Here is a 134,516-nt window from a genome sequence, read left to right on the forward strand (position 1 = left end):
AGAAAGTGACATCAATCTGGTGTGTGTGTGTGTGTGTGTGTGTGTGTGTGTGTGTGTGTGTGTGTGTGTGTGTGTACAATGTGGGCAGACAGCTGTGTTTAAGCGAATTGCAGCTGGTGAAGAAGGAAAGGTTCTTTACTGAGTTTCCATCTGTCCCTCGCTCCCCCACAGCACAGCCAGGATAAACAAGAGGAGCGAATGATTACCCAGAGTCACAGAGCTTATAACACACACACACACACACACACACACACACACACACACACACACACACACACACACACACACACACACCACAGAGCTGTCCCTGACCAGGATTAAACAGATACTGAAGATGAATGAATGAAAGCATGAAAGGTGTCTCACATTTTAACGCATTGAGCGTCCACAAAACAAAGAACATCATTGTTTGAATCGGTTTATCTCCTTTAAATCCACCATGTTTTTGCTCTTCAGAATGTCATGGAGACTGGACATGGGTTCGCACTTTAATGATTCACGACGAATAAACTCAGAAGCCATGAATCACATCATTAATCATGATATCGATATCATCAGGTCATATTGCTCAGCCCTATGGACAACGAAGCATAATGAGGGACAGCAAGAGAAGGAGTGTGTGTGTGTGTGTGTGTGTGTGTGTGTGTGTGTGTGTGTGTGTGTTTGAGAGAGAAACAGAATGGCTCTGTTGTGTTCTTCGAATAGACAACATTAGCCACACTGGAGTCATGCGCTTATTAATGCAGCCATCTGACCCTTTCACAAGACCTCACATCTCTCTCTCTCTCTCTCTCTCTCCATCTCTCCTTTCAGCTCTCTCATTCTGTCCATCTCACTCTTTCCCTCTCTGTCCAGACTGCACACAGGAATGAAGATGTGATCTCATTAGGAAACTGTGATGAGTGTCCCGTGTAATGAAATGAGCACAATGTAATTTCGAAAAGCCGCGATGTTCAAATCACTTCCTGTCAGTTCACACGCAAACTGCGTGGTTTCAGGTTTACGTGGGATTAATGACAGTGTAAAATATTGTTGACACACAGTTTACACAGCCATGTGTATGAATTAGGAGTTTTGTAACAGACACAGAGGACACCTTTGGCTCCTGCGATCCCAGATCAGGACTGAACACAGCTGGACAGGCCACGCCCACAATCCACAAAATGGGATTACGCTGTACCTTTCCTGATGGCTGAGATGGTACTTGGGTAGGTTTGATACCTTTAGGACTCTGTGTGTGTGTGTGTGTGTGTGTGTGTGTGTGTGTGTGTGTGTGTGTGCACTGCAAAAAATGGCCTTTCAAAAATAAGAACTAAAAGATTAAAACAAAGCATATTTGCTTGAATCAGGTGAAAAAAAAATCTGCCAATGGAACTAGTCAAATTTGACTTGATAAGATTTCTTAAAGTAAGATGAAAAATCTAACCTGTTTTTAGATGAAATAATTCCAAAATAAGTTTGGGGAACTTATTATGCGAGATCTGATTAACTCAAAATAGTTCTTATAACAAGATCGTACTTCTTACATTTAGCCATTCAAGTCATTTTTATTTATTTCATTTTAAGGGTATTTCACTTCAATTCATGACAAAGTCTTAGCAGTAAAAACTGAATTTAAGATAAATATACTAATATCAGGATTGCTAAATTCTACAACTAAGCATTGCTAGCTTAAAAGATTCTCCTCTTGTGACCTGTAATTAGTAAAATACTCTAGATACGAGACCAGAGACTATCTTGAATCAAGTTGACGACACGTGTAGCATTGCAACAAGTTTATTTTTTTCCCATTTCAACATTCAAACATTAAAACATCTCTTAAGATTCCACTTCCCCAGGACCTCAGGCACCAAAAAAAAAAAAAAGTCTACGCATTTTGACTGACAGTGCTTACACAACGCCAAAGCAACAGTGCATTTTGGGGGCACTGACTATTCATGTGTACGAGGGGTTTACAAGATCAGGCACAAAAAAAACCCCAACCAACCAACCAACCAACCAAACAAACAAACAAACAAACAAACAAACAAACAAACAAACAAACAAACAAACAAACAAACAAAACACTGAACTTAACTCACAGCATCCCAAAAAGCCCTCACTAAACCGCCCTCCGCTCACTCATAGCCTTTTTGAAGGCACTTGTCTGGTCTCGAGTCTGTAGAGCATCTAGAAGGAGCTCACTCTGAATGACTGAGAAAACAGTCGCAGTAAACTTAGGATCTGTGAGGTGGAGTTGAATTGTAATGAAAGATTCAAAGATTTCAGAAAAGTTCATTTATTCCCAAAACAAGCATACTTTGTTTTTGTTTTTTTTTCTTGAAACAAGATGAACCGCATTTGACAAATGTCCAAAATGTACTTACTTGTTTAAAAAAAAACTTGTTTTATTTTCAAAGGTGCTCCAAATAAGACTTTTTCAAGACATTTTGTCTATACAAGATTTTCAAGATGGACTGTCTAAAAACTAGCCTTTCTAGCTAAATGAGGTTTTGCTTGTTGGGCAATTATGTCTTATAATAAGGGTGGCGAGATGTTTTGACTTGAAAATAGACAAATAAACTTCCTAAGATTTTTATTTTTTGCAGTGTGTACATATATTAATGAGAAAGGCACTTGTACAGTATCTCTAAAGCTTTATTACCTCGTCTGCGACAGAGTAAGCAGGGCGAGCTATTGTTTTCGGTCGGGTTTCTTTGTTTTTTGTTAACGATATTATGGGAAAACGGCTGGACCAATCTTCATGAAGCTTTCAGGATAGATGGGCGTTGGTCTCAAATAGAACCTCCAACATTTTGAGGGTCATTCAGTCAAGGTCACCAAAAAGGTCAAAATCATTTTTGTTGTGGCTACTGCCTCATATAGAGGCGTTAGCCACTACGTCATCGTGCTGTAAGAATGTAAGAGTGTAACGATCACACATTGCGCATGCACATACACATGTTCTGATTAAACTGGCCGGTGAGTGTATACAATTCAGTTCACCATCTGAAATAAACAGACTAAAGAAATGGTTTTTGGACATATTTATCCTTATTACAGAGGGAAAGTGCGTTCCACTGAGCTCTAGCATCGGCCCATTTCCGGGAAATAAGAGTTTCAGTCATGGTGACAGCGCGTGTATGTCAGCCTCGGTTCGGAGGTTTCAGTTTTGAAAACTGTAAGAAGTAGAATAATATAAAGTACAGACACTTGGTATATTTTACTTCTGTGATTTTTAAATTGTTAATTTTTGGATTACGCTTCATTTTTGTGGCTACTGCTTCATAGAGTAAATATTCATGCTGTAGTTACTGTATGGACATGGGATCAGAAAACTATTTTATTTATAAGCAGGAGCCACATGGACCCGTAGGGGACCTTTTCTTTTTCACAATATCTTCCTTCATATTCATCCTAAGTGCTACCAGGTGAGGTTTGTTTTGCCTGGCAACACTTGTTCTAAAAGGTAATTACAGTAAATACATATTAAATATATAACAGTTTTAATACTGTACATTACAGTGCACTTCACACACACACACACACACACACACACACACACACACACATGGAATGACCCTTTATATTATATGCCCTTTCAATTTTTCATGTCATTCACTGTGAGGCCAAATTCCTTTCACAGGAAGTCAAACTCTGCATGGGAACTGAAAGACTGCACTGAAGACCACGCATCACACTCACACACTCATCTCACAACAGTGATGTTTCTTTCTCTCTCTCTCTCTGTGTGCGCACTTCTTTGACACTGCCCTCGCCCTCTCTCTCCTTCATTCAGTCCTGAACATTGCAGCTCTGTCCCCATGTCCCCGTCTCTCATACAGCGGAGAGGGGCAGTGACGTCTCCTCACGGCTGCCCCGGGGTCACGCGCTGACCCCCGGCGACCCTTCGCTTCCTGCCTCTGAGAGACAGCCATTGTGCGTGCGGCCGGAGAAGAGCATCACGCTGAGGCTGACATCATGACTGAAGAGGGACCACCAGTCCCTTCTGGGCCGCCTCAGTTCACATACACACTCTCACAGCACAACAGTGTGTGTGTGTGTGTGTGTGTGTGTGTGTGTGTGTGTGTGTGTGTGTGTGTGTGTGTGTGTGTCTTATCTGTGTGGGTCTGAGTCCAACTGAAACCAAGCCAGCCTTCACTCCTCCACCACTTCCTGTGTCTCGGGCATTAGAGCACACACACACACACACACACACACACACACACACACACACACAAACTTTGTTATAGATTTCTATTTTATAATTTCTACATTCATTATCGAGTCAAAACATTTGAGTCCAAGCATTCTTTTTTTTTCCAGCACAAAATTAAATGTTACAGAAGAAAAAAATGTTTGTAAATGTCTGAGCAGCGTATTCCATAAGAGAGCACATTTCAGATTAAAAAAGAAAACATCATGAAGGCTGCTGGTGCAAAAGTTTTGGTGCAAAATTATGAAGCGAGTGTGACAGTCAAAGTGTGCAGAAGAACTGTGGCTGGTTCTGTAAGACGCTCAGTAAAACCTACAGCTCATTTCCACATCAAACTGCTCTCACTGGACCTGAGACGGATATTATTTTTAAAGCAAAGGGTCGTCTCACACCAAATACTGACTTTGTTTCATTTATTATGGCTCACTGATTACTGTTTATAGTATTTTTTTTAATGCTGAAACATTTCATTTCATCATTTTTAAGCCATTTTTGGTCGACACAGAGAGAGAGAGAGAGAGAGAGAGAGAGAGAGAGAGAGAGAGAGAGCACTATCTCCTGTGATTATCCTCTCTCCTGACCTCCGTGTCCTTGACTAAATGTAAAACTCCCTTTTTTAAGAATTCTGATCTGCTGATCCACAAAGCGAGCAAATTAAAACTCGTGGTTTTCCCTCTTCATGTTTCTCAGCATTGAGAGTTTAAAAATTAAAATAAATACAGGATATACATTATATTACATTACAGTAAGCACATGATGTACAGTATGGTTCAGACCAGAATACTAAACTGAGAAATTACTCATCACAGCACATGACCTCAAACTCTCCATGACCAATCACCTCCAATCATTTGCTTGCTTTTATTGTTCATTTTCACCTTCTTCATGTGTAAATATTCATCTAATCTCATTATCTGTAGCCGCTTTATCCTGTTCTACAGGGTCGCAGGCGAGCTGGAGCCTATCCCAGCTGACTACGGGCGAAAGGTGGGGTACACCCTGGACAAGTCGCCAGGTCATCACAGGGCTGACACATAGACACAGACAACCATTCACACTCACATTCACACCTACGCTCAATTTAGAGTCACCAGTTAACCTAACCTGCATGTCTTTGGACTGTGGGGGAAACCGGCACGGGCGCAGATAGAGGGTGGGACGGGGGGGATTCGTCCCACCCAGATTTAAATTCACCTCGTTCGGTCCCCCCCACTTATAGGGAGGAAAAAACGTCTATGCTGTCTTTCTTTGCATAAGGCAAACCTCACGGAAAAATCAAAAGACTAATTACCATTCGGTTTATTGAGGTGCACAGCAGTACAGACATAGTTGCAACTGCGCAGACTGCACAGGTTGCGAGCTCGAGCTTGGTTGCTATGGTTACCCACAACAAGTTTGACAGGCATATCGGGGACAGCTCCTCCTAGTTCAGGACCCCAACACGGCATGATGAAGGGTGCCAAAAGGCAGAAAACGATTGCATCGTTTTTTTAAAAAAAACCAAAAAACAACGACTGTAAGTAAACTGTGCCTTACTTTATCATATCACCTTGCAATTTTTTGATAGTCTGTTCAATGTAATGTCGTAGTGAAAGTAAAATCGTCCAGAGTAGAGAAGCCTTTCTGGTAGCCTCCTTCTTTCGGTGGCAGCCTGTAGATACAGTGCTCAGAAGGCAGTTTTAATGTTTAATCTGGCGTTCCCTGCCATAATTTCACCAAGCATAGTGTTTCATAAGGAAACTTTGCGAAGAGTTGTTGACTGACTGCCGCTCACGCAACACACAGGCATAGTTAGAAAGTCAGGATGCACTGGTTTACACTTTACACACACACACATAGCCCAGCCTCTCGCTATGTTTAACAGTTGGAACTTAGCGGTTTTAAAACTAGTTTTGCAGTTTTGCAATTTCTGTGCGTGATGATAATGTGTAAACTTTGGATTTCCATAGGCTATGTTAAAATGTTATCCATGTCCTGGCCTGCAGGTAGTTCCTGGTGATGGCAGTGAGGGAGGTGAAATAACATGTATACACACTACCGTTCAAATGTTTGGGGTCACCCAGACAATTTAGTGTTTTCCATGAAAAGTCACACTTTTATTTCCCACCATAAGTTGTAAAATGAATAGAAAATATAGTCAAGACATTTTTCTGGCCATTTTGAGCATTTAATCGACCCCACAAATGTGATGCTCCAGAAACTCAATCTGCTCAAAGGAAGGTCAGTTTTATAGCTTCTCTAAAGAGCTCAACTGTTTTCAGCTGTGCTAACATGATTGTACAAGGGTTTTCTAATCATCCATTAGCCTTCTGAGGCAACGAGCAAACACATTGTACCATTAGAACACTGGAGTGAGAGTTGCTGGAAATGGGCCTCTATACACCTATGGAGATATTGCACCAAAAACCAGACATTTGCAGCTAGAATAGTCATTTACCACATTAGCAATGTATAGAGTGGATTTCTGATTAGTTTAAAGTGATCTTCATTGAAAAGAACAGTGCTTTTCTTTCAAAAATAAGGACATTTCAAAGTGACCCCAAACCTTTGAACGGTAGTATATATATATATATATATATATACACAAACGCACACATACATATATACACAAAATGGAATCATTTGCTGACAGCTCAGTCCCCCCCAGTTCAAAAATCCTTTCTGCGCCCCTGGAAACCCACGCTGGCAACATGCAGACTCCACACAGAAAGGCCCTCGCCGGCCACGGGGCTCGAACCCGGACCTTCTTGCTGTGAGGCGACAGCGCTAACCACTACACCACCATGCCGCCTGTGTAAATATTGTCTTATCATATTCATCTCACTTGAGACAGAGTACTCCGATATAAACACAATACGCCATGTCACGACTATTAACTCCGAATGAACTCTGCTTCATTACTCAGTGAATAATCAGAGAATAATGGCTCAGCACTTCATTCAGAACTCAGCAGTAATTACTGAGTCTGACAGGAAATAACCATCTCCTGGAGGACGAGAAACTAACGACTCATTACTATTAATTACTGACCACTATGTCATCATTCCAGATGTAATTTTTTTTTTCAGGTTAAAAACAAGTGAATGTTTCAAAAGATAGCGGATTAGAAAAAGTCCATCTCATTTACCTGCAGTGGTGGAAATTATGACCCGCCGTTATTAAAGTTATTTATTATGAAGGTCATATATTATCCTGTTTAACTGGCCGTGTGAATTTAATGGGTTTAATTCAAACCTCATTAACTCAGTTGTTGCGCCGATGTAACGTGAACCCAGAGGTGGAAATTTCTGAAATTAAAAGGCATTAATAAACAGACCCAGTATGATCGTAGACATAAAGAACGCCGCTGTGCGTCGGGTCGCATCACCCCCGAGCTCCTCACACATCCCAGACAACGTACTGAGTAAATCATAATTAAGGATGTAATTCAGAGATCAATCCCAGGCCTAGGAGATGATATTAATGATTAAACCATGGCGCTGCTGAATTCTGGACTCTGATTGGTCAGAAGGTGTTGGTTAGTTTTCTATAAGTGCAGCTCTGACTGTAGCGCAGTGTTTGTCACCTGATTATCAGGCTGTTTTACCTCCTCAGGTACATCCAGGCAGCTACGTCTCCGAAGGACGTGGTGATCCTGGTGGACGTGAGTGGGAGTATGAAGGGGCTCCGGCTCACCATCGCCCGGCAGACCGTCTCCTCCATCCTGGACACGCTGGGAGACGACGACTTCTTCAACATCATCGCTGTGCGCGACACACACACACACACACACACACAACAGGGTGTTACTTTAATGTACAGTGAGTGAGTGAACAAGTTCCTATTAAAGTGGCCACTGAGTGTGTTTATATATAAATTCAGTACTCAGTGCAGCACGAATATACACCAATAAGTTTCCCACTGTATGGAATCAACATGTGAGTGGGTTTGCTTCAGCCAAATGAAAAGGAAGAAAAAAATATGTGCGCGTGCACACACACACACACACACACACACACACACACACACACACACACAGGAAGAAGGTTATACAGAGTACCAGCCAATGACGTCTCTCGGAGAGAAATTTGAAAGATACAAACCCGTCTGAGGAAAACCCCACGGGCGTCGGCCTGCTCTGTTAAACACCACTCTCCTGACTGAGTCTCTCAAACAGGAACGAGGCTCATTATCAGGATTAACGTCCAGCAGAAACAAGATGGCACCTGCACCCAGGCGAGAGCCAGCATGTTTGGGGATTAGATTTTTTTTTTTTCTTCCTCTCTCATTTATTTTCGTCACTGAAAGCGAGTTCACCGTTTCAGGATCCACACTGTGAGAGTGCACACGTGTACACGCATGAACACACACTAAATATAGCACTGTGAGCCCAGAGCAGATTCACACCATGTCTTGTACGTCTCCGAGTGCAAATCATCCTCTCTTTTTCCACTGACAGAGGCAGATCTCAGAGTTAAAAACGTTCACGTGCCTCTTTGTGCCAGATGAGGAAGTGTGAGAGACACCTGGTCTGTTTCTAATGAAGATAACGTTCTTCTGGAATCCTCCTCCGCCAGACACACGTTTACTCAGATTCTTCTTTCTGACTCTTCAGCACATTTAGTGGCATTGGAAATGGACTGAATGAGGTCAGCGTTTCAGGATCACACTTGGAAAGTCTATGCATGCACACTCACACGCGCACGCACACGTGAACATGCTAAATATAACACACTTAACATTCTCAGCTTTAATGTGGAAAACTGAGTGCTGAATAAATGAAAGGATATGAAACAGAGTTCAAGCTGACCTCAGTGTAAGTTTATCTCTCACAACTTTCATTTACATGAAGAAGAAGAAGAAGAAGGAAATGAGAAACTTAAAAGAGAAAGAAGTAAAATTTAAAAACCTGTAGATTCCTGAAAGTTTAGCTACAGCAAGTCGTCCACTCTTTCAGCTCAGCTTTACTGCTAAATAAGTACAAGAACTTAGAAGAACCTACAGATTTCCTGACCTACTCCAAAGCTTTCCTGATTTTAGTGTACAGTACCTTTCATGCTGAAGAAGAACAATAATGACAAACTACAAAAATCGTAACTAAAATGCAGAAGAACTAAAAGGAAGAATTCGAAGAAGAAGAAGAAGATATTTAAATATGATGAAAGATGGACTCAGAAAATGAACACTAGAAACTAAAAAGAAAAAGAAGTGAAACATGAAGATTCCTATACATGTTCCCTGGAGGTCCCTGTTCCAAAACCATCCTCAGTTTATTGCACCTTTAATACTGAAGAAGAAGAAGAAGAAGAAGAAGAAGAACAACAACAACAACAACAACAACCAAGTCCTAAGAAAAAAAGCTCAGAAAAACAGGGAAAGGAACAAAGCAAAAAGAAGAACCCAAATAACTAAAAGGAAGATGTCGAGGAAAGAAGAAATAGATAAGTAGAAGAAGCAGGAGAACTAAAAGGAAGAAGTGGAGGAATGAGAGGAATGAATAAAGAGAAAGATGAAACGTTGGTAAAGTGTTCAGTCAGAGGCAGGCGGAGGAGCTCCAGCTCCACACGTCTGGCTGCTGTGTAACTCTGACAGGAAGAGAAACCACCAGATCAACATGAACCCATACACACACTTTCACTCAGGCTCTGTGTGTGTGTGTGTGTGTGTGTGTGTGTGTGTGTGCACGCGCTCTCAGGCCTCTGCGCCTCTTATCTCTGTATTTATACACTGCGATTTATTATTGGCCTGTGAAAGATCATGGTTAGCTGGCAGCAGGAAGTGAGCCGTGACCCAGCAGCCGAGCGCAGCCTCGCTCACGACCATGAGAAACTCCACCAGGCCGGAGGAGCAGAGCAGCAAGGCCTCATGGGATAGCGTGTGTGTGTGTGAGAGAGAGAGCCTCCAGGACTCTCCACATGAGGCTCATCAGCTGCTCGAACAGCACAGACTCCAACACAGGAACCTGACCATCTCCCAGTCCGACAGGATCTCACCGTAAACACCTCACACTTTACATTAGAACAGGATCATGTAGAACTTTAACACTATTATAGAGAACAGGATGATATAATGTGCTCTCGATAATGTGATTTTTATCATCTATTAACAGTTATTCCACGAACTCGAGTCGTACATGAGCTGATCATGGCTATAATCCACGTACGACAAGACTGAGTGGAATAACTGTTTTATTCGAGCCACATTCACTGGATTTTGAGAAACTGAGCATTTTTATTTGTATTTTTTGCAAATTCAATAAATAAAAAATTTATCCAAAACGTCCAACAAAATAATTTCTGCTTAGAATGTAAACAAACCAGTGAAATGACAGGAGCAATTTGTGAAAAATGTGATAATTCTTGAAAAATAAAAAAAGAGGCGTTCTTACCGTCAAATACTTTTATTCCAGATTTTGTTGATTTTTTTTTTTTTTTGCATTTTTTGGTGTTTTGTTTTCAACTAGAGTTTTTATTTCATCCTCAGTTGGTTCAGCAACACGTGCCGCCATTTTGTTTTTCTCTACTCATGGTATATGAGCTGATATCCTAGTAGTCGATAACCAATCAGAGCGCGCGATTGCTCATATCCAGTGAATGTGGAGTGAATAATAACTGATATTTATATCAATGTTCTGTCATGGAATTTTGGGCTTGTGAAGAGGATTACCTTCTCCAAATGAATGAATGAATGAATGAATGAAACCCCTGATGCCCCATAAATATGTGTGAAATAATGAACTTCACCAATCAGTGCTGCCTTCCAGTGCTGTGTTTGTAATTTCAGGATCGTGCAGGTTGAATATTATATCAGTGATTATCGACACATGACTCCAGCTTTATTATTATTACAACCCCGATTCCAAAAAAGTTGGGACAAAGTACAAATTGTAAATAAAAACGGAATGCAATGATGTGGAAGTTTCAAAATTCCATATTTTATTCAGAATAGAACATAGATGACATATCAAATGTTTAAACTGAGAAAATGTATCATTTAAAGAGAAAAATTAGGTGATTTTAAATTTCATGACAACAACACATCTCAAAAAAGTTGGGACAAGGCCATGTTTCCCACTGTGAGACATCCCCTTTTCTCTTTACAACAGTCTGTAAACGTCTGGGGACTGAGGAGACAAGTTGCTCAAGTTTAGGGATAGGAATGTTAACCCATTCTTGTCTAATGTAGGATTCTAGTTGCTCAACTGTCTTAGGTCTTTTTTGTTGTATCTTCCGTTTTATGATGCATCAAATGTCTTCTATGGGTGAAAGATCTGGACTGCAGGCTGGCCAGTTCAGTACCCGGACCCTTCTTCTACGCAGCCATGATGCTGTAATTGATGCAGTATGTGGTTTGGCATTGTCATGTTGGAAAATGCAAGGTCTTCCCTGAAAGAGACGTTGTCTGGATGGGAGCATATGTTGCTCTAGAACCTGGATATACCTTTCAGCATTGATGGTGTCTTTCCAGATGTGTAAGCTGCCCATGCCACACGCACTAATGCAACCCCATACCATCAGAGATGCAGGCTTCTGAACTGAGCGCTGATAACAACTTGGGTCGTCCTTCTCCTCTTTAGTCCGAATGACACGGCGTCCCTGATTTCCATAAAGAACTTCAAATTTTGATTCGTCTGACCACAGAACAGTTTTTCACTTTGCCACAGTCCATTTTAAATGAGCCTTGGCCCAGAGAAGACGTCTGCGCTTCTGGATCGTGTTTAGATACGGCTTCTTCTTTGAACTATAGAGTTTTAGCTGGCAACGGCGGATGGCACGGTGAATTGTGTTCACAGATAATGTTCTCTGGAAATATTCCTGAGCCCATTTTGTGATTTCCAATACAGAAGCATGCCTGTATGTGATGCAGTGCCGTCTAAGGGCCCGAAGATCACGGGCACCCGGTATGGTTTTCCGGCCTTGACCCTTACGCACAGAGATTCTTCCAGATTCTCTGAATCTTTTGATGATATTATGCACTGTAGATGATGATATGTTCAAACTCTTTGCAATTTTACACTGTCGAACTCCTTTCTGATATTGCTCCACTATTTGTCGGCGCAGAATTAGGGGGATTGGTGATCCTCTTCCCATCTTTACTTCTGAGAGCCGCTGCCACTCCAAGATGCTCTTTTTATACCCAGTCATGTTAATGACCTATTGCCAATTGACCTAATGAGTTGCAATTTGGTCCTCCAGCTGTTCCTTTTTTGTACCTTTAACTTTTCCAGCCTTTTATTGCCCCTGTCCCAACTTTTTTGAGATGTGTTGCTGTCATGAAATTTCAAATGAGTCAATATTTGTCATGAAATTTCAAAATGTCTCACTTTCGACATTTGATATGTTGTCTATGTTCTATTGTGAATACAATATCAGTTTTTGAGATTTGTAAATTATTGCATTCCGTTTTTATTTACAATTTGTACTTTGTCCCAACTTTTTTGGAATCGGGGTTGTATTATTATTGTTGTCGTTGTTCAGACTGGAAATTCTTGAAAGCAAAGATGCAAAATAATTCTTAATTATTTAAAGAATTTTAAATAATCCTAGAAAGGACCGTCAGTGCAGACTCTCTCTCTCTCTCTTTCTCTCGTCCTTACTGGTACATTGTCAGGGGAGGCTGACCTCGGAGCAACATCCCCGCTCTTTGGTATGACTTATTCTGTTTACGCAGCATCCCCTCTGTTTACCCAGAGATCCTGTGGAGTGAGACAGGCATTCAGCCAGCCAGGAGGAACTTACCACAAGAGTGAGTGTGTGTGTGTGTGTGTGTGTGTGTGTGTGTGTGTGTGGCTCCAGACAAGAAAGAAATATCACCTGTGAGCTCAAAGCAAACTTTATCTGAAGTGTCTGAAGGACATTTTGCAAAAAAATGGTCCCATTTACAGGATCAGAGGAAACGCACTGTGTACTGCTATCAGGGGTCACACACACACACACACACACACACACACACACACACACACACACACACACACACACACAAACACACCCACCCACACACACACACACACACACACACACACACACACACAAGGCCTCATATCACAGACTGGGAGAGCTGAGGTTTTCGCAGACAGATCAGACAATATGGAGCGTAATCAGTTCCTGAATAAACAGCAGACACACATTTCCTCTCCATATGTACATAATCAATTACTAACACACACACACACACACACACACACACACACACACGGTTAAAGAAACACTTTGTCTCGAAACCTCCAGTGTCTCCACAGTGTCCTCAAATGTCATCAATCAGCCGAGACGCGTTCGCTGTCTGAACCTCACTCTGTTCTGGAGCTCTGAGGTTCGTTTCAGAGAGAAACCACTTCAGTGGGGTTTGCTGACGAGCTCATTGCCTGAGGATGAGGACGTCCTGAACATCGCCCAGGTCACAGACAGCAATCACATACTGTAAGAGAACCATGTGGTCGTGAGTTTGTGAGATCGACGTTGTGCTACGACGCTCCTGAAATCCACCAACAGGACAACGCTGAACTCACGGGACGCCTCCAGACACACGAGATGGACAAACGGCAACGAAACATGCTAAAGGACAGGAAAATAATCTTCTGGATGTCTTTAACTCACTCTGAAGGATGCTTGTGTTTCTGTAATTTTGTGCACAGTCACGCTGATTGATGATGTAAAATACACAGACTTGTCTTTAATCGCAGGTCGATCCAAGGGCGCAGATAGCACGGGGGACGGGGGGGGACATGTCCCCCCCAGATTTATAGTGACCCCCATCTGTCCCCCCCACCCACCGTCCCTACGTAAGGCGCCACACATAGGTAGAAAAAGTGAGGATTAATGTTCCGTTAGTTAGACTAACTTACACTGCAGCACAAAGTTGAAATGGCAGCAGCAGCAGCAGCCTTGTCTGTGATCAATCCACATTTTCCCCTTCTTGAATCGGTGTAGGCTGGAGCAGATCCTTGCAGAGTTGGGAAAGCAAGGTGTTCATTTTCCACGTAATTCTCGGTTAATAACACTGCACAGCTCATCCATTTGATAGCAGCGGTGTTTCTGCTGCGACTAATGGTGCGTTCAGTTGTACTCGTAAGTTGGAAGTTTGAAGTCGGAAAAGCATTGAAATCCAGCATCTCCCAGCATAAACGTTGGGGTTTTCGTTTCATTTCATTAACTGGCCATTTTTTTCGAATTCCGTTCCATGATGTCCCAGTTTTTAAACTGGGAAGCACTCAGTTCTGAGGTTATGTTGCTCGGAGCTCCAAGTTCCGACTTCCAATGTAAATGTAACGCACCATCTCGACCCCGGGGTCCTAAGGGGAGCTTGGGACTTTGCCTGTCGCGGTAACCATAGTGATCATAAACAACTGTCTAATGACCGAGCTGGTGATCTTTCTGCCACATTAAGCCAGAGAAGAGGGAAAAAAAATCACAGTGTTTGTTTCAAGAACCAAAAGATGTAAATATCCTATGCCTGTTGCCTGTTGCCTTTCCCAGATGTGACAAATACTTGTTTTGTAATGTTGAGTAGCTAGTCTGATAATAATAAGAAGGAATTTGGACTTACCTGAAGTAGGCTAAATGTAAAATAACAGCATTCTAGGCTGTAGGTGAATATCTTTTAATGTTGTTATTTTTAGGTATAATGTTATTTTAGTAAGCAGCAACTGTTAACTGAAATTATGAGATTCAAGATGTTAACATTGTCCTCCTGGCCTGCAGGCAATCCCTGGTGGGGTCAACAATGAAAAAACAAAAAACAATTAGCTACAGCGTTTTTTCAAAAACCGAGCAATGTTGACCAGGTAGGCCTTTGTCTACCAATGTTCATTCAGTTAGAAAACTCACAATTCGAATGTATATTGAAACTTCAGTACACACTCACATTATATATATATATATATATATATTAGTGCTGTCAAGCGATTAAAATATTTAATCGCGATTAATGTCGCGACTGTCATAGTTAACGCGCGATTAATCGCAATTTAATCGCACATTTTTGTCAAATGAAAAACCATTGTAATTCTCTTATCAGCATAAAAAAGTGAATGGGCTTGCTTTGTACCAATGTTTTGTTTTGTTTTTTTATTGCAGAGCATAACACGTCTTGTCACAGCCACTGACATCCATAACTTCCATATTAGATGAGAAAACCAAGGGATGAAAAATAAAGTGCATATCACTGTGAAAATAATTTTTTTTTTATTTTACTCTTCATTAGTTTCTTTTGAAGAGAAGTATTTGCCATAAAAGAAGAAAAAAACAGATAACAAAAATAAAAACATTAATCATACGTTCAAAAATGTTCATCATAGTGTGGCACTGTATTCTCTAATTCTCACTGCTTATAACTCTACACCCCCCCGGTGGAGATGAGCTGGGAAACTGAAGACTGAAGGAACAGTATTGAAAAGTATTTTTCCAGTCTCACCTGTGAAAGGTAATCCCATGTGATCTCGTTTGGACGGTAAACCTGTTGGTACAGTTAAACGCAGCACATGAATGAGGCATCTTTATTCTCGGCTACTGTCTAGACGCTATACCAGAGACGGTTGAAGAATCTCCACTTTGCCACATCCAATATGGCGGCGAGGATGTTTATATGTCTATGCCTTTCTCCATCACCATCACTCACACGTACTCTTATTGAAGCAGCGCGTGACAAGCCTCAACAGGAACTACGGGTGACTCGCAGGGCCAAATTAGAATTTGCGTTAACGGCACTATTTTTTTTAATCGTGTTAGATTGAGATCGCGTTAACGTGTTATTATCGCGTTAACTTTGACAGCACTAATAGATAGATAGATAGATAGATAGATAGATAGATAGATAGATAGATAGATAGATATGTATATATATATGCATTTACACAAAATGGAATCATTTGCTGACAGCTCAGTCCCCCCCAGTTCAAAAATCCTATCTGCGCCCCTGGGTCGATCCCGAGAGGATCTTTATGGTACAATCTGACACGGAGAACACACACGAAAATAAAGATTTTGCCGATAAATTGTACTTTTCTTATGCAAATGAGGCTTGATCTGATTGCATATGCATAAACTTTACATTCTCAATAAAGCCAAAAATCAACTCAAACCAGAATTAAAATGTTTTCGTCCCTTTAAAGACCTTTACAGTTTCATATATATATTTTTTTAATTTAGAAAACAGGGCTTTGAACCAGAATTTTTTTCCTATTGGTTCGTTCCGAACAGAAACGGAATTTTAACGTTTCCGGTTTTGGGTTCCACCATTAAATAGACATTCCCGAACCGGTTAGAACAAAAAAATTTCGTTCCCGGAACGGTTAATTACGTTCCCTGTCAGCTGTTTAACAAATGGCTATAAAATTATGTCTCTGTCTCATCCAGCTTAAGCCAAATGTAGGCTAATTCTATTACAACCTTCATTAAATAAGACAAGAAATAATTCAAAACAATTATTATTTCAAATGTTGGCGATTTGGATTCTCAGTATGTCTTCCCATCTACACAAACAGAAAAAGTGCCAAAAATGAAAGAGAATTTGTTTAGTGTGTTACCAAAGGCTAGTCAGGCCCTATAGAGGGCTACCGCATGACGTTACCGCGCCGCAAGATTTTGTTAGGCGCCATATTGGAAGACCAAGTACACATCTATGCAAGTACATACATTCATAAAACAAACTACAGCTGAAATGTAGCCAGGGCCGGTTCTGCCCTGATCTGGACCCGGGTGCAACATCGCGCAACCCCCCCCAAAAAAACACCAGTCTAAATCAGGACAACCATCACATAACTATAAACATTTTATATCAACTATTTTAACTAAATGGGCTATAATAAATCAGCCTGCAGGCAGCCACGGCGGGCTGCCTCAGAAAAGTAACCATTCAATGACACAACTGAAAGCCTGCAGCCACGGCGGGCTGCCTTAAAAAATAACCATTTGTCCTACCTTAAAACTCATTTTGCATTTTCGACCCTCCATTTATTTTCTTTCCTTTTCTGAAAACCCGATTTGTGTCCAGACATTTTGTTCTGCTACCAACGAACTAACTCGTCAGGTCTCGTCTCTCGAGCCCGCGATGATTCCCGTGGGAAGGGCAACAACTGATACATTTTTACAAACAGCCAATAGGGAGGTTGCAACGTTCAGGCTCTTCTTTGCTCAGACACTCAGTAATGGAGACGTGATAGTAGTCCACCCTCCCGCTCTCTCCATTCAGTCAGCGAACGTCACACAGGAAGTGAACCCCAGCGGGTCATAGAAACTTGCGCAGGAGAAGAATGGCTTTTTTATTTGTAGGCTACGGAAACTTTGAGGAACGAAATAAAAACCGGTATTAACCGGTTACCATTATTTTTAATAAGCGTTTCTGTTCCGGAACATAAAAAATAATAAAGTTTCTGGTTTCGTTTCTGTTCCATGTGAAATAGAAAAAGTTCCCGGTTTTCGTTTTCGTTCCTTGAACCGGTTCAAAGCCCTGTTAGAAAATACCCTGCACTTTCTCGTGACCGTATTATTTTTTCAGTATGAAGTTGAACACAGAGACAAATATCGTTCATAAATGTTTTATCCATAAAGATTTTTTTTAAATCTATGTTTTTAAAACAATTTCTCTGTAATATCTTTCCAAATAGTGATATGAATTAATTTCATGTCACAGTTTTGTCAGGATTTCATTTCATCATCTTGTTTTTTTTCCCCCCAAACAAGAAAATACAGTGCACTGGTGTAAAAAAAATATTCCACACCATTTTGTTTCAGGATAAAATCGAACAAATACAAAAAATAATCAAAATTTTTGTAAAATTTCTCTGTGATAATCTTCTAAATCAGGACAGCAGTGATTGTACAAAACATCAAGAATGCAAGTTATTGAGAAACTGAAATCGTTTTGGTGCTTTTAAAGAAAAAACAGAATACGTTTTAAAAATACACAGTGTCTACACTCCCCGGCCACTTTAATAGGAACTTGTTGTTGATTCTAAGATCCCTGTTCTTGGCTGCAGGAGTGGAACCCAGTGTGTTCTTCTGTTTTCTGGTGCATGCTGAGATGCGTTTCTGCTCACCACGGTTATAAAGAGTGATTATATGAGTTACTATATCCTTCCTGGCAAAAAAGAAAAAAAAAAGCTCGAACCAATTTGGCCATTTCCTTCTGAGCTCTCTTATCAACAAGGCGTTTGTTTCCACCTACAGAACTGTCGCTCACTCACACAGTGTTTTTTGTTTTTTGCACCATTCTGTGTAAACTCTAGAGCCTGCTGTGTGTGAAAACCCCAGGAGATCAGCAGTTTCTGAAATACTCAAACCTTCACGCTCCATCCGGCTCAAACCAACCAACACCCATACTGTACCACAGTGAAAGAAAGAAAGTCACACTTCACTGTGAGATCACAATTTTCCCCATTCTGATGTTTGAACGTTGTGAACATTAACTGAAGCTCTTGATTTGTATCTGCAGGATTTGATGCGTCGTGCTGCTGTCGAGCGATCGGCTGATTAGAGAACTGCAGAAAACAAACAGCAGGTGGATGTAGGGGTGTTCCTAATAAACTGGCCAGTGAGTGTATTTAGTTGGTGTCATGAGGTTTATCCTAGAAACAGAAATATACATCATCACGACATTTAAACTGACATTATACATGAAGAAAAATAGTTTTCAGTGATGTATCACGTGACTTGATTGTGAAGTGGGCGGAGCTTAAAGCTGTGAGTGTGTAAGCACACAAAAAGACAAAATAGTCATTTCTACCTGTTGCGTCTTGCCTTAAGTTCATGTTTGGAGTCACGCTACGTGACTCACAGACCACAGGATAAACACTGAAAGATGATGTGCTTATCACTCATTTCACCATCGATAAATCAGTGGCTCATGTGTCTGTGCGTGTATTAGGACAGAAAAACTGTCCAAAAATATCAACCTACGTCTTTGCCCTTGAATATAATTGGGAAAATAACATCAATGAATCACACACTGAAATCAAGCTTCTTTGCCTTCTGACTGTTTTTACGCTCGCTTATTCAGTTCGCGTAACTCACAGTGCAGCGTCAGAAAATCTGTTTGAGACGCCGAACCACTCCACATCCACGACCGAGCAGACGCACGTCACCATTTACACAATTCACCCTGAAATCCGTGAGCTTCCTGTGCTTGTTAAGGCTTTTACACACAGGATACAATGTGAAAAATTACGACTTGAAAATACGAATAAATTGTGTGTGAAATTATCGCACACCGAGTCCAAAGCCATTTTTAAAAAAATATTTCATGTTCAAAAAAAAAAAGCTTTTTCTCTGTTTAATATTTGCGATCTGTGTGAAAGTACTCCTGATAAAAACAACAGTTCGAAAATAAAGGCCCCTGGTGTGTAAAGACACTTAGCATGATTAGCGTGATTAGCCTCACAGCTCTGGTGCAAACCTAGCAAAGCAAACTGAGGACACGGGACACGTCTCGATTAATCAACTGCATTCTGGAACGTTGAGTAAAATAATATTTGTGGAAGTTGCATTTCTTTAGTCACACAGAGCTGCAGCTCGAAAAAAGCTGCTCGCATTATGATTTAATGTGGTCTTTCTTCATCCATTAATCTGTTTTCCATCCATTAATCTGCAGATAATTCGGATCTTTCGCTCTTTTGAGTGGTGACGAGAGGAGCGTTAGTGTGTGTGTGTGTGTGTGTGTGTGTGCGCTAATCACTGAGAGTGCTAATGTGCTGATGTGGAAATATTCTGTGCCATGTCTCCCACACCACACTGAATCACTCACTCACACACACACACACACACACACACACACACACACACACACACACACACACACGTGCACAAAAAGAGCAAAACCCTGACACTGGAGGTGAAGATGAGTCTGAGCATGCCCCTCTCTGCTTCCACGTAAAACCACCACCTTCTCTCAGGAAGCATCCCAGGAACGCCGAAACTTCCAACGCAGACTCGTGACAGCATCACGGTCGCATCATCATCTGCTTTCTAAAGAGCCAAGTCTTTTTCAAGAGCCAGCATGAATAAACACAATCACTGTTTCCTCGTTTCATTTTCCTCCAAAACCCAAGAGTCATGAGATTAATTGATGATTCGATTTTCCTCTAATTATTCCAGATGTCCAGCTCGGAAAGGAAGGGGTGAATGGAATGCTGTTTGTGACCTTCTAAATTCAGCTCATTAACTCCAATCAGGACTGCAGTCTGAAGGCCAAAGATTTTTTTTTTTTGGGGGGGGGGGGGCAAATGCGATAAGAAGGAATATCCGGAAAACTCTCATTTTATCTCTTTTGTACACTTTACGAAAGTCTTCAGTCCCCATTCAGTGCAAATGGAGAAAAAATAAACAGAGCTCATGCTGTGATTTCCGTTTTGACGTAAATTCATAATCCAGGGCACGTACAAGCTCTCGTGTGCTGCCCAAACTCCAGAAACCTAATTTCCAAACCTAGAAAGTGGTACCTAATGTAAATATAATAACGTATAGTGATCTAATTAGCTAATTAATTGCTAATCAGTCTATAAACCATACAGTGGATAGCTGACTTTTGAGAAATGAACGTGTCTATCATCATGTGCGTCACGTTTCCACCCTGAGCAATATGATTCGATTCTGGCTCGTGTCTTTGTCTCATCTCATCTCATTATCTGTAGCCGCTTTATCCTTCTACAGGGTCGCAGGCAAGCGGGAGCCTATCCCAGCTGACTACGGGTGAAAGGCGGGGTACACCCTGGACAAGTCGCCAGGTCATCACAGGGCTGACACATAGACACAGACAACCATTCACACTCACATTCACACCTACGCTCAATTTAGAGTCACCAGTTAACCTAACCTGCATGTCTTTGGACTGTGGGGGAAACCGGAGCACCCGGAGGAAACCCACGCGGACACGGGGAGAACATGCAAACTCCGCACAGAAAGGCCCTCGCCGGCCCCGGGGCTCGAACCCAGGACCTTCTTGCTGTGAGGCGACAGCGCTAACCACTACACCACCGTGCCGCCCCGCGTCTTTGTTTTCTCTTGAAATGTTGAACATCGTGTCCTACACAGGACAGTTACGATCTACGCTAATTAACCCACTGAGCAGAAATAGTTCTCTCAACAGCCAGATCACACCTGGGCTGATGTGTGTAGTGCAGCAGGTGGTGGGATTCAGAACAAGTCGGACACACTGTAGGTCCAGCGCCAAGGAGCGTCGCAACACCGTGACATCCTCCGTGTTCAAACGGAGCTACTTTCTAAATGAAAGCCTTGGTTTTGCAACAAATAACAGCTGCGATCCGAAACCTGCTCCTGATTTGACACTTACGATGACACGCTGCACAAATACACAAACACTATTCACGTCTAACCTCGAACACACACCTGAATACACTCAACACACACAGTAAACAACCATAAAACACTCTCCAGCGAAGGTGTGTTTTCCTCTCGGTCAAGAGGTTCACATTGTCTCATTCACTCTTTTCAGGGGAATGTTTGCACAGAGTGTGGAGCCGGAATAGTGACAAAACAGCGCTAAAGCTGTAAAACGCACGTATGCACACACGCGCACACACGCTAGGTAGTGAACACATGAGAAGATGTTGAGATCCAGCAGTTTCATGTTTCATCTTGGATCCGAGATCAGTGTTGGTAATTTTACCTGCAGAGACGTTATACTGCATAAAATCATCTATGTTATATAAAAAACCCACAAACACACATTTTGATGACTCACTTATTTGTCATTCACTGCATTGTGTTTTTTAATTATCACCAATCTGTATTCATGCCCATCATCCGCTCACCAACACATGGTTTATTGATTGTAAATTATGTTCGCGACTTTTTTCTTCAAGCAGAAATAACAGTGCTAGTTAACTTGCTAACTAGCAAACATAACACTTTTTTCCCCGTGTAACACACTACAGTATATTTCATATCAATTTCCATGAGAATCATGTCTGTGTTTTCTTCATCCATGTTTCTTTTCCAAAATTGTAACATGACCTCAGGTTTGGGCAGCACGGTGGTGTAGTGGTTAGCGCTGTCGCCTCACAGCAAGAAGGTCCGGGTTCGAGCCCCGTGGCCGGCGAGGGCCTTTCTGTGTGGAGTTTGCATGTTCTCCCCGTGTCCGCGTGGGTTTCCTCCGGGTGCTCCGGTTTCCCCCACAGTCCAAAGACATGCAGGTTAGGTTAACTGGTGACTCTAAATTGAGCGTAGGTGTGAATGTGAGTGTGAATGGTTGTCTGTGTCTATGTGTCAGCCCTGTGATGACCTGGCGACTTGTCCAGGGTGTAATCCACCCCACCTCGCACCCAGAGTCAGCTGGGATTGGCTCCAGCTCGCCCGCAACCCTGTACAGGATAAGCGGTTACGGATAATGGATGGATGGATGGATGAACCTCAGGTTTGAGAAAGCTGCTGTATCAATGAAACATCATTAATTATTTTTTATGAGTCAGATACATTTTTCTCGCCTTGATAAGATTGCTAGCTCGCTGCGAAATGAAATGTAAATGTACTTTTCTTTCGAGCTTGTAGGACATCACTGATGGTCAGAAATAAATCTGACTTTTTTGGAAGTAAAGAAAAAAGAAACAAATTTATCCACGTATTAACTCGATTCTGTTTACAGTCCTGACTTTGGACTGGATTTATAAATTGTACGATGTAAAATGCAGATGAAGATAATCTGAAAGTGGTGTCGATTCTGTCTCATCTAACCAGCGTCATGTTTCTGTATCCTGGATATCTTCAGTCCTCCACCACGGCCCACTCGACTCTTGTCATTTTTTTTTTTTGTTCTGGAGTGAAACGGCTGCTTTCTCTCCAAGTGTCCGGATTATCTAAACCCTGCCAGGTGATGAACACGTCATGCACCTCCTCCTCATTTCCGCTAAACAAACTCAGACCATCTGCTTCATGCAAGGAGCATCTTTGCGCCAGAGTTATGGGTTTTTAACTAGAAATGTAACTTTACACCATTTGAAACCAGTCTGCTTTTATCATTTTGTGCATAATAAGCACCGAAGACAAATGACATGCTGATGGGACCATCTCTCTCTCTCTCTCTCTCTCTCAACCCCCCTCCCTCCTGCTCCATGTGGGTTTAGATCCCACCAGGTGAAAGGGTTTTGTCAGCTGAACCCCTTCAAACTCAATTAATTTGTCTTGTATCCCTTTAAGGAGGTTAACCTGAAGTGAATCTTTTGTAATAAATGGTACAACCTGTGACTTAAATCATGTTTCAGTTTGGGAAATTTAATGCAATATTTCTAGAACGATCTTCTGCGCCACCACAAGGGTCGGGGAAGCTCAAGTTTAGATCATTCTGGGTGGAAAAAAAAAAACAGATCTGGGATCAGCTTGGTGTCCTGTTGTGCCATATTTAATTCGAGGAGCTCTGATCCGAGAGCAAGTCTTACTCTGAACTGGATGTGAAGATCCAAACTCACACAGTTACCTTCAATATTTTTGACTAAAATGAGTTGGCACTGTTTCTCAAAATGTAAACAAATCCAAGCTGATTTCAGAAGTCTTCAGTGGTCCAATCGTGACACCATACCAGATAATATCATTAAAATCCTGTCTGAATTCTACCACAGACTGTGTTCTCCGTGTCACATTACAGAGTGAAGATCCTCTAACAATAGACCTGTGATGAAAACAACGATGTCCTGCTTGCGTCATCAGTCCGGATCCAGAAATCAGACCATTCCCAAATCTCGTTTCGTGTCAGTGAAACATATCTTCAATCTGCGAGAATGTTCCATTTACATTTGTCGCTGTTCCGTGATTTCGGTGTACGGTGCAAAGTCAGCTCAATGTGAACTTTTCATTATTTGCGGCTTTTGTACGTATCTGACGGTGCACATGAAAGTAAAAACCGGCCCGCTCCCTCCCTCCCTCCCTCGCACACTCACGCTTCTGGTTCAGTGTAACTCGAGCAGCTTGAACGAGACCGTAAAGAAATGCGGCTGCAGTAAATCTTCACACTATACTGAAATCTGAGCCTCAGTCCTGCCACGCAGAGTCTCGCACACTTGACTGCATTCGGGAATCACTCTGCGTGTCGTTTGAAGAGTCTAATCAGAACTGTGGCTGAATCCGAGCCTGAAAAAACATAAGCGTGTTAATGGATGGGTTTCAGACGAGGCGCTCCAGCAAAGCAAAGTGAAGCAGTGCTTACTTAATAAGGAAAGGAACTGGAGGGACACATCGCTGAGATCTTTTCCACTGATATGACTCACTTTATTGTCCTTCATCCCAACAAAGAGCTTTCTAGTCTTCTCCTCCACATGCAGGAATTTCTTCCATGCAGGCTCTGGAAATAAATCCTGACTTTCCTATTCAGACAATGATCAGGTTTGAAATTAAGACAGTAAATGGGGAAGTCATGGAATATTCAGTGTCTGACTGAATGTAGGTTTGGTCTGAAAAGCTCTGCAGCCATTATTATTACATCTCTTGGGCGGCACGGTGGTGTAGTGGTTAGCACTGTCGCCTCACAGCAAGAAGGTCCTGGGTTCGAGCCCCGTGGCCGGCGAGGGCCTTTCTGTGTGGAGTTTGCATGTTCTCCCCGTGTCCGCGTGGGTTTCCTCCGGGTGCTCCAGTTTCCCCCACAGTCCAAAGACATGCAGGTTAGGTTAACTGGTGACTCTAAATTGAGCGTAGGTGTGAATGTGAGTGTGAATGGTTGTCTGTGTCTATGTGTCAGCCCTGTGATGACCTGGCGACTTGTCCAGGGTGTACCCCGCCTTTCGCCCGTAGTCAGCTGGGATAGGCTCCAGCTCGCCTGCGACCCTGTAGAACAGGATAAAGCGGCTACAGATAATGAGATGAGATGAGATTATATCTCTTGAAACCTCATTCAAACACATCAGTTTCCAGTGCGTCTCAGAAGTACACCAGGAAACGGATAAGTGCCAGAGACAGACTGGATTGACCCATAGATGCCAAGTCTGATGTTTTTTCTGTTGGGTGAATTCAGGTGTTTTTATTAAGAGCTGCATTTTAAAGGGATGGTTTGGAAAAAAATAAAAATTTAAAAATCCCCTTGCACCCAAATGCAGGCAGATCATGCAAAATCTTTTTTTTTCCACATGCACAAATCTCCACAGATTTGTTCCAACAAGAAATTAAAGGAGAACTGAAGTCATTTTTAAACTTGCTTTATTTCTTAATTAACGTGTTATTCAATTACGTTTTCGGTTTTAGTAACCTTATATCATGACTCGTATCGGCAACTAACTGCAATTAAATATTATACTTATCGGCCTATTTGGTGTTTAGCCGTGATGAATTTAGTTCGTTTGGTCCACGGCAGGCGTCGCTTATCCGTGCGATCTTCACGAGACTTGTGCGAGACTTTGAAACGTGAAGTGTCAGCCAGGTGTCAGTGCCGCCATTTTGAAAACTGTTTTCCAAACGAAATATTGCACAAAAACGAGTTTAAATGACGATTACTGCTTACTTTTTTCCAAACTTTCCTGATTGCTATCAAAACAAACAAAACTTCTGGCTTGATTACATCAGCATTCGAAAGAGGGCGCGCGCGTCTTTTGAAAACGTTGGCAGATGTCGGTCGCTTTGATTTCCGCTGTACGTTTTACTTCCGTCCTACGATGTCTCGCACAGGTCTCAACGAATCTCGTTTACGGCCATCGCTTTGACATATGGACTGATATATTACAGAGCATATTTCAAACACTCAGAACTTGCTATAGCAGCGACAAAATAGCGATCAAAAATGCATTCCGATATTTATTAAAATGAGATAAATAGAATTTTGATAATAAAAAATTTGCCTTCAGTTCCCCTTTAAATCGGACCTTCATCGACCCTCACATTTATCAACATCAGTCAACTCAAAGAAAAATATCTTTCCTTCAATTCTTACTTACCAGGACACATCATCTGATTTTCGACGACGTCACCATGCGTGTGAATGTGGGAAAGAAAAAAATATGATGGATCATATTTTACAAATATGTGATGGTTTAGTATCAGAATATAATCTTTATGATCTGTGCTTCAGGTTGTTTCCTGTATCGTCTACATTTTCACAATAAATTTTTTTTTTTTAAATAAACTAAAATAGCAGCAGTGGGGCGTGTTTCTCAAGTTAAGTTTAAAATGGAAATATATTCGCGTCCACACCTTTGACATTTTTGGTCATTTTATTTCAGGTCATGTGAATGTGTCTGGTGAAATAAACACAGCTCAAATTTATATTTCTTCTTATTATTATTTTTATTATTATTATAATAGCTTAAGCATCGTTATTAGCTTGACCATTAGCAACATGGCAACAATAATACAGCTGTTTGGTTAAAAAAACAACAACAACGTGTTGGTAAAGATCAGAGTCCATTCAGTCAGAGGAGTCCACTCCGCTCCGCTCCTCATATGTACCCGATGATGTCGTTACAGATGATTGGCTGCCGACTGCCTGTCTTCATGAGCGCCGTGAAGCGGTAAAAGTCCGTATCGAGTTCCTGGAGGTCCATGTGAGACTTGTGGAAAAACGGAACTTTGCGCGGAACATCGACGGGACACGAGAGACGTTTGGGTGCCATGGCGGCTCTGTTTGACCGAGACGAGTCCGATACGAGTTTTTTCTGTCCGTCTATGTTCTGTGAAATCCTCGCTATTCTCCTCTTCACGTTGCCCAGAAAGTCCTTGGCTAGCCGTTTGCTTGTGCTAGGCCTCGGTTCCGTTGGTTCCGACGGGCACTCTGGCAAATCCATCCAGTTCTGAATGAGGTCGGCAAAGCTATTATCCCCGAGAACAAGTGGATGCCGGTTGCGCCCTTGAGTCAGCAGCGCTGCCGTCCAGTCTTCTGGTTCGCTCGGGACCTCGAACGACGTCCACTTTTCCAGGCATGCGTCCGACGTAGATTTGGGACGCGTTCTGGGATGGGGACTCGGTTCTAGATCGAAATCGGCTGACGCGGCGCGTACTTTCCTGAATCGGCGCAGCACCACAGGTCCCTCGTCAGGCCACGATGCCTCCGAGTAGCCTGAGTCAAATTCAAGGCTGCTGGCCGCGCTGCTGTCCTCGTCCTCCTGGGGGCAGGAGAGACGACAGGCTGAGTCAGAGCTGCTGGAGTCGCTGGCGTCGCTGATTCGGAGCCGTGCTCGTCGCTCACGCCGTCCAATCAGCAGCTTGCACGGGCCAGAGGATGGCGCCATCACGCAGGTCCGGTGGAGCTGTTTGAGGTCCTGCAGGGATCGCATCATACAGCGCATGTGCTCGCGGAGACACCCGCCCGAATCCTGAACACACAACTGAGGGACAGAGAGAGAAGAGACATGGAGTTAAAACGCCGCTGTTCGGAACAACACCATCTGAAAAACGTGACAGCGTGATAAATAAGAAACACACCAAGATATCACAGAGGTGACAAAATAATGATATTGTTAAGATGATCGTCGCTTTTCCACGTCCTCTGGAACAACTGCGCTTTTCTTGATTTGAGATTTTTATATCTTTAGTAACCGTGCAACCAACCAGCAACGTTTATTTCTTTCAATAAGTGATGAAATGAAAAACAGTTTTACTGTTTTTATTTTACATTTGCTCTTAGTGTCATAGCAGAATCTGCTCTCATGGATAAAGTTGCTCCTGGCAGAAGGTTCTTACTGTATTTCCAAAAAAAAAAAGCTCAAAACTCTGACATTATCATTGCAAATCCTGCAAAGCCTCAAGATTTAAGCAATCTCTGACTCGAGAAACAATCCTGAAACTCTTCCTGACTATGGATCCTTTCTGTCTTTTCAGAAGGATTTAATCACACCTCACTGACAGAACATCATGTGATCTAGAAACGTTCAAACAACAGATCAACACCAAAACAGGTGACCGTTCTGAAAGTGTGTTTCCTCCTCGACCGGGTAGTTTTGTTTTTCACACACTTGGATGTGTGGACAGGCTCAGACATGAAGGGATCTGACTGTATGAGCTGCACCCTGCGCTATTCAAACCGAGAACAGCACAACAAAGGTCGGGAGCTCGTCATCGCTTTTAATGCAGACTGTTACACCCTGCTGCGCACACACACACACACACACACAAACGTGGCGGAGAACACATTAAAATCCGTTAGAGGAAAATCAGTCGGCCACACCTGATCGATTCGGAGAGCGACTCACCACACCGGCTCATGTGTCCCGTCCTGTCCGTGGTCAAACCAGCTCCACTGTCCAGATGTTCACAATCAGAATCAGAATCACTTTATTGCCAGGTATGTTACACACATGAGGAATTTGACTCCGGTTCGACTTAGCTTTCATAGTACAGACAGAAAGAAAGTATAGGAAAAACACACACACACACAGTCTCACTGCAGTGAACTCCAGACCACAATATATAAATATTAAGATATTAAAACAGTTGTTCGTCCAAGCAGATGATTTGTGATCATCTGAAAATTGTTCTGGACAACAGATCCCTCCCCAGTGCCAGCGATGACTCACATCAACCTTGAATGGTTGCCAAATCCTGACTCAAAGATAACCCCAAAACTTGCCAAGCCTGACTCTGAGATTCCTGCTCTGATTGGTCGATATCGCCCACTGGCTCAATCGTCCACCATGACTGATCACAGACCCTGGACAAATCTGTCCAAGTATGGGAAAAAAATCCAACACACATCTGAAAGCACACATCTATTCGGGCTGAAGTCCAAGAGAAGCCAATATGCGAGACGTTTAATTAATCTTTGTTAGAATAACTAGCCATGTGCCGATACTTAAATTTTTGCACCATGGTCATCACTGAAGCGTGACTGTTTAAGTCATTACTGCATTATTATTTCGAGCAACTTACACTCCAGTGAGCAGAAGCAGCTTCTGTCCTGATGCTGTCTTCCAGATGGGACGGTTTGTGAGCACGACCCAAAAAAACGCTGCCTACTTAATCTGCCTTCATCCAACGCAAAACAAAGGGTGGGACGATGTGCGATGTGTCTGTGATCGCAATACTGTACGTCACGATTTACTGTATCACTGATCATCAGCACTCGCCTAATGATAAAGCTCAAGATCCTTTCACTGTTTATCTACATGATAAAAAAATCGATCACCTGAGATAGTTTGGTGTCTAACATTTGCTTCCTGACAAGTCATGGAAGTCTGGCTTGTGCAGATGGGGAAAAAAAAACTTGTCAAACTCTTTCTATACGAGTTCCAAACATTTATGGACTGCATCCTGAACCACATCTGCAAATCAGCTTCGCATTTCTGAAGAGGTGGATGCACACTTGTGCCAGATATTTACAGAGAACGTTTGTGGTGAGCGAGACATCCGTTGCTTGTTATCTACACTCACAGTGAAGCTTCAAGTGGAAAACTACTACAGCAGCACGACACTCACTGTTCTGACTGATTAACTCCATACTGCATGAGGAAAAAGGAGCGTTGTGCAAATCTGATTATTCACCAAACTGGTTTTTTTTTAAGGTTCACTGGCTTTCAGAGTACAGAAGTAAGATCTACTTTGCAAACTTGTTTTAAGGAACCGATTCCTGCAATAAAATCAGGTTCTCCAGAAAGACTAACGCGCCTGTTGATATTCAGATGAAGGTGTTGTGTTCGAGTCACTGAGCCATTACTGCGCTGCAGATCACATCGCCTCGGAAAACCATGCAGGATGGACGCTTATCTACAGAAACTTTGGAAATAATATCTCACGCTTCATCTCTGAATCCTGTGTTGGACAGAACACACACACTTCTACTGATGCAAGGACTGATAACCGTGGATGAGCTCGCACACACAAAAAGAAAAAGTTTAGTTTGGGTTTTAAGGGAATATTAAAAAAAAAAAAAAACTCATGAATTATTCCCAAATGAGTCCAAAGCATGAAGATCACAAACATCAGCATTACTTTGCATCATCAAACCATGACATTCTGGTGCAGAAAGTAGTTGTTTTTTTTTTGTAGCAAATGGTATATGTTCCATGCCATGCAAAAGTCAGTTTATGAACGCTGCATGCTCAAACATGAGTTATGATGATAGCATGCATGTAATAAAGAAAAAATAACCTGAACCCCAAAATCTGTCCACAGCAGTGTGCCATTTGTTTTAGTGCCTCAGTTTAAAATCAAAATCAGAGCATGCACTAAAGCACAAAATGCATGGATCAGATGCAGTTTCTGCAGCTCTGAGTGACTTTAAAGTCCTAGAAAGATATAAAAAAATATACAAATAAATTGTCATTAATGCACTTACCATCTCTGTTTTTTTTTTCCTGAAGACTCAGCAATCAGTTTAATCTTTTTCCAAAAAGTCCTAAATTAAGCTGAATGCATTCATTAACAGCGAGTTGTGCAGAGCCAGGAGCCGAAATCGTGTGTGGAGAAATAAAACCAGGATGAAAAAGCATTAAAGCATGTCGTGAATAAAGACAGAGAAATCTAAAGCCTGCAGAAACTCCAGATGTGCCTCTCATCTCAGCTCTGGGGGGAATGGGCTCGTGCCAGCTGCGAACGTCAAGTTTGAGCGCGTGCCTTGTTCTGGAGTCAGCCAATCAGAGGCGGGGGAAGAGAAACCGACCAATCAGGACGCGTGGGTGAATTTCTCTCCTCGTCCCGCCCTCTTTTTTAATTTTACCTCAGAAAAATGAGAGGCAGGAGCGGCGCCATGTTGGGGAAAGAGGCAAAAATAACTAACGGAAATCATCCTGAGGCAGCACTTCCGGACAATTAGAGGGGGAAAAAAAGTGTTTTTAAGTCAGCGTTATGTGAAAACACATCGGTTTAAACTTTTAGTTCAGTAAAAATCGACATAATTTGATGAGAAATCATCGCTATGAAAATGGAATAAACTGTTAAACAAAAAAGTTAAAGTGAGGCAAAAACCATCAGAATTGATGAAATGCATTCAAGAGAACTCAATGAGCTCAAATCCTGAGGTGAAATCAACGTTTAAACTTGCAAATCAGACCCAGGAGTCATTCGTGTCAGAAAGTTTTCTCCTCCTTTGCCTTTTCACTTGTTTATCAGTCGACACAATGAACCGAAAACAATGTGTTTTCTTCCTCAAAGCCACTTCAGGTTGATTTAAACAATCACTTACGAGGTCGAGAAATGCACAGGCCTCAGAAACGTGCTTCAGAATCCCAATCGTACAGGAGCCGAGGATTATTGGGGTAATTGGGTTTCAAGAAGAGTAAATGATCACCTGATGATAATTAACCCTTAATAAACCATTAACACCAGGATAAATGCTTGCAAAGTTTGTTCCAATGTAGAGGTGGACATTAATGAAGTGCATTTACTTGAGTTCGGTACTTAAGTCCACTTTTTGAGTATCTGTACTTTATGACTAACTTTGGCGGCACGGTGGTGTAGTGGTTAGCGCTGTTGCCTCACAGCAAGAAGGTCCGGGTTCGAGCCCCGGGGCCGGCGAGGGTCTTTCTGTGTGGAGTTTGCAAGTTCTCTCCGTGTCCGCGTGGGTTTCCTCCGGGTGCTCCGGTTTCCCCCACAGTCCAAAGACATGCAGGTTAGGTTAACTGGTGACTCTAAATTGAGCGTAGGTGTGAATGTGAGTGTGAATGGTTGTCTGTGTCTATGTGTCAGCCCTGTGATGACCTGGCGACTTGTCCAGGGTGAACCCCGCCTTTCGCCCGTAGTCAGCTGGGATAGGATCCAGCTCGCCTGCGACCCTGTAGAAGGATAAAGCGGCTACAGATAATGAGATGAGATGACTAACTTCACTACATTTGAAAGACAAATATCGTACTTTTCACTCCAGTACATTTCTATCAAGCTCCTCGTTACTATGAAGTGGATTTGAAAGTGTTTTTTTTTTTTGCTGTCTTTTCTAAAAGGTGACACTGAGACAGCCGATCAGTAATCACTAGGATCACGTCATGTCCATAGACTGTATAAAATCAAGTTCAGTGATTTCTCAGCAGTGTTATTTGAACAGTTGATGGCACAATGGAAGGAGGCGGTTCTTCTGGGGAATAAACGCACTAATTACTTTACCTCGAACTCAGGTTTCAGTTTTCTGAAAGGAAAATCATTTCATTTTAAATGTTTGCTTTGTTTACCTAAAACAAACCACGTCGCCCTACAAAACTCGTCGTCCAACCTAGCATGTTGAGGTCTGTAAACATTTTACTCCAAGAGAAAGCTTGCAACGAAGTTGTCTGTGCTTTTAGAGCTAGGGATAACATTGCAAACGTAGTTATGCAGTCTGGTTAGTCAAGTGACTTCCTTTGGATTTGCCCACCAAGTTGCCATAACCTTGTCCATGGCTAACATTAACACATAGCTAGTTAACTTGGACACCGCTAATTAGCATGTAAAAACGGAGTTACGCTAAATTAAATAACATTAACTTTTCTGAAGTCCTTTCAGAAATATGTTTTAGCATAATCTTGCCAAATAAACAATGTAGCAATCTTTCTTTTCTGGTAGCATTAGCTACCCAATGTGATTTAAAGTGGGCGGCACGGTGGTGTAGTGGTTAGCGCTGTCGCCTCACAGCAAGAAGGTCCTGGGTTCGAGCCCCGGGGCCGGCGAGGGCCTTTCTGTGTGGAGTTTGCATGTTCTCCCCGTGTCCGCGTGGGTTTCCTCCGGGTGCTCCGGTTTCCCCCACAGTCCAAAGACATGCAGGTTAGGTTAACTGGTGACTCTAAATTGAGCGTAGGTGTGAATGTGAGTGTGAATGGTTGTCTGTGTCTATGTGTCAGCCCTGTGATGACCTGGCGACTTGTCCAGGGTGTACCCCGCCTTTCGCCCGTAGTCAGCTGGGATAGGCTCCAGCTTGCCTGCGACCCTGTAGAACAGGATAAAGCGGCTAGAGATAATGAGATGAGATGATTTAAAGTTCGAAAAGGTGGAGTTTCACTGACTAGCTAGCTTACCATTAAACTACCATGATGGCACAGCATGCATTCATTTTATGAATTCACATTTCTGTCTTTGGTAACGGCATTAGGTTTTGTAAGTGTTGTGGTAATAATACAACGATGCACTGACAGAAAATATACTTTTAATACTTAAGTATTTTTAAAAGCGAGTACTTCAGTACTTTAACATGAGTAAAAATTTGACTGGACAACTTTCACTTGTATCGGAGTAACATTTGACCAGTGGGATCTGTACTTTGACTTTAGTAATGAAGTTGGGTACTTCGTCCACCTCTGTTTCAATGAGATGCGGCCATGAAGGGAAACAAACAGTTTATTCTTGAAGTTCTTTGATAAAACACTGTCCATTTTCACACTCTAAAAAGCGTTCCAAGGTATAAACTTTGTACAAATCAGGCGGTGCCTTTAGCGACCTGGGAAAAGTGAACAAAGTATTTTAAAGCTTATTTACATTAATGCACTGACTAAGAACCGCTGCTGTGGTCATAAAGACTGTCCTGTTGCTCATCAACCCACCCTGAAAGGTCGATCTGTAACAATGAACATTACAGTTAAAACAAATGAACCGTTGAGGTGAATTTACTTGGTGCTTGAATACATTTTTTGCGAAAACTTTTCAGTTTATTAAACAGCTTAAGATCACTGAAAATCGCTCCAAATTCGTGCGTCTCAATAATAACAAATTAGATGAAAAGGAATCACACTTTTGTGTTTATTTGTTGGGAAAGAATTGCAATCTGTGGCACAGTGACATTTAGCTAGACTGCAAGTTGGACATGTGCGCCCTCTGGTGGCTGGGTGTGTTACTGCAACAAATCCAAACCTTGTCAAACAAAACAGTTTTAAAACCACTGGCGGCTCGTTAATAGGGGCGATTTGGGCGACGCACTCCCAAACAGGGAGGGAGGTTTTTTTTTATTTATCTACTCCTACTACCAATAGTAATGTCATTGTCCAATCAGGCTAAGGTCGTGCCTGGTGTAGCCACGCCCTTTTGGGGCGATTTCTGTCAGGTTCAGATTTGCCCCAAAATCTCCCATTGACACTAATGGTACGTACGTTTTTTTTTTCGAAAATCCTGCTCCCAATGCATTTTCTATTGGGTTTTATGTGCTCGCACAAGCAGCGTGCTTACGTCATACGCCTGTTGCGCCGCGCAAGTGTTGCCAGATTGGTTTTAAGTGCATTTTGGGGGGTTTTGAACATAATTTTGGGCTGGAAAACGCAACTTGCACGGGAAATGTGTGAACATTCTATGAAGACGGCGGCGAGTGTTGAGTGCAACAATACGATAGCGTCTCTGAAAGAAGTTCCCTTTAGTCGTCGTACCAATGAGGAGAAAACGGCAATCAAACAGCTAGGACCTCCTAGACCGAATTTAAACATCAAGCAAGTGTCTACGAAGGGGGAGAAGACCTACTCAAGAGGTTTTAACAAGAACTGGTACCACCGGAAAACTTGGCTAGCTGGCTGTGATGTAGCTCTTTTTTGCTACCCTTGTGTTCTCTTCCACCCTGGAAGTAGCACAGCAGACGGTACAGTGATATCTGATATTTGAATTTACTAGGCAAAAGTTGTTTTTGTGTGTGTGTGTTACCAATGGCAGTTTAACATTGCCATGTTTTTGTTTTACCAATGGCAGTTTAAATATTCCAAGCATGGCAATGTTCAGTAGCCTCAAGTTCTCTCTGACTTGGTGTAAATTAAGCATATTTTCAGTTTTTATATATTGTATAGTATGTGTTCATGGGAGCCAGCAGCGCCTTACCTTTTTTCCAACTTGTTAAGCCAAGTTGCACTGACTACAAAACCTTGTGTGTATATAGCTAAATAGCTAAAGCCTTTTGTGTTCATTGACATGCTTGTAATACTTTAAATTTCCTTTTAAGGCATGGCTTTCTGGAGGAATTCTTGGGAAAAAAAATGCAGAATTTATTTAGAATTATTTGTTGTTAAAATGGTGCAATTCCATATTAAAAAAACCCACATAATTAAGCTGCACATTTGTTTGATGGTTATGCTTTTCTTCATCTTTTTCAAAACTTAAACACTTGTTTTGGATTTATATCCTGCCACTTTAATTGCATTCTTTAGAATTGAAGAAATTAGAATATGTTTATAATTAAGAATTTGTGTCTACTTATTATAGAATACTGGAAAAATATGAGAAAATAAATGAGTAATGTAATATTAATTGATTGTGATGCCAAATGTTTTGCTTTGAAGGCTTCACAATGAATCTTCCTTAGTTTTAGCCTGGCAAGCCAGACTAACGCTACGTTCACACTGCAAGGCTTAATGCTCAATTCCGATTTTTTTGTGAAATCCGATTTTTTTGTGAGGTCGTTTACATTAACAAATATATGCGACTTGTATGTGATCCTCAGTATGAACGAAAAGCGACCTAAAAGTGTTCCGCATGCGCATTGCAGGATATGACGACGTCACACGCAGTGAGCATGGCCAGTGTTTACGGAAGTAAAACTGCCCGGTTGCAGTATGACCCATCCAATCTAGCTTGAATAGCTGCATCCCCCCAAATGGAAATCAGCTCCCTAACCTCTGCGTCCTTCCATTGAGAAGATTCAGAACCTTCACAGCCCGAAGCGTCCCTCGCATTGATGTCATGCGCCATGTTGTTGTAACTTTTTTTGAGAGACCCGCCGCCTACTTCAGCGCAGAATAGTGACATTTGTGGCTTGTTGATGACGTGTAAGTTGGATGAATGCGACCTGGCGGTTCAGACTGAAGTCGCATATGAAAAGAGCGGATAGGAATCGGAATTAGGACCACATATCCAAACGGCCTGGGTCGGATTTGAAAAAAATCGGATCTGTGTCGTTCATATTGTCAATAAAAGATCGGATACAGGTCACATACGGGCGAAAAGATCGGATTTGAGTCACTTCAGCCTGCAGCGTGAACGTAGCCTAAATGTGAATATTTGCCACTCGTAGGCAAAAATATTTTTGGCCGCTAGGCGGGTGGGTCTAGTTTACTAGGCTACCTTAGTTTGCCACCTTTAATTTGTTTAGTGTTGCCACCTAGTGGAGAGAAGAGATATTGTCTGTATTGATATCTGAATTTACCAGGCAAAAACAAGTTCGGCCAGTTGATTTGCTACCTAGGTCAATTTACTTCAGTCCTGTGGACATTTACAGTCCGTGTAGACATAACGGGGGAAAATTGCCCCCCCTGAAAAAAAATTCAGGAGTCGCCACTGTTTAAAACTACTGTAATTGCATTTTTTTTTTAAAAACTGCACTAACCTTCTGTAGTTTTCCACAGGGTATACAGTTAGACAGGCACATTTAATTGTGCCTGGACACACTTGCCATGGCAGCTCTATTGGGAGATGTACTTCTGAAAACTCTTTTTGTACCAAGTCTCAATAAACACACAATTGTAAGATAAATTCTGATTTTCATTTTGCTGTTGACTAAGGTTGGAAGCGAACCCCCCCCCCATCATCATCATCACAGTGCAATCTCTGAAATAGTACTGAACACGTTACAGGTGAGTGTTATTGCATCATAAATACAATAACCAATCATGTTACAGTATGCAAATGACTTTGAATTTAAGAGTAAGTTTATCAGGTGGAGAGAGCTGGTGATGTTTCTCACTCATGCATTCAGAAAACATTTTTAAGACATTTTTTTAATGAGAAGATAAAATTGCACACACTTCTGTGCTTTATTTTATTTTTTTTGACAGGAACTGCCATGTGAAGTCATGACTTACCCATGAGAGAGGGAAAAAAAAAGTTACAACCCAAAAACCCCATAAAACTTCAAAGATCAGCTTTGTGCAACTTAAAAAAAAAAAAAAAAAGGAATAAACCTCAATCAGTACGGACACCATCGCCCTGTACAGGCTGTTTTCTGTTACTGCATTGAAACCTGTCACTGACAAGTTTTTTTTTTTTTTTTTTAAGTGGAAAATATCCCTCACTTCCTTTCCTTCTAATACAAGAGTCAACTTCAGTGTTGGATTTTTTTTCCCCTCACCATGTTTCCTTTTCTTCTTGCAACTAGCCTATTTTTGGACAATTCTTCTTTTGAGTCGTTGTCATGGGCGTAGGATATGGTAAATTAGGAAGGCTTTAAAACAAAACTGTCAAGGCAATGTACCATATTTTCAGCCATTGTTTTTCATGAATCTAACAGTGTCCTCTTGCAGATCCAACTTTTATTTTTGATTGACGAGAACACCATTTTTCAATCCTGGTCTGGGAAAACACTCCCCTCCGCCCAGGACAACATTGTGGTGAGTTCCCTGCTCCAGAGTTTACCTGATTTACCTCATCAGCCAGATTATGCTGCAACCCACTCAACTTGGAACTTGTAAAAAACCCAACCCCCAAGAACGGAACGGTCACTCATCTCCGAATTGCAAGTCGGGAACTCCACCATCCACCTTTAGGAATGTGTGTTCATTCAGCTACAAGAGCATTCGTGAGATCAGGCTCTGATGTTGGGTGAGGAGATCTGAGGTGCAGTCAGTGTTCAGCGGGGTCAAGTTCAATCAGGGCTCCATGCAGGACACTCGAGTTCTTCCACTCCAACTTGAACACACCATATCTTCCTGGATCTTGCTTTGTGCAAAGGAGCATCATCATCGTGCTGGAACAGGTTTGGAGCGGTTAGTTTCAGTGAAGAGAAATTGCAACACTTCAGCAGACAAAGACGTTCTGTACAACTGTGTGCTTCCAACCTTGTAGCAACAATCTGGAGAAGAACCACATTTAGGTGTGATGGTCAAGTGTCTACAAATTTTTGACCAAAAATAGTTTCTCTCCTCGTTATCCATGTTTGTTTTCCCAAGATGAAGCACTGGAATGTGTTTAGATTGCAAAATCAATTGAGCTCTACAATGGATTGCAGCATAACAAGCCAGTAAAAAAACACAAAGATGTAGGGTGGAGGTGCTCCAGGACCAGGATTGAGAAATGCTAGATTAGTATGCAAACAGAAGTTAGAGTGTATGGGAACTAAAAATACAATTAGAAAAGAGATAAATAGACAAGTGGGTAATTGTCAAAAGGGAAGGATGTTAGATACTACATAAAACAGATATAAAGTTTTGGTGGGATGTAATTTCCTGGTAAACAGTTTTTGCCTCCCTTTTAATCAACGTGACCCATCATTTAACAGTCTTTTCCTCATAATTCCACCTCTCCCTGCCCTGTCGCTGTGCCTCAGTCCAGACCCCAGACATTCATCAAACATCAACCATCATCAGCTACTCAGAGTTTGTTGGTGCAAGATCTGATCCAGGATCAGGGCAATCACAGTACACCTGTATAATACCGTACTTACTGTGAAATCAATATGTAAAAACAGTTTTTACTTAAAAATTACATTATTCCAGCATTTTTTTTTTTACAGAAACAGATCTGATTTTCCCCCCTCATTCAGTTTTGTGCACAAATGACCAACTTGACTTTTGCTGAATGACGCTTCTCGTGACTCAGGCGCTATGGTGGACCAGTTCCAGGTGAAGGGACTGAGACGGTCCTCCAAAAACACTTTCTGCTTCATGCCGGATGGTGTGTACGAGGCCACTGTCAGAGTGTCTGATGGGAAATTCAGCACTGATGCAGGTTCAATCACCTTGGTTCCTTGGAGCATGACCACACCCATGACTGTGAGTACAAAGACCACACCCACTACTTTAAATACAACACTGAGACCACACCCACCATGATCAGCAGATTTTCAAGTTGAGAAGTAGGAGTCCCCCCCCACACGGTGACCACACTGAGAGGAAATGTAATTACCAAAACCAACTCGTTTTGAGTGCGGCTGTGATTGTGAAATTTAGTGAAGCTCAGATTACCCGAGCCTTGGAACACCACTGTAAGCCACCTTTTCATTTTGTATAACTTGATTTTCGTTCTGCACCTCAGGCACTTTTCTCTAATCCACCCTGAAACTCGAGGAGCTGAAGCCACAACCCCCCATAGTGACTAATTACAAAAATCAGGAAGAATTAGAGAAAGAATTTTCTGAAGCATGGGAACCCTTGTGTGAGATCCTTTCAGAAAGACTCTTCTGAACTGATTGAAGTTGTTGTTGAGCTGATTGAATTTGACTCGAGTGAAATGTCAAACCATAATGCTAAAGTATTAACACACATCTCCTCTCCTTTCTTGCCGAAAGTATACTGCAATAAAAATCAGGTTTTGTCTAAAAGTTCAGAAAACTTAATCGTGCAGGCTCATCGAACATTCTGTTCCTGAGCGTCATGTTCATACAGATACACTGGATTATGAACTTTCCTTCTTTCTTGCAGATAATATTCAGACTAATGGTCAAACTTTGTGCAGTCATGCAGCCCTGGAGAACAGACTCTCTATTAAAATTCTTTATTAAAACATTCCTGTGATTAATTCCAAGCTTGAGACAGAATTCCAGATTGATGAAAGCTATGAAACATTACAGTTCTGAACTAATCCTGCCAGTCTGTTTGAGTAACACCAGGATCAGACGATACAAATTTAGCCTGATTGACAAATTTCCAGCGTTAGCCCTGAATATGAATGTTGGGGAATGACGAACGGGCCTTGTAGGGCAACACAATCAAAGAACAGCGATGTGGTGTCGGGGAGGCTCTACAACACTGCGACAAAACGTCTAGCGTGTCAGAATTGTCTCGTTTCCTGGCTAGATCTTTGACAACACACAAGCACATGAATGATGATTGGTCGAGGTTAAAAGTTGTTGTGCTGCAAGTGTCCTGACAAAAATGCAGCAAGAACGTATGGCACTGTGACTGTCGGATCGGACACAAACAATCTTCTGTTGTCTGATCCTGATATAAGAGGACACTATTGCACTAATAAAAGAGGTGTGTGTGCGCGCTCCTCAGGTAGTGTGGATCCCTGAGCCGTGGCTTATGGCTGTTCTTACACTCTTAGGCCGGTACACATGGTACACACACACACACTCTTCCTATAGAATATGAGGTTTTCTGTTTGACCTCACCAGCATGCAGAGGACGACAGACAGAACGTGACACGACTTCAGATGTGGTGAAAAGGTGAGTGTGTGCGCACACACGCTCCTCTCACACACTGGGCTTGTCATGCATAGCAACAGTAACCAAGGGGGCATGATTTGGGGTCAGGTTGTCACTACACTCAAAAGCCGAACTGAAACATTCAGATCACCACAGTCACCTTAAAATGAGCAGAGTTAAACAGACATTAATATTATAATTATGAGCTATGAGTATTCAGAAATCAGCCTGTAATAACTGACTCACTGTTCCTTAAAGGTTTCACTAGATGGCAGTGTGATTCTCTCCAGAGCGTAAATACATGACGTCACTAAGTCTGGGGCAAAAATTACGTCACTACAAACAATATCGAAACACACAAGACCTAGTTGAGGAAGTTTCTTCCCCCAGACAGATTTAATAGGAAAGCTCAAGACCCGGTGAAAAGAAACTTTCACAACCGACTTCCTAACACTACAATAACTCCATCCGAAATGGCACCCCAGACAGCCACTGCCCCAACATCTGCCCTCATGCATTCTGCAAGCAAAAGGGGCGGGGCTTATAGCAGTTAACCTCCAGGTGGTTACTTTGGCCAACATTTCAAACCTGTAGCTGTAATGTAAAAGAAAAAAAAAAAAACCACACTGGTTTGTTGCACCATTTTAGATGCTGCGTAACTCATCACAAAACACCCACCTGGTGTGTCCTCAGTGTCTGGGCAGGGCTACCTGTTTAACTTCGTGACCGCTGAGCATCAGTGGCTGGACACGCCCCCTGTAGGCATGCTTGTTGAACACCCTGTTACACACACGCGTGCACCTGTTCACCTTCCACACCTTACTGCTCACAAGAGGGGAAAGTGATCAGACCTTAGGCCACACCCACTACCTGGAAGATCCTGCGATCGTTTTAAGATGTCATTCTGTCCACGTTAAAAGCTCACCGCGTGTCATCCAGCATCAGAAACCTCACTGATGGACGAGACGCTCATCCAGCATCAGAAACCTCACTGATGGACGAGACGCTCATCCAGCATCAGAAACCTCACTGATGGACGAGACGCAGATTTATTCCACAACGTTAAAAAAGTGGCAAAAGACTTGAATAATCGTGAGCTTCATTCGACTCAGAACTCCAACACAAAAATCAAGACATGAATCAGATGGTGAGCACGTACGCTTCATTCCTGGCTCAGCGTTCCCTTTAATTTCCAATAATTTCAAGTAAATTTCAAAATGAAAAAAATAAATTAAAAAAAAAAAAAAAAGGTACAGAAGACAGATTTCAGATTTAATACCGTGAGAATTCATCGTGAAATAGCACAAAGGATAAAATGTCACCAAAAGGAAGGGACACAAAGCGGATCAGTTTTTACAACCAACTAGGATTTAAATTTTTTTGGAAATATTAGTTTTACTTTTTAATCTGTTTTTGATTGACAAAGTTTGAAAATGCAATAAGATCCTGGCCCGTGTGTGCGCACGCACGCAACAAATCAATTCGACAACATAATCGAGTGAATCTAACTTTTATTTAAATTAAATCATAACACAGGACTTTCATTTTACTCTTCAGCAAACACACTACCTTTATTATCAATTCGATTTTTGACTCATTACAGGAACTTTTTCTCCTTATATGGTGTCAGAGAGGACAGAGAGATGGATGTGAAGACAATGATGATCATAATAATATGGAATAATAAAGGCACAGGATGGAATGGTCAAGAGAGAGAACTCTCCTCATACACACTTCACAGCTCCGACTCCTGAACCCTCACCAATCCGCTTTGTCGTTTCTGCAGAGCTCGTGCGTTTTAAAATATTTAAGATAATTTGAAAAAGGAATGTCTGTCGAGACACTGCGCCACACGATTCACGTTTTGTTTGGATATAAAGTACGACGTGTAAACATTTTTTACAAAATCTCTCCTTTTTTCAATCTGATTTCTGTGTGTATCTGCTGCGTCTATTAAAAAACAAAAATTTCTGTAATTAAATGTTTAATAAAATCTGCACATCAGATTCTCTAGACTAAAATGAAAGTATTCATATAAAAAGGTTTTTTTTTTGCTCTTTTTGCTTTAGCTCTCCTATTACTCAAAGAAACAAAGAGGATGAAAAACAAACAAAAACATACATCGATTTAAAAAAAAAAAGGCACAAATACAATAAATCCGGATTTGTGGTCGAAGCCCGAAGGTTAATAATAAGACGAAGCTGCAGTCTAAAAATCAAACACGAAAAAGATGTGAGGAGTGAGGGAGAAGAGAGGGGGGAGGGGAGAGAGACAGACACACACGCGTCGGTGAAATGGTGAATGTTCCGAGCGCTCGGCGACTCGGCTGATCCGAAAGCAGGCTGAAGCAGGAAACAGTTACAGTGCAGTCAGTCAGAACACCTTCACCTGCTCATCACTCCAGTTCAAGTCTGTGAGAGAGAGAGAGAGAGAGAGAGAGAGAGAGAATATATACAGACAATGAGGGGAAATGAAAGCAACAGAAAGAGTGAGACTGGTGTATGTGTGCTGCACATACAGTTGCATACACTGTGTGTGTGTGTGTGTGTGTGTGTGTGTGTGTGTGTGTGTGTGTGTATACACACACATGTACCTGGGCCCGTGGTGATGAGCGAGCCTTTCCTCTAGAACAGTCCGCAGTCACGCAGGTTGTTCTTGATGATGACGTCGGTGACCGCGTCGAAGACGAACTGGATGTTCTCGGTGTCAGTGGCGCAGGTGAAGTGTGAGTAGATCTCCTTGGTGTCCTTCTTTTTGTTCAGGTCCTCAAACTTGGTGCGGATAAACTCCGACGCCTCGGGGTACGTGCTGGAGCCTGGAACACAGACAGATCAACAACAGGGTGGTGGTGGTGGTGTGATCGAGCTGAGTTACTGTTACCGTCCTGAAGCGGATGCGTTTTCTGATTAAAAACACAAAAACAAAACTAAACCCCACGTACAAAAGTGTTTTTTTTTCCTCTTACACCACAGCAACACGCCCACGATTATAATTCTTTTAGTTTTGTAAGACACAGTCAGCTTTATACATTTACTACTCCATTTAACATTGAAGTTAGTTCCTGTTCTCACTTCTGTTATAGCAGCGATAAACGAGCAGTCATCCAGCCCGCTCACCAGCTTCTCCCTTTTTTAGTTAATAAGACCAAAAAAATTTTTTTTTTTAAATCCCAAAGCTCAAGTCTCCGTGAAACCAAAGCGTGAACTTCTCTATCCGGAAAACTTCCTGTTTCAAAGCCCTGACACTGGAGACTCCTTCTATAAATGTGACATCTCCAGAAACTCTAACCATCTCAAATGATAAATTTTTTCCTTTACTGATTAAAAAAAAAGATATTTAAAACTGCGTGGAAATGAACCTGCACCTTCTGATTTGGAATAAAGCTCATGATCAGGTGTGACGTGAAGGCTGGATTTCGGAGGAATATTTTCTACCTGTGTACTCTGGGAAGCAGATGGTCAGAGGGCTGTGTGCGATCTTCTTCTCGAACAGGTCCTTCTTGTTGAGGAAGAGGATGATGGACGTCTCCGTGAACCACTTGTTGTTGCAGATGCTGTCGAAGAGCTTCATGCTCTCGTGCATGCGGTTCTGAGAGGGAAAAAATTAACAAGAAACAAAGCTGTGCAAACGGTGCTCTGAACCCCGTTGTCGTACTGATTTTGTGAGACATGCCATCAGGGATGAAGCGAGTTCTCTCACCATCTCCTCGTCCTCGGCCAGCACCAGGTCGTAAGCGCTCATGGCCACGCAGAAGATGATGGCAGTGACGCCCTCGAAGCAGTGGATCCATTTCTTCCTCTCGGAACGCTGACCTCCGACGTCGAACATCCTGTCGAGAGAAAGAGAGCAGCGTTCCGATTTTTAATTCGATCCCACATTTGACTCTCGTCTTTAATAATTCACGATCGCCTCTGTGACCATCATAAAACGTGTTTTAAATCGTTGGGTGCTTTGATTTATTCTCTTTCGGCAAATACATTTATAATTTATGCTGGTCATAAAAAAAAAAAAGATATGAAATCAGTCTGCTTTGTGCAAGAAAAAGAAAGCAGTCTGAAAATGAAGACAAAACATGGCAGTGGCACGACTGGTGCAGCATCGAGTAGGTTAGAGGGAGCATCAACATCCTGAGAGTTAATGGAACACAGGTCCGTCCTTCCTCTCCCTGCTCTTCCTCCTCAGGGTGTGTGTGTGTGTGTGTGTGTGGGGGGGGGGGGTGGCTACTAACAATGCCATTTCAGTGGCATTTGCTGCCATTTCAGTGTGGGCACTGTTGCCATGGTTACACACAGCTGGAGAGAGAGGAAGCTCCTGTCCAGTGTGCGTTAATGATGGTGTAAGTGGATTGAGGAAATTTGGAGCTCTACCGTTTTGTGTGTGCCCAAGAGAGAGAAAATGAATGGCAACAATAATCGCAGTTGAGTGTTTTGGAGTGTTAAAAAAAATGCCATCACCTCCTGTACATGTGGGTTTACGTTTTACAACCTCTGGACTCTCTTATACTCTGCGTCCATGTGTGTTGCGCGCACTCGCTCGCTCTCTTTCTCTCTAATCTTGTACATCAGGGCCAGAACACAGTTTGAAGTGCTTTCAGTACTGTAAGACATAGCAGTGTGTGCAAGATATTTTTCGCTTGTAATATTTTCTTCCTCTAAAGCTAAACAGAACAGCACATCATACAAAAAAAAAAAAAATTTCACACGCGCACACTAGGGTGGTCCCAAATTTTTTTTTTTTTTTTTAGGATTTTGTTACAACCACCTTACCTTTTTTTTTTACATTGCCTAAAAGAAGTTATTGTGCGAAATTTGGTTAAGATTGAACAATGTTTCGAGGTGCCACAAAGCCATTAAACTTTTCACTCAAGACACAATATAAAATAATGTGGCTTATTAACTGTTTCATATTAATACAAACAATACAGTAATATAACTTCCTGTGTTCAAAGTAACAATAGCTATTACTTTATGGTCTCTTGTGGAGATAAAAGAACACACTAAGGACTTCCCTAGCAGAAGGAAGTTTTCTCCCAGACAGTTCCTTGGAAGTGGGACCGATTAACCAAACGTAATTGTCCTTTCTGGTTACGTGCTTTGCACCACCGGTACTACTTGTATTACTGTTGCTAGCCATCTGAAAAACATGGAGGGACTATGTCTCTCAGCTGGCCAGGGAACGCCTCGGTGTTCTTCCCGAGGAGCTGGCCGAGGTGTCTGGGGAAAGGGAAGTTTGGGCTTCCATGCTCAGACTGCTGCCTCCGTGACCCGGCCCCGGATAAGCGGAAGACGACGAGATGAGACGAAAAACATTCACAACTTCATCAGCATATTACGATCAGTGCTCATTGTTTAAGAACCCCTTAGTGCATGAAAGTTAACCTTCTATCAGTCTATAAACTCTTCCTGCCTCTTCTTTTTCATAGAAGTGGCATATTCCCTCTAGAACTGTGACTTTTTGGGGGTTTGAGATCTTCTCTGCAACAGTCTACACACCAACTAATGTTAATGGCTTAACCCGATTTGCAACCTCATGTGGCACCTCTAAATATTAACCAATTTTTCTGAAATTTTGCTTGTTGCCTTCTTTTAGCCTATGTAAAAAAAATGGTAGGGTGGTCGGAATGTTTTGGTAAAAAATTTTTTCCCCCATACATTTTGGGACCACCCTAGCGCACACCTTTTAAAGTTCAGACACGGAAACAAAAGCAGACTTTCTGAATGTCCAGGTCACAGATTGCTTTCTGAGTGACGCGCACAGCCGTGTTTGATGTTCGCTGATGGAGTCGGAGCAAACGTGTCCTTCAGCATCACCATCAGTCGAGTCACCGAGTGCAGGAACCCGAGTCATCAGCACTCTGGACCTCAAGGGCTCGATACACTTCACTGGCTTCTGAGAGACGAGTCGGATGACCTTCATAAACCTGAAACAGTTCCGATTCTTCTGAAAGCTCAGGTTCTGATGAGCTTCAGGCGTGTGGGTGAGTAATCGGTGTGTGGAGTGGGGGCGTCTTTCAGGCTTGGACAACAACAGGAGGTAAAGACAGAAGGTCAGATAGACAGGCGGACAGAGAGAAGAGGAGGTGAAAAGAAAAAGGAGATTAAAAAAAAAAAAAAAAAAGACGTCAGAGAGACAGGAAGACAGGCCCGGGGCTTACTGATTATTTTAGAGATTCTGTAAAGCTGAACTGGTGAAATTGGAAGTGGAGAAAGATGGGTGTGACCCAGTCGCTTTATTCAGTCAAGTCATAAAGAGGAAAGAAAAAAAAAGGAAAACGTGATGAGACACAGAGTTCAACATTCACCGTCTCTGTGTTGTGAACACCAGACATTCAGCAAAATCTGACAGAAGTGAAAGAACACTCACATCAGATTAACAAAAACCTGTTCTATTGGGCGTGGTCCAATACTCTAACACACTCACTTGAAGTGGAGCTCTTTGAAGGTGAAGTGTGTCTCTACGATGCCTGTGGTCTTCACTCGGGTCCTCAACACGTCAGACTGGGTTGGGACGTAGTCCGCTTTAGCTATTCTCTCCAGATCATTCAGGTAGCTAACACACACACACACACACACACATCAACAGAAACTTCGTATACTTTTAATTTTCGGCCAAGCTGTTCCTTTCAATCAGAAAATATCCGCATCAGCTTTTTGCACTTTCATGTTTCTTGACTGTACCCTGAAGCTTGTGACTGAACCCACAACCCCACACCTGTCTCTCTCTCTCACTCTTCCTCTTTATGTGCAGAAGTGGGAACGTTAAACCCCATGCATCACTTAAGCTGGGAGACGTCTCGAGACGTGGAACAGACATCGAGAACAAGCTGTTAAGCTCGTCACACACACTGCTCTGTTAGCAGAGGTGGCGTGCAGATCGATTGAGCCACACACACACACTCCCAGTGATTACATGGTCCCGAGAGCACTTGATTTGGGGAGTATGGTGCTCAGAGGCTCAGGTGTGTTGTTTGAGACGCTGTTCTGTTCGTTAGGGCTGAATGGAGCAGGAACACCGCGCTGATGAGACTCGCTCCATCTTCAGAGTTAAAACAAGAACGGTGCGTGAACAGGTTCAGTTTCAGCTCAGTCTGAGCCGTCTCACAGGACTGAGCTCGCCTGCCTGCCTGCCAACACCAAGTCCATGTGCTCACCTGGTGATCAAAATAAAATCCTGAATTTAAAAATTCTGCTTGAACACCATGTGTACAGCGCAGAGACATTTCATCATCAGATTTCACACTGCTATTTTATTTGAGGAACCAGAACGCTGACGGAACTAATCTCAGGTGCTTTCATGGCTGTCAGTCACGTGAGCGTGTGTTTGTGGACACTGACTCCCTGCTCACAGCTGTGTGATACCTGCTGAGCAGCCACGCCTTGAATAATATTCATCTGTAACCAATCAGATGGGTTTAATTCGTGTTTGGATGAAGTCGACAATCTACAAATGCAGGCTGGAAGAAATGAGACTCGTGTTGACTTCAGTAACCAGTGCACCAGTCTGTCACCAACACGATTTTTACACAAAACATCTCTTTAAAATAAAAAACTAGTCCAGTATAAATGAAAATGAGGCGCGGCACACGGTGACGCAGTACATGAAGACACCCACTGTGAAAACACAATCGCCTTTACACTCTCGATTCCACCGTTTCCTTTCCTCTCTGTTGTTCATTCTTACTCATCTCTCTCATATTCTTACTCATCTCTACTCCACTCTCGCCTCCTCTTTTCTCGCTCGTTCATCTCTGTTTCCATCCTCTTTCTCTCTCATTCACCCTTCTCTATTCCACTCACTCAGTCTCACTTGTTCATTCTTCCTTCTCTCATCCATCACTGTTTACCCTCTCTCTGTGAGACTCGGATGTTGCGACTCCCATGAAAAACTAATAAATAAAACGTTTACACATGCATTATAGTTTGCATGCAACACACACAGGATTACTTTTACTTTCATGCCACAATAATGTCACCAGTGATTTAATCCAGACACACCATCATATTCGGTTTATAATTTTCTAAACATATTCATAAACCATTTTTCCTCCGACAGAGGAACAGCTGCGTGCTGAGCAGAACGATAGGATTGCCTCCTACTCGGTCCAAAATTAGGGCACTTATCTGGATGCAGACTTCCCAGTGGGACGGTTCTTATTTTGGGAAGCACGGACAAAAGAACAAGCCCTAAATAAATAAACATTTAAAAAACAAGAAACCCTTCCACCCAAAAACTTCCTCCACGAGTGAGTGACCACCATTATCATAAAACAGTGTTAGCTGAACATAGAACACCAATATACAACCGATTATCAGCAAACATGGACCCTCTGTGTGTACAGTAGTGCGGGTGTGTGCGTGCTCACTAAGCAGCCGAGTCGTTAAGTTGGTATTCTCTGGAGCGGGCGAAGCAGTTCTGCACTCCTCCGTCAGCCCACAGGCGAGCGACGATGCTGGAGAGATCCTCAGGGAATAACCCCTGTTCCTCCGCTCCTGAAGCCAGAGCAAAGAGCTGCCTCGCATCGTCCTGCACACACACACAAGCAGAGTTACACACCACTCGGCATCATAACTGTATAACAATTACAGCATGCGCCATTATGAACATGCTTCATCAGTTCTGTCCTCAGTGGTTTCGCAAACTTTTACGAAACTTTTTCTGCCTTCTAAGGAAAAAAAAAAACCAAAAACCGTGTGTGCTTTTAAGTAAAGTAGTGACTGTTGATGAAGTATTATGAGAATACCGGAGCTGATTAATGGGCGTGCACACACACGGTGATGCGATTAGTATCCTGATCATGGCTGGACACTACAATCATACATCATTGATATCATGTCACAATACACTTCTCCGAAATATCACCGGTATCAGGAACTACTTTTAACATTCACTTCAGACAGGATCGAGACAGATTTCTCTCATCCTGATTTGAGGTTAACATTTTTAGATTTGGGATCAAAACAAAAGGTGCACCAGTGCAGGGATGAATTCTCGACTCTGATTGGTCAGAAGCACATTCTGACTGCAAGATTTATATTAATACATTAAAGTTTCTATCGCACAACATTATTAATGCTCGATATAACTAAACCCCTGAACCCCAAATGTCTGGCACGGACCAGTCAGCACCGGTCATCATACGTGAAAAAGCTTACGCCGCTCCATTTTATTTTGACCTCATACCACACCATACACTTGACCTCTGACCTCCGCTGGAAATCACACAGATGTCAGAAGGCGTGCACATTCTCTCCGGTCCTCAACTAGCTAGCTAGTCATCTCTGCCTGTTATTACCAATAAGTAACAATCATTAACTGTCCTAAATAAATCAAGAACATTATTCAGCATGAAAAAGCGCAAAGTGAACCAGGAAACCCGTCCGCTCAGATCTGACTGATCAGTTTTGTTTTATTTGACCGGACCATGCCAATGATAAACCAACATGCTTGATATGCACAGAGTGTTACCGTCTGTAAAAGCTGTGTTATATTGTTTGCAGAAAGAAAATCATACAAGTTGGTATTTACAGGCTGATATTTGGTAAGCACAGATTTTTCATTTTCAAACAAACCGTACGTGTTGGTGATATTTACACTCGCATTTTAAATGTGACGAACTGAAAATCTGTTTGTTTTCCTGTGTGTATAAATGCGTCTTCCAGTCCGATTCTGCGCTCAGGGTCTCACTCGACTCGTCTCGAGGTGAATGTGGTTGTCGAGATGCTACCGACGATGTGGAAAGCTGTTTGGACATGTTGCAGATGTTTGCACTATTTAACAATCAGCACAAATGCTTTTGTTGGGATTCAGACACACGGTACATCAGGTTTTTGTAGAAAAGCTGATTGTTATCTTTTCCCTCTGCATGCTACTTTGCCTTCATGCTGCTTGTATTGTATTTTGTTAAAAGAGGAACCAGAAATTAAAATGTTTGTGGTTTGAGTCAGAGATTTCTGATATAGAAAGGTGTGCGCTTGGATGTTTTTCATTGTTGGTAGGTGCGTGTTTAACTCTGGACGTTTTGGCCCTCAGCTTGGCATGTTTGGCCCAACGTGGCACTTGGGGAAAACTAATTGCTGAACCTTGCAGAAACGTGTGATGTGTCATTCATTAATAACTTAAACACTAATTGCTGGCAAACTGCTGTGATACAAGTGGAACAACATACTGGACAGTGCAATTAGACAAGGATTTTTATTTTATTTTTTAAAATACAACAACTTTCAGCTGGTGGCCAGCCTCCAGCACACACACACACGCGCGCACACCAGAGCTTTACATTAGCACCCGCCCACCCGCCAAATGTGGGTAAAATTGGGCTTTGGCGGGTAATAACTTTAGTCTCACTAGCCACTTTGGCGGGTGGTTTATTCTGTGGTATGACAATATACTAGCCTGGGAAATCCCATGCTGCTTTGCACAATCGTTCCGATCTGAAAAGACAACATGGAAACTATGGTCTAAAGGCTCGCCTGAGTTAGGGAGCCAATCAGAGAGTGGGGAGGGGTGGAAAGACGGTGACGCGTACTACTCGACAAACGGAAGCTTGTAGTTTATTTGGGACTGTTTACGGATCACATTTAACATGGCGGCGAGCGATACGAACCAAACTTTCGATCAAGCTTTAGACACTGTTCTGAATAGTTTAGAGCGAAAGTTTGTTTTAAAAAAAAAAAGAACAGCGTTTGGCGTTTCAGTCTTTCTTCGCCTCTTCGTCGCTCTAACTACGTCACCGGGTACAACTGCCATGATTGGCCATGGGCTACGTATACGCCAAATGATAGACATTCGCAACGTCCAATAAACGGCCGTTGAAAATCGTAAACCACACCTTCCCTACGAGAAACTCAATAGGCGGATTCCAGACCATATTTCACTTGTGATATGGTCTGGTGTTAACCAGACTAACAATATACAGGTGCTGGTCATATAATTAGAATATCATGAAAAAGTTGATTTATTTCAGTAATTCCATTCAAAAAGTGAAACTTGTATATTATATTCATTCATTACACACAGATTGATATATTTCAAATGTTTATTTCTTTTAATTTTGATGATTATAACTGACAACTAATGAAAACCCCAAATTCAGTATCTTAGCAAATTAGAATATTGTGAAAAGGTTGAATACTGAAGACACCTGGTGCCACACGCTAATCAGCTAATTAACTCAAAACACCCACAAAGGCCTTTAAATGGTCTCTCAGTCGAGTTCTGTAGGCGACACGATCATGGGGAAGACTGCTGACTTGACAGTTGTCCAAAAGACGACCATTGACACCTTGCACAAGGAGGGCAAGACACAAAAGGTCATTGCTAAAGAGGCTGGCTGTTCACAGAGCTCTGTGTCCAAGCACATTAATAGAGAGGCCAAGGGAAGGAAAAGATGTGGTAGAAAAAAAAAAAAAAAAAGTGTACAAGCAATAGGGATAACCGCACCCTGGAGAGGATTGTGAAACAAAACCCATTCAAAAACGTGGGGGAGATTCACAAAGAGTGGACTGCAGCTGGAGTCAGTGCTTCAAGACCCACCACACACAGACGTATGCAAGACACGGGTTTCAGCTGTCGCATTCCTTGTGTCAAGCCACTCTTGAATAAGAGACAGCGTCAGAAGCGTCCCGCCTGGGCTAAAGACAAAAAGGACTGGACTGCTGCTGAGTGGTCCAAAGTTATGTTCTCTGATGAAAGTAAATTTTGCATTTCCTTTGGAAATCAAGGTCCCAGAGTCTGGAGGAAGAGAGGACAGGCACAGAATCCATGTTGCTTGAGGTCCAGTGTAAAGTTTCCACAGTCAGTGATGGTTTGGAGTGCCATGTCATCTGCTGGTGCTGGTCCACTGTGTTTTCTGAGGTCCAAGGTCAACGCAGCCGTCTACCAGGAAGTTTTAGAGCACTTCATGCTTCCTGCTGCTGACCAACTTTATGGAGATGCAGATTTCATTTTCCAACAGGAATTGGCATCTGCACACAGTGCCAAAGCTACCAGTACCTGGTTTAAGGACCATGGTATCCCTGTTCTTAATTCTTAGCAAACTCGCCTGACCGTAACCCCATAGGAAATCTATGGAGTATTGTGAAGAGGAAGATGCGATACGCCAGACCCAACAATGCAGAAGAGCTGAAGGCCACTATCAGAGCAACCTGGGCTCTCATAACACCTGAGCAGTGCCACAGACTGATCGACTCCATGCCACGCCGCATTGCTGCAGTAATTCAGGCAAAAGGAGCCCCAACTAAGTATTGAGTGCTGTACATGCTCATACTTTATGTTCATGCTTTTCAGTGTGCCAACATTTCTAAAAATCCTTTTTTTGTATTGGTCTTAAGTAATATTCTAATTTTCTGAGATACTGAATTTGGAATTTTCATTAGTTGTCAGTTATAATCATCAAAATTAAAAGAAATAAACATTTGAAATATATCAATCTGTGTGTAATGAATGAATATAATATACAAGTTTCACTTTTTCAATGGAATTACTGAAATAAATCAACTTTCATGATATTCTAATTATATGACCAGCACCTGTATTTTAATTGTAGTTTTCTCTGAAGGCATCTGATATAAACGCATTGCAATGTAATATTACACGCCTACAACTCCCATGAGCACCTGCATAAACATTCTGACAACGTTAGAATTTAAACGTTCGTTAACGGCTCAGATAAAAATCAGTGATACGGCAACCTGCAGTTAATGAACGAAGCAACAAAGTTGCTGACGACTAACAAGCACACTATGTGGCGGCACATAGCTGGAGTTTCATATTTAAATGAGAGGGTGAATTACACATCACACAAGAGATCTATTCCTGAAATTACTTGTAATGGTGTTTGAACTGAATATCATCAGTTTTGAAAAAAAAAAAATCATGTGTGTGGTGAGAGTAAGAATAATTTAAGCTTGTTTAATGGTTTGATCTGGCCCAAGCAATGAGGACGAAAGACCCCCTCACCATGTAGCCTATGGAACTGAGATACATTAACAATCTGGCAACCGTTACACCTACACACAAAAAAAAAACATTCTGGGGGAGAAAAAAAAAAAAAAAATCAGTATACACCACCATGTTTGAGGCAAAGTTATCCAAGGCAAACATAAGTTGAAACTTTCCACTCTATTGCTTTGGCTTATCGAATGATTTATTTTTAAAAATCTCAAACAAGGCAGGCTACAACTGCGCTGCTGCACATGTAGTCCGGAGTAAACCTGAAAAGCAAACCCGATCTGCTCAGAGAGTCATATGAACTCCTCTTTAGCCTCTTTCAAGATGTTGAATATAGGGTTTTGATGGCGCATCCTATATGGAAAGCCACTAGAGGCAAAACATGGCCACATTCACATTACACCACAGGTTCCTGAATGCGGTCCTGGAATGCACCGTTTTCCTCTGGTTCAGCTATAATCAGCTAATTAACTAATTATACAACAATTCAGTAATATACAGACTCACTAATTTGATTGGCTGAGCAGCGTTCCATTAGTGCCTATGTTTAGTATAACCAAACTGGGGCGTTACCCCTTTTCGACCCACAGAGAACGGATTCTGTTCTTGTTCAAAGAATCCTGAATGGAATTGGTTCAAGAACCTGTTCCCTGTTGGTCGAAAAGGCGTACCTACTCATTTGTAAGTTTTTTTTTTTTGTAGGCTGTAGCCACGATGTCATCATGTTGTCAGAATCAGTCTAACGCATCTCTCATAACCCGGGACGGAACAGTACCGTCGTGTGTGTATTATTTACCAGTTGGGGGGGGTCCGTATCGTGAAATACCGTGACCAAGGTCTTGAAAATACTGACTGAGGCCTCTGGGCCGAGGTCACGGTATTTCACGATACGGACCGACCTTAAGCCGGGAAATAATATATTTATTTTTTCATCTCATCTCTATCTCTAGCCGCTTTATCCTGTTCTACAGGGTCGCAGGCAAGCTGGAGCCTATCCCAGCTGACTACGAAGTTCGAAAATGTAAATTTAACAGCTTCATGAAAGTGTGCTGATGGTTACCATGGAAACCCCGTGTCTCCTGCAATGCGTTCCTCCCCCGAGTTGCGCGTGCGCTCATTCGCTTTTGTGTTCTTGGTCTCAGAGCCACGCGCACCAAACAGAGGCAGAATCAACATTTAACATCATTAACAATGCACTTTTTACGGAGACGTTTTAATGTTATTCTTTATTTTTTTATCCAGTTGAATATTTAGTGTACAAATGTATTTTCAGCTCTTAAAAATGACCGAGGTCCGGATCGCGGGGGCCTCAGAGCTGGCTGCAGCCATGGAGATGAACAAGACGCTAATAGGAAGATAAGACAGTTCAATGACACATGGAAGTTCGGGTGAGATTGGCTAGTTCATAGCAAAACCGAAAATACCATATACTGCGAAGACTGTAGAAAGTCTGGCAAAGACAGACACCAGTAATTTTCAACTCGAAACTATAAAGGACCACGAAAAGTCAAACGCACACATGGGTACTATAACATCAAAACAGGCGAAGACGGCTGTTAGCTACAGGACAGCATTGCTTTCAGTCCCTGGCTGTCATGAAGTCGGCTGAGCTGGAGAGGATGGAGCTGCTGTTTAGAAATGTTCACGCGATTGGAAAGAAGTTGATCCGCCCCAGCTATCAACTTATGGCCTGCTGGAAGCCTCAGGTCACGAAGACCATTTTTCATGGACCATTCACACTCATCTGATGGTGAATGTAATGAGGACATTTAATGTCTCTCTCCACACATTCTCTCACTCACACACACACACACACACACACACACACACACAATAGATAATACATAATGTACATAATACTTGCATATCAAAACATCAAATGTTTCCAATGATAAATGTTTTGAATTGGACTTTTAATATTAGAATCAGTTCAGTTGTACTGAATGTTATTTTTCATATTATATGATATTTCATATTGTAAGAGGCTTGAATTTGAGTTCAATAAACAGAATACTCTGTTTATATTTTTGTCTGAACTGGTTGCATGTTTTCATATAGGGAGCGACCTTAACAGCACTGAATACTTGAGTGCTACTGTAGAGAGACATTATACGCTGCCATTCATAATTAAATCTAGATCTTCCGAACTTTAACGTATCATGGTGAAGAAAAAAACTGCGATTTCCTGGCAACAAAATTGTGGCTAGTGAAAAGGCTGAATGGCTAGTGACTCGGGAAAACCACTAGCCACAGTGGCCGGTGAGCAAAAAAGTTAATGTAAAGCCCTGGCGTGCACACTAAATTATTAGAGATAGTGTTTTCTTTTCCAAGACTGAGACCTTGAGTGTCAGCTGATCATGACATTCCCATCCAATATTCCACTGTTGCTATCGTGCATATTGGTGCTTATTCCAGTGTGTTAAGGGAACGCTCACATTTTGTAACACAGCGGTCTGATCCTGTTTATTTAATGCCTTCCTCCACTGTAATACAGTTTAATAGGATATAAACACACAGATGGGCGTGTGAGGGTCTGTCGACATTCAGCCCCATCTGTTCTCAGTAATTTCATGGCTGATGAGGGAGCGCTGCGTGCCTGATGGACCATTTTACGGCTCTCTTGCAACAACGTGATAAAACATTCAACCACCTATACAGCTCAGTGAAGTGAGAGGACACCATTTGTTTAAAAAAAAAAAAAAAGGGGGGATAGTTTTATACATCACAGCCATGCTCGAATAACTTGTTCCCTCGTTTTAAACGTGTCCACGGTTTCACTACAATGAGGAAATAAACAGATATTGTAGGAATCAGTGCAACAACGTTGAGCAGTCGTGTTCTATGGGCTGGTTAAGTATTAGCCCCCCCAGAGTTCACACGGGCCAAAGGAAACAAGGTAGCAGTTTAGATACAGGAACCCAGTACCTGGGATTTTGGATTCAGTTCAAAAGTGGAACAGAGATTTGGTTCCCAAACGCAAGAGTTACACACCCTTACACACCGTCAAACTGCTACACAGTACCCCACACACACACAGTCAAACTGCTACACAGTACCCCACACACACACAGTCAAACTGCTACACAGTACCCCACACACACACAGTCAAACTGCTACACAGTACCCCACACACACACAGTCAAACTGCTACACAGTACCCCACACACACACAGTCAAACTGCTACACAGTACCCCACACACACACAGTCAAACTGCTACACAGTACCCCACACACACACAGTCAAACTGCTACACAGTACCCCACACACACACAGTCAAACTGCTACACAGTACCCCACACACACACAGTCAAACTGCTACACAGTACCCCACACACACACAGTCAAACTGCTACACAGTACCCCACACACACACAGTCAAACTGCTACACAGTACCCCACACACACACAGTCAAACTGCTACACAGTACCCCACACACACACAGTCAAACTGCTACACAGTACCCCACACACACACAGTCAAACTGCTACACAGTACCCCACACACACACAGTCAAACTGCTACACAGTACCCCACAAACACACAGTCAAACTGCTACACAGTACCCCACACACACAGTCAAACTGCTACACAGTACCACACACACACAGTCAAACTGCTACACAGTACCACACATACACAGTCAAACTGCTACACAGTACCACACACATACACAGTCAAACTGCTACACAGTACCACACACATACACAGTCAAACTGCTACACAGTACCACACACATACACAGTCAAACTGCTACACAGTACCACACACACACAGTCAAACTGCTACACAGTACCACACACATACACACAAACTGCTACACAGTACCACACACATACACAGTCAAACTGCTACACAGTACCACACACACACAGTCAAACTGCTACACAGTACCACACACATACACACAAACTGCTACACAGTACCACACACATACACACAAACTGCTACACAGTACCACACACATACACAGTCAAACTGCTACACAGTACCACACACACACACAGTCAAACTGCTACACAGTACCACACACATACACAGTCAAACTGCTACACAGTACCCCACACACACACAGTCAAACTGCTACACAGTACCCCACACACACACAGTCAAACTGCTACACAGTACCCCACACACACACAGTCAAACTGCTACACAGTACCCCACACACACACAAACTGCTACACAGTACCACACACACACACAAACTGCTACACAGTACCCCACACATACACACAAACTGCTACACAGTACCACACACATACACACAAACTGCTACACAGTACCACACACACACAGTCAAACTGCTACACAGTACCACACACACACAAACTGCTACACAGTACCACACACATACACAGTCAAACTGCTACACAGTACCCCACACATACACACAAACTGCTACACAGTACCACACACATACACACAAACTGCTACACAGTACCACACACATACACACAAACTGCTACACAGTACCACACACATACACACAAACTGCTACACAGTACCACACACACACAGTCAAACTGCTACACAGTACCACACACACACACAGTCAAACTGCTACACAGTACCACACACACACAGTCAAACTGCTACACAGTACCACACACACACAGTCAAACTGCTACACAGTACCCCACACACACAGTCAAACTGCTACACAGTACCCCACACACACAGTCAAACTGCTACACAGTACCCCACACACACAGTCAAACTGCTACACAGTACCCCACACACACAGTCAAACTGCTACACAGTACCCCACACAGTCAAACTGCTACACAGTACCCCACACACACACAGTCAAACTGCTACACAGTACCACACACACACACAGTCAAACTGCTACACAGTACCACACACATACACACAAACTGCTACACAGTACCACACACACACAGTCAAACTGCTACACAGTACCACACACACACACAGTCAAACTGCTACACAGTACCACACACACACAGTCAAACTGCTACACAGTACCACACACACACAGTCAAACTGCTACACAGTACCACACACACACAGTCAAACTGCTACACAGTACCCCACACACACAGTCAAACTGCTACACAGTACCACACACACACAGTCAAACTGCTACACAGTACCCCACACACACAGTCAAACTGCTACACAGTACCCCACACACACAGTCAAACTGCTACACAGTACCCCACACACACAGTCAAACTGCTACACAGTACCACACACACACACAGTCAAACTGCTACACAGTACCACACACACACAGTCAAACTGCTACACAGTACCACACACACACACAGTCAAACTGCTACACAGTACCACACACACACAGTCAAACTGCTACACAGTACCACACACACACAGTCAAACTGCTACACAGTACCACACACACAGTCAAACTGCTACACAGTACCAGACACACACAGTCAAACTGCTACACAGTACCACACACACACACAGTCAAACTGCTACACAGTACCACACACACACAGTCAAACTGCTACACAGTACCACACACACACACAGTCAAACTGCTACACAGTACCACACACACACAGTCAAACTGCTACACAGTACCACACACACACAGTCAAACTGCTACACAGTACCACACACACACAGTCAAACTGCTACACAGTACCACACACACAGTCAAACTGCTACACAGTACCACACACACACAGTCAAACTGCTACACAGTACCACACACACACAGTCAAACTGCTACACAGTACCACACACACACACAGTCAAACTGCTACACAGTACCACACACACACACAGTCAAACTGCTACACAGTACCACACACACACACAGTCAAACTGCTACACAGTACCCCCCACACACACAGTCAAACTGCTACACAGTACCCCACAAACACAGTCAAACTGCTACACAGTACCACACACATACACACAAACTGCTACACAGTACCACACACATACACAGTCAAACTGCTACACAGTACCCCACACATACACAGTCAAACTGCTACACAGTACCCCACACACACACAGTCAAACTGCTACACAGTACCACACACACACACAGTCAAACTGCTACACAGTACCCCACACACACAGTCAAACTGCTACACAGTACCCCACACACACAGTCAAACTGCTACACAGTACCACACACACACAGTCAAACTGCTACACAGTACCCCACACACACAGTCAAACTGCTACACAGTACCCCACACACACAGTCAAACTGCTACACAGTACCACACACACACACAGTCAAACTGCTACACAGTACCACACACACACAGTCAAACTGCTACACAGTACCACACACACACACAGTCAAACTGCTACACAGTACCACACACACACAGTCAAACTGCTACACAGTACCACACACACACAGTCAAACTGCTACACAGTACCACACACACAGTCAAACTGCTACACAGTACCACACACACACAGTCAAACTGCTACACAGTACCACACACACACACAGTCAAACTGCTACACAGTACCACACACACACAGTCAAACTGCTACACAGTACCACACACACACACAGTCAAACTGCTACACAGTACCACACACACACAGTCAAACTGCTACACAGTACCACACACACACAGTCAAACTGCTACACAGTACCACACACACACAGTCAAACTGCTACACAGTACCACACACACAGTCAAACTGCTACACAGTACCACACACACACAGTCAAACTGCTACACAGTACCACACACACACAGTCAAACTGCTACACAGTACCACACACACACACAGTCAAACTGCTACACAGTACCACACACACACACAGTCAAACTGCTACACAGTACCACACACACACACAGTCAAACTGCTACACAGTACCCCCCACACACACAGTCAAACTGCTACACAGTACCCCACAAACACAGTCAAACTGCTACACAGTACCACACACATACACACAAACTGCTACACAGTACCACACACATACACAGTCAAACTGCTACACAGTACCCCACACATACACAGTCAAACTGCTACACAGTACCCCACACACACACAGTCAAACTGCTACACAGTACCACACACACACACAGTCAAACTGCTACACAGTACCCCACACACACAGTCAAACTGCTACACAGTACCCCACACACACAGTCAAACTGCTACACAGTACCACACACACACAGTCAAACTGCTACACAGTACCCCACACACACAGTCAAACTGCTACACAGTACCCCACACACACAGTCAAACTGCTACACAGTACCCCACACACACAGTCAAACTGCTACACAGTACCCCACACACACACAGTCAAACTGCTACACAGTACCCCACACACACACAGTCAAACTGCTACACAGTACCCCACACACACACAGTCAAACTGCTACACAGTACCACACACACACACAGTCAAACTGCTACACAGTACCACACACACACAGTCAAACTGCTACACAGTACCACACACACACACAGTCAAACTGCTACACAGTACCACACACACACACAGTCAAACTGCTACACAGTACCACACACACACAGTCAAACTGCTACACAGTACCACACACACACACAGTCAAACTGCTACACAGTACCACACACACACAGTCAAACTGCTACACAGTACCAGACACACACAGTCAAACTGCTACACAGTACCACACACACACACAGTCAAACTGCTACACAGTACCACACACACACACAGTCAAACTGCTACACAGTACCACACACACACAGTCAAACTGCTACACAGTACCACACACACACAGTCAAACTGCTACACAGTACCACACACACACAGTCAAACTGCTACACAGTACCACACACACACAGTCAAACTGCTACACAGTACCACACACACAGTCAAACTGCTACACAGTACCAGACACACACAGTCAAACTGCTACACAGTACCACACACACACAGTCAAACTGCTACACAGTACCACACACACACACAGTCAAACTGCTACACAGTACCACACACACACAGTGTCAAACTGCTACACAGTACCACACACACACAGTCAAACTGCTACACAGTACCACACACACACAGTCAAACTGCTACACAGTACCACACACACACAGTCAAACTGCTACACAGTACCACACACACACACAGTCAAACTGCTACACAGTACCACACACACACAGTCAAACTGCTACACAGTACCACACACACACACAGTCAAACTGCTACACAGTACCACACACACACAGTCAAACTGCTACACAGTACCACACACACACAGTCAAACTGCTACACAGTACCACACACACAGTCAAACTGCTACACAGTACCAGACACACACAGTCAAACTGCTACACAGTACCACACACACACACAGTCAAACTGCTACACAGTACCACACACACACAGTCAAACTGCTACACAGTACCACACACACACAGTCAAACTGCTACACAGTACCACACACACACAGTCAAACTGCTACACAGTACCACACACACAGTCAAACTGCTACACAGTACCACACACACACAGTCAAACTGCTACACAGTACCACACACACACAGTCAAACTGCTACACAGTACCACACACACACAGTCAAACTGCTACACAGTACCACACACACACACAGTCAAACTGCTACACAGTACCACACACACACAGTCAAACTGCTACACAGTACCACACACACACACAGTCAAACTGCTACACAGTACCCCCCACACACAGTCAAACTGCTACACAGTACCCCACAAACACAGTCAAACTGCTACACAGTACCACACACATACACACAAACTGCTACACAGTACCACACACATACACAGTCAAACTGCTACACAGTACCCCACACATACACAGTCAAACTGCTACACAGTACCCCACACACACACAGTCAAACTGCTACACAGTACCACACACACACACAGTCAAACTGCTACACAGTACCCCACACACACAGTCAAACTGCTACACAGTACCACACACACACACAGTCAAACTGCTACACAGTACCCCACACACACACAGTCAAACTGCTACACAGTACCCCACACACACACAGTCAAACTGCTACACAGTACCCCACACACACACAAACTGCTACACAGTACCACACACACACACAAACTGCTACACAGTACCACACACATACACACAAACTGCTACACAGTACCACACACACACAGTCAAACTGCTACACAGTACCACACACACACAAACTGCTACACAGTACCACACACATACACAGTCAAACTGCTACACAGTACCCCACACATACACACAAACTGCTACACAGTACCACACACATACACACAAACTGCTACACAGTACCACACACATACACACAAACTGCTACACAGTACCACACACACACAGTCAAACTGCTACACAGTACCACACACACACACAGTCAAACTGCTACACAGTACCACACACACACAGTCAAACTGCTACACAGTACCACACACACACACAGTCAAACTGCTACACAGTACCACACACACACAGTCAAACTGCTACACAGTACCACACACACACAGTCAAACTGCTACACAGTACCACACACACACAGTCAAACTGCTACACAGTACCACACACACACAGTCAAACTGCTACACAGTACCAGACACACACAGTCAAACTGCTACACAGTACCAGACACACACAGTCAAACTGCTACACAGTACCACACACACACAGTCAAACTGCTACACAGTACCACACACACAGTCAAACTGCTACACAGTACCAGACACACACAGTCAAACTGCTACACAGTACCACACACACACACAGTCAAACTGCTACACAGTACCACACACACACAGTCAAACTGCTACACAGTACCACACACACACAGTCAAACTGCTACACAGTACCACACACACAGTCAAACTGCTACACAGTACCACACACACACAGTCAAACTGCTACACAGTACCACACACACACAGTCAAACTGCTACACAGTACCACACACACACAGTCAAACTGCTACACAGTACCACACACACACACAGTCAAACTGCTACACAGTACCACACACACACACAGTCAAACTGCTACACAGTACCCCCCACACACACAGTCAAACTGCTACACAGTACCCCACACATACACAGTCAAACTGCTACACAGTACCACACACATACACACAAACTGCTACACAGTACCACACACATACACAGTCAAACTGCTACACAGTACCCCACACATACACAGTCAAACTGCTACACAGTACCACACACACAGTCAAACTGCTACACAGTACCCCACACACACACAGTCAAACTGCTACACAGTACCCCACACACACAGTCAAACTGCTACACAGTACCCCACACACACACAAACTGCTACACAGTACCACACACACACACAAACTGCTACACAGTACCACACACATACACACAAACTGCTACACAGTACCACACACACACACAAACTGCTACACAGTACCACACACACACACACACAGTCAAACTGCTACACAGTACCACACACATACACAGTCAAACTGCTACACAGTACCCCACACATACACACAAACTGCTACACAGTACCACACACATACACACAAACTGCTACACAGTACCACACACATACACACAAACTGCTACACAGTACCACACACACACAGTCAAACTGCTACACAGTACCACACACACACACAGTCAAACTGCTACACAGTACCACACACACACAGTCAAACTGCTACACAGTACCACACACACACAGTCAAACTGCTACACAGTACCACACACACACACAGTCAAACTGCTACACAGTACCCCACACACACAGTCAAACTGCTACACAGTACCCCACACACACACAGTCAAACTGCTACACAGTACCACACACACACACAAACTGCTACACAGTACCACACACACACAGTCAAACTGCTACACAGTACCACACACACACACAGTCAAACTGCTACACAGTACCACACACACACACAGTCAAACTGCTACACAGTACCACACACACACACAGTCAAACTGCTACACAGTACCACAAACACACACAGTCAAACTGCTACACAGTACCACACACACACAGTCAAACTGCTACACAGTACCACACACACACACAGTCAAACTGCTACACAGTACCACACACACACACAGTCAAACTGCTACACAGTACCACACACACACAGTCAAACTGCTACACAGTACCACACACACACAGTCAAACTGCTACACAGTACCACACACACACAGTCAAACTGCTACACAGTACCACACACACACAGTCAAACTGCTACACAGTACCACACACACACAGTCAAACTGCTACACAGTACCCCACACACACACACAGTCAAACTGCTACACAGGAACACGAACACACACACAAACTGCTACACAGGGCCACATAGCTACACACTTACACACCATCAAACTGCTACTCAGGGCCACACACACACTGCTACACAGGAACACGAACACACACACACAAACTGCTACACAGGGCCACATAGCTACACACTTACACACCGTCAAACTGCTACACAGTACCACACACACTCGAACTGCTACACAGTACCACACACACTCGAACTGCTACACAGTACCACACACACACAGTCAAACTGCTACACAGTACCACACACACACAGTCAAACTGCTACACAGTACCACACACACACAGTCAAACTGCTACACAGTACCACACACACACAGTCAAACTGCTACACAGTACCACACACACACACACAGTCAAACTGCTACACAGTACCCCACAAACACAGTCAAACTGCTACACAGTACCACACACACACAGTCAAACTGCTACACAGTACCACACACACACAGTCAAACTGCTACACAGTACCACACACACACAGTCAAACTGCTACACAGTACCCCACACACACACACAGTCAAACTGCTACACAGTACCCCACACACACACACAGTCAAACTGCTACACAGTACCCCACAAACACAGTCAAACTGCTACACAGTACCACACACATACACACAAACTGCTACACAGTACCACACACATACACAGTCCAACTGCTACACAGTACCACACACATACACACAAACTGCTACACAGTACCCCACACATACACAGTCAAACTGCTACACAGTACCCCACACATACACAGTCAAACTGCTACACAGTACCCCACACACACACAGTCAAACTGCTACACAGTACCCCACACACACACAGTCAAACTGCTACACAGTACCCCACACACACACAGTCAAACTGCTACACAGTACCCCACACACACACAGTCAAACTGCTACACAGTACCCCACACACACAGTCAAACTGCTACACAGTACCCCACACACACACAGTCAAACTGCTACACAGTACCCCACACACACACAAACTGCTACACAGTACCCCACACACACACAAACTGCTACACAGTACCACACACACACACAAACTGCTACACAGTACCACACACATACACACAAACTGCTACACAGTACCACACACACACAGTCAAACTGCTACACAGTACCACACACACACACAAACTGCTACACAGTACCACACACATACACAGTCAAACTGCTACACAGTACCCCACACATACACACAAACTGCTACACAGTACCACACACACACAAACTGCTACACAGTACCACACACATACACACAAACTGCTACACAGTACCACACACACACACAGTCAAACTGCTACACAGTACCACACACACACACAGTCAAACTGCTACACAGTACCACACACACACAGTCAAACTGCTACACAGTACCACACACACACACAGTCAAACTGCTACACAGTACCACACACACACAGTCAAACTGCTACACAGTACCCCACACACACAGTCAAACTGCTACACAGTACCCCACACACACAGTCAAACTGCTACACAGTACCCCACACACACAGTCAAACTGCTACACAGTACCCCACACACACACAGTCAAACTGCTACACAGTACCCCACACACACACAGTCAAACTGCTACACAGTACCCCACACACACACAGTCAAACTGCTACACAGTACCCCACACACACACAGTCAAACTGCTACACAGTACCCCACACACACACAGTCAAACTGCTACACAGTACCACACACACACACAGTCAAACTGCTACACAGTACCACACACACACAGTCAAACTGCTACACAGTACCACACACACACAGTCAAACTGCTACACAGTACCACACACACACAGTCAAACTGCTACACAGTACCACACACACACAGTCAAACTGCTACACAGTACCACACACACACACACAGTCAAACTGCTACACAGTACCCCACAAACACAGTCAAACTGCTACACAGTACCACACACACACAGTCAAACTGCTACACAGTACCACACACACACAGTCAAACTGCTACACAGTACCACACACACACAGTCAAACTGCTACACAGTACCCCACACACACACACACACAGTCAAACTGCTACACAGTACCCCACACACACACACAGTCAAACTGCTACACAGTACCCCACAAACACAGTCAAACTGCTACACAGTACCACACACATACACACAAACTGCTACACAGTACCACACACATACACAGTCAAACTGCTACACAGTACCACACACATACACAGTCAAACTGCTACACAGTACCACACACATACACACAAACTGCTACACAGTACCACACACATACACAGTCAAACTGCTACACAGTACCCCACACATACACAGTCAAACTGCTACACAGTACCCCACACATACACAGTCAAACTGCTACACAGTACCCCACACACACACAGTCAAACTGCTACACAGTACCCCACACACACACAGTCAAACTGCTACACAGTACCACACACACACACAGTCAAACTGCTACACAGTACCCCACACACACACAGTCAAACTGCTACACAGTACCCCACACACACACAGTCAAACTGCTACACAGTACCCCACACACACACAGTCAAACTGCTACACAGTACCCCACACACACACAAACTGCTACACAGTACCACACACACACACAAACTGCTACACAGTACCACACACATACACACAAACTGCTACACAGTACCACACACACACACAGTCAAACTGCTACACAGTACCACACACACACACACACAAACTGCTACACAGTACCACACACATACACAGTCAAACTGCTACACAGTACCCCACACATACACACAAACTGCTACACAGTACCACACACACACAAACTGCTACACAGTACCACACACATACACACAAACTGCTACACAGTACCACACACACACACAGTCAAACTGCTACACAGTACCACACACACACACAGTCAAACTGCTACACAGTACCACACACACACACAGTCAAACTGCTACACAGTACCACACACACACAGTCAAACTGCTACACAGTACCACACACACAGTCAAACTGCTACACAGTACCACACACACACAGTCAAACTGCTACACAGTACCCCACACACAGTCAAACTGCTACACAGTACCCCACACACACAGTCAAACTGCTACACAGTACCCCACACACACAGTCAAACTGCTACACAGTACCCCACACACACAGTCAAACTGCTACACAGTACCCCACACACACACAGTCAAACTGCTACACAGTACCACACACACACACAGTCAAACTGCTACACAGTACCACACACACACAGTCAAACTGCTACACAGTACCACACACACACAGTCAAACTGCTACACAGTACCACACACACACACAGTCAAACTGCTACACAGTACCACACACACACACAGTCAAACTGCTACACAGTACCACACACACACACAGTCAAACTGCTACACAGTACCACACACACACAGTCAAACTGCTACACAGTACCACACACACACAGTCAAACTGCTACACAGTACCACACACACACAGTCAAACTGCTACACAGTACCCCACAAACACACAGTCAAACTGCTACACAGTACCACACACACACAGTCAAACTGCTACACAGTACCCCACACACACACACAGTCAAACTGCTACACAGGAACACGAACACACACACAAACTGCTACACAGGGCCACATAGCTACACACTTACACACCATCAAACTGCTACTCAGGGCCACACACACACTGCTACACAGGAACACGAACACACACACACAAACTGCTACACAGGGCCACATAGCTACACACTTACACACCGTCAAACTGCTACACAGTACCACACACACTCGAACTGCTACACAGTACCACACACACTCGAACTGCTACACAGTACCACACAGCTACACACTGTCAAACTGCTACAGAGGGCCACACAGCTACACACCATCAAACTGCTACTCAGGGCTACACACACACAGTCAAACTGCTACTCAGGGCTACACACACACACACACATACAGTGAAACTGCTACACAGTACCACACACACACACAGTTACACACCGTCAAACTGCTACACACACACTGTCCCACACCGCTACACACCGTCCCACACCGCTACACACCGTCCCACACCGCTACACACCGTCCCACACCGCTACACACGGTCAAACTGCTACACAGGAACGAACACACACACACACAGCTACACACCACACGATCCATGCAGTCGCCACCTTGTGCAAGTGTGGTTAAAAGCAATACTAATTCTGCATTTACATTTTTTTCTCAGATTACAGTGACATAATTTGAAGCTTGAAAGGACTGCTTTGTGACCCAGTAAGGGGGAAACACACACACACTCCTGTCACTGTCACCTCTGAAAAAGCCTCATTTGTAGGTGGCTTTGGATAAAAGCAGCTCAGAGGAACACGCGTCCGTGTGAAGGACAGTGTGAAGATCATCATGTTTCTTATTGTTCCTTCACTTCAGTAACTGAAACGGAGGAGAGTCAAACTGTACCACTCAGTCAGTCCGTCCGTCGCCCCCCCCCCCCATCTGTGAGAGGTGTGAAATCATCTCAGCCCTGCAGTTATTTTCCCTCTCTGATTTGATTTTACGGATTTGGCAGGAGAACAATACCGGCCTTTCATCGGTGAAACTCTCAATCAGGACCACAAATGAAAGCAGCGTTTCACAGGCCAGTGTGTGCTGCTCTGAGCTCATGTACAGCTGCTGGGGATGGAGTCTAATCTGGAAAAGTAATCATGCACTCCTTTAATAATAAGGCGGCGAGTAATGCTGAGATAAAGCAGTGTATAGATCGGGCTGTCACACTCCTTTACAAAAACGCATGGGGATTTTAATGATCGAAAAGATTTAGTATTTAAAAGCTTTTAATGGAGGTTGGAATAAAACATTTGCATTAGCACTCTACAAGGTGGAAATTTAAATGTACTTCTTGAATTCTCTGACACAAACTGGGCGGGGTTAATCTTTGTGCTAAGCTTCACCCTCACCAAATCACAGGCTGATATGACATGCCCCTCCCACTGAGCTGTGAATAATAGTTCTGGCAGAGTGGCATCACAGGCTGAGAGACTCCGAGTGCTCTCTAACCACCAGGCTAATTAGAATATTAGACCACGCCCACTTGGTCTAAAAAAAATTTATACACATACATACTGTACACACACACTTTTAGACACACTGCACTGATGGCAACCATGATAAGGAGGAGAACATCTGCATTACTTGTTTCTGTCACTCCAGTACTAGTTGTAATTACTGACTGATAGTGAGTGAGTGAGAGAGAGAGAGAGAGAGAGAGAGAGTACGCACAGCTCTGGCAGGTTCCTCGTACTCGACCTTGAGGTTGCTCATAGCTTTAACGATGGCCATGATGGACTGGATGGTGTTACTGTAGACCACGGCTCTGTACTGCTTACACTCATCTTCCGAATATCCGTCCTCATGGATAATCCTGCAGACAGACAGACAGACAGAGAGAGAGAGAGAGAGAGAGAGAGAGAGATTTCCATCAAAACAAATGTCTGATGTCTTCAGAAGGAAGACGTGTGTGTGGTTAAAGTACACTGCAATGAACCAAATTCTTCAGTTGTGAACGTTACACAAGGCTTCATTCTGGCACACACTGTTGGGGGGGGGGGGGGGGCGAAAGAGAGAGAGAGAGAGAGAGAGAGAGAGAGAGAGAGAGACTGACTATCTGAGAGCCAATAACTAACCCTCTGACCTCTCTTGCTCTCTTTCGGCTCTGGAGTGAGTCCAGGTTTTCAGCAGGCAATTTCGCTGGTTTCAAACGAAACCGTTACAGAACGAGACGTGGGATTTTCCAGCTGCAGGAAGAAAATAAAGAGCAGCTCACGTCCTGTGTTTAACCCAGAAGCTGAGTTTGTGGCTTTTCAACATTGACGTTTCACATCCGATCATCCTGGATCTTACAGCTGCCTCGATACAGTTACAGACGCTGGATGGCATGTTCACTTCTCTGTGTGCGTTTATTATCGACTCTGTTTCAGAGGAAGCCTTGTTGCCATTAGTAACGCAGCTGTTATTCACTGTTTCTCTTCCGTGGACCCCTGATTTATAGTCACACTGCTCCAGTTTGTTACATCTGCCTTTTCAGAAAATCACTGCGAGTGAGTTTATCATCTGTTTTAAGAAGCAAAGCACAACCTGAACCTGTCACACAATCAATCAATCTCTGCCACAGAGAGTCAGACCAAGTGAGTGCGAGATTACTTACTTCATCTGCTTCACGATGGTGCTCTTCCCCGACTCTCCCGCACCTGCAGAGAGAAAGCAACCATAAGTTACACACACAAATGACCAGTAATTCAGACACAAGCCGCCTTCTCTTCTTCACACACATGAGATCAGTTTACAACATGACCTCAGATTTATTGAAACCCTCTTCCTCATTCACAAGCGCCCATGATTGGCCCGTGTCGCTGTGATTGACAGGATTCAGAGAGCACGGAAAGTTTATTCTCTTTGACTCCTGGCCATTTATGGCATCACCAGGATTCAAATTCATGATCTTCAGAGGACATGGGGGAAGTTTTTCAGTGGGCTATGAATAAAAGTTCCTCGTGTGTGAGAGAGATTGTTTTTTTTCCTCCCACAATACATGGCCCCTAGAAAAGCCCCCCATTTCAGTAACAGGAAGAGAGGCTTTAATTTGTCTCAATGTTTATTTCCATCAGACCAGTGACACACTGCTTATCTGCCCCCCCCATCTGTCATTAGCCAAGTCCACACATCGCAGTCATCTCACACACTCACGTTCTCTCCTCTCCGTGTTTCTGACCTACTGCAGTGCATTGTGGGGGATTTCGGGAGTGTGCAGGATTTTCCGCACAGACGTGACTAAAATTTCCTAATTTCGTAAATGATGCATTGTTCAGTGAACAGGTTGAGCCTGAGCGGACAGCAGATTTAGATCTGTTCGAGGAGAACCGGCTTAGGAGTCATTTTATTCATTCTGCTCCAGCCTGCGCTGAATCTCAAATTGCTTCATCACTGTATATGCTGACGACAAAAGGGGGATCATAATGGCTCTGCAGAGCCTGAGATAATGTTCTGTTGTAACAGTGCAGCTCTGGACTGGGATTTTTAATGACTGTAAACATCAATCACTCAGAGACTCCCAGAGTCCCACAGCTAATACACACCAGGAGGAAAAACACACATCTTCAAGTGTGTGCGCGCACGCGCGCTGTGGGCAGATGGGTCGCAAGGGAGTAAAAGAGGAAATGAAGTTTGTCTCTGCTCGCTTTCTCAGGATAAAAGCTAAATTAAATTAAAAGGGAATGAAAATAAACCTGAGACGACTTCATCTGTGATTCAATACAACACACTGTGACTGAAAAATAGAGGCCACGCCCCTTCACGGAGACTGAAGAATACAGAGGCCACGCCCGTTCACTGTAACGGAAACATGGAGGCTACACCTCCATCACTGCGACTGACAGAGGGCACAATTTCACTGTGATCAGACACAAAGGCCACGCCTCCTTCACTGTGACCAACACGGAGGTCACACCTTCACCATGACCAAAACACAAGCCACACCCCCTGCAGTGAGCCCGGCAGAAGCCACGCCTCCTTCCCTGCCACAGACAGAAAAATGAATAGAAAGAGAAACACATGGTGTTGAGGTCTGTTAATAATACACAGTCATGATAAAGAGATGTGGGCGTGACTGACAGAGACGTAGCTCCGTTTTATTTTAAATCGGAGCCAGTGAGAGGTGCTCGGAGGTGATCATTCGGCTCTAATCCAGTCGGAGGTCATTAATTGAAAGCTCCTCACTCCATTCCTCTTTAGTCTGTCATGAAGTCACACAGCTCTCCTTGGGATTGGGCTACACACACAAATCCATCTCTTTTTTTTTTAACTGGTTAATGGTGTTCATTAAGTCTGACTCATTTCTTTTTGCCATTCGTTTCTTCGGCAGACAGCTAATTATCCCTGCTGTGTTTTTCATGTCTGACAGAAGTGGAGAAAAGAGAGAAAGGTGCTGATGGATACTGATCCAACGACCTGCGATGATGGCACACATTAATAGTCTGGGGTTTAATAAGCATACTGTGTGTGCGTGCGCGCGCGCGCGCGTGACAGTGAGTGAATGAGTGAGAGAGATGATGACACGTCGACCCCAGTTCTCTGATTAACTGTGTATGCACAACCTCCATGGTGCGAGATATCCAGGTGACGACATCTGCTCATCATCTCTCAAACTCAGTCGAAGATGCAGGATGACAGTCGGATTTATGATCAACAGCACAATCACCACTCACGCCTGATGTTCAGTCTCGCTGTCTGACTCTGGATCAGACGGGAGTGATTAACGTCTGGGTGTGATATTCAGCATTAGATCGGACACGACCATGCAATTGTGGTATTTTCTTTTTGGCACTCATTTCAAACAGTGCACTTCTACAATACGTGAACGTTAAACTGACCAACACACGAACCAAAACCTCATGTTTGCTTTAAAAAAACAAAACACCGGTAATGAGAGCTCACAGCCGTCACACCAGCTTGCATAAAAATACCTGCTGCATTAAACAATGGCATCTTTTTAGAGACGTTAATTTCTCAGGCCCAGAAATCAGTTGTCTCCATGGCAACACACCAAATCGATTCAGGGATGGTGATGACGTGCACCGGTTACACCATATGTCAACATCTTTCACTGGTTTTTAAAGAGTAAGCGTGAAGAGAAACGAAACAATATTGCTGTGTGGGAGTTAAATCGAGTTCAATCCTGTTTCAGCTGGTAGTTATGGGTGAGATGGAGATGTGGATGTTACACCGTCTATGTATTATTCTGTCTCCGAGCTGCAACGATTGGAGCAACAGAGCTGGAATCAGCGTCTGTGTAAAAAGGACGGCCGGCATGGCGGGACAGGGGTGTGACGCTTTTCTCATGAACACCCTTCTTTCTGGACCAGGGTGAATTTAAATATCCAAGTCTACGGTATCGAAGGTCCACACACCTCACTGCCTCACATCGCTTCTTACTTCACTTTCACCTCAACATATTACTGATCCACAAATATGTTGCTTTGATGCGTCTCTCTCTCCTCCCCCCCCGCGTCTCTGCCCCCCATGCGTCTGTGTGTGTCTCTCCCCCCATGCGTCTGTGTGTGTCTCTCCCCCCATGCGTCTGTGTGTGTCTCTCCCCCCATGCGTCTGTGTGTGTCTCTCCCCCCATGCGTCTGTGTGTGTCTCTCCCCCCATGCGTCTGTGTGTGTCTCTCCCCCCATGCGTCTGTGTGTGTCTCTCCCCCCATGCGTCTGTGTGTGTCTCTCCCCCCATGCGTCTGTGTGTGTCTCTCCCCCCATGCGTCTGTGTGTGTCTCTCCCCCCATGCGTCTGTGTGTGTCTCTCCCCCCATGCGTCTGTGTGTGTCTCTCCCCCCATGCGTCTGTGTGTGTCTCTCCCCCCATGCGTCTGTGTGTGTCTCTCCCCCCATGCGTCTGTGTGTGTCTCTCCCCCCATGCGTCTGTGTGTGTCTCTCCCCCCATGCGTCTGTGTGTGTCTCTCCCCCCATGCGTCTGTGTGTGTCTCTCCCCCCATGCGTCTGTGTGTGTCTCTCCCCCCATGCGTCTGTGTGTGTCTCTCCCCCCATGCGTCTGTGTGTGTCTCTCCCCCCATGCGTCTGTGTGTGTCTCTCCCCCCATGCGTCTGTGTGTGTCTCTCCCCCCATGCGTCTGTGTGTGTCTCTCCCCCCATGCGTCTGTGTGTGTCTCTCCCCCCATGCGTCTGTGTGTGTCTCTCCCCCCATGCGTCTGTGTGTGTCTCTCCCCCCATGCGTCTGTGTGTGTCTCTCCCCCCATGCGTCTGTGTGTGTCTCTCCCCCCATGCGTCTGTGTGTGTCTCTCCCCCCATGCGTCTCTGTGTCTCTCTCCCCCATGCGTCTCTGTGTCTCTCTCCCCCCATGCGTCTCTGTGTGTCTCTCCCCCCATGCGTCTCTGTGTGTCTCTCCCCCCATGCGTCTCTGTGTGTCTCTCCCCCCATGCGTCTCTGTGTGTCTCTCCCCCCATGCGTCTGTGTGTGTCTCTCCCCCCATGTGTCTGTGTGTGTCTCTCCCCCCATGTGTCTGTGTCTCTCTCCCCCCATGTGTCTGTGTGTGTCTCTCCCCCCATGTGTCTGTGTGTCTCTCCCCCCATGTGTCTGTGTGTGTCTCTCCCCCCATGTGTCTGTGTGTGTCTCTCCCCCCATGTGTCTGTGTCTCTCTCCCCCCATGTGTCTGTGTCTCTCTCCCCCCATGTGTCTGTGTCTCTCTCCCCCCATGTGTCTCTGTGTCTCTCTCCCCCCATGCGTGTCTCTGTGTGTCTCTCCCCCCATGCGTGTCTCTGTGTGTCTCTCCCCCCATGCGTCTGTGTCTCTCCCCCCATGCGTCTGTGTCTCTCCCCCCATGCGTCTGTGTCTCTCCCCCCATGCGTCTGTGTCTCTCCCCCCATGCGTCTGTGTCTCTCCCCCCATGCGTCTGTGTCTCTCCCCCCATGCGTCTGTGTCTCTCCCCCCATGCGTCTGTGTCTCTCCCCCATGCGTCTGTGTCTCTCCCCCATGCGTCTCTCTGTGTGTCTCTCCCCCCATGCGTCTCTCTGTGTGTCTCTCCCCCCATGCGTCTCTCTGTGTGTCTCTCCCCCCATGCGTCTCTCTGTGTGTCTCTCCCCCCATGCGTCTCTCTGTGTGTCTCTCCCCCCATGCGTCTCTCTGTGTGTCTCTCCCCCCATGCGTCTCTCTGTGTGTCTCTCCCCCCATGCGTCTCTCTGTGTGTCTCTCCCCCCATGCGTCTCTCTGTGTCTCTCCCCCCATGCGTCTCTCTGTGTGTCTCTCCCCCCATGCGTCTCTCTGTGTGTCTCTCCCCCCATGCGTCTCTCTGTGTGTCTCTCCCCCCATGCGTCTCTCTGTGTGTCTCTCCCCCCATGCGTCTCTCTGTGTGTCTCTCCCCCCATGCGTCTCTCTGTGTGTCTCTCCCCCCATGCGTCTCTCTGTGTGTCTCTCCCCCCATGCGTCTCTCTGTGTGTCTCTCCCCCCATGCGTCTCTCTGTGTGTCTCTCCCCCCATGCGTCTCTCTGTGTGTCTCTCCCCCCATGCGTCTCTCTGTGTGTCTCTCCCCCCATGCGTCTCTCTGTGTGTCTCTCCCCCCATGCGTCTCTCTGTGTGTCTCTCCCCCCATGCGTCTCTCTGTGTGTCTCTCCCCCCATGCGTCTCTCTGTGTGTCTCTCCCCCCATGCGTCTCTCTGTGTGTCTCTCCCCCATGCGTCTCTCTGTGTGTCTCTCCCCCCATGCGTCTCTCTGTGTGTCTCTCCCCCCATGCGTCTCTCTGTGTGTCTCTCCCCCCATGCGTCTCTCTGTGTGTCTCTCCCCCCATGCGTCTCTCTGTGTGTCTCTCCCCCCATGCGTCTCTCTGTGTGTCTCTCCCCCCATGCGTCTCTCTGTGTGTCTCTCCCCCCATGCGTCTCTCTGTGTGTCTCTCCCCCCATGCGTCTCTCTGTGTGTCTCTCCCCCCATGCGTCTCTCTGTGTGTCTCTCCCCCCATGCGTCTCTCTGTGTGTCTCTCCCCCCATGCGTCTCTCTGTGTGTCTCTCCCCCCATGCGTCTCTCTGTGTGTCTCTCCCCCATGCGTCTCTCTGTGTGTCTCTCCCCCCATGCGTCTCTCTGTGTGTCTCTCCCCCCATGCGTCTCTCTGTGTGTCTCTCCCCCCATGCGTCTCTCTGTGTGTCTCTCCCCCCATGCGTCTGTGTGTCTCTCTCCCCCCATGCGTCTGTGTGTCTCTCCCCCCATGCGTCTGTGTCTCTCCCCCCATGCGTCTGTGTGTCTCTCCCCCATGCGTCTGTGTGTCTCCCCCCCCATGTGTCTGTGTGTCTCCCCCCCCATGTGTCTGTGTCTCCCCCCCCATGTGTCTGTGTCTCTCCCCCCATGCGTCTCTCTGTGTGTCTCTCCCCCCATGCGTCTCTCTGTGTGTCTCTCCCCCCATGCGTCTCTCTGTGTGTCTCTCCCCCCATGCGTCTCTCTGTGTGTCTCTCCCCCCATGCGTCTGTGTGTCTCTCTCCCCCCATGCGTCTGTGTGTCTCTCCCCCCATGCGTCTGTGTCTCTCCCCCCATGCGTCTGTGTGTCTCTCCCCCATGCGTCTGTGTGTCTCCCCCCCCATGTGTCTGTGTGTCTCCCCCCCCATGTGTCTGTGTGTCTCCCCCCCCATGTGTCTGTGTGTCTCCCCCCCCATGTGTCTGTGTCTCCCCCCCATGTGTCTGTGTCTCCCCCCCCATGTGTCTGTGTCTCCCCCCCCATGTGTCTGTGTCTCCCCCCCATGTGTCTCCCCCCCCATGTGTCTGTGTCTCCCCCCCATGTGTCTGTGTGTGTCTCCCCCCATGTGTCTGTGTGTGTCTCCCCCCATGCGTCTGTGTGTGTCTCCCCCATGCGTCTGTGTGTGTCTCCCCCCATGCGTCTGTGTGTGTCTCCCCCCATGCGTCTGTGTGTGTCTCCCCCCATGCGTCTGTGTGTGTCTCCCCCCATGCGTCTGTGTGTGTGTCTCCCCCCATGCGTCTGTGTGTCTCTCCCCCCATGTGTCTGTGTGTCTCTCCCCCATGTGTCTGTGTGTGTCTCCCCCCATGTGTCTGTGTGTGTCTCCCCCCATGTGTCTGTGTGTCTCCCCCCCCATGCGTCTGTGTCTCCCCCCCCATGCGTCTGTGTCTCCCCCCCCATGCGTCTGTGTCTCCCCCCCCATGCGTCTGTGTCTCCCCCCCCATGTGTCTCTGTGTCTCCCCCCCCATGTGTCTCTGTGTCTCCCCCCATGTGTCTCTCCCCCCATGTGTCTGTGTGTCTCCCCCCCCATGCGTCTGTGTCTCCCCCCCCATGCGTCTGTGTCTCCCCCCCCATGCGTCTGTGTCTCCCCCCCCATGTGTCTGTGTGTCTCTCCCCCCATGTGTCTCTGTGTCTCCCCCCATGTGTCTCTGTGTCTCTCCCCCATGTGTCTCTCCCTCCATGTGTCTGTGTGTCTCTCCCCCCATGTGTCTGTGTCTCTCCCCCCATGCGTCTGTGTCTCTCCCCCCATGCGTCTGTGTCTCTCCCCCATGCGTCTCTCTGTGTGTCTCTCCCCCCATGCGTCTCTCTGTGTGTCTCTCCCCCCATGCGTCTCTCTGTGTGTCTCTCCCCCCATGCGTCTCTCTGTGTGTCTCTCCCCCCATGCGTCTCTCTGTGTGTCTCTCCCCCCATGCGTCTCTCTGTGTGTCTCTCCCCCCATGCGTCTCTCTGTGTGTCTCTCCCCCCATGCGTCTCTCTGTGTGTCTCTCCCCCCATGCGTCTCTCTGTGTGTCTCTCCCCCCATGCGTCTCTCTGTGTGTCTCTCCCCCCATGCGTCTCTCTGTGTGTCTCTCCCCCCATGCGTCTCTCTGTGTGTCTCTCCCCCCATGCGTCTCTCTGTGTGTCTCTCCCCCCATGCGTCTCTCTGTGTGTCTCTCCCCCCATGCGTCTCTCTGTGTGTCTCTCCCCCCATGCGTCTCTCTGTGTGTCTCTCCCCCCATGCGTCTCTCTGTGTGTCTCTCCCCCCATGCGTCTCTCTGTGTGTCTCTCCCCCCATGCGTCTCTCTGTGTGTCTCTCCCCCCATGCGTCTCTCTGTGTGTCTCTCCCCCCATGCGTCTCTCTGTGTGTCTCTCCCCCCATGCGTCTCTCTGTGTGTCTCTCCCCCCATGCGTCTCTCTGTGTGTCTCTCCCCCCATGCGTCTCTCTGTGTGTCTCTCCCCCCATGCGTCTCTCTGTGTGTCTCTCCCCCCATGCGTCTCTCTGTGTGTCTCTCCCCCCATGCGTCTCTCTGTGTGTCTCTCCCCCCATGCGTCTCTCTGTGTGTCTCTCCCCCCATGCGTCTCTCTGTGTGTCTCTCCCCCCATGCGTCTCTCTGTGTGTCTCTCCCCCCATGCGTCTCTCTGTGTGTCTCTCCCCCCATGCGTCTCTCTGTGTGTCTCTCCCCCCATGCGTCTCTCTGTGTGTCTCTCCCCCCATGCGTCTCTCTGTGTGTCTCTCCCCCCATGCGTCTCTCTGTGTGTCTCTCCCCCCATGCGTCTCTCTGTGTGTCTCTCCCCCCATGCGTCTCTCTGTGTGTCTCTCCCCCCATGCGTCTCTCTGTGTGTCTCTCCCCCCATGCGTCTCTCTGTGTGTCTCTCCCCCCATGCGTCTCTCTGTGTGTCTCTCCCCCCATGCGTCTCTCTGTGTGTCTCTCCCCCCATGCGTCTCTCTGTGTGTCTCTCTCCCCCCATGCGTCTGTGTGTCTCTCCCCCCATGCGTCTGTGTGTCTCTCTCCCCCCATGCGTCTGTGTGTCTCTCTCCCCCCATGCGTCTGTGTGTCTCTCTCCCCCCATGCGTCTGTGTGTCTCTCTCCCCCCATGCGTCTGTGTGTCTCTCTCCCCCCATGCGTCTGTGTGTCTCTCTCCCCCCATGCGTCTGTGTGTCTCTCTCCCCCCATGCGTCTGTGTGTCTCTCTCCCCCCATGCGTCTGTGTGTCTCTCCCCCCATGCGTCTGTGTGTCTCTCCCCCCATGCGTCTGTGTCTCTCCCCCCATGCGTCTGTGTGTCTCTCCCCCATGCGTCTGTGTGTCTCCCCCCCCATGTGTCTGTGTGTCTCCCCCCCCATGTGTCTGTGTCTCCCCCCCCATGTGTCTGTGTCTCCCCCCCATGTGTCTGTGTCTCCCCCCCCATGTGTCTGTGTCTCCCCCCCCATGTGTCTGTGTCTCCCCCCCATGTGTCTCCCCCCCCATGTGTCTGTGTCTCCCCCCCATGTGTCTGTGTGTGTCTCCCCCCATGTGTCTGTGTGTGTCTCCCCCCATGCGTCTGTGTGTGTCTCCCCCATGCGTCTGTGTGTGTCTCCCCCCATGCGTCTGTGTGTGTCTCCCCCCATGCGTCTGTGTGTGTCTCCCCCCATGCGTCTGTGTGTGTCTCCCCCCATGCGTCTGTGTGTGTGTCTCCCCCCATGCGTCTGTGTGTCTCTCCCCCCATGTGTCTGTGTGTCTCTCCCCCATGTGTCTGTGTGTGTCTCCCCCCATGTGTCTGTGTGTGTCTCCCCCCATGTGTCTGTGTGTCTCCCCCCCCATGCGTCTGTGTCTCCCCCCCCATGCGTCTGTGTCTCCCCCCCCATGCGTCTGTGTCTCCCCCCCCATGCGTCTGTGTCTCCCCCCCCATGTGTCTGTGTGTCTCCCCCCCCATGTGTCTCTGTGTCTCCCCCCATGTGTCTCTCCCCCCATGTGTCTGTGTGTCTCCCCCCCCATGCGTCTGTGTCTCCCCCCCCATGCGTCTGTGTCTCCCCCCCCCATGCGTCTGTGTCTCCCCCCCCATGTGTCTGTGTGTCTCTCCCCCCATGTGTCTCTGTGTCTCCCCCCATGTGTCTCTGTGTCTCTCCCCCATGTGTCTCTCCCTCCATGTGTCTGTGTGTCTCTCCCCCCATGTGTCTGTGTCTCTCCCCCCATGCGTCTGTGTGTCTCCCCCCCCATGCGTCTGTGTCTCCCCCCCCATGCGTCTCTGTGTCTCTCCCCCCATGCGTCTGTCTCCCCCCATGCGTCTGTGTGTCTCTCTCCCCCCATGCGTCTGTGTGTCTCTCTCCCCCCATGCGTCTGTGTGTGTCTCCCCCCCATGCGTCTGTGTGTCTCTCTCCCCCCATGCGTCTGTGTGTCTCTCCCCCCATGCGTCTGTGTCTCTCCCCCCATGCGTCTGTGTGTCTCTCCCCCATGCGTCTGTGTGTCTCCCCCCCCATGTGTCTGTGTGTCTCCCCCCCCATGTGTCTGTGTCTCCCCCCCCATGTGTCTGTGTCTCCCCCCCATGTGTCTGTGTCTCCCCCCCATGTGTCTGTGTCTCCCCCCCCATGTGTCTGTGTCTCCCCCCCATGTGTCTCCCCCCCCATGTGTCTGTGTCTCCCCCCCATGTGTCTGTGTGTGTCTCCCCCCATGTGTCTGTGTGTGTCTCCCCCCATGCGTCTGTGTGTGTCTCCCCCATGCGTCTGTGTGTGTCTCCCCCCATGCGTCTGTGTGTGTCTCCCCCCATGCGTCTGTGTGTGTCTCCCCCCATGCGTCTGTGTGTGTCTCCCCCCATGCGTCTGTGTGTGTGTCTCCCCCCATGCGTCTGTGTGTCTCTCCCCCATGTGTCTGTGTGTGTCTCCCCCCATGTGTCTGTGTGTGTCTCCCCCCATGTGTCTGTGTGTCTCCCCCCCCATGCGTCTGTGTCTCCCCCCCCATGCGTCTGTGTCTCCCCCCCCATGCGTCTGTGTCTCCCCCCCCATGCGTCTGTGTCTCCCCCCCCATGTGTCTGTGTGTCTCCCCCCCCATGTGTCTCTGTGTCTCCCCCCATGTGTCTCTCCCCCCATGTGTCTGTGTGTCTCCCCCCCCATGCGTCTGTGTCTCCCCCCCCATGCGTCTGTGTCTCCCCCCCCATGCGTCTGTGTCTCCCCCCCCATGTGTCTGTGTGTCTCTCCCCCCATGTGTCTCTGTGTCTCCCCCCATGTGTCTCTGTGTCTCTCCCCCATGTGTCTCTCCCTCCATGTGTCTGTGTGTCTCTCCCCCCATGTGTCTGTGTCTCTCCCCCCATGCGTCTGTGTGTCTCCCCCCCCATGCGTCTGTGTCTCCCCCCCCATGCGTCTCTGTGTCTCTCCCCCCATGCGTCTGTCTCCCCCCATGCGTCTGTGTGTCTCTCTCCCCCCATGCGTCTGTGTGTCTCTCTCCCCCCATGCGTCTGTGTGTGTCTCCCCCCATGCGTCTGTGTGTGTCTCCCCCCATGCGTCTGTGTGTGTCTCCCCCCATGCGTCTGTGTGTGTCTCCCCCCATGCGTCTGTGTGTGTCTCCCCCCATGCGTCTGTGTGTGTCTCCCCCCATGCGTCTGTGTGTGTCTCCCCCCATGCGTCTGTGTGTGTCTCCCCCCATGCGTCTGTGTGTGTCTCCCCCCATGCGTCTGTGTGTGTGTCTCCCCATGTGTCTGTGTGTCTCTCTCCCCATGTGTCTGTGTGTCTCTCCCCCCATGTGTCTGTGTGTCTCTCCCCCATGTGTCTGTGTGTGTCTCCCCCCATGTGTCTGTGTGTGTCTCCCCCCATGTGTCTGTGTGTGTCTCCCCCCATGTGTCTGTGTGTGTCTCCCCCCATGTGTCTGTGTGTGTCTCCCCCCATGTGTCTGTGTGTGTCTCCCCATGTGTCTGTGTGTGTCTCCCCATGTGTCTGTGTGTCTCTCCCCCCATGTGTCTGTGTGTCTCTCCCCCCATGTGTCTGTGTGTCTCCCCCCATGTGTCTGTGTGTGTCTCCCCCATGTGTCTGTGTGTGTCTCCCCCCATGTGTCTGTGTGTGTCTCCCCCCATGTGTCTGTGTGTGTCTCCCCATGTGTCTGTGTGTCTCTCCCCCCATGTGTCTGTGTGTGTCTCCCCCCATGTGTCTGTGTGTGTCTCCCCCCATGTGTCTGTGTGTCTCTCCCCCCATGTGTCTGTGTGTCTCTCCCCCCATGTGTCTATGTGTCTCTCCCCCCATGTGTCTGTGTGTCTCCCCCCATGTGTCTCTCCCTCCATGTGTCTGTGTGTCTCTCCCTCCATGTGTCTGTGTGTCTCTCCCCATGTGTCTGTGTGTGTCTCCCCCCATGTGTCTGTGTGTCTCTCCCCCCATGTGTCTGTGTGTCTCTCCCCCCATGTGTCTGTGTGTCTCTCCCCCCATGTGTCTGTGTGTCTCTCCCCCCATGTGTCTGTGTGTCTCTCCCCCCATGTGTCTGTGTGTCTCTCCCCCCATGTGTCTGTGTGTCTCTCCCCCCATGTGTCTGTGTGTCTCTCCCCCCATGTGTCTCTCCCCCCATGTGTCTCTCCCCCCATGTGTCTCTCCCCCCATGTGTCTGTGTGTCTCCCCCCATGTGTCTCTCCCTCCATGTGTCTGTGTCTCTCCCTCCATGTGTCTGTGTGTCTCTCCCCCATGTGTCTGTGTGTCTCTCCCCCCATGTGTCTGTGTCTCTCCCCCCATGTGTCTGTGTGTCTCTCCCCCCATGTGTCTCTGTGTCTCCCCCCCCATGTGTCTCTGTGTCTCCCCCCATGTGTCTCTGTGTCTCTCCCCCATGTGTCTCTCCCTCCATGTGTCTGTGTGTCTCTCCCCCCATGTGTCTGTGTCTCTCCCCCCATGCGTCTGTGTGTCTCCCCCCCATGCGTCTGTGTCTCCCCCCCCATGCGTCTCTGTGTCTCTCCCCCCATGCGTCTCTGTGTCTCTCCCCCCATGCGTCTGTCTCCCCCCATGCGTCTGTCTCCCCCCCATGCGTCTGTCTCCCCCCCATGCGTCTGTCTCCCCCCCATGCGTCTGTCTGTGTCTCCCCCCCATGCGTCTGTGTGTGTCTCCCCCCAATGCGTCTGTGTGTGTCTCCCCCCAATGCGTCTGTGTGTGTCTCTCCCCCATGCGTCTCTGTGTGTCTCTCCCCCCATGCGTCTCTGTGTCTCTCCCCCCATGCGTCTCTGTGTCTCTCCCCCCATGCGTCTCTGTGTCTCTCCCCCCATGCGTCTCTGTGTCTCTCCCCCCATGCGTCTGTGTCTCTCCCCCCATGCGTCTGTGTCTCTCCCCCCATGTGTCTCTGTGTCTCCCCCCATGTGTCTCTGTGTCTCTCCCCATGTGTCTCTGTGTCTCTCCCCATGTGTCTCTGTGTCTCCCCCCCATGTGTCTCTGTCTCTCCCTCCCATGTGTCTCTGTGTCTCTCCCTCCATGTGTCTCTGTGTCTCTCCCTCCATGTGTCTGTGTGTCTCTCCCCCCATGTCTGTGTGTCTCTCCCCCCGTGTCTCTCTGTGAGTCTCTCCCCCCATGTGTCTCTGTGTGTCTCTCCGTGTCTCTCCCCCATGTGTCTGTGTGTCTCTCCCCCGTGTCTCTGTGTCTCCCCCCCGTGTCTGTGTCTCCCCCCCGTGTCTGTGTGTGTCTCCCCCCCGTGTCTGTGTGTGTCTCCCCCCCATGTGTCTCTCTGTGTCTCTCCCCCCATGTGTCTCTGTGTCTCTCCCCCCCATGTGTCTCTCTGTGTGTCTCTCCCCCCCCATGTGTCTCTGTGTGTCTCTCCCCCCCCATGTGTCTCTGTGTGTCTCTCCCCCCCCATGTGTCTCTGTGTGTCTCTCCCCCCCCATGTGTCTCTCTGTGTGTCTCTCCCCCCGTGTGTCTGTGTGTCTCTCCCCCATGTGTGTCTCCCCCCCTTCCCATGTGTCTTTCTCTCTGTCTCCCCGTGTCTCTTTCTCTCTCCATGTGTCTCTCCCTCGCTCCCTCTCATGTGCCTCTCTCCCCCTCCCGTATGTCTCTCTCTCTCTCTCTCTCTCGGTGTGTCTCTCCCTCGCTCCCTCTCGTGTGCCTCTCTCCCCCTCCCGTATGTCTCCCTTTCTCTCTCGGTGTGTCTCTCCCTTGCTCCCTCTCGTGTGTCTCTCTCCCCCTCCCGTATGTCTCTCTTTCTCTCTCTCTGTGTGTCTCTCACTTGCTCTCTCTCGTGTGTCTCTCGACCCCTCCCGTGTCTCTCTCTCCCCCTCCTGTATGGGTCTCTTTCTCTCTCACCCCCTCCCATGTCTCTCTCTCTCTCTCACACTGTCTCCCTCTCCCATGTGTGTCTTCCCCCCCGTGTGGGCATGCACGTCTGTCTGTCTGTATCTTGGTCTCTCTGGCTCTGATTCTCAAATCTCTGTCAGAGATTCTCAGTTTATTTCACTCCTGATCCAGGAAGCCATGAGTTTTCTCCCTCCCCCTTCTCTCCCTCCCGTCCTCCCAGCAGCAGCTCTATTCCCCAGCCGCAAAGCACAACACTTATCACAGTAGTTTTTGTAATTGATAAAACTTCAGACTCTGAACCTTCTCTGTAAAGTACACGGCCTTCACCTTTGTCCTGAAAGCAGTACTGCCCTTACAGACTCCTGAGTGAGACATGTCTATTGAGTTTTTTTTTTTTTTTAAATACACTCAAACTGGACATTTTTCTAAGCCAACAGAAGACTGTTGTGGTGAGGAGGGCTCTCCGTGCTCTAAGGAGCTCCATCTGTCCTGTCGTCTGAGTAGCAACCCAACATAATGATGTAATGAAGCATTTAACAGAGTTCAATTAAATTAAACTAGTTTCTCTCTAATATAAACGCTCCGAGTGTCTGAGAGGGATGTGAGACTGAGCGAGCGAGCGAGGAGAGAACATCTTCTAAAGCTACACCAGGTCCAAGAGTTAGTTTAGCCGAACCACACTAATCCATCAGAACACGTGGATCACATTTTAGATAACATCAAATTCAATCTGTTAAAAAAGTTCTTGGTGGAATCGGTGGTCAGATTCTCTGTGCGCTGTTCATGTAATCAGTGTTAAAAGCCATGAGTGTGATATACGACAGTGGCAGGAAATGGACAAATGCTCATATACTGACATTTCATTAGTAAAAATATAAAGCAGAAGAACTGTGAGCATGTGTGCTGTAACGACTGGCCAGATGAATGTGTGTGTTGGACCCAGCTGTGTTTCTCTGGCGTCTGGCTGGAAGTGACAGACGGATTGCCTGTGGCAGTTTCAACCTTCTGTCTATGTCAATGCAGGCAACACACACATGCGTGCGCGCACACGGCTGCACAACAGCGACGTGGATCAAAACTTCAGTGCACAAAAGAAAAAAAAGGAAAAAAACCCCCACTCACATGTACGAGTCTGTGTCGATTCGTTCGCACCGCATGGAACCAAATGCAAATGAAAGAATTGTGCACAAAAGACGCAGAGCCAAAACCTCATGAACTGTGTTTCCTGATAACGAGCTGGGGGTGGAACATGCATATTCTTGAGAGGATCTAATCAGATGATCATGAAACTCAGTCTAATTATCAATCATAAAAATTTTAAATATTTTTCCATAAGTGTTACAGTACAAAATAAAAAACCCAACAAGAATATTTCCCAATCTAAAATGATTTATTTCTTTAAAGCGGTTTGAATGTTTAACTCTTTCTTCAAGGCATATTTGTTTTTTTCTGTTTTCAGGTGTGTTAAGGCTCAGCCCGGTACTGCAGCACTCCTTCTCTAAAATAAACGTTTACAATAAAAGTTTAACTGCTTGAGGTGAAATCGACAGAGTAGAAAACAAAGAAGGAAGTGGAAGTGTGGCTCAGAAGCACTTCCTGTTCTTTCTTGTGGAGAAGCTGCGTGTTTGCTGGTGAAGTCATTAGAAAGCAGAATGAGCCTCTGATGAGGTGCTATACACCTGCCTTCCTGTCCTTGGGGTTAATGCACGTGTGTGGCTGAAATGTCATCCATCAAAAAGCAAAAACGCCAAAGCGACGATCACAGCCTGCCACACAAATGTCTCACACGCACACAGGAAATTAATTCAGCAGTCGGACGTTAACTAGAAACAGCAGCTAGTCACTCGTCCTTCTCGTCCCCTGCCTCTGAACACACTCGGGTTTCAGAGCAGCGCTGATGCGGTTGATGTATTGAACGTGGCAGAACTCGCCGCTAACTCTCGCCTCACACTGACACACAGCAGCGTAGAGAGCTGGACGTGGCCATGATGCATTTTAACATTATCCACGATGACTTATAATGAACCCAGGATAAGTTTATTCTCTCACAATCAATCTTATCACAGAGTCAGCAACTCTGTACTTTTATATCAGGGTCACAACCTAATTTATAACTTCTCTCGCTCACTGACACTTGGCGGACGGTCTCCTTTCGGTGTATTTATTGACATCATGTGACACTATGTGCACTGCAGTCGACCAACCATGTGACTTCTGAACCTGAACTCGTTGAGAGGGTTCACACTTACACACACATGGCATAAATAATTTTGCAAGCTTTGAAGATTTCACCACAACTTGAGGGATTACAATCCCTGTAATCTGAAACGTCCAACATAAACACCAGAACGTCAAGAGCGTAGTCGCTCATCCAACCTGCCATCAAAACAACCGTGACGACCAAAACATCAAACGGAACCGACAATGTGAGAATAACACGTTTTCCCAGATTAGTCAGCACTTGTTGAATTCGCCGACTAAAAGCCAAAGCCACAAACATTCCTCTGCTGAACAGCGGGATCATCCAATAACAAGTCGTGATATTTATATTAAAATAAATACATTTATTTAAAGGGAGGGGGGAAAAAAAGACAGGTGAATCCTGTTCTCCAATCAAGTAACCTGCATATCTGCATACGTGCCTGACACGGAGCTGCGGTTTCATCAACAGTGACCAGCTCCCTGAGATTCTCAACTTTATGCAAATTAGGTATGATGTAAAACAACTGGTTCGTATTGTTCCTCAGGACAATTCTAATAGTAAGATTTAAAAAAAATTTAAATAAATAAAATTCCCGATAATTTGTTTTATCAGAGATTGTTGTATCTGCTACAACGAGATATTCACACATCAGCCTGGCACATCACATAAATCAAAACAACCATTCCTGACACTTTATTAAAATATTAAAAACTGTTTGTGATAAATCTGTCATCAATTCAGGCTCCTCCCCTTTTTCATCAGCGCTAAACACAGAGCTGGATGGATGGAACACACCCACGAGAGACAAACCACAAGCAATAGGAGCGACATGTGCTGACTGGATATCGTTTAGAGTAACAGTCTTTTTCAGCTCTCTATAAATAAGTGACTTGGTTTGACAGTCCAGGTAGTTGAGGACGTTGGGATTGAGCAGGAAGAGCAATTTCTTCCCTCCGACATGCTCCCAGCCATGTTTTTTTGGTTCTTGCCCATTAGAAAGTTACTTGAGATCTGCATTCTGATGACTGTACTCTTCATCCCACGCTATATAGCAGCAGGCTAACCAGAGCGCTAAATGCACTGACGCAAGCCAAATCAGGTGTGGTGAGAGGCGGAGCCTCTGTACTTAAATGAATAATGAGAATGCAGAGCTCTGCAGGACAGTGTGTGCATGAGGCAGAGTGGAGATGTTCATCAGAGAGTGCAGAGGACTCGGAAGAGCTGCACTGATGATCAGACAGAACACGAGAGAGAGGAAATAAAGTCCTGTTCAACCTAAACATTTAAAAGCAGGCACACAGGAAATGAGAGGGAAAAAAAAAAAAAAAAAAAAAACACACCACACTATGGAACTGCATCGGTCTCACATGTTCTCTTGATATCCATCACAACACACCCATCCAACGAGAGCAACTGTACACAGCAGGCAAGTCAATCAGGGATCTCATTTCTCTGTGTGTGTTGCTCAGCAGGAGGATGCAGCATGCATAAGGAGTGGATCCCCCCATAGTACTAACAGAGCTTTCTTTGTGTAAAGACGAACACACACACACACACAACCCCGTAGTCAGCTCGTCAGCCACACTCCTGCTCTTGCCCCTTTTCCACCAAAGCAGTTCCAGGGCTGGTTCGGGGCCAGTGCTTAGTTTGGAACTGGGTTTTCTGTTTCCACTGACAAAGAACCGGCTCTGGGGCCAGAAAAACCGGTTCCAGACTAGCACCAGCTCTTTGCTGGGCCAGAGGAAAGAACTGCTTACGTCAGGGGGGTGTTTGTTAAAGACCAACAATAACAAGACCGCCAAAGCCGACATAACACCGGCTAACGTTAGCTCATAAAGACTAACAACCATCTCACATTCAGTGTAAGAAAGAATCAAACCGTTAGGTTATTACCCGTCTCCTAGAACGTAATCGCCGTCCACTCAAAACCTGTCGACCAACACATACATATTGGATCTGCCGTTTTCTGATCCCAATGAAGCACCGTAAAGCCAGAAGCAGCAGCTGTACAAACGCGAAGTCATCCATTATTATTATTGTTGTTGCTGCTTCTTCTTCTCCTCCGTGTTGTTGTTGCTTCGATGTTCGCGCCAAGGTTTATGCAAACGCAGCGACGTAACTAACATATACAGGTAACGTAATGACGTGGCTCCCCTTAGCACTCCGAGCTATGGAAAAGCAAGCTGGTTCTCAGCTGGCTCGCAAGTTGAACGAGTTGTGAACCAGCACTGGCCCCGAACCAGCCCTGGAACTGATTTGGTGGAAAAGGGGTAGCTGTCAGTTTGCTTTTCTCCACTTCCTTCACACTCTTTTCTCCCTCATGTTCTTTACCCCTCCTTCCTTTCAGAAGAGGAAAAAAAAAAACAGGCCAAGCATGACAAGCCCGGGGGGGGGGGGGGGGGGTGTTGGGTTGGGTGGAGGAAGTGTGTGGAGACTCGAGTGCTCACGCCGCGCTTTAATCATGTGTGTATAATTTACACCATGATGCTGTAGTAGATTTACAAATTGTGGCAGTAATTTCTTTCAGGTTCCATCACGTTTGAGCTCATTTTATTCTGTGCAGCAACAAGTGAACAATGCGGTGATATCATGACCATCAGAGGTCATGTTTTGTAAAAGAACAACTTTATTCATCATATGTACACTTGTGAAATTCCTCTCTGCATTTAGCCCATCTGAAGCAGTGAGCGCACACGAGAGAAATGAGCAGCCATGTGAACAGTGCCAGGGGGTAGGTGGTTTGCTCAAGGGCACCTCGGCCCATATTAAGCTAACCACGTCTTTGGACTGTGAGGGAAACCGGAGCACCCGAAGGAAACCTACACACACACACACGAAGAACATACAAACCACACAGAAAGGCCCCCGCTGGCTGCCGGGCTCAAACCCAGAACCTTCTTGCTGTGACGCGACAGTGCTAACTATTACGCTGCCCTGGTCTCAAACGCATTGATTTCTTTATGTTTAAATCACTCAGTCGTTCCTGTGCGTCAGACTGTGTATGGCTTCGTGGGGTCATCACAAACACATCAGACAGGTTCTGGGTTAAACAGCGTTTCAGCTGGAAATGAGAACCACAGTCAGGAAGTTTATGGTTGAGGTTAAACTTACAGTCTCTGTTTAAAGTGATTTCTCTGTACACTTGGTAAAGATGTGTTTCCATTTCCCCCCACCACTATATTTCTGCCCAATCAGTGAAAGAGTTTTATGAGGATGTTATCAGCCGGACACACACTTCAGGCTGGGTTGTGTGTTCGTTAAATTATGTTCAGTTTGAAACCAAACCAAACAAACTCCAAGAATCAATTCAATCAGCAAACGAGTGTCATGGGTATGAAACCAGGCTAAAACCATCAGGAACCCACTCAACCCTTTTAACGACTCGAACCTGAATAATAAGATAAGTAGAGCAGCGTTAATGCTTTCAACTTTGATAAATGGCTAAAATAGGACAGAAATTTACTGGAGCCTGTGATTCACCACTTTTTTTTTTTTTTAAAACAGCATCAAGACTGATTTGCATTAAAATTAGTACGTCTATAAGGAAGTGTGTGTGAGAGTGAAGAACAGATGACTGCTGGAAAGTCAAACAGTGATGTGATTCCCTGCCAGCAGATAAAATATGTCCACAGAGCAAACAGCAAAAATAAACGTCAGCACGCTTCTGTTTGAGTGAGTGTTTCCCCAACTGCTGTATGTGTGTGTCCATACAGGTCAGCTTTATTTTCAGTCAACTCCTTCCTTCCAGTAAGTCTCGTATCTCTCCCACCCACCCCCACCCCTATTTGAGAACAGATGCTGTGTTTTGTACCGACAGCAGAGGTGCCACCTCATCAACATCATCTCAGCTCACACTCTCACCTCCGTGCGTGTGTACGTGAGAGCGAGTGTACGAGCTCCCTGTGGTTATTCACACTTCAACGCCCCGTTGAGCCCAGCTTTGTTCTCATTTGATTGTTTTTTTTTTCTTGTTATAAACCAACCTGTTTGCTTTCCATGCACGGTTTCAGTAACGATGCTGGCAATAAATGCCATGGCAATGACCATGGCACATCCATGTGTATGGTTTTTTTTTTTTTTGGGGGGGGGGTGGCTGTTCTGGGGTGGCGTGCTGGTTCGGGGGGGGGGGGGGGGGGGATCAGCTGAACGGCAAGTAAAAGCATAACATTTTGATCATGTGAGCGCAAAACCTTGACCAACTTTTTCTGTGCTCCAGCTCCACCCTTCACGCCCCCACAATCATTCCATAGCAAGAACTTGCTTTAACCTAAAAGGTGATCAAAATCGCCTGAGAGCAGGCAGAGTATTTATATACAAAAGCATTTATATAAAAAAATAAAATAAGTGATTTGCGTTAACTGTACAGCTGTGCGATATGGGAAAAAATGAATATCCTGATACATTTTCTCCATTTCATGATACATCTCGATAGATTGAAATCTCCTCTAAAGGACCCCATGAAATCTAACTTACTCTTTTCACTACAATCCCTGCAGATTAAATAACATTCTTGGTTAACTTTACAGGTGGTTTTAAGACTATTTTATTCAACAAAGATGTAGCACAAACTGCAAAAACAATCTTGAAAAATTCAAGAAAGGGGCAATACAATACAGTTGTTCTACTGGACCATAAGTCGGTAGTTGAGGAGAAATACGTCGCATTTTGCAGATGATGGGCCAGTTTTTGCCCCTCAGATGTGTATAATTCCGGTATTGCCTTCTCTGTAAAATGTCTGCGACCAGGCAACTCATATTTGGGATCAAGTGTGTTTGGTAATCGGGGGCGTCGTGGCTCAGGTGGATAAGGCGCCATACCATAAATCCGGGGACCCGGGTTCGATTCCGACCCGAGGTCATTTCCCAATCCCTCCCTGTCTCTCTCTCCCGCTCATTTCCTGTCTCTACACTGTCCTATCCAATAAAAGTGAAAAAAGCCCAAAAAATATCTTTAAAAAAAAAAAGTGTGTTTGGTAATTTTTGGAAGCCTGGTTTTTCCACTACACTAACTGGGATCATGTCTTCGGCAATGAAGTTAGTGACTGCATCCGTTATAGCTCTCCATCTCTGACTCGGTTTCTCATATGGGGGGGCTTTGGAGAACGAGGCCGCTATGGTCATTTGTTTAGCTTGTGTGGGGGTTTTTAGCTCGTGGGCAAGTAGTTCGGAGTTTAAGAGACTCTTCATACTGTACCGGGTGAGTTTCAGGTGATGGAGCATATTTGTAGTGCTGCTGCCGCCTTTCGTGATGACAGTTTTTTTGCACACTTTACAAACTGGCATTTGCTGTTCCACATCCTCCTCACGATATCCAAAAAAAAAAAGCCAGATGACTGACCCCTTACTAGTTCTTTTAGGAACCAATTCATCCGCTTCCATGTTTCATTTGTCACTGAAATTGACAGAGCTTACACGGTGGCCTATGCAACACCAGCGATTGCACGAACTGAGTCAGCGCTGTAAACCGAAACTAGAAAATCTTCCTGCAAGTTCCTTTCAGCACCTAGATGTCGCCCAGGATTGGTTGGAGAGTGCATGACGTTATTGTTTTTTTTTTTTTTCAGCCTCTCACGTTACTGCCTGAGGGACAGGGAGAAAACCACCGGAAAAGGTTTTAAACGCAACAAACACGAAAGAAACGCAAGTCGGCAGATGACTATAAAATACTCGATAGTTACGATATAATAATTTTATGCATCTCACAGAATTTTCGGAGATATATCAAGCATATTTGATATATCGCACAGCCCTAGTTAACTGTTGGCTCTTCTTGGTGTTAAACAAGTCACACCAAGTTGGAGATTTTAAACAGTTTTGGTTCAAAGGCAGAGGGTTAGAAAAAACATTTCAGTACAACAGCTCATATTTCACATCTTATTCATAAAAATAATAAAAAAAAAAAAATATTCAACACAACGATCAAAACCTTTGACCCAGTGAGGTTCAGCAAGTTACGGCTGGACGATGCGATGATGTTGATATTGTGATAGTGTCGCAGTGCTCTGTTCTGAGAGATAACTGACTGGTTCAAACTGCAAACTTACGAGAAGCAGCTGAGCATGTGTGTTCTTTAAAGCTTATAAAAACCCAAAGTCCAGTATAAGGCACAATTCATGCACCAAAACAATTGGCTGACCGATTGGGGCGGAGCAATACAACAAGCATCACAATATTTCAAGACACTGTACGAGACACGATCTAGAGGTTTCCTCACAAACTGTGAGAAAAACAGGAAATTAACACTGAAAATAAAATCAACGATGTGTAATCATAATTTTAAAAAGACAGACTTTTTACTGGAAAAAAAAAAAGCTTTATTAAATCTGCTTCGCGTTTATAACTGGTACTCAGAAATCTGTACAAAGCCGTGACGATACCCACGATATGTTCGGGAAGTGTGGCGTCACATAATTCATCGCGAAATCGACACCACATCATGGTCACGCTACATTTGTGGTGAGGGGTTTCTGAAAAAACTAGTGCTTTTAAGGTGTTAAAAAATAAAACTGCCTGTCGATACTTGATTTCATGCTTTTGAAAAAATATATTTTTAAACATTACAAAAAAAAAAAAAGTCAGTTAGTTCAATAATTAAAACTGAATAGAAGAGAAAAGAAAAATGTCTAGGTGTTGACATTTTGCAGTCAAAATATTAAAGCTGGAATGTCAGAAAAGCATTTGACATTAAATTTCAAATACAGCCCTTGATGAATAATGTTGATGAAACGTGTATTTCTCCTGCTCAGCTGATTTGTAAAAGGATCAGACTGAAAAGCTGCCGCTCGCCGCAGTTCCTGCCTGCGCAGCTGATATCTCACACTCCTGTTCTCTTCTCATTCATCCTAAAATGGTGGAATTGTTCATTTTCTTTTACTGTATTTCAGGGTAATGATTATGAAACGATAAAATTGTTTATTGCAATATTTTAAAGCAAAGTGAAGATCAGGAAATTAAATCAGCATGGCACTCGGGTCGCGTTCGTTTTCAGACAGATTTGCACGCTGACTGGAGCCATGTCGGGTGTGTGAGTGGAGTGAACACTGAACTGCGTCCCTCCTGGACTGCGGTGCGGTGGGAGAAACGCAACAGTTGATAACGTTTTACCAAAAACGCACTGGTTGTCTCAGGGTGTGTGGAACTCCGAGGAACAGGAAGATGGAAATCTTTTACAGACTGGGGGGTAAGAGGAGAAAGTGTTCAGCCTCTTGATACACTGCGCGTGCGCGCTTCACAGGAAGTCAGAGGAAAAACCCCAAGCCCTGCTTCTTCCTGTTCAGCATGCCAGCTCGTGTAGTGTCTCTCACACACCCTGACTGAATCTCTCCTCACACAAACCGCTGACTCGACTTGTCCTCCTCGACACAATATGTGCAGATATTCTACTTTCCGTTCCAGATAAAAGGGTCAGGTGCTGATTACGGTTTACTAAGTTATGATAACGCGCCATAAAACACGCACTACGTGAGGGAACTGAACTGCACATCAGGTGCCGCTGTCAGGGTCATCATGCTTCTCAAACAGTTCTGTGAACTCACAGCCCACTGTCTGGCCAAAAGTATGCAGACACCCAACAGTACATTGTTCCATCTGTGGTTCGTCTACAAACTGGAACCAAAAAAAGTCTGAAGCACAAAATTCAAGACCTCGAGTGTCCTGCATTGAGCCCTGAGTTCAACCCCACTGAACACCTTCACCAAACACCAGACCCTGATCTCACGAATGTTCTTGTTGTCACTAAATGAACACACATCGCCACAGCGACACCCTAAAATCGAGCAGAAAGCCTTCCCAGACCTCAGAGTGGAGCCTGTGATAACAGCAAAGAGGAATAAATCTGGAACGAGATGGTCAACACCAGGGCTTTGAACCGGTTCAAGGAACGAAAACGAAAACCGGGAACTTTTTCTATTTCACATGGAACAGAAACAAAACCAGAAACTTTATTTTTTATGTTCCGGAACAAAAATGCTTATTAAAAATAATGGTAACCGGTTAATACCGGTTTTTATTTCGTTCCTCAAAGTTTCCGTAGCCTACAAATAAAAAAAGCCATTCTTCTCCTGCGCAAGTTTCTATGACCCGCTGGGGTTCACTTCCTGTGTGACGTTTGCTGACTGAATGGAGAGAGCGGGAAGGTGGACTACTATCACGTCTCCATGTGATAATAAGTGAATTACTGAGTGTCTGGGCAAAGAAGAGCCTGAACGTTGCAACCTCCCTATTGGCTGTTTGTAAAAATGTATCAATTGTTGCCCTTCCCACGGGAATCATCGCGGGCTCGAGAGACGAGACCTGACGAGTTAGTTCGTTGGTAGCAGAACAAAACATCTGGGCACAAATCGGGTTTTCAGAAAAGGAAAGAAAATAAACGGAGGGTCGAAAATACAAAAAAGGAGGCAGAAAATGCAAAACGAGTTTTAAGGTAGGACAAATGGTTACTTTTCTGAGGCAGCCCGCCGTGGCTGCCTGCAGGCTTATTTATTATAGCCCATTTAGTTAAAATAGTTGATATAAAATGTTTATAGTTATGTGATGGTTGTCCTGATTTAGACTGGTGTTTTTTTTGGGGGGTGGTTTGCGCGATGTTGCACCCGGGTCCAGATTAGGGCAGAACCGGCCCTGGCTACATTTCAGGTGTAGTTTGTTTTATGTATGTACCGTATGTACTTGCATAGATGTGTACTTGGTCTTCCAATATGGCGACTACCGAAATCTCGCGGCGTGGTGACGTCATGCGGTAGCCCTCTATAGGGCCTGACTAGCCTTTGGTAACACACTAAACGAATTCTCTTTCATTTTTGGCACTTTTTCTGTTTGTGTAGATGGGAAGACATACTGAGAATCCAAATCGCCAACATTTGAAATAATAATTGTTTTGAATTATTTCTTGTCTTATTTAATGAAGGTTGTAATAGAATTAGCCTACATTTGGCTTAAGCTGGATGAGACAGAGACATAATTTTATAGCCATTTGTTAAACAGCTGACAGGGAACGTAATTAACCGTTCCGGGAACGAAATTTTTTTGTTCTAACCGGTTCGGGAACGTCTATTTAATGGTGGAACCCAAAACCGGAAACGTTAAAATTCCGTTTCTGTTCGGAACGAACCAATAAGAAAAAAATTCTGGTTCAAAGCCCTGGTCAACACACATGTTCAGGACATTTGGTCACATCGTGTATTTAGGACTGAATTCTGACAGTTATAAACCTGAAACATTTAATCCGCACCACAATACTTCAAAAACGAACAGGTTTATAAATGTCAACTCGGGGCGTCGTGGCTCGGGTGGTTAGGGCGCCGTGCCGTGAATGCGGGCGACCCGGGTTCGGTTCCGGCCCGGGGTCGTTTCCCGATCCCTTCCCGTCTCTCTCTCCCGCTCGTTTCCTGTCTCTACACTGTCCTATCCAATAAAGGTGCAAAAAGCCCAAAAAAATATCTTTAAAAAAAAAAAATAAATGTCAACTCGAGTTGAAGAAGCTGTTTCATGTGGGTGGAAAGTTCAGGAATAAACCCTAAACACTGCAGTGCACGCTTAACTTAAGAGCCTAAATCTGAACAGTCGGATGACGCATGTCTAGGGTCATATTTTAGTTATTATTAGAAACATCTCTTACTACCGAGATGGATTCTGCATGCTTCTATATCGAGGAGTTCCTGGGAGTCACTTTCTCACAAACCACAATTAAATCATCTTTCTCACGATCCTGACATGCTGCATTTACATAGGGGTTCAGCAATAAAAGTAGACGCCATTCCCAATCATGTACCACTGATAAACACACTAGCGCTGTGTCTCAAATCGCTTACTTATGTACGAGTCGAGATTGTTACTGAGGAGGAACATGAAGCGGTTTTCCCGTTACAGCCGGCGTCTGAATTTAAAAAAAAAAAAACCTTACCAAAAGCTTCATTTTGCGTATAAATCTTCTGGATGAGTGAATAATTTTGAACGGAAGGTCATAGTTTTGGATTTGAGACGCGGCTCATAACAACCGTCACGACAACAGCGGGAAGTTTTAAAGAGCGAGCGAGCGAGCTCATCAGCATGTTGAACGTAGCTGTGCACGAAATCATGAAACGTTTTACAGTTCGAGTCGTAAACCTGAAGGACAGGGATGTTTTGGCTGGTGAAAGTCACATTTAATCCTCGAGGTGTCCAAGTACGCCGTGAACAATGCTGCTCTGTGACTGATCACGACTTCTGCGCGTGTTATAAATGCTTAATGAAGCTGAAACGAGAGATTAGTGATCAAACCGTCTGGCACGGTTCCTCAGGATAGAGCTGAGTAGAGGCAGCGTTCGTTATTTATTATTAACAACACACATTCAGGTGAGAGAGAGAGAGCGCACAGAGATTCATCTGTTAATTAAAATCACACAGGGACTAAATGAAAAATTCCGCAATTAACTGTGCAGTGATGGAGCTCCGGAGTGGTGCACATCTGTCAGACTGACATCCGGTAACCATGGTTACAGAACCCAAGACCAGAAGAATTCGAGGGAGTGTGCAAGTGTAAGGAATATTTAATGAAATTCAAAAAGAACTTGATCTGTCTATCCACAATCCCATCCCTCTGGATGGAATTAATTCGTCCAGCCATCCATCCATCCCTTTATCTGTCCGTCTGGTCAGCTGTCCATCCATCTACCAGTCCGGAATTTCAACCAGTCTTTCCTTAATCTGTCAATCCATCTGCAATTTTAATTGGCTTTCCTTCAAAGAAAAAAACAAAACAAAACGGAGGTCTGTCTTTCCGTCCTGTCTTTCAGTGGACACAGCAAACCGGAAGTGTAGTCGATGCGAAACACACACAGCAATTTGAATATGAAACAAGTAGCAAACTTTATTTTATTTAAACACCTTTGCTAAAAATGATGAGAGCGAGAGAGGGGTCAGATTTCACCATGAAACCCTGATTTAAAAGTGTCGTGTGCTTCAGGGGTCACATTCAGGCTCGTCCTCGTGCTCCAGCATGAACCGGAGTCTCTGATTGGACGCCTTGACCCTGAGCTACAAATTATGGTTTGTAAATGGCGTTTGTGCCGGTTTCCTGTCACACGATTAGTAAAATGGTGTGTGCTGAAACGTGCAGAAACGCACAGATCTTTACAGAAGCATCAGGAAGCGTGCTGCTCTCCTGAATGTGGAGGATAGGCTCGGGATATGAGAACGCCTCAGCTGTCTGTCTCTCTGGGGAATTTCTCTGTACTGTTGACCATGACCCACTCCCGTTTCACAGGCCCTGTGCACGCTCGCTCTCTCCCTCACACACACACTTCTCCAACCACTTCCACTCAAATCTACATTCCATAAAAGTCTGGCTGAACAGCCGTGAACCCCACTGTGGTTAATTCCAACATATCCCACATGGTCCAGACACGGAATGAAGAACAGAATAACAATACACAAAATTCTCCTTTGATACAGCAAAGAATAACCAGTGCCTGAAAACGTGCTTTAGGCTTCTGTTACAAATTAACGAGTACAAGTCCAAGAACTGAAGCGTAATAAGGGCACGGTGTTGGCGTGATCTGTTCTCTCCACAGCGTATAACCAACAGAATCAAAGCTGCGTGCTGGACACTGAATTTGTTGAGCTGCTGTGTGAGGAGGTCGATCGCTACCTGCATCTCTACAAGTCGTCTTAAAAAGAACAAAGATGATCAAACGTGTAATACTTTATGGAAGGAAATTGCTTCACGTTCGTTGATTTCACAGATATTTACATATTTGTGTAAAAAAAAAAAAAAAAAGGTTTTATGAAAATCTAGTTTTATATCTTCTCAGAGGTTCTTGAAGGTGTGCTGTATGTAAGGGATAATGTACAGCGAGCTGGTCATTATGATGAAGAACCCCGACAGGGTGATGTAGGACAACATGAAGTGAAGGCCTTCAATCATCATGAAGGTTTACATCGTGAGAATGACCGTCTCGCTGTACATCATCGCACAGCTACGGATGGAAAAAAATAAGCCATGACACAAAACGTTGACTTAAAAATGATGTTATTTCTTCTGCTAATGACATGCGCCAAGGCAGCAGTCTGTTCTCGAGAAATAAGAGACGGTAGAATCCTGTAACTGACCAATCAGAATTGAGTATTCAACACCGCCGTAATAAAGTTAACCAACACACTGAGCATCTGTGAGCTGCACCTCCATCTCCACACTTTCTTCTGTTGGTCTGGACGTCCAGCTGCATGTCCAGCTGCATCTCCATCAATCTCCTTATCCACCCGTCTGTCTGTCCTTTTACCTCCTCATCCACTCGTCTTTCTATCCACCTGCCTGTCTGCACTGATCCATTTGTGTACACATCCATCTCCATTTTATCTCTCCATCTGCCTCTCCTTCAGTCCATCCCATTATCTGTCTACCTGAGTCTCTTTATCTACCTGACAGACAATGTGTGTGCGTGTCTCAGTAAATCCATCAGTCCTCTGTGCGCGCGTACAGGGTCAGAATAAACAACCAACATTACAACCAAGGAGTCAAACTAAACCATCCTATTCTCTCACACGCTGCACAAAATCACACAGACCTTGAGTAAAGCAGTGCGTACGTGCATCAGACCACGATGCCTGCAGCTCATGTAAAGATATACCAGCCATGTCTGTGTTTGTGCGCGCACAGCAGGATGTGTGTAAATAAAGCCATATGGACTGATCAAACTTAAAGCAGTCTGAGCGCCACATCCTTCTCTCTATTGTTTATTGTTCTGCCAGCAAGCAAACACACACACACACACACACACACACACACACAGCGTGCCAGTGTGGAAAGACAGGAAATAGCCCATTGATCCGCAGGTGCAGATTTAAATACGGCATTCAGACTGAAGACACACACTCACATCTCAAACACTTTCTTCCGTTCTCAGGAGAAAGATGTGCACACAGGACACACCATCACACACACTCATGCCAGCAGAGAGCAGCCTGAGCTCTTTGACACAGAAGTGCTTGTGATTAGCTTGCTCACTCACTCACTCTCTCTCTCTCTCTCTCACACACACAATTCAAAGGTGAATGATCCATCACTCGCCTCCTGATAAAAGTCGCGCAGGAGAGCGGGCAAACTCAAAGTCAACAGTACAAAGTCCACTGTACATGGGGACACACCACAGCTGAAACAATTTCCACAAGTGATTGGTCTGAGTGAGTGTTTTGCTCAGTGTGTTTCATGTGGGCTGTTTGGGGTAACTGTGTGTGTGTGGGAAAGTTTCTGTTTGCTCAGATTGAAGTCGGGTGAGCTGCTCCTCTCAGCTTGGTTTTAGCCACAGCCCACAGAAGGGACACACACACACACCTCTCTGACTTGTAATTTCTCTGCATACACTGTGTGCGCACGCGTAGACACACAAACAAGACCGGAGACAAAACAGACCTGACCCACTTAATGTGCGTTTTTCATGCAAATATGAAAAACTCACTCAACTGTCGCGAGTGCACTTGCACCGGGAGCACCACCACGTCACCGAGTCATGCCCTACGTACTGCACTTGCATCAGGACCACCATGTCAGTGAGTTGTGCCCCATGTTGTGAGAATATACAGTAAACAGGAAGCGATATGACACAGACAGCTGTGCAGAAGATCCGTGTGTGTAAAATCCAAATAATAATCATATCACTGACACTCATTACAGTACTGTGCTCAGATTTGGTCCACATCTGTCTCACACTCGTCTATCTGTCCGTCCCTCTCTGTGTCTCTCTCACATTGTCCATCTCTCTTTGTATACATCTCTCCCTGTAGCTCACTGTCTGTCTGCCTGTCTGTCTGTCCAGCCACCTTTTTATCCACCTCTGTCAGTTTATTCCATCCATTTTATTTCTCCATCTGTCTCACCTTCTGTCCAATCCAATTTTCTGTCTCTCTGCTCAGGTCTGTTAAACGGTGTGTCTTTTGATCTACCCATCTGACTGTTTATGTGACAGTCAATCCATCAATCCTCTGCGTGCGTGTGTATACGCGCTGATGAATCACATTACAGTACTGTGCTCAGCTTTGGTCCAGATCTGTCTGTCTCTCTCATACACTGTCTCTTCCTTCCTCTTTTTCTGTGATGAAATAAAAGGAAAATACAAGTAGTAAATGAAGGTCTGCCACACTTGGCCACTCCCACTTCTTTTCATGACATTTATGAATGCTGTGTGTGAGAGATGTACACTGAATGCACAGAAACACTACATCTCCACACCCTTCTCTCTCTCACACACACACACACCCCTCAGCTTTCTGAAGGTGTTAAAGCTCTTGTTGATATCTGATGTGTCCTTCAGGAGTGAGCGTTTGTTTTCGTGCTCATCTGAGGCGTTCGTGCGTTCATGCCTGACGGCAGAACAACCTCCCGCTGTCCCGCACGGTGTTCAACTTCACTCAATGACATCAGTTTCGTGTTTATTGTATCCACACACCAACTTGTTTAAAGGTGAGGAGCGCTGCGGTGTTAACTCTTTGTGCTGCGAGCAGCCATTTTGATTCGACGTCACTCACTCATCCCTGGAGTTGAGGACACCGTCCCGACCGCCCCGCACTTGCAAACAGGAATTCCAAGTTGCCCTTAGTTTTCAGATGGGAAATGATGAGTTATGAGCTTCAGCAGCAGAGTTAAAGATACTACTGCGCGTTTTTCCCCTGCTCGTTCTTATGTCTAACAAAATCACTAGGACGTGTGAAACCGGCGTCTCCCGGTGTGTTAATTATCTCGGGAGTCTCTGGAGAAATCGAGTGGGAATTATTGACAGGCTTTAATTAACATGCTGCAGATGTTCAAGGTTCAGGATTTCATTTGTTTTACTCATCACAACGAGTGTGACACAACTGTGTCGACTCCAGACAGCTTCCTCTTTGGAGCAATGCGCGCACGCACACACTTTACTTGTGGTGTTTTGTTATAATGCAATATCTAAGGTTTCTCTTGTTCCAGTGAGATTTGGTCCCTGCAAAGGGCTAAAGTCCCACAAAACACACACCTTGTGTCAGGCTGTAAAACAATAAAAGGCTGTGAGCTCCCTGTGATTTGTGGTGTAATAGTAACATGGCTATATGGGCAATAACGCGATAGAGAGAGGCTGCATGCTGCAGCAAACACACTGGCGCGGTCTTGTGGAAATGCTGAATATGCAAAATAGGAAGTAGCTGCACAATGATAAGATTTGGAGTGTGTGTGAGAGAGAGAGCGTGCAGTACCCCACAGGAAAGGGTGTGTGCTGCTTCCTGAAAGACGCAAAAGGATAACTTTTCCTGGCTGTCTCAGCTGAAAGAGGAAGTGAGGGGGCGGGGTGCAGGAAATGACATCATGAACTCCACAGCAGGAAGCGCGGGGGGGGGATGAAGAGAAGAGAAATGAACAGAGAAGAGGCAAGATAAGACGACAAGAGAGGAGTGAAGAGACAAGACAGACAGATGGGAGAAAAACTAAATTACAGAGCAGGGTCAGCAGCAAGTGGTGACCAGATGCTCCTGTTGGTGTGTGGGTGGGTGTGTGTGTGTGTGGGGGGGGGGGCTAGTTAAACTAATTAGGACGGGACCAGCTGTGAGGTCTGGTGTAAAAGGGTTAATTAGATTAGGCTCTACATGCTCCCAAAGGCCTGGCAATCACCCCACCCACACACAGGCAATTTCTCCTTATCGCTTCTCTAAACACACCTTCACTTGGTGAGTGTTCACACCGAGTACTCTATCTCCTTTTGCTTCTCGATCTAGAAAATTCCATAACCCCAAAGACTGGAGGAGTAATGCAGTAATGTGTACTCTCTCTCTCCCCCACACACTATCTATATATATACACATATACATATATACACATTATATATATATATATATATATATATATATATATATATATATATATATATATATATATACACACACACAAGGAAGAAGAAATGCAGGTGGAATGATCAGAAATCTCCTGGGGCATGTGTATGATTTCTTGACATGTCACCACATGACCCCGTTTCTGCTTCTTCTGGGAAATTCTATCATGTTTACATGAGTTTGTTGATGTAGAATTCAACATTTTCCCTCGTAAACCTCGCATGAGTTCTGGCTCAGAAGTTTGCGTCACTCTCAACAAGGTTAATCACAAACTCCGGGTTCATACAGAAGTAAAAGAAAAGGAGGATGTTCTCACTTGATCTCTGATGAGCTTCTGCTCAAAGCTGTAAATACATGTGAACTGTAGGGCTCGCAGTGTCACGTAACGCTTTTACCATCACGTCAGCTGACACAGTGATCCTCTGCAGAGCTTCCTGCAGCCACTGCACCGTGTGCGTGTTCACCGAAAAGCCCGTCTGCCCTCGAGGAGGAAATGCAGAAGGATATTAACCTCATCATGTCACTCTGAGGGTGATGGGCTCCCAGTTCAGTGACCTCTGACCTGTGCAGTGATGTCAACAGTCATGTGATCAGTCATGACAAAGAGAGAGGGAGAGAAACCAGACCCAGGCCGATTTAAATTCACCAGGGTGATGCATGTCCAGCATGCACACGCGCACATTTCCACTAGGTGAAAACCATATATTTTCCACTATTATGCTGTAATGGTGTCCTGAGTAAATGGGAACAAAATGGCAAAGTCAAAACGTTTACCTTCCTCAACCAAGTAAGATTTACTGACATCTGTTCCAGCTTCAGTGGGAATCAGAACCATCAGATTTGCGCATTGTGACGGTCATGACACCAACAACAGATAAAACAAAACAGTTCTAACAATATCCCATCGTAAATGTTTTGTGAATGTGGTGTCTCTCTCTCTCTCTCTCTCACACACGGGAAATAAAAACCAACGCGATACAAATTAACAGAAGCTGGGGTTTTAAAGAAGGCGAGTAATAAGTGAAAGTGAAAACAGGTGTGTGGTTAACGCTGTCTATAAGCAGGGTGTGGAGTTTGAGGTTTGGATATTTAAGCGAGTCAGTGGATCTGGACGTCCCACTGCAGAAGCAAAAATGTTATAAAATCACCTCTGTTTGAACAAAACTAATGTTCAGAAACGGGAAAAGACTCCGAGACGTGATGCAGCTCCACTTGTGCCATGCTGCTCACGAGTGAATGTCTCAGCTTGGGCTTTTCACATCATCAGACTCGCCACCTCACGACTTGTACGTCAGATCCGGTCTTGCACGATTTGTGCTCTGGAGAATTCCGTTAAAAAGAGTCAGGTGGGAAAACACCATATCCATTAGGGAAGACCGAATGGGAATGACATCTATTCCATGTTTTTACCTCAAACATGAATGGGTTTTGTATGTGAAAGGGGTGACACTGACACACACACACGGCGAGCCTCTTTAGCATATAATAATGGTGTTCGAGGGCTCAGGATGCTGACTGTGTGTCTCAGTCTGCTTTGGATGGAGGACAGGATGTTTAGTGATGGGGGAAGGTGTGTGTCGCTCACAGTGCTTTAAGACGGAGACAGAGAGAGAAAGGAAAAAAAAAAAAAAAAAAAGGCATGACACCCAAATCATGTTTTAGTTGTAAAACATGACTTTTGCTCCATTTACCCTTGGCAGCCGCATGACTCCGGGGTTTCCGAACACCAAAAACAAAGATGTCTGGAAATGACGCAGACACACCCATCGATCTGGATCTTCCCCGTCATGAGGTATCCTTCCCCGATTGGTCATACTCCGATCGCATGACCCTTTTCCGGAAGAAAATGAGCAGCATCAGCTGTTTATATCGGCATGCGTATGCCCGGTGTACGTGAATGGTCATGTGACATGCCTTTTCAGACATATCCATATGGATGGAGATTATTCTGATTTTTTCAGAGCAAAAACATTCATTTGGACGGAGATGGTTTTCATCTGAAAACCATGATGTGTTCGCGTGGACGGAGCCAGAGAGAATGAGAGTGTACTGTGGGATTTATCCCATCTCTCTCTCTCTCTCTCTCTGATTCAAATCTGTGCAGCACTCAAATCAACAACAAGGTCAAAGCAATCTCACACCAGCACCCCACACACACACACGTTTCGATCGAAACCAATCTTCACCTTTGTACTACAAATCTTCCCAAAATAACTGCTTAGAGAGAGACACAGCGTTTCATGTTGGTTCTGGGGAAGTCACTCATTTTTAAGAGCAATTTTGATTAGACCACAGATGTACGAGTCAAACCTCGTGTCAGATATCAACGCAGGAACAAAGGAGATGTTTCGCAACGTGCCTCAAACTGATTCATTTCCTCTCTCAGCCGTCAGCTCACACTACACAAACGCGTCATGAGCAAGCAGCATTAACAGTTCGTCTCAGGCTACATCCACACGACAACGGCAACGAGATGTTATTTAAAAAGATATCGAGTCCACATGGGCAACGATCAGTAAAATATCAGGTCCATATGGCAACGCAACACTTGCTGAAAATGATGCAATACACATGCCACACCTCTAGGGGCGCTGTAAGACGGTCCCTTCGGAGACACCAGAACAATAGAAGTAGTAAGGACGCATGCGCATAAACTATTATGCGCGAGACTTCATATTAGCCACAAAGTCAGAAAAATCTGTTCGTAAAATTACATTATAATGACCAAATACAATGAAAAGTCTTTTTCCAGTCTCACCTGTGAAAGGTAATCCCATGTGATCTCGTTTGGACGGTAAACCTGTTGGTACAGTTAAACGCAGCACATGAATGAGGCATCTTTATTCTCCGCTTTGACCCATCCAATATGGCGGCGAGGATGACGTATGATTCTACGCGGAAGGCGGCGTCTTTAATGGTCCGGAATAAATTGAATGCTACACGTTGATGGATTAATTTGTTCTTCTACGCCCTTTTTGAGGAATGTATTGTAGGACTTGAACCAACATCTGAAGAGGTGAGATCGCTCCTTTTTTTCCCCCATTTTTGCTGGCGGGATTGACTCTGCCCTAAGGGCTATTCTCTCACTCTCTCTCTCTCACTTTGCACCATTACACAATAAATATTCACAGTGAAAATATTTTGTAAGCGCGTTTCATGAACCAAGTTATAGGATTTGTTGACAACTCGCATCGAGTTCGTTACACTTCTACCCGGCGTGAAGCACTCACAGTCATGTGGTTGTGACGTCATCGTAAACAAATCCGTTCTACTCATCCAGACGACTTTGCAACGGCAACGTTGCCAGATCTTTCCACTCTGGAACCCGTTCTCAAAAGATTGCGTTTTGGGGCACCCAAAACGCCGGTGCCGTGTGGACGCCAGGCCGAAACGATAAACAATTGTATCGGATTCACATGAATCCGTTGCCGTATGGACAGGGCCCCAGTTACACATGCCACGTGTTTATCACCAACATTCAATCAGAAACGTCCAACACTGCAAACACATTCACAAATTAGCTTGAGAAACAACCGGTCATGGTGTGTGTGTGTTTTGACCTTGCCTGAAGTGAAGGCTGCAACATGCAGCATAACTTCACTACACATTCCTGGAAAAACCTGTTCAGTAGCAGGTTCAGACCTGGTTTACTTCAGCAATCGTCAGCCATCTCGATTAATTACCGGCACTCGAGTCGCCCTGAGGTTCATACGGAAAGTTTTACATTCCTCAAACCTTCCCTTCATGTTATCTGATCCCTGCCTGGAGTCTGAACGCATGAATTGTGATCGAGTCGACCGGACAACAGTTCTGGTCAAAAAGTGCTTTCCTTGTTCCAGCTCGACTCCAAAATGACGTTAAACTGCGTGATTTTAGACGAGATGAGCACGGCACTGTCGTATCCTGGATTCTGACTGGTCAGAACAGGAGGGTCGAAGCTCTGACAACAATACGCTTGTTTTAAATGTTAGCGTTTCTGTAGCAAACCGCCCCCTCTTTTTTTTTTAAACAGGGATCACTCTGTGAATAACGAAAATACGGTAAATCATCTTGTGTTAAACATTTCTAGGAATCTCCAGTGTGAGTGCTGTGTAACAGTCAGATGTCAAGCTGTAACTTTTTCTCGGTTTTCTCTCCAACATGATGCGCTAGGATTTTTTTTTTATTATTACGAACATAAAAAGAGAGAATAAAAGACAGACGTTGGTGAGAGGACGACTGTTTATAGCTGCTATAAACATCAGTAAAAACTTTCGCAGATGAAAGTTTTCCACAACGTTAAAACATCACTACAAAGTGAGTGAAAAATGTAAACAGCAGCAAGCACTTAGGATTACAAGCCACACGTTTCTTTGTCAGAAATTCAGAGTTTGGCACAATTAGTTCTCTAAAAGTTAAATAACTGAGGTTGAACAAAATCTGAATGTGAGGCTTAAGGCCAATTTATGCTGACAACCCAGTCCTCGCAGATGGTGTCGCAGACAGTGTCTGCGTAGCCCCCCCACCTTCGCAGACGCTCTGCACGCACCTCCCAAAAATTGTGACCACCGCAGAAGCCTCGCAGACAGCGTTGCAGACAAGAGGGCTCTGATTGGTCCACTCTACATCCGCTGTACACGCACTTCCGCTTCCCTACTTTCCCGGTTCGGCTTGTTTTCACGACCGCCATTTTTAAAAACACGAGCGAAGATGGAGCAGCACGAAGAGCGGTTGATCGAGGAAGTGAGGAAGTACGTACATCTATACGACTCCAGTTCTAGTCATTATAAGTAACCGGAGGATAAACACTCCACTAACCACACCCACCAACTACTCCTCGCGATTTCGCGACTTTGCGCCCCCTTGCGTTGTGGCGGTGAATAACATCGCGCACGCCTATTACTCCCCGCTCAACGATAAATTACAACTGTCTGCGAAAAGCTATCTGCGAAAGCCTTGTCGCAAGAGCATGCAGAGGCCTTTAGTTTTTTAATCACTGACATTTTTCCACACCATTTGTACCAGTAAGTCTTTTTAAAAATCACCTATTACAGCTTTAAGAGACAGAAGTTTAAGTCCTATCTTATCATCCAGAACTGCACGTGTTCATAGTGATATGTATATCATACATTTCTGCTCCTTTGAAGCTCAGTAAAACGGTTTACCGCACAAGAGCTGTACAAAAGTTCATTTTTCACCCTGAGAAGTAAAACTGTGCCTACATGACTGTGTTTACAGTCACACTGCGATGATGACAGAACTGGTTTTAGATTGACTTTCAGATAACGAAACTGTTGTGTTATTTTTCTGCTTTGTGTAAAATCTAAACCCAGACCTCACGGAGAACATGTACAGCAAGATAATGCCCATGTGCTCAGAAAATGGTGTGTGCTGTGTGCGCGGAACTTAAGTCATGTCCGACAGCTATATGTTCAGACGTGAGGAAGTGCGAGTCCTTGACACCAGACAGGAATGATCAGACAAGTTAGTTTAGACTAAAAACAAGCCACACGCATGCGCGCACACAAAGAATTCTGATGACTGTCCCATTGCTGACAAAAACAGCTTCTGGGAAAGGCTGATAACTGTTAATAATAATAATTCCTGCCAGTGATGTGCAACACTAGTGTTGATGTAAACTTCAAACTGACAGAGGGGTGGTGGGGGGGGTCTCTGTGGCCTTCAGTCAAAGCACATGCTCTAATAACGTCTTCAGGAATCCAGCTGCCTCAGGCAAGTGTTCATTGCCCTATTTCTACATGTGATGTCAAACTTTTTTTTATTTGTATTGCGCTTTTAAAAACAGACCTCATCACGAAGCAGACAATAAACACAAATTATGATTGGAAATGAATCAGCATGAGGGCGGTGTGAGGAGTTTGTTACCACCGAAGGCAATGATGTGAATGAGCCGTTACTATAGAAACTAACGCATTACACTCAGAACAAGTGCATTAATATAAACCTGTGATTTGCGGTTGCTGTTTTAGAAACTTAAATCAACACCTTCTGACCAATCAGAATGCAGAACCCAACAATGTCATAGTATCATACAGTATAAAACAATAACTCGTCATTATAGTCGCCTGGTCTTCACACTGCCAGCTGTTACAGAAGGAACCGGATTGGTCGATCTTGCTGAGAGATTAGTGAACGGTCTCTGAGGTGGGCGGAGCTCTGTGTTCCAACCAGAATGAGGAACACACAGTGATCAGGCACCACTTTACCCACGGAGCCTCCTTCAGAAAAACTCAGAATTAAAAAAAAAAAAAGGCAGTTCTGAACAGCCAGCCAGATAATGCTTTCTGATCACAGAACAGATATCAGACTGTGCTGAGATAAGGAGGAGTGTGAGAGACGTCGAGGCTTGCACAAAAAGTAAACTGACTCTCAGGCTCTAGTCAGGGCATTTCCCTCAAGAAAAAGAGAGGGGAAAATAGAAGGAGGAGGAGGTTAGAAAAATGCAGGAAGAAAGAAAATAAACACAGGCAGTGCTGGAATTCACTCCGGCTGTGTCACAATAAACCCTGGTCAAAGTCCACAAATCTGAGGAGATCTCCATTAATGAGCTGCTTAATCAACTTTCCAGAGAGAGAGAGAGAGAGAGATGCAGCACTGTCTTTCGAAGTGATTTAGCTTCCAACTGACTGAATCTGCACCAATATTCACATTATATTCAGCGTGAAGCGTCTGGGAGCAGCGTCTTTCAGAAACATGCTGGATTTTTCCAGAAGCATTTGTACCCATATCCCATAAAACACTGGACAGAGCCATTATGCCAGTTCAACACACACACACCTCCAGTTCAAATCTGCTGGAGAAAAACGAAAGAAAATGTCTTCACCAGAATTAAAAAGTCTAAAAGCAGCATCTTGCACACTCCCTCCCTACACAGTACACACAGTGTACACGTCCCGTCTTCAGGCTCCCTCTGATTTCAGACTTTAGGGAGGAAACCTCCCTGCAAATATGAGTTCAGTGCCAGGTTTCCACTGTTTCAGGCCCTTCGAGGCTCCTCACAGGTACGAAGTGACCGATTTACTCAGTTACTGTCGCAAGACCCATAATATTGGTGTCAAAAAAATATCAGCCTAGGCAATTTTTTTTTTTGACCCGGGTTCAAATTTAACCTATTTCCTAATTTCCAACCTTGGTAAAATTTTGGATTATCTAAGATTCTTAAAAGGGATTTTCCATCACTTCTTTTGTCTCTCTTTCTTCTACCCACTTCCTCTTTGTCTGTACCTACCTAGTATTTCCTCCTGTCTGTCTCAATCTACCGAATTAGCATTTTCTACAATATCTTTTTTCATACTGAACCAGGATTCAAACTTGGAACCTTCTGATTCTTAAACCAACACCTTAACCACTCGACTACCACGCTGAAAGGAGTGATATTTTGAATTTATTAATAAGTCCAGTCTTATGACGTCATCAAGTAGTATAAACACAGTCTTCCCAAATCCTAACCCGAGATATCCTAAATCTCCCGAATACAAGTAGCAAATTATGAACGGAGGTAAAAATCCTAACCTGGGTTGAAGAATTCCACCTGACCTACAAATCTGAGCTGCAACATCCGTCAGTCAGATTCAAATCTGATCAGCTGAGGTTTGTAGTCGCGAATCTGCCGATATGCAAATTCACACAAACTCAGAAGCAAAACTATTGGATACATTTACATTTCTTGTGTAAACACTTGTTAAAGATTTATGGATCAGTTCATTAATATCGAATTCAACAATCGAGGGCTGATGAAACACTGTTTAAACATCAAAAGCTGGAGTAAAACCTAAAATCCTTGAACATTTATGATAAACTCTCATGAGGAATTTAAGTAGTACAACACAAGGCGAAACCGTACATTTAATACGTTTCTGTTCGGCACAGCTTGAGAAACCCATGATTTGTAAACCGTTGATGTTATTGCGACACTGCAGTTGTCATGCGTCATAAAATCTCCCAGTAGTGCAGAGCGATTACAACAAATGACTCCATAATTAACACTTCACGTCATTTCGTGTACACGATGAGCTAGCTGGCCTGGGTGTGTGTTACACTACATCCTCCTCAGAGTCAGACGCTGAGTCAAACGCTGCAGCTGATGAGCACTTATGAGCTCCGTTATTACACAACACCTTCATTAACCACCCCCATGGAGACGAGGATCTGCCCCGGAGGTGAACGCTCAGGTTAAACCACACCGCGAACCGGGAATAAACAAATGCATGAGCGTCCTGCAAAGGAGAGAAACGTCTTCTGCTTGCTTAATGCGTGCAGTGTTTCCTTTTGCAAAACAATACAGAAAACCAAGTTTCCGTTTGCCTATTTAACGATTCTGTTAACTTCTGCAGAATTTGATCTGAAGCTTGCACTAATAATATTCCTTTATTTTTCCCCCCAGAATCATCAGCGGCAAGCACCTGATTTTTAAATACAAGTCCCAAAACGGCAAATAATCCTCATCGTGTGATTTTTGGATTTCACAACTCTAAGTGAAAAGACAGCTGAAGTTCACTCAGAGGGGAAGAGAATATCCTTCAAGGGTTCATTTGAACATGGTATAACTTTATTTAAATTTAAAAAAAAGAAAAGAAAAAAAACGATCAATCCACATGTAAAAAAAAAAAAAAACCCACCTTTTTATCCTTCATGAAATGTGATGCTGTGCTACAGAACGTTTTAGTGCAGAGGATACAACCTTTTCTTTTTAGCGTTAGCTTCTCCTCCAACAGTTCCACAGTGAAGCAGAACGGAGGAGAAACGTCAACCCAGGAGAGCATCATATACTTGAAGAAATCATGTTCTCCTTTTTAGAAATGGAACTCTGACTCAGTGTGCTGAAACACGAAGATGCGGCGTGACCCTGCCAGATTTACACTTTCTAAATGACCTGGGATGACAGCCAAGCACCTGCTGAAACACACTCGCTCCAGAACGACACGCACATGATGCAAACAGTGTGTACAAACAGTGTGAGTGGGACAAAGTGCTCCAGGGATCTGAACATCCAGCTCAGAGGTGCATGAGAGCGAAACATGCTGCTGTGGCACAACCTGGGGGCAAAAAAAAAAAAAGACTAGAACAGGAAACAGAGCACGGGGTTTCCTCATCATGATCAACACTCCACAACGTGTTAGTACATGTTGGTAAATGTGCACAAGCGTTGGTGGTGTAAAGCGAAGTACGTTCCTGTTGAATCTGAGCAACAAAAAGTCAAGTTTATTTGTATCGCGCTTTTAACAATAAACACTGTCACAAAGCAGCTTTACAGAATTTGAACGACTTAAAACATGAGCTAATTTTATCCCTAATCTATCCCCAATGATGAAGCCTGTGGCGACGGTGGCAAGGAAAAACTCCCTCAGACGACATGAGGAAGAAACCTCAAGAGGAACCAGACTCAAAAGGGAACCCATCCTCATTTGGGCAACAACAGACAACATGACTATAACATTACATGGTTTTCCCCAAAGCATTTTAGCATATCGGGCCCGATACGCTCGCTCTGCCTGCCGATATGCTTAGTCGCTTTAGTTAAAATCCAATACGCTTAGATTTAAACTGATACGTTAAATTTCCTACCCACAAGTAACTACCGTATTTTCTGGACTATAAGCCGCTACTTTTTTCCTAGGTTTTGAACCATGCGGCTTATACAAAGGTGCGGCTATTCTGTGGATTTTTCTTCCACCGCTAGGGGCGCTCTAACCGGAAGTAGAATCAAAAATAAGATAGACGAAAAATCAATGCAAAGAAGAATTAGCAGATCTTTAGCAGATAGAACACGCACGACAAATTACTAACTGGTAATTATTTTCAAATCCAGCCAAGATGATTAAAGTGACTTGTGGTTTCAAACACAGGAGAAATGAAGGTAAATAAATACCGGTTATTTTCTCTTGGTTCTGTTCCGTTTTAATCAGCAAAGTTGCTGCCGTGTTAAAAGGCACTGTTCGGAAAGAATCTGTTCAGGTACATACATGTACATTTACAGTACAAAATCATTCTGTACATGCAGTAAATATCAACATAGATATCTGCGGCTTATAGCCTGGTGCGGCTTGTATATCTTTTTTTTTTTTTTTTTTAAATAGAGCGGATGTGGCTTATATACAGGTGCGCTCTATAGTCCATGAAAATACGGTAGATACATAGGAGAGCAAATAACATCCATTTACATATTGATTGATATTTGTGTTAAACAAGCGGTCTTTTTTTCCCCAATGTTTGTGTTGATTCTGTCAAAGTAATATGTCCGCGTGGTATGATGTAAACAAACTAACCTGTTGGCTGTGTCAAGATCACGTGTTCAAACCGTCCAATAAAAATATCGAAAGAAAACATCAGACATCCCGGAATTTTCCGATTCATTATAAGCGATCTCATTGGCTGCCGATGTTGTCCCCCACCAGACGGACAAAGCCGACTGATTTTAATCACAAAAGTTTCACCGGGTCTATTATCATTATGGCTTTGATCAAAGATTGGTTGACTAAATATCAACAAACCCACGTGAGTGATGGCGCACAAAACCAGACAACTGTCACGACAACGAAAACGTCATCAATTTTGATCACAGCGACTGGCTCAAAAAGTACTCGCTGGACAATTTGATCCACATCAGCATGGATGACAGCGAGATGGACTATGAGAGGGTTGCCCAACATTGGGCCAAGCAAAAGCCAAGGAGAATTAATCTGCTTTAAAGGAGTCGAAATCTTAATTACTTTGGGTTTGCAGAAAGATGTACTTATAAACACTCTCCAAGTGAAGTTGTCCAAATGTGTTAAATATAGCATTATTATTTGAAATCATCATAAGCATTTTTGGCAGTGTGATGTCACTGGGATCCATTTAACAAAAGAAGGCTCCGGATTATTCTTTTGTTAAAGGCTCACAGTGACATCACACTGCCGAATATGCTTATCATTATTATTCAAAATTATGCTACATTTAACAAATTCTCTTCATGAATGTGTTTATAAGTGCATAATCTTTCTGCAAACTTAAATGTATGAATTAAGTTCTCTTTCCCTTTAAATATGTTTTAATCTTAATCTAGTCCATTTAATAAAGTGCCAAAATTTAAACTTTATAATACGCAGTTGCCTGACTTTTCTTTTCAGTGTATCTTAGTTATACACATTATGGTAATTGCATCAGAAACATTCTAAATCATTACAGTTATAGTAATACAGCAACTTATTTTAAGGTGGCAGGTCTTAGGTTCAGATCCCTTTGTGATCAACAGGAGGTCATGATGATCGATTCTCTTCATTGGATTGCATAAGATGGCGCAAACCACTGTTCATGCACATTTTTGTTACAACGCTACTTGATCATAGATAATTAAGGGATCCCCGTAGATTTTCAATCCATCATAGAGCTCAGTAATCGATAAAACAGTTTAACTTGCATGTTGAACTTCAAGGTGAAATTTCAAATGTGTATACATTAATATAATTTAGGTCAGAAGTCATTGAAACACTGGTAAAATCTATCCTATAATCATCAGGGATCTAAAACCTCTCAGAGACCCTGAAAATGCACCTGAGAGCATTTATTTCATGCTGTTGGCACTCAATTGTCTGTATCATGCCAGAATTTAGGGCTTTAACTTTTTTTCTGGGGAAAACACTGCATTAACAGTTTTAACATGAAGTCAGTTTCACTGAGGTTATAAACTCTTGACTGATGGAAACTTGAGTGCAAAAAGGACACGAGTCACAAACAGCAGTAACGATCACAAGTCGAAGAAGGCATCGGACTGTGGAAACTAGGGATGGCGAAAACTAAAAAAAAAATCTTGACCGACCACCGAGCCTCATTAGCCGGTTAAACTATGAGTTTAAACAGGGATGCAAACGGCACGCCTTTTTCACAGCTCGTGCAGATCCGATTTTTTTCATCAGAGTAAATTCTGTATTAAAATTACTACATAAGCAAATGCCGTTACAGTCCATGAAAAAGCCGTGAAAAAGTCGGCATCTGCGCCTTTAGTTTGTGTGGAGAGATGTGATCTGCAATAACATGCATTGTTGGCTACAGACCGAAACATACTTTCAGAATGCACTGGACAAGACAGGACTAAACTCCATGTGCCTTCTAATAATAATAAAAAAAAAAACAGAATAGTAATTTGTAAGCTAAAAAGCCTGTGTCTACACTTCTTTTTCTTTCACCAAGTGGCAGCTGTGTTCAACTGGGGCGGGACATGACTGAATGGGTGTTTCTGATTTGTCAGCTGTCGTCCTTACACCGCATGGCATGGCCCAAGCGTTTACAACACAGAATTCCAGGTTCTCCGCTCCAAAATCGGCAGCTTCAAAACGATTGATTTTTTTTTTTTCACCGACAACCAAAAAAAAATTAACCGGTTGACGTTGATTCGGTCAACCACCGGTCAAACGGTCATCGGTTAACATCCCTAGTGGAAACACGGAAACGTTCCACGAGACACTTTAGAAGTGTTCATGTGACGTATCGACATGGAAAGTGTCCCAGGGTCAAAATTCAACTCCGCCCTCAAAGCATTTATATTGTCATACGTGTGCGTTGTGATGATAGGAGGCAAAAAATAAATAAATTCCTCCCAACCTGAACATTCATATCACCTCCTAAACACAAGAGCTTCCCTTCTCGCTCATGTTTCATTTGGATTCCCAGAATGCAATGCAGCGACATCACTGACACATCACGATCTACGGCTTGACGACAGCATCGACAAACATCAAAGTTGAACCTTTCTGTGCGGTGCGAGTCCGTCACGCAGACCAAGTTTAACAAATAAATCTCGGCTCATCATCAAAACGCTCGCTGTCCACCTGACACGGTCTCCTGTTTGTGCAGCTCATCCACCATAAGGTTTGATGTACAGTGCGTTTCTGAGATGTTTCTGTTCATCACGGTTGCACAGTGCAATGATTTGAGCTACGACAGACTTCCTGTCACCTCAGCTCTGGTTATTCTCCTCTGATCTCACTCATCATCGAGGCGTTTCAGCCTGCACACTCAAATCTCCGCTCACAGGATGTTTCTCACACACCATTCGGTGTGAAAATCCCAGGAGATTAGCCATTCCTGGAACATTCAAAACCAGCCCATCTGGTACCAACAACCATACCATGTAGAGAGATCACACTTCTGATGCCCGTTCTGACGAAGATCAACTGGAGCACTTAACTGAAAGTGCAAATACAGGTTAAGAGAACACACCAGACATCCATAGAACCACCTCCTGAGTTGCAGGAAACACCTCCCGAGTCATCAAAACACCACTGAAAGCAGTGCTTACAATAAGAAAAATTATCGCGGCCTAAAAAAAAGGCCTCCACTTTTGAAGGTCGAGGACTCCTCGTGGCTGATTAAAAGGCCCTGAGTTTTGAGGATCGTGGCCTATTTGTGGCCTGGCGAAATAGATGACCATGCCAACATGCAATTCTTACAAATGCCATGCTTAGATTATATACAAGCATACTTTGGTCAACAACACAACATATTCTGCTGGATTTCTGGTCCCCCAAGAACATGCCAGCCAGAGTATGCTTGAAGTAATCTCTGCTCAATATTCAGAAATTGAATTCTGTATTGTCTGTGATTTGGCTGAGACTGAGGCCTTTGATGGTAGGTATACCTGACAATAATGACTATATTTATAACGAATATTTATTGGAATGTCTCAACAATAAACATCAACTAAAATATATAAAGACATGGTAAAAATAAACATTTTTGAAAATAAAACTAGTTCTCATCCCTGAACTAAGTCAATGGCAGGATAGGCTCAACATCAAGGCAAACTAAAAGACTGTATAAGAACTTTGTAAAAATAAACTTTCAGAAAAAAAGACTAGCTCTCATCCCTGAACAATGTCAATGGTAGGATAGAATCAACATCCAAGTTGTCGGAAAACGTGAACTTTTTGAATGTAGCGAGCATGATTGTCTTTGAACTGTCGAATTTAGACATGTTTATTTTAGTTTCATTTTCGTTACCTGAGATTTCATTTCCGCTATGTACAAGCGGTGCCTAGAAAAAATGACCGGCTATTTGGTGGTCGACTGTTCCTGAATTTCTAAACTTTTGTTCGATTTATGCTTCTCGGGGAATGCATCAGTCTTAGGATGAATCGCACATACATAAACCCCGTGAAATTCCGCAAAATCTACCCAAAATCAATGCGCACCTCGAACTGCCGGTCATTTTATTTTCAAGCACCACCGGTTAGCCCGGCAGAGGAAATGACGTCATCACTCAAAATTACATACGGAATTGAACAAAAATCGTTGTGACAGCCCTTTTCACCAAATAGATAGTTATTTATATTAAAATTCTTGCCGATTTTCTGAAAATTGGACATTGAAATCGTCGCGGCCGATATGGAGGCCGGGGCCGATCGGCCGCGACTTACTGTAAGCACTGCTGAAAGATCTGTCACCAAGTAACCAGGTTAAAGGAGTGTGTGGAGATGTTGGTAATGACGTGGAGATGTTGGTAATGACGTGGAGATGTTGGTGATGATGGTAATGATGTGGAGATGTTGGTGATGATGTGGAGATGTTGGTAATGATGTGGAGATGATGGTAATGATGTGCAGATGATGGTAATGATGTGGAGATGATGGTGATGTTGGTAATGATGTGGAGATGATGGTGATGTTGTGGAGATGATGGTGATGACGGGCGGCACGGTGGTGTAGTGGTTAGCGCTGTCGCCTCACAGCGAGAAGGTCCGGGTTTGAGCCCCGTGGCCGGCGAGGGCCTTTCTGTGCGGAGTTTGCATGTTCTCCCCGTGTCCGCGTGGGTTTCCTCCGGGTGCTCCGGTTTCCCCCACAGTCCAAAGACATGCAGGTTAGGTTAACTGGTGACTCTAAATTGAGCGTAGGTGTGAATGAGTGTGTGAATGGTTGTCTGTGTCTATGTGTCAGCCCTGTGATGACCTGGCGACTTGTCCAGGGTGTACCCCACCTTTCGCCCGTAGTCAGCTGGGATAGGATCCAGCTCGCCTGCGACCCTGTAGAACAGGATAAAGTGGCTAGAGATAATGAGATGAGATGATGGTAATGACATGGAGATGATGTGGTGATGGTAATGATGTGGAGATGATGGTAATGATGTGGAGATGATGGTGATGTTGTGGAGGTGATGGTGATGTTGTGGAGGTGATGGTGATGTTGTGGAGATGATGGTGATGTTGTGGAGATGTTGTGGAGATGATGGTGATGTGGAGATGATGGTGATGTGGAGATGATGGTGATGTTGTGGAGGTGATGTTGTGGAGATGATGTGGAGATGACGGTGATGTTGTGATGTGGCAATGTTGTGATGATGTGGAGATGTTGTGATGATGTGGAGATGTTGGTGATGATGGTAATGTTGTGGAGATGATGGACTCACCCAGGAGCAGCAGTTTGACCTCCTTGGCTGCTTTCTCTCCATCCTCGCGCAGGGTCCGGTCGATGTCCCGGGAGTGCTCTCGCGCCGCCTTATCCTCCTGACTCACCGTGCAGCCCATCGGGGTGGATCACCGACACTTCAGCTTCAGCTCACACTCACTCACTCCAGCTCACACTCACTCCCTAAGCTCACACTCCCTCACTCCCTCTGGCCTCCGACACTCCGCTTGCCTTCCCTGTGTGAGAGCGGAGGTTAGCTTCCAGCTAGCGCCTCAATCACAAGGCGTGGGCTCGCGCGCTGAGAAATAAAACTAAACCACCAGGTTTATTCTTTCTTTCTGTTTGTTTGTTTGTTTGTTTGTTTAAGGATCCCAAACTAAACAGAAGAACCAAGCTGAGAGGTCGGACATGACGAGGACGGGAAACACTCCAGCATTACAGCTCGGGGAGAGAGAGAGAGAGAGAGAGGGAGAGAGAGGACGGGGAAAAAAGTTCTGACGGAATTTTTCACCAAAAGAAACAACTTTCGCCAGCGAAAATCTCAAATACTGACAAAAAACCACCGACCCCGCCTGAGAGCTGCTCCGTGTGTCCTGCTGCTGCTGCTGCTCCACTCCGCCTCAGGGGAAAAAGGAAAAAGCCGTTAAAAGCCTGTTAGCTTGGTCAGTTAGCCACCGCGCGCGCCGCTCTCTGATTTGTTTCAAACAGCGTTCTCTCAAACCGCCACACCCGTGCACAGCGGCCCCGCCCACTACCACACGCCCCGCCCACCGCTCGGAGCGTTTCTTTCTCACGACTCCGCATGGCATCATGGGAAGTGTAGTGTTCTTCACGGGCGCCATTTTTAAAACGCAAAAACAACTGGAATTTAGACGATTCAAGACTTTTATTGACTGGAAAGAATGACACCTTGTTTTCCTTTACTTTTATAGCATTTCTATTCTACCGCTTAATTATTTTCACCTATTATTATTATTATTATTATTATTATTATTATTATAGCATGAAGTGATCTGACAGGTTTTCATCGTCCTGTTGTTATTGTTAAATGCGCAAATAAATAAATAAAAAAGTTAAACAAGTCCTGACAAGTTTTTCTATCGCCAAAACATGATCACATGATAAAATGGTTCATGAACTGAGATGAATAAATAAATGTGTGTGTGTGTGTGTGTGTGTGTGTTTAAAAGTGTATACCTCACTAATTCGGTTTGTAATAATTTGAATAATTCATAAATTAACATTTTTAACAAGTGTAATCTGGATCTATGGATATCTTTTGGTTTGGACGGAGGATATTAATTTATTCCGAGTTCAACTTAAAATATTAATTTCTTTATATCTTGCATTATTATTTATTTGTTTGTTTTTGTTTATGTCCGCGCAGTTTTAAACATTTTATTTTCTTTCTTCCATGGGAACTCTTGAAATAATTGGACCGATGGAAATGTGTGTCTCTACCGCCCCCTTGTGGCTACTCACTCACTCATGCCCATTACGCCGGGTGGCGTGTAGGGCAGTAACGTCTCATCTCATCTCATCTCATTATCTGTAGCCGCTTTATCCTGTTCTACAGGGTCGCAGGCAAGCTGGAGCCTATCCCAGCTGACTACGGGCGAAAGGCGGGGTTCACCCTGGACAAGTCGCCAGGTCATCACAGGGCTGACACATAGACACAGACAACCATTCACACCTACAGTCAATTTAGAGTCACCAATTAACCTAACCTGCATGTCTTTGGACTGTGGGGGAAACTGGAGCACCCGGAGGAAACCCACGTGGACACGGGGAGAACATGCAAACTCCACACAGAAAGGCCCTCGCCGGCCCCGGGGCTCGAACCCAGGACCTTCTTGCTGTGAGGCGACAGCGCTAACCACTACACCACCGTGCCGCCCGAAATAGAAATCAAATATTACAAAAAAAACCCTGTGTTCTTTCTTCAAATAAACACAAAAGTAAGAAAACACTGCTGTTAAAATCTCAGCAACAGCCTCAGAGTGAAAGAATCTGGCTTTTTATTGTTGTTATTGGTTTGTTTTCTTTGTCTCTCCAGTCCAAGACTGTTTTTTTATGTATATTTTTATTATTTAACTATAGTATGAACAAAGCACATTCACATGATAAAAAACATTAAAAATAATAATAATAATAATAATAATAATTAATAAACAATATCATGGTTTACAGACAGATCAAAAATGAAAATTGACACACAGAGACGTGTACAGCAGTAGGAGTGAGTCAGTCTTCACCATTAATAAACATCAGTAAAGGATCCCAGATCTTATAGAAAAGTCTTAGTCTATCATTGTATCTAATTTTTTCAAGATGCAAAACATTCCCCATTTCCCTCAGCCACATCTCATAAGTTGGTGCAGAGTCACTTGTCCACATATGCAGTATGATTTTTCTTGCCACAACCATTCCCACAGACACAGCTTGAGCCTCATACGTGTTAGACAAAGGTAAAGCACCCATCCCACATAAGACAGCTACAGGAGGACTTGGGGACCAAGTCTTCCTATAGGCCCTAGAGTAGCAATGAAAAATATCAGTCCAGTAAGAGGACAACTTGGTGCAAGACCAAAAGGTGTGGGCAAGTGTCCCCTCAGCAATCTTACACCTGTTACAAAGAGGTGATGTTGTTGGGGCAAACCTGTGAATCTTCGTCTTACAATAATATAGACGGTGTATGGTAGTAAACTGTATGAGGTTATGTCTAGTGTTAACTGAACAATCATTTACATTAGCCAGACACTGGTCCCGGAACTCCTCACTTATTTCTTCGTTCAATTCCAGGGCCCAGGCTTGTCTATGGGCAGAGGTATCTGTATGTGATAGTGCAAGCAAGGCTTTATAAAACTAAGATACAGACCCTCGACTGAAAGGGTTAAATTTGTTGATGATGTCAAGGATTTCATGGCGGGGGATATTCTGATAGTTGGGTGTGTGCTTTCTTGTGCATTCACGTATTTGAAAATATCTGAAGAGATTTGACATAGGAATACTGTATAAACTCTGAAGTTGGGCAAAAGAGGCAAATGTCTCATCTCATTATCTGTAGCCACTTTATCCTGTTCTACAGGGTCGCAGGCAAGCTGGAGCCTATCCCAGCTGACTACAGGCGAAAGGCGGGGTACACCCTGGACAAGTCGCCAGGTCATCACAGGGCTGACACATAGACACAGACAACCATTCACACTCACATTCACACCTACGCTCAATTTAGAGTCACCAATTAACCTAACCTGCATGTCTTTGGACTGTGGGGGAAACCGGAGCACCCGGAGGAAACCCACGCAGACACGGGGAGAACATGCAAACTCTGCACAGAAAGGCCCTCGCCGGCCACGGGGCTCAAACCCGGACCTTCTTGCTGTGAGGCGACAGCGCTAACCGCTACACTACTGTGCCGCCCCAAGAGGCAAATGTACCATCAACATATAGGGCGTTCAAATCATTAATACCCCTCTGTTGCCATATTAAAAACACAGAGTCACTCAGACCAGGGGAAAGGCATGATTTTTACATATTGGGCTATCCAAATAAGTGCAAGGTGCTTTTATGTATCGCCTAATGTGGTGCCATATTTTCAGAGTATTACCTATGACAGTGCTACCACTGTATGATCCCTTACTAGCTTTAGTGGCACTACCGTATTTAGCAGGGCTGAGAGTGAAGTATTTTTGCACAGGGCCTGCTCCATTGCTAACCAAGCTGGGCAAGCACAAGAGTCAGCTACAGGCCCTTTCTTCCACCAGGAAATGATGGTTAACTGTGTAGCCCAGTGGTAAAGTTTAAAAAATGGGAGACTAAAACCTCCATTCATCTTTGGTTTACATAAATGCTTTTTGGCTATGCGCACGGTTTTGTAGTACCAAAGGAAAGGAATAATTATTTTGTCTAAATGCTTGAAAAACGACTGAGGAATACCTTGAAAAACAAAGAGAAATTGTGGCAGTACCACCATTTTGATTGCATTGATCCTCCCAACCAAAGAGATTGGGAGGGTTTTCCAAAAATCTATATTCTTCTTGAGTTTATCAATCAGTTTCTGCCAGTTTAGTTTTAACATATCATCAGGATTTTTGGTCACAGTTATTCCAAGATATGTAAAGGCGTCATAAGCCTTCTTGAAGGGTATGCTTTGAAAGAACTGTTTGTTATAAGTTTTTGAGATTGGCATAACTTCACTTTTCTCCACATTTATAGTGAATCCAGAAAGATACCCAAACCTTTCAATCAACTTCAAAAGGGATGGGATTGATGTCTGTGGACGGGAGATAAACAAAAGCGTGTCATCTGCATACACAGACACATGATGTGTGGTTCCATTGACTTCAGTAGGGGCTAGATCAGTATTCTGCCTGATTTTCAAGGCAAGTGGCTCTATGAGAATAGCAAAGAGGAATGGGGACAGGGGGCGACCCTGACGGGTTCCTCTATAGATACTGAAGGGCGGAGACACATTTTGGTTGGTAATAACAGAAGCATTGGGTTGTGAGTATATAATTTCAATCCACTTCCTAAAAAAGGGCCCAAATCCAAACTGTTTTAAGGCTACTTGCATATAAGGCCACGCCACCTGATCAAATGCCTGCTGCACATCTAGAGAAATAACAACTGCCTCCGTTGAGTGTTTTGTATACAAGATATTAAACAGACGGCGTAGATTAAAATATAATTGTCTTCCTGGCATAAAACCGGTCTGATCAGGGTGTACAATGCTGCATATAAACTGTTTTAACCTATTTGCAAGTACCTTCCCAATAATCTTAGTTTCTACTGGTAACAGTGATATAGGGCGATATGATGAGACTGGGTCACAGCCCAGTTTTGGAATAAGGGAGATGTAAGCATTGTATAGTGAGGGTGGTAACATCATGTCCTCTTTAGAATGGTTAAACATATGGAGTAATAGAGGAGATAGTTTCTCTCTCAATTTTTTTAAGAAGTCAACACTAAAGCCATCTGGCCCTGGGCCTTGTTGGTTGGAAATGAGGATATGGCTGTATTGAGTTCCTTCAAGTCAAAGTCAGCTTCTAGAGCTACCACTGCTTCATCAGAAAGTTCTGCAAGTCAGTGAAGAACCCCTCTAAAATTCCTTTATCTATGTTACTTTGTGATTTGTACACCTCAGCATAAAACTTCCTGAAACGTTCATTAATTTTATGAGGGTCTGTCAGGGTGCTTCCTGAGTTAGACTTAATTCGGTATATGGCCCTTGAAGACTGTATTTGTCTTAGCTGCCTGGAGAGTCAACTGTGTGGTTTTTCCCCAAGTTCGAAGTGTTTTTGTTTCATATGTGTTAATAATTTAATTATGTCTTTGGAAGCCAGCACATTGTAGTCATATCGCAGAGCCACAATTTTATTAAGCAGTTCTGTGTTAGGAGACAACTTATGTTTACTTTCTAGAATTGTTAGGTGTTGTTCTATCTCCTCTAGTTTACTCCTTGCCCTCTTCCTCTCTGCAGTCTCATATGATATTATATGTCCCCTGATAACTGCTTTCAGGGCTTCCCATAGTGTGGAGTCCTGAACATCCCCCTTGTCATTAGTGTCAATGAACTGTGAAATTTTGTCTGATATATAATCACAAAAGACAGAGTCTTTCAGTAGAGAGGTGTCCAAGCGCCATTTATAGTCCCCTCTAACTGCATTGAGTTTCAGATCAAGGGACACGGGGGAGTGATCAGAAATTAATATGTTGTAATAATTAGAGCCTGAAACTGAAGAAAGAAAACTAGAATCAAGAAGAAAGTAATCTATTCTAGAATATGATGTATGGACTGGGGAGAAAAATGAACATTCTTTTTTGGACGGATTCAGTAATCTCCAGACATCCACAAGCTTGTAGCGCTGCAAGAGGCTATTAAGCATGGAGCAACTTTTAGATTTTAAGGTCTGTGGGTATTGCCTGTCAGTCAGAGGATCCATTACGCAGTTGAAATCCCCACCAAAGATCATCCTAGCCCCAGAAAGATCTGGTAAGACCCTAACAAGGCTTGGAAGAATCCTGGATCATCATAATTTAGCCCATTAACCAATAACATTGGCATTTCATTTAGCAATCCTTTAACAATTAAGTATCTACCATTGTGGTCAGAGATTGTTTGCTCATGTATAAATGAAACTTTTTTGTTTGTAAGGATAGCCACTCCCCTAGCTTTGACTGTGTAATTGGACTGAAATATCTGTGAGGCCCAAGGTGGACGAAGCATCTTTGCTGCAGTCTTTTTGATGTGGGTTTCCTGGAGGAAACATATATCAGCTTTGAGTGACTTTAAGAGCGCATAAACTTTGCCACGTTTAACAGGGCTATACATAGTTTTCACTGACGTCACAGCATTCCGGGGAACACCCTCCAGCCGCCATCTTGTGGGTCAAACAAAACAGACCATCGCCATTACCAGCTATGTTATCTCGGACGAATTTATGAAGTTATATAGTCAGTTTTCTAAAATAAAGATCAATGTCGGCAAAATCAAGCAAACGGAAGTATATAGATACATTAGACGACATCTCACGATAAAGGTATGCAGCCAAACTGGCCTTGATTGGGGGAATTGACCCCTACGAAGTGGACAAAGATGCATTTTCAAGTGACTATGCAGGGCTGCCATCCATATCATACCCTGATATTGTGAACTATTTCATGAATAGTAAAAGTGCCTACACACTTGACGACCTCAAAGCATACAAGTCGCTGGAGTCATACAATTATTTTGTCTGTGGCTGGGTCCGTGAAGTCCACCATATAAAAACAAGTGACAGTCGTGTCCTAATTACAGCCAAGGCATGTAAACATTGGAATTTTAGAGCTCTCAACACTGCATATAAATGTGTGTGTATAATATCGAATTGATTTAAGACAAATTTTATATCCATTAGTGGTATTACAGTACTATGTCAGTATACAATATAAACGTACACTCAGCGGTTCCAGTTAGGCATTCTCCAGAGATTGTTTACACGATGTTTTGGTTTCCAAAAACAAACTTAAACACAATTGATTGTTTATTTAAACAACTTACCACTTATAAAATGATCGGAGCAGACTTTGCTGTGTTTGGAAGGCTGATAATCCTTGCGGTTGATTCTCGCAAGCCATAGATTTCTCCTTTGTATGCTGAGTTTCTTTGTTTGCTCGCCTTCGTGCTCCCGTACAGTGGGAATTCCATAAAAGCTCCGCTTGACGTCATCATCTGACCTATTACGACAGCCGTGAATACAATAGGTGTGCACCATTGCTAGCTTTAAATAGCCTGCTTGGGTTCTTTTGAAGACTTTGTACTCGCGCGTTACAATGTGTGCTCAGTGACCCGTACGGTAAGCTTGACCCGCAAGATGGCCGCCACTAGGGAATCCCCGACTCTGTGATGTCATGTGCAAACTATGTATACATGCCCCTCACATTCCAACTGACTAATCTAACTACCCCCATGCTGCAGCTCCTCGTGTTACTTCACATCGCAAACCGGTGTATATAGTGTATGTTAAAAAAACGTGATAGTCAAAATGTATGTGCTTAAAAAAATAAAAAATAAAAACAACAAGAAAGAAGAACACAGAAACTTCCCAGAGAAAGGAACATTCTCGCCCACCCTCCCCACCCCATAACACCTTCTTCCCTTATGGAATACCGCCACCTTGTGGTCTACATTAGCAATGAAAAAAAATCACAACCTTACGTTCCATCACCTAACAGTCCTGGTAAACTTCTATACTAAAAAGAATTGTGTATAAATTGGAATCAAACCTTGAAATGACTCAGCGTTTACATGTCCAACACAAAAAAGGCATAAGCATGTTTTCCAGAGCCCGCATACAATGTTCATTAGTTTCCATCCTGACTCAATGATCCTCTTGAGTTTTGCTGTTGTTCGACGTCCATCTCTTGCTCCCAGCTTGCAGCTCTTTTGCATAGGAACTTGTTTGCCTCCTCGGGAGATTCAAACATTTCAGTGCAACCTCCGGCCGTGACGATAAACTTTGCAGGGTAGCGGAATCCGTACCTAATATTTCTGGCCTTGCACTTTTCTTTGATGGCGGTAAATTGCTGACACTTTCGAAGGATATCGGCCGGCAAGTCTGGGTAGATGAACACTGGAGCGTTGTTGTATTGTAGCCGGGAGGTCTCTCTAGCCAGCCGTAGGACAAGTTCCTTAACAGCAAGGTGGTGGAATTTCACTGTGATCGCTCTTAGCTTACGGTCCTTCCCAGACTTTGAGTTCCAGTAAGCACTGTCAACCTGAATAGGCCTGCTGAAATGCTCTTCCCCGAATAGACTTGGGAGTAGTGTACAAATAAAGTCAGACAGTCTGCCATTTACAGCTTTCTCCTTAATGCCAAGTATGCGAATGTTCTGTCATCGAACGCGTTCTTCAATGGAATTTAGCTTAGCCTGTTGCTGTTTGGATTCAGAAGTAAGACTAGCACACAGCCTCTCCAGGACCTCAATACGTTTCTCATGAGTGACAGAAGCTTCTTCTGTTGTGGAAACTCTGGCACTGATGTCCGTCATTGTTAGGACTAGGACTGTTTTGGCCTCTAGAGGCCGCTGTTATTTCCTTTTCATGCCGTGTTTATTTTGGCCTCTAGAGGCCGCCACTGTTCCTGTGTTTTGTGTTTGTGTTAATTGCCTAATTATCTTCACCTGTGTCCTTAATTAGTTTGTCTATTTATACCCCTGAGTTCAGTCCTCTTGTCACGGAGTCTTTGTGCTGTTATGTTTATCTCCAGTTTCCTTTGTACTGTGTTTTTTGATCTTCTTAGCTTTTGTATTTTTGCACTTTGCTTTTCTTTTGGATTTTACTCTTTGGTTTTTTTTTGTCTTTTGTTTTGCCCTGTATATAGTGTATATAGTTTAAATAAACCTTTTGATTCTTTTTCTACTTCCGCCTCACGCCTCTGCATTTGAGTCATCCCCCTGGTGGCCTAGTGGGGGTTTGCTGGATTATCACACCAACGAACCAGGTTCGAATCCCAGCAAAACCCTAACAGAAAGACTCCGTCATGACCGACTCAGCAGAGGCTGCTTCAACTGTCTACCCGGCCAACCTTCAGGGAATTATGGCAGCTTTGACACGCTTCGGAGCGACCATGGACGCTCATGGACGTACGCTCACCAGCCAACGTGAGGCCCTCGCTCGCCACGAGGAACTGCTTCAGCAAATTGGGAAAACCCTGGCACAGCTGACATCTCTGCCTGCATCTCCTGCTCCTGATCCAGTTCCTGCTCCTGATCCAGCTCCCACTCCTGCTCCAGTGCCTCCTGCAATGCTGCCTTCTTCACCTCGCGAACCCAGCCTTCCTGCACCACAGAGGTATGACGGCAAGCACAGTGAGTGCCGAGAGTTCCTTACTCAGTGTCAACTCACCTTTGAGCTTCAGCCTACCACCTACACTACGGATCGCCGCAAGATTGCCTTTGTGATCACCTTATTAGCTGGTAAGGCGCGAGCCTGGGCTACTGCTATCTGGCAAAGACAGGGACCTGAGTGCTTTGATTTCCAGCTGTTTTCTGAAGAGATGCTTCGGGTCTTCGATCAGGCAGACATCAGTACCGACGCAGCCCGAAAGCTCATGTCCATCCGGCAAGGAGGAAGCGTCGCAGATTACGCCATCTCGTTCCGAACACTCGCAGCAGTAAGTGGATGGAACGAGACTGCCCTGGTGTCAGCCTTCCACCATGGTCTGTCTGACCCCATCAAGGACGGTCTGGCCTCTATTGGATGCCCAAGTGACCTCGAAACCCTCATCTCACATGCTATTCGTCTGGACAACAGGATGAGAGAACGCCACCAAGCCTTGAGCCCCCCCAGCCTCCCTACCTCTACCTGGAGACCATCTACCTCCTTCAGTGACTGTCCAGAACCCATGCAAGTGGGTCGTACTCGCCTCTCCGCATCTGAGAGGGAGCGCAGAAGGAGGGACAAGTGCTGCATCTACTGTGGCAAACCTGGTCACTTCCGAGCATCATGTCCCGAACTCTTGGGAAAAGGACCGCCCCGTCCAGCCGAGGGAGGGTTGTGACGGGGCCTACCCTCTCTCCCGGACTCCCTGGCCAAGGAATCTACATCCCGGTCTCCATCTCCTGGGGTGAGTCTGTCCACTCTTGTCAAGCTTTGATAGACTCAGGGGCGGCTGGGAACTTTATGGATATTCACTTCGCCCAAAGCATCAATATTCCGACTGCACCTCTTGAAGTCCCACTGTCTGTGTCTGCCCTCGATGGCCAAGCGTTAGGTGATGGAAGAGTCACCCAAGTTACTTCTCCAGTTTTCCTCCAGTCTCAAGGTCACAAGGAAGAAATATCCCTGCACCTGATTCCTTCATCTGAGTTCCCAGTTATTCTAGGCCTTCCTTGGCTTACTCGCCACAACCCTCGCATAGACTGGGTAACAAGCCAGGTTGTGGAATGGGGCCCTGCATGCCATGCCTCTTGTCTGCTCTCTAGCTCTCCTGTGTCTCCTGCCGAGCCCCCTGATCTCACCGAGTTATCTCAAGTTCCCACAGAGTACTGGGATCTCAAGGAGGTATTCAGCAAGAGCAGGGCCGCCGTTCTTCCTCCGCACCGGGCCTACGACTGTGCCATCGACTTGCTCCCTGGGACTACCCCTCCTCGTGGCAGACTGTTTTCACTCTCTCAGCCAGAACGCAAGGCCATGGAGGAATACCTCAAAGATGCCCTGGTCTCTGGGTTTATTCGACCCTCCACTTCACCTGCTGGAGCCGGCTTCTTCTTTGTCGGCAAGAAGGATGGGGGGCTCCGACCATGTATTGATTACAGGGGCCTGAATAAGATCACTGTGCGCAACCGATATCCCCTTCCGCTGATGTCCACAGCTTTCGACCTGCTCCAAGGCGCCACCGTCTTCACCAAGTTGGACCTACGGAACGCATACCACCTCATCCGTATCCGACAGGGAGACGAGTGGAAGACTGCCTTTAACACCCCGTCTGGGCACTACGAATACCAGGTGATGCCCTTCGGACTCACCAACGCACCAGCTGTTTTTCAGGCCCTAATCAACGACGTCTTAAGGGACATGATTAACCTATACGTTTTTGTCTACCTCGACGACATCCTTATCTTTTCCAAGACCGTGCAGGAGCACCGCCACCATGTCCGCCAGGTTCTCCAGAGGCTGCTACAGAACAATCTGTTCGCCAAGGCCCAGAAATGCGAATTTCATGTTCCCGAGGTCTCCTTTCTGGGATTTATTGTACGGACAGGCCAACTCCAAATGGACCCTGCCAAGACCCTGGCCGTCCGGGATTGGCCTACTCCCAAGTCCGTTAAGGAGGTTCAGCGGTTCTTAGGATTCGCTAACTTCTACCGCAAGTTCATCAGGAACTTCAGTTCTGTGGCAGCACCCATGTCAGACCTCACCAAAGGGACAGGTGGATCTTATGGCTGGTCTCCTCAGGCAGAAAAGGCGTTCAAAGACCTCAAGGACCGCTTCTGCACGGCACCCATTCTGGTTCTCCCGGACACCTCCCAACCATTCATCGTGGAGGTGGACGCCTCGGACAGTGGTGTCGGCGCGGTGCTCTCTCAACGTTCGGAAGGAAAGCTGCACCCCTGCGCTTACTTCTCCCACCGCCTGAGTCCTGCTGAGTCCCGGTACGATGTGGGGGATCGAGAACTGCTAGCGGTCAAACTGGCCCTTGAGGAGTGGAGGCACTGGCTGGAGGGAGCACAACATCCATTCCTGGTTTGGACTGACCACAAGAACCTGGAGTACCTCCAGCAAGCCAAGAGACTGAACCCTCGACAGGCTAGGTGGGCCCTGTTTTTCAGTCGGTTTGACTTCACCCTCTCATACCGCCCCGGCTCCAAGAACACCAAACCTGACGCACTGTCCAGACTGTTCTCTGCCACTAACAGGGAGAATGAAGTCGGGCCTATTATCCCTGTGTCCCGGATTGTGGCCCCTGTCCGCTGGGGTATTGAGGAGGCTGTCCGACGAGCCCAACGCCAGGACCCCGGTCCTGAGACGGGGCCACCAGGCCTCTTGTACGTCCCACATCAAGCCCGGGCCAAGGTTCTCCAGTGGGGTCACTCTTCCCCTCTCACCGCCCACCCGGGAGCTCGGAGGACCCTGGACTTCCTGAAAAGACGCTTCTGGTGGCCTAACATGGAGAAGGAAGTAAGGTCATTTGTCCTGTCCTGTGAGGTTTGCACCAGAACCAAGAACCCACGACAGCGTCCCCAGGGTCTCCTGCATCCTCTGACCATTCCCCGGCGTCCCTGGTCCCACGTGGCAGTCGACTTTATCACGGGTCTCCCTGAGTCACAAGGTAACACGGTCATTTTGGTCTTAGTTGACAGATTCTCCAAGGCCTGCCGCTTCATACCACTGTGCAAACTCCCCTCTGCTCTTGAAACTGCGAAACTTTTGTTTAATCATGTCTTCCGAGTCTTTGGTCTTCCACAGGACATCGTCTCAGACCGAGGGCCCCAGTTCTCCTCCCGAGTGTGGCACGGGTTCTGCAAGGTCATCGGAGCCACTGCCAGCCTCTCCTCTGGGTTTCACCCACAGTCCAATGGTCAGACGGAGAGGCTCAACCAGGACCTGGAAACCACCCTGCGAGGCCTGGCTATGGATAACCCGACATCGTGGAGCACCTGGCTGCCATGGGCGGAGTACGCCCACAACACCCTGCAGTCATCGGCCACCAAGCTGTCGCCATTCCAGTGCCAATTCGGGTTCCAGCCACCTCTGTTCCCGGACCAGGAGGAGGACGCGGGGGTGCCCTCGGTCAACCAATATGTGAGACGGTGTCGCAAGACCTGGAGCAAGGTCAGGAAGACCCTCATACAGACCTCCAGAACCAACCAGACTCAGGCCAACCGCCATAGAAGACCTGCACACGCTTTCCGCCCTGGGCAGCGTGTTTGGCTGTCCACTAAGGACCTTCCACTGCGGGTGGAGAACCGCAAGCTTGCTCCTCGCTACATTGGCCCCTTCAAGGTGGTGCGCAGGGTGAACCCTGTCTCCTACCGGCTCCAGTTGCCCCGGACTCTGAGGATCAACCCCACTTTCCATGTTTCCCTGTTACGGCCCGTACTGACGTCTACGTATGCCCCTGCCCCTAGGAACCCCCCACCCCCCCGCATCTTCCAGGGGCAGACTGTGTTCACTGTGAATCGCCTGCTTGACTCCCGCCGGGTCCGCGGCGGGTTGCAATATCTGGTGGACTGGGAGGGCTATGGTCCTGAGGAGCGCTGCTGGGTTCCTACTCGGGATGTCCTTGATAAAGAACTATGTCGGGACTTCCATTCGGCCCATCCGGATCGCCCTGGGAACGTCAGGAGACGCTCCTAGAGGGGGGGGTCCTGTTAGGACTAGGACTGTTTTGGCCTCTAGAGGCCGCTGTTATTTCCTTTTCATGTCGTGTTTATTTTGGCCTCTAGAGGCCGCCACTGTTCCTGTGTTTTGTGTTTGTGTTAATTGCCTAATTATCTTCACCTGTGTCCTTAATTAGTTTGTCTATTTATACCCCTGAGTTCAGTCCTCTTGTCACGGAGTCTTTGTGCTGTTATGTTTATCTCCAGTTTCCTTTGTACTGTGTTTTTTGATCTTCTTAGCTTTTGTATTTTTGCACTTTGCTTTTCTTTTGGATTTTACTCTTTGGTTTTTTTTTGTCTTTTGTTTTGCCCTGTATATAGTGTATATAGTTTAAATAAACCTTTTGATTCTTTTTCTACTTCCGCCTCACGCCTCTGCATTTGAGTCATCCCCCTGGTGGCCTAGTGGGGGTTTGCTGGATTATCACACCAACGAACCAGGTTCGAATCCCAGCAAAACCCTAACAGTCATAGCCGTTTCCAGACTGCTAACTGTAGTATTTAGTTCAGAAAAGTGTTTGTCGACAGTGTTGTTCAATTTTCCAATGGCCACTAGCACGTCTTCAATTGTTGCTGCATCATTAGCAATATAGCCAGGGCTAGCTCCGCCATCCTCTGTGTCCTCAGAACAAGTGGTGCCTTTGTCATTGTTCTTTCTCCCTCTGCCTTTCGACATATTGTCTACTTTGTGCAGGTCCCAGAAAAGTGGATTTAATGGAAAAAATAGATTTTAAAAAGAGGTTTGAGATAGAAGTTACCAGAGCTCTCTAAAACACGTCTACACCATAGCCACCTTGGCTCCGCCCCCCCCCAGTCCAAAACTGTTGTGCTGGTATCGGATGAGTTAAGAAAGAAAGAAAGAAAGAAAGAAATGATGTAAATTATGAAGTGAAACGGAGATAAACAAGACACATACTGATCTTCAGTGCGAAAGTTGTTCTTTGTCAAAATAATTTGTCAAAAAAAAATGGTGAGAGAAATAAAAGTTCTCAGAGGCCGCTTTCTTTCATTCTTTATTTTTATTTATTTCAACATTGTTTACAGTCCAATAACTTCCAGCCATGTACTCAATGTATGAGGAATAAAGAAAAATAAAAGACACTGAACCGGCTTTTTATTACTTTTCTTGAAAAAACACTTTTTAAAAATTATTATAGTTTGTTTTAATCATCAGTCTCACCCTCTGCCTATTTACACGCATACAGGGGACATATATATATATATATATATATATATATATATATATATATATATATATATATATATATATATATATAAAGGGTTTATAATTATTTTCATCATTTATAAATGCCACTGTGTCAGTCATGAACACACACACACACACACACACACACACACACACACACACTTCATTAAGTCCAGAGTACAGAGATTAAGTAAACATACAGTATTTACTACACACACAAATACACTTCTACAAAAACTAAAACCTTTGACTCACTCCATTTTTTTTTTACCTTTTCATAAATGTCTCACACACTGAGTCTGTACTGAGGGTTATACGTATGTTTTACTGTCACTGTCACACTTGTAGTCAAAACATCAACATCATGATATGAAAATATACAGGAACATGAATACTAGAGTCATTAAAAATATATTCATCATGAAATAAATCTGCTCTCTGGGACGACTTCTGCCTCAAACCCTGAATCCAGGTGGATTATAATCACAAGCGATGGAAGAGCTGATCGATATATAAACATATAGTTGTATATTTTGTGATTTTTATATTGTACTTACTTTTCTGTGCTTCTTAAATATAGCACTTTACACTGGGATTATAAACTGTGCTCTTGTAAAAAAGTTAAACTCACGACACAGGGTATTATTGAAGCACATAATGCTGGAGGATTTATTATTAATATTATTAATACACTGCAAAATAAAGTGAAATGTAGCTTGAGTATAGTCCAATTCATTTTATCAAATAACAACAAACCCTTGAAGTATCTCAACATTTTTTTCTTTCATCTGCCTGTCAAAGAAAATGTCAAGCTCCAAATTTGGAGCAAAAAAATCTACAAATAAGTTTAATCATCTTATATTTGAGTGATAATATCATGATAAGAATTAGTATAAATATGCAGGTGATGATAGGAAATCGTGCGCTATGATTGGTCGAGAAATTCAGACTATTTCTCAATAATCATCTCGAGCGACTCGGCAAAACAGCATCCGATCGCTTCGCCACCGTAAGTGAGGAAGAATTCATGATGAAAGAAAATGCTGTTCCTAAAATAAAAGCATGCGCCGAAGTTTGGTCTAATGCTGCGTTCATGTGCTATGGGAATTATGGTAAATACCAAACGCCGACATGGAAAGCACACATGAACGCCCCCTCTTGTGGTATTTTCCACTGGGCAACTCGTAGAAAATTTTGATACACGAGTTGCCGAGATGAGATGAACTTTAACCTTTTCAACATGGCGGCGAGCGGTACAAGACACTTGAATGTTAAGCACTGTACGCTACTAAAGTTTTTTTTTTTTACTAGTACTAGTGGGTAGTTTTTTGTGTCTATGCAATGTTGCGTCATTAACAAGTGTAATATAATACATTAGAAATCCGTTTCCTTTAAAAATGTGTTGTTATGGTTTGTTTTTACCTATCCAGAGCAGACGCTATTGCTAACGATAGCTAACTAACTATTGCTAACTTGAATCTGGTCCACCATCTTTAATTTGTCAACAACAACAAAAGCATGTGAACACAACACACTGGTAAATACCACTTCCCAACTGGAAAATATCATCTTCCCATAGCACATGAACGCAGCATAAAACTATTTAAAGGTCAGGTGGGATTGTGATTTATTTTATCTGTTTCAAAACAAAGTATTTTATGTGAGTCGGTGTAGATAAGCGACACAAGTCTGCGCCGCACCGCTATTACATTTACATGAAGCTTTTGAAGTTTGGAATAAATTATTTTTTTAAATACGATTTTTAATTTTTTTAAAATAATCACCTGTGTATTTATACTTAAACAATTTTCCACCTCAGGCTCAGTGAATATCGGTGAATAATAACCTCAACTTCATCTCAGATATTATTCACCGATATTCACTTCACCTCTGGTGAATAATTGTTAAATATTCCATACATCTGTCCATAGTCAAGATATTTTCACTTTCTTTTTTTTACAGTGTGTGACTCGGATAATTTTGCAGCTCGGATATTGAAACCACTGACACGGGACACGACGAGATGTTTAAGACGTTGATCCATCTAACGATCTGTCTGATCACCGAACGCGACTACAGCGACGAGTGAAAAGTACCTCAGGCATAAACACACACACACACACACACACACACACACACACACACACACACAATATGTTCCTTACAAACATTTAGTAGTATAAAGGCTATAGAACTCTGACTAATAAAATATAATAGAGATTTTTTGTATCCTGTTGTTGGTCTCTACAGTAGGTTAAGTATTTTAATGGCTCTAAATTGTGCTTTATCGCAGAAAGTGCTGAAGCTACTGTGTTCCATCGTCATCCAATGATCATGCTCACGATTAATTAATTTCCTTTCATTCTGAGATCGCTCCGGATAATTAGCCGTCGTGTTAAACACCATCTGGGAGTCGAAGTTGCTGAAGATTTCAAAGCAGAAGAGAAGTAAATCAGGATTATTTCTGTTAGTGTCGATTGTTAATATTCGAAAGTCATGTCCTGTTTGATTGACTCAGAAACGTTACGTCGTCATCGTGGCACTCAAAACCTTTCTGAAAACCTCACACAACAAAACTAAGGTGCCAAAATTCTCCCCTTTTATCATTCTATGAATATGCAAATTAGAAACACTCATCTCTTCAAGCCCCGCCCCTGTGGTCTGGAGTCTTGTCGCAGAATCTGACGTGTGACGCAGAGAATAACACACTCCGTGTCA

The 134,516-nt window shown here is 44.9% G+C and overlaps 3 protein-coding genes across 5 annotated transcripts in view; all 3 read right to left on the reverse strand.

Moving 5' to 3' along the window:
• Nucleotides 1-26,357: 26,357 nt before the first annotated feature.
• Nucleotides 26,358-30,616, reverse strand: inka1a (inka box actin regulator 1a). Of its 3 annotated transcripts, none has more exons than XM_060909884.1 (2): nucleotides 30,365-30,616; nucleotides 26,358-27,419 (listed from the first exon to the last, which is right to left on the reverse strand). In XM_060909884.1, exons 1-2 carry the CDS (start codon nucleotides 30,365-30,367, stop codon nucleotides 26,535-26,537), a joined length of 888 nt encoding a protein of 295 aa, XP_060765867.1. In that variant the 5' UTR covers nucleotides 30,368-30,616; the 3' UTR covers nucleotides 26,358-26,534. The 3 variants fall into 3 exon arrangements, with proteins under 3 accessions (XP_060765867.1, XP_060765868.1, XP_060765869.1); XM_060909885.1 differs by lacking the exon at nucleotides 30,365-30,616 and adding an exon at nucleotides 28,960-30,311; XM_060909886.1 differs by lacking the exon at nucleotides 30,365-30,616 and adding an exon at nucleotides 27,517-28,944.
• A 10,915-nt stretch (nucleotides 30,617-41,531) lies between these two features.
• On the reverse strand, nucleotides 41,532-117,946 carry gnai2a (guanine nucleotide binding protein (G protein), alpha inhibiting activity polypeptide 2a). The gene is made up of 9 exons (XM_060909814.1): nucleotides 117,231-117,946; nucleotides 70,554-70,596; nucleotides 69,629-69,770; nucleotides 48,400-48,560; nucleotides 46,458-46,586; nucleotides 43,737-43,866; nucleotides 43,472-43,625; nucleotides 42,631-42,852; nucleotides 41,532-42,448 (listed from the first exon to the last, which is right to left on the reverse strand). Exons 1-8 carry the CDS (start codon nucleotides 117,346-117,348, stop codon nucleotides 42,662-42,664), a joined length of 1,068 nt encoding a protein of 355 aa, XP_060765797.1. The 5' UTR covers nucleotides 117,349-117,946; the 3' UTR covers nucleotides 41,532-42,448; nucleotides 42,631-42,661.
• Nucleotides 117,947-131,876: 13,930 nt separating this feature from the next.
• Nucleotides 131,877-134,516, reverse strand: part of slc38a3a (solute carrier family 38 member 3a) — a 90,436-nt gene continuing 87,796 nt past the window's right edge. Inside the window, exon 16 of the mRNA XM_060911011.1 lies at nucleotides 131,877-134,516. This exon is cut by the window's right edge and continues 1,818 nt beyond it. The gene's annotated coding sequence lies outside the window, so the exon portion shown is untranslated.

The sequence above is a fragment of the Neoarius graeffei genome, chromosome 26 (genome assembly GCF_027579695.1).
Source record: "Neoarius graeffei isolate fNeoGra1 chromosome 26, fNeoGra1.pri, whole genome shotgun sequence".
Lineage (NCBI taxonomy): Eukaryota > Metazoa > Chordata > Actinopteri > Siluriformes > Ariidae > Neoarius > Neoarius graeffei.

What these genes read in the sequence shown, in the direction of transcription:
- gnai2a (XM_060909814.1), bottom strand. Translation starts at nt 117,348, where the DNA reads ATGGGCTGCACGGTGAGTCAGGAGGATAAGGCGGCGCGAGAGCACTCC. An exon ending in ACCATCGTGAAGCAGATGAA is followed by an intron (nt 69,771 to 70,553) that starts GTAAGTAATCTC and finishes GTCTGTCTGCAG; the next exon opens with GATTATCCATGAGGACGGAT. An exon ending in CTGCTTCCCAGAGTACACAG is followed by an intron (nt 42,853 to 43,471) that starts GTAGAAAATATT and finishes TCTGTGTTCCAG; the next exon opens with GCTCCAGCACGTACCCCGAG.